The 142,298-nt window shown below is 51.0% G+C and overlaps 1 protein-coding gene and 1 pseudogene across 1 annotated transcript; both read right to left on the bottom strand.

Annotated features, from left to right (window-relative positions):
• Positions 1–61,861: 61,861 nt before the first annotated feature.
• On the bottom strand, positions 61,862–114,604 carry LOC104557130 (acrosin-like). Its single transcript, XM_062020053.1, has 13 exons — positions 114,573–114,604; positions 109,093–109,196; positions 108,802–108,877; positions 108,233–108,306; positions 107,156–107,271; positions 90,671–90,792; positions 89,793–89,993; positions 89,335–89,603; positions 88,684–88,829; positions 88,321–88,489; positions 64,193–64,202; positions 62,583–62,696; positions 61,862–61,871 (listed from the first exon to the last, which is right to left on the bottom strand). The coding sequence occupies exons 1-13, from the start codon at positions 114,602–114,604 to the stop codon at positions 61,862–61,864; spliced, it is 1,443 nt and encodes a 480-aa protein (XP_061876037.1).
• A 13,961-nt stretch (positions 114,605–128,565) lies between these two features.
• On the bottom strand, positions 128,566–141,074 carry LOC133629409 (T cell receptor alpha chain MC.7.G5-like; annotated as a pseudogene).
• Between the last annotated feature and the right edge of the window lie 1,224 nt (positions 141,075–142,298).

Genomic DNA, 142,298 nt, shown 5'->3' with positions numbered 1-142,298 from the left:
TAGGTGGATAATGTCACCATACGATTTTGTGACTTTGTAACAAATATAAGTCAAGCAAGTTGCCCAGTCGGGTGGGCAAGTTTATACACCCCCTGCCCCCACCGTGCCGAATAAACATCCTTCCTTATCACTCTTGGAGCGACAGAGTCTGTTTCCGCAAGTCAGAAGCAGGTTGGATGCTGCTGTCTAGAAGTGAGAACAGTGGCGTGATCAACTTCTACTTAGCAGGGGGTTAAGAAAAAATACAGTCTCCTCAGTTCACAGAGAAAAAGAAACAGCAAAAGCAGCTACAAGTCTTGAAATGAAATCCACTGGCCAGGCAGGACTCGGCAGTACGGAAGGTCTGAAGGGGAGGGTGCTCTGCTGTCTTCTGCGTGGTTGTTGTCAGTAGATTTGACGTTGGCTGTTTGACCCGTTGTGCTGCTGGGACAAGCTCTCCAGCTGCTCTTCACAGTGCTGCTGCCTTGTTTCCACATCGGCCCTTTAATGCAACCGGGGCTACATGCCATTGTCTGACAGCTGTGAGATCAAGACAGGCAGACACTCACAAAGCTTAACCTGGACTATCTTTTGTGCCTCTTTGTATACCTTAATTTAAAAAGCCTCCCCTCTCCTCTCTCTCCTCCCACTACTTCACATGTCAGTGTTTTCAGAGCCTTGCTTTTAACCCCTTATTTGTGTTCATTTTTCTCCAGGCTTTGTGCTCTACCACTTGAAACAGTCAGTGAGATCTCTCTCAGGCACTTCTGGTAATACCTGAGTTGTTCTGGCAAAGAAAGTTTGCTGCAAAGAAAATCTGGGTACCAGACAGCAAGAACTGAGCTTTGGATATGAAAGGGGCTGTTTTCTTGGTGGTTTGGGAGTGACAATGGGACGATTTTCAGGTGGATTTTTTTGGTTGTTGTTGGGGATGAGGTTTAGATAAGCATTGTGCTTTTTCCCAGAAACCTACAAGAGTTATTTAAAGGGAGCAGGAGCAGGTGAACAGGTGTAATGACAGAGAACTACAAAAAGACAAGGGGTCATTCCTGGCATGAGCTTCCAGTTTTTCTATAGATCAAGCTATGTGCTTCCTTACCTCAGAAAAGAAACAGCTTGATGCTCATGAGTGCATTGAAGGCAATACTTTTTGCCAGCAGGACTCTCAAGCCCAACACAGTCTCAGAGAGCATGTTTGTTTTCTCCGCTTCAGCATCTGTTCAGTGATAGAGAAAAGATGAGAGAGATCATGGTCTAGATTTGGATATTGTGACACTGTCAGAAAGTGGGAAAAAAACCAAACCCAAAGGTTATCGATTCACGGGAAGATGACAGAGATACATGACAACAACATGGGAGGAGGATGTCTGTCTACACTGGGTTTTGCTTTATGATGCTTGTCTGCTGCTAAACCAGCTGCCTTTTAAAGCAGCTGTATTTTGATTCCCCTACCCCTGAGAAAATAGATTTGCATGCATTTACCACCAACATTGTCATGTATCTTCACAATCTATTAGGTAACTAACCTTGCATAGAGATGTCTGTGGTGTTGCAAATGTTCCCTGTTACTGATTCTTCAGCCTCCTTTTCTGTAGCATGATAATAAAAAAACGTTACAAATGATAGTCACATTTTTAAAAGGATTAAACAAAATGTTCACACGACCCTTCCCATAGGAACACTGGGCAGTACAGCCTGAGGCTCCGCTGACCACTCACTAATTCTAAGGTTAATGAAGAGGAGGAGATTTCTCCATGCATTTGCAGAAAACAGAAGAATTATTGAATTGCTTTGGGTTTAGTGTTTGAATGAGTAAAAAAATCAATCCCCTTTTTCAAGAAAAAGAAACAAAATCCCACCACTGTAACTTTTTGCTGTGTTTACAAAGGCTATTTCAGGCTGTGCCAAGATGTTTGCTTCCAGGGGGAAACTATTTAGTCATAACTAAATGTGCATTTTTAAAAAAGACTGTGCCTTACTTTTCTCCCAAAAAAAGTAACTCCAAGTTGTTAAACAGTTCAGATTGTTTATGCTTTTAAACATCTGTCATCTCCACTTGCTCATGTACCAGATGTCTTCCCCATTTCTGCTGGTTACCCAGCACAGCACTCACTAGCAGGAGAAACAGCAAGCATCAGAAGATGCTGCCTCCAGAAATAAGTTGCAGCTGTACCACAAAACTGTACCTAGCAATGCTTCTTTGCCATCGTGTTTGGCTGTGCAAGCCACCTCTGTGCCTTTTGTTGCACTGACCACCTTAATGGTATCGTACAACCCTTCTGATGTCAAAACGGGTGTATTTTGCTCATATATGACTTCATTAGAGGACACCTCCAAGATGACATTCTTTGTATAGAACTTCCTTGCCAAACAAGCTACTTTCTCGGTGTTGCCATCTTCTTCCAGTTTCTCGACTTCATCACAATGACTTGTGGGTCAGAACTCCTTATGTTGTCTGTAAAAAAAATAAAGCATTGTTTGGGCATGGTTTGGTTTGATGGCCAACTTGTCTGAGGTGCTGTCACTTAAAGTTCATATATACTCCAGCTGTGACTAATTCCTGGCTTTATCAATGACTAACTGCCTTTTCTTCCTTATTTCTTACTGCTGCTTCTAAAAGATCAGATCAAAGGCAGAGAGTAGGGGTTTTTATGGGAGCTTTCAGTTCACAGGATTCTAAGCCTCCTTTTTTCCAAAGCTCATTCTTTATTTATAAGTAAAGGACTTGCAAACCAGAAGAGAACATTTATTTATTCCCTTCCAAGAGTCAAATTATACCACTTTCTCAACAATTTAATTCCTAAAAATAACACTTTGATCAAGGACTGTCTTGCATATTCCAGAGACATAGGAGAATAACTGGTTTTCCTTAACTCTCCCTCCCCTAAATCTTCTCCTGATGTGGCTAAAAGGTTTAACCACAGCAAGAGTAACAGGACAAAGAGATGTCAGTTTGCTGCTTCACTATTGTGCAAAGTTACCCCAATGAATGACGTTGCAGAAATGAAGTGCTGCTGCTGGACTGGGGGACAAGGTTGATCTTTTCTAGAACAAATGCTCAGATGCAAGAACGACTTTTGTCTCTAAGATGGGGAAGTAGGAGAGAAGCAATCAGAAGTCTGTGAATTGTGGATCTCCACTTCTCCAGGAGTTCCTGACAAGGTCAAGAACTTTCAGCTGTGGGGAAAGTTTTCCTCACTAGACATTGCACGTGCTGTGAGCTATTCCGACACATCAGGAGACAATGAAAAAGAGTAATACTGGTACTTGGTTCAACAAAAATTCTTTTGCCTGTTCTGAAAGGTGTGACCTTTCTCATCCATCTGCTGTGACATATTGTTTCTTCCACAGCTCCAGGGGCAGTTAGAAGTATAATGCAGAATTGGTATCATAAACTGATTTGAAGGGAAGAACAACCCGAGGCCAATGAACTTCTGATGTCCATGGACAAATCTTCTTACAAGCTTCCTTAAATTAGTGTAATAACCTTCAGAGGTAATGTTTTAGTGTTAAGAAACCAACAAACTTCAAGGCATGACAAATGTGCCCGAGCATTGGAGCTTTGAAAGAGCTTAAAAGATGCTGATAAGCTTTCAGAGGATTTGAAATCCCTGCTCTCTCATCTTTCCAAAGAGTTACTCTGAAACTTTTATATACTTTTCTTTTTCAGTTTCGAAGGCATTTTAGAGTTCAGTTCCCAATTCCAAGCAACACACACGAATGATAAAGGTTTCACAACTGCAGAAGCCTTAATTTCAACTACACACCAGCAGCCTTCTCAAGGAATTTCTTATGACATACAAGTAATGAAACATGATTGCTTAAACTTGAAAGAGATGTCTTTTCAGGAAACAGTGGTCTCAAAATGATTCAGTAGCCAACAAATCATTGTGATTTCTTGAAAAATAAAATATCTTTGCCCTCAGATCATAGATGGAGAAACCAGGCTGGTTCCACATACAAATGTCAGGACAAGATTAGCAACATGAATTTTGATAAAATCAAGAAACTGCAGGGAATCCAGCGTGCTTCCTTGCCAGACAGAGCTCAGCTTATGAAGGCTGGTTAGACAGACAAGAAAAGATTTACATGTCCAGCTTGTCAGGAGCATGCTGATGGATCTCTTTGCTAAAAAGAGGTGCATTAGGCTTTGAATTTTGCATGGCATCTGCCTTGCAGGGTGGTCAAAAGATCTTCCAGGTGTAACATTTTTCTCAATACAGGACACTTTTTTAAGGTTGGATCAAGGGGCTCTGATTTTACTCTCTTTGCCACCGGTACACCAATACTGAACAACTGAGGTGAAAGCCAAGTAGTACTCTGACATAGCTTCACCTACAGCAAACAGATACCAAACAGGAATCAAACATTCACTGAATTCAGCTGACCTATTCAGTTTAACCCCAACTCTGAATAATTTAGTGTCAGGAGGTTGGGACGACCCTTTTTTCTATAGTAAGTAGCAACAGGACAAGAGGTGATGGGATGAAGCTGGAACACAAAAACTTCCACTTGAGTATAAGAAAAATCTATTTTCCTGTGAGGGGAGGGAGCCCTGGCCCAGGCTGCCCAGGGAGGGTGTGGAGGCTCCTTCCTTAGAGCTCTTCAAGACTCACCTGGACATGTTCCTATGTGACCTGATCTAGGTGAACCTGCTTCAACAGGAGGGTTGGACTGGATGATCTCTAAAGGTCCCTTCTAACCCCCACCTTCTGTGATTCTGTGATTCTATGATTAAACTAGTACAGAAATGTTCATAAGGTTCCATTCAATGCTTTTGTATATCATCCTTCTCTCGTCTCAGTGCTGTGTTTCTGATTCTGACATAACAGAAATTCTTAAGGACTTAAATGTCAGCCTGCACAGAAACTTTATTTCCCTTTAAACTGTCAAAGCATGACTTTAATACTTAAATCATCTAACTGCATATGAGAATGTAATAGATAGAAAGCCTACAGTCTAAGTAGCTACTTTAAGGCATTAGGGAGTCTGAGTTACAACTCAGACAAGGTTAGTACATAAAGGACATCTACTTGGCTCCACAGTCAGTTGAGTGCTGTTCCCAAAAACAAGCGCAGCTCTAACAGTTTAAACATGTCAATCAAAAAAGGCTCATTTTGCTATTCCTCCCACATGCATTTCCTTTCCAGGTGCTGTAACATGGTTCTGCCAGAGTCTGCCAGTCCTGTGGTTTCTTTGTTATCTGAGAAGAGGCTTTTCATTTTTTCTCATCTCCAGCATTTTTAAATAGTCAATATACTAGCAAGCTGCTTCTCTGGCATGATGCACTGGGTAAGACTTTCAGCAGGAGCAAATGTACACAGTGCAACTGTGGTTGATAAAGAGAATTATTTCCAAAAGCATCAACTGAGCCCCATTATTTTGCATTATCTGAAAACACATACACAAATCCCTACAACTGCTTGCTTTTGGGAGGGATTTATGTACATACAGGACTCTTGATGTGAGAAACAAGAGCATCATACCAGCATTTCTGTGAATGTCTGAAATGGCAACACCACTGCTCAGTCTTCCCTCTCCCTGTCTTTTGTTTCCTTCTTGCCACATTCTACTATTCTCTGTGGCATATTTTGCTTCTTTCAACAAACAAACAAGCAAATATCATCTTCCAATCAACGTAGAGTGATGTTAAAATAATGGAATCTGGCAGTTTTGTCTGGCCCTACACTTGCAACTGAGGATTTGCTGGTTGGGAGGAACAAATCTTTCTCCAGAATGATAACTTTGTATTCCTTTAGCCCTTTGGAATTTGAAATGGACTTAAATTGTTCCAAAGCAGACATTTATTCCCATGCAAGACACCCAACAGACCTGGACAGATATTAGGCAGCACCTAAGGGAGTCCCATGGCTTTCTGGAAGGAGAGCAGGATGTTTTAGATACGTAACATTACATGGGACATTTTTGCAGCACTTTAAGGACATGCAGACCTCTAAAAGCATCGTAACAAGTCTTAAGGTATGCACCTGGACGTTCAGGATAACGAAGATCTACTTAACAAATTCACCTCCTGTCCCATTATTCATACTTCCACAAAAAACCTTGGGGTGACATCCACCTATTCTTTACATCATAAAATTCCAAATAGAGCTGGGAAGAACTAAGGCTTGTTATAATCCCTGCTCATCACATTTGCATTTTCAGAGCCTAGGCAACTTCACAGCCAATTTTCTTTCATTCTAAGCAGTCTTAGACATGAGGCAGCTGTGAAAATTTAAGCCCAAGGATATTTAAGCTCCTTTCTCCTCTGTTTCCATGCCAGTGGAATTATTTACCTGGTGAAACTATGAATGTGGTGTTAGTGTCACTTATGTTAAAGCTAAACATGAAGAGAAATAACAAAATAACTGCCATGCTCCATTCATCTCCTCTTCAGAGGAGCCTGAGGGGTGACCTCATTAATCTTTACAAATCCATAAAGGCTGGGTGTCAGGAAGATGGAGTCAGGCTCTTCTCAGTAATGTCCAATGATAGGACAAGGGGCCATGGGTATAAGCTTGAACATAAGAGGTTCCAAAGAAACAGAAGGAATAATTTCTTCACTGTGAGGGTGAGGGAGCACTGGAACAGGCTGCCTAGGTGGGTTGTAGAGTCTGGGAACATTCAAAACCCACCTGGATGAGTTCCTGTGTTTCTACTCTAGGTGGTCCTGCTCTGGCAGGGGAGTTGGACTGGATGATCTCTCGAGGTCCTTTCCAACCCTTAAGAATCTGTAGTGTCAAAAACTAACTTCTTATACCAGAGAGCTAAAGATCCATCTGAAAACATCTCTCCACTGTCAACTCATGACTAAGTTGTTCATTCCTGCTCAAAATGATTCAGTGAAAATCCACTGGAGGGTAAGACACTTCACAGGAAATTTGGGCCAAATTGCTATCCAGTTAACACGTTAAGTAATGTGAGCCAGCAATGTGCCCTCGTGGCCAAGAAGGCCAATGGCATCTTGGGATGCATCAAGAAGAGTGTGGGCAGCAGGTCAAGGGAGGTTCTTCTCCCTGTCTACTCTGCCCTGGTGAGGCCTCATCTGGAGTCCTGTGTCCAGTTCTGGGCTCCTCAGTTCAAGAGGGACAGGGAAGTGCTGGAGAGAGGCCAGTGCAGGGCCACCAAGATGATCAGGGGACTGGAGCATCTTTCATACGAGAAAAGGCTGCGGGACCTGGGGCTGTTTAGTCTGGAGCAGAGGAGACTGAGGGTGGATCTCAATAGTTACAAACATCTCAATGGTGGGTATCAGGAGGTTAGGACATCCCTTTTTTCTATAGTAAGTAGCAACAGGACAAGGGGTGATAGGATGAAGCTGAAACACAAACAGTTCCACTTAAATATAAGAAAAATCTCTTTTCCTGTGAGGTGAGGGAGCCCTGGCCCAGGCTGCCCAGGGAGGGTGTGGAGGATCCTTCCTTGGAGACTGGACATGTTCCTGTGTGACCTGATCTAGGTGGTTCCTGCTTCTGCAGGGGTTTTGGACTGGATGATCTCTAAAGGTCCCTTCCAACCCCACCATTCTGTGATTCTATGAAGTAATGCACACCCAGTGCTTGGGGATGATGGAGCAATAGCAATATATAGAGGCAGCCTTCCTTAGCAGGCTCAAGCTGAGGATTCACCTGGAAACCCTGGACAGAGTGATTATTGCAGCAGAAAGTTCTTACAATGAACCCAAACTCTTAGATTCCTTCGTCCTCCTCCACATTAACAACATTTTACAAATAACATAATGACACTTACTTGGCTCAACTGTGAGAGTCGTCCCACTTCCAAAAATAAGCTTATCTGTCCTCACACTGCTGATCCTTACTGCAGTCAATCACTCTTTCCTTGTGGTATTCAAAAATGTTGTAAGAACAGGGGTTGAAAAGCCAGATATTTGTCCTAATCATCCACATGTGCAATCCCATGAGGATTTCCAGATCCACATTTTCTTCCAAAACTGGAAAGGGAAAAACAATAATGAAATAGTTCAATGATTTCAAAGTGAGGACAGAATTTCCAGCTTCTACCTTTCGTCCACCTTTTAGAGACCCTTTGAGCTCTATTCCCAGGATTAATAGAAATATTAAAAGAATGTTGCATTTGCCTCCTTAATCATTTCAGTCACTCAGCTGCTTTTTTCCCCAAAATATGTTGCCTTTTTTCCTCCTGTAGGTTTTTGTACAGGACCCTATGCTGTTTATATCATTGTGGTAACCCAGCCACCACAGTGATAGATTTCATTGCAAAAAACTGTCACTTCCTGCTTCTTTACTACTCAGAATTTGGATTCTAGTCATGTGACTTCTTGAGTGGTTTCTGATGCAATACACCACATAAAGAAATGTGATATCAGTAAACAGTGAAGACACATGAAAATCCAGCACTTTTAGTGCTATCTCAAAGCATTTATGACAATCTGCTTCACCTTGAACCTGGTTTCAGTTCTCAGGAGTTTATCTGAGCTCTTATCTGGGCTCTAAAAGTTGGTGTCTGAGGGTCATTTAGTGCCTTAGAAAGTCTTTATGCTGGTTTGAGACAAGGAAGCAGGCAAAATGATTGTTCATAAACACAGACTTATTGTGCACTGTTTGAGCTCAGGATCCAGAGAGGAGAAGACAATGCAGAAAAGCAGGACTGGAGCCCTGGACTTCAGGAGAGCAGAATCTGGGCAATCCTGCCTAGAAAAATCCCATAGGTTATGGCCTGGGAAAGAAGAGGGCCCTGGAGCTGCTTGATTCTCAGAGATTAACTCCTCCAAGTTCAAGAATGTTTCATCTTGACGATGCAGCAAATGAAGAAACTTTCAAGAACATCTGTGGACCAGTTGCCCCAATCTTACCAATTTCTAACTACTTTCATTCTAAATTTCCTAACTCTTTCTGGACTTTCCAGTATTTATGGTCTCAAAACCTGTTTTCATGGGAAATGACAAACATCACATTTATGAATTGTTAAAACATTCCTTTGGATTAGCTGATAGTGGTTTGATGGAATCTGCCTTGATGTGCTAAAGCTGCTTATGCACTCAGGTATCTGATTTTTACTATCTCTTGAGTTATTTTTATAAGGGTTTTGGAAGGATTTTCCCAATTACTCCAGCACCTTTTTTTGTTTCTCAGTTTCTTTGCTCTTGTGAGCTAGATTATTTGACCACAGTGTTGGCTATTCTGTGGGCTATTATTTATTTACCTAAGCCCTTGGCTGAGCTTGAAGGGGGAAATATCTAGTTATGACTGACCAAAGCTGGCTTTTTAATTGGATCATGGAGCAGTCTCTGCATCTTCACACCCAGTTCTAAGACACAAAACAAAACAGTATTACTTCATCCTATTCACAAATCAGTGACTCCCCACTGATACAGTGGTTCCCCACTGGATTACTCCGTGTTTATTTGCATTACTGTTGTCATTACTCTTTATTGTGTTTAAGTGTTTTCTCCTCCTTATTCCCCCATTCCTCCCAGGAAAATGTTGAGATGTCTGATGTGATACTTTCAGTCTCTTGAAATGTTGGCAGAAGAAAGAGAACAAGCTCTAAATGCCTCCTGTAACAGACCTGGGTACATCCAGGTGCCTCTCTCACAGCCTTTGCCTGCTGCCAAGTCTTCCCAGAGCAGTGAGAACACACCCAGTTTGTCACTGGGCTCTCAGATGCAATTGAACAGCCTTTTCCCTTTGGGTGGCCACAGAAACACACTTGCCATCCCAGCCTCCCACAAGTTGTTGCAGCACCTCTATGCCCCTTGCCAGGAAAGTCAGCTCAGAGAGGTGTAGCAAGTGCCTTGCCTTGAGGCCAGCAACAACCATCCATGATGGATTTAACCCCCCTCTTTCCAGGTCTGCTCTGGCCCTGCCTGTGTTGCAAGCACTGTGCCCTTTTCAGCCCTCTGCTGCTGCAGAAACAGGGTAGTGAAGTGACACCCTGTTTCCATGGGGCACCAGAAACCATGGTGTCTCTTTCCCCAAGATGCTGTTTGCTGATGACTCCATCAGCCTCCCACACAATCAGTTCCTTCATCTTGCTCAGAGGCCACCTGGCCAGTGTCTCTCTGCTTCAGTGAGGAGCAATAAACTGTGATCACTCCAAGGAGCAAAGACTGGAGTGATGCTGGTGTAGCATCAGACACTGGACTGGTAGGAGAACTAAATGGTTCTCTGTGAACTCAGCAGAAAAAGTTTAGCAGAGAAATAGAGCTGGCACCAGGAAGGAGGCAACACCTTCCCCTCTTCTGTGTCAGACAGGAGCTTTTTCTGATTTTCCCATTCAAAACAGTAAGTGCATCTGAAGGACAAAGCCCTTTCTTTCCCAAGCTGGGATGGTGAGGAATCCACTCTCCTGCCCCTGGAATGGCTCTGAATGAGCACAGCAAGGACAAGGACCTCTCACAGGCAAGTAGGGAACAACTACACTGCCCTCCTGAAACCTGTTTTTTTTAAGATGGGCTGCAGTGCCCCATGAGCAGTTTCCAGCCCCAGTTACACCACCAGCCCACAAGATGAGTGAGCAGCAGGTTGGTGCATCCCCATCCCACCTCTGCAGAGGCTGGTCAGATGTCCAACACTGCTGTGCCCTGCAGGGATGGCAGGAAGGGAGCCAGGGGCAGGTCAGGCTGCAGCAGCCAGCACAGCTCCACAGAGCCCTGCAGAGCACAGGGGCAAGCTCAGTTCCCAGGAAACATCAACCCTTTCACTTACCTGTGATGGGGAACATCACCACACACACGGCAGCACATGTGGCCAGAGCTGCTCGCTCTTGCCTCTCTGCCCGCAGATCAGCTCTGCCCACATCTTCCCTGCCTCAGCTTTGGTCACTGTACTCACCCCAGGCAGTGCTACAGGCTGGGACAGAGAGGCTGGAAAGCTGCTCAGAGGGAAAGACATGAGTGTTAATTGGCAGCAGCTGAACATGAGCCAGCGGTGTGCCCAGGTGCCCAAAAATGCCAATAGATTCCAGGCTTGGGTCAGAAATAGTGTGGCCAGTAGAACCAGTGATGGAGGTAACGCCTCTGTGAAGAACAGATTTGAGAAGGGAGGTTGTTGGTCAGTTGCAAAACTGCAGCAGCCACAGGGAGGGAGAATGTGAAAACATCTGGGCAGACCCCAAGGTCAGTGGAGAAGGAGGGGGAGGAGGGTGCTTAGGCACTGGAAGAAAGACTCCTCTGTGATATGTGGTGAGGACCATGGTGAGGCAGCTGTGCCCCTGCAGTCCATGAGGTCCTCAGGGAGCAGAGACCCACTGGCAGCCCGTGGAGGAGCCCAGGCCGCAGCGGGTGGATGCCTGCAGGAGGCTGTGACTGTGCTGGAAGCTCATCCTGGAGCGAGCTCCTGGCAGGAGCTGGGAGTCTGTGGGGAGGTGCCCGTGCAGAGCAGGTTTGTGTCAGCGCTTGTGAGCCTGGGAGGGCCCCGGGCTGGAGCAGTGTGTCCCCGTGGGACTGTTCTCCCGGTGGGTGACCCCCGCTGGGGCAGGGTGTGAGGAGCTGCCCCCATGGCAGGCCCCAGGCTGGAGCAGTCGGTGAGGAGCTGCAGCCCGTGGGAAGGAGCCACGCTGGAGCAGTTGGGGAGGGACTGTCTCCCGTGGGAGGGACCCCACAGTGCAGCAGTGGGAAGTGTGAGGAGGCCTCTCCCTGAGCAGCAGCAGCGGCAAAGTCCATCTGCGATGAACTGAGCACAAGCCCCATGGTCTGCGCTGCTGGGGGGAAGGAAGGGGAGTCCTGGCCAGAGGAGGGGTGGGGGGAGGGGGTTTTCAGACGGTTTTATTTCTCATCTCCTTGCTCCTCTTTTGTAATAATCAAACCTTTTTCTCCCCAAGTTGAGTCTGTTTTGCCCGTGACGCTCACTGCTGAGTGAGCTCTCTGTCCTTAACTCACAAGTGGTTTGTTCTATTTCTCTCTCTTTCCTGTCCCATTTAGGAGGGGGAGTGATTTAATGACTTGGTGGACACTGGTCTAAACTACCACAACTCACCTGGCAGCAAAACCTCTCTGGGCAAAAAGAGATGTGCTGTAGGTCCACCCCAAGTTTTCTCTGGAGCAGCACTGCACGCCGTTGCTGCTGGGATTCTGAAGATGGCCCCACAGCTCTCAAGCTGTCCCTTGCTCCTGTTACAGTCTCAGATCTGGGAAAAAAAAGCACAAATTCCCTATTCTGCTCCAAAGCTTCCAAATGACACTGTATTTCCCTCATTTTCTCTACCCAGTCCTCAGGCAGCTAAGTTGTGGGCTAGACTGAGTGAGCCTGAGCCATGCCCAAAACCACAGCAAGGCTATTTACAGACCCCACCAGCTGGGCCATGGCTGGGTGGGAACCAAAGCTAACAGCAAAAACTGTTTACAAAGGCCAAAAGGTTATGGAGTGTGACAGGGGTAAGGATCAGCCTGAGACATGGGGAGATGGCAATCAGAAGGGTCAGGACAGAAAGGGACAAAACCAACTGAAATGACCCTTTCAGAACCAACACTGGAAAACTGATGCTGTAACTACACAACTCTCCGGGGAGCAGCACTGAAAAAGTGTGGGAACAGTCCCCAGTTTTGAGGCCCAGAGTTGGGGCAGTGCCAGGAGGTTTCTGATGAAACTCATTTACATTTCCCGTCCCTGTGTGTGCGAACAGCACAGAAGTAGCGGGCAGAGTCCTGTGGGCTCGGGGCACTTAGAGACAGAGCTGTCCTAAACCGGGAATTGTCCCGGGACACAGAGGCTCGACCATTCACTGCCGGTGCACGTTGAATCAGTGATGAACTAGGGGAGATAAAGGACACCCACTCCAGCCTGCCTCCGGGTGCCTGACGGTACCATCTTATTGCGTATGTCCCGAAGTTGAAGCCGTGTCCGCGGCAGAAGAGGAGCACGGAGTCCCCGGGCGCTCGCTGCCCTCCGCCGGCCTCCACCAGCCTCAGCTGCGCCCACACGCCTGCGGACGGACGGACGGACGGAGAGCGCGGGCACCGGGCACGGCGCGCCCACGGCCCGAGGACGGGCACCCGCCGCCCCAGCGCCCCCCGCCCGGCCCGGACACAGCCGCAACAGCGGGGCAAGCCCTGCACCCGAACCCTCCCTCACCCTGCTCTTCCCTCTCTCCTTCTCACTTTCCCTCGCCCTCTCCCGGCTTCTCCTTCTCTCTCCACCCGTCCTTCTCCCTGTTCTCCCCCTCCCTGTCCCCCTCCCTCCCGCTGCCGCTGCCCCCGCCCCGGGCTCGCCGCCCTCCCCGCCCGCCGCCTCTCACCTGCCGGCCCCAAGGCCAAGCCCGAGCCCAGCAGCCACGGCCCCGGCCCGGCCGCCATCGGCGGAACAAGGGCCCGGCGGGGCCGCACACGAGCCGAGCGGAGCCGAGCTCGGGCCCGCCGCTGCCCGCCCCGTCGCCTCGGCCCCTCGCCGCCACAGCGCCCGTGCCTCTGCCCGAAGCCCGCACGGCCGCCCCGGCCCGGGCCCCCGGCGACAGGGCCCCTCCGCGCAGGAGAAGGGGCGGCGCCACAGCACCGGCGCGGGCTGGCCCCCTGCTCGGCCCCAGCGCTCCTGCGCACACGCTCAGCCCCTGCCGAACGGTGCTGGCGAGCTTCAGAGCTGCAGGAAACGAGGGGACGGTGCCGCAGATGACCCGACGGCATCAAAAGGCTGCTCCGTTCCATCGGCGCTAAGAGCCGCGGCAGAGATGTGGCGGGGGGAGACGTGCGGGAACGGACAGCATTTGCCTTCAGCACATGTGCGGGTGACAGCGCTCTGCAACGAGCGGCTGATCCAGCGCAGGGTTGTGCTGCTGATAGCCTGAGGCACCTCAGCCGGCTGCAGCAGTGGGCTGCCAGCAGCCTCACAGAGCTCAACAAGCACTTAGGACACATTGCTGCACCGGGAGCAGAACAGCCCTAAGCACCAGGACAGTCCATGCTCACCCAGCTGGAAATAGCTCTGCAGAGAAACACCTCGGGGTTGTGGTGGACACCAAAGTTTCCGTGAGCCAGCAACGTGCCCTGGCGGCAAGGGCAGCCAGCGGCATCATGGGCTTCTCCTCTCTCTACTCCTCCCTCTCCTCCCCGCCTGCGCGCCACCAACAGCCCTGCGCAAGGGACGGGCTGTCAGCCGGCAGCGGCAACTCGCGGGTGTCTCCCCGTGTCCCGCACCCCCAGCCCGCCCTGGCCCCGCTCCCATCCCCTGCCTGCAGGGATCGAGGCACGGTGCTTAAACGATCCTATACACTGCTGTTGCTCCTTGGCCTGTGCCAACCCTAAAGCTGAGGTGGGTAAAGAGAAAGTTGTTGCAATTGCCATGTGTAGTGGGTCTGGGATGATAGTGACTTTCCACAGCAGCTCCTGCAGTGCTGTGCTTACTGTTGATATCAATATTATGACTACCGCTCGCACAGCATCAGGGCTGTCCCTCCAGCATTCCTTCCCCCACCTTCACCAATAACTGTGGGTGGGCATGATCTTGGCACGGGCCATGGCCAGGACAGCTGACCCAGGCTGACCAAGGAGATATTCCATACCATATGACGTCAGCTCAATAATATAAACTGCGGGAGAGGAGCAGGAAGGGGAGGCGAGATGCATTTCTGGCCTTCCCAAAGCAACTGCTACGCGTACCGCAGCCCTGCTCCTCGGGAGGTGGCCGGACATCGCTGGTGATGGGAAGTGGAGAGGAACAGCTTTATCTGCTTCTGCTTTGCTTCCCGCGCGCGGCTTTGCTGCTTCTTTATTAAACTGCTTTTATCTCAACCCACGAGACTCCCGTCTTATTTCCTCCCCTTCCCTGACTTGCTGAGGAGGTGGGGGATAAAGCGGTGTGGTGGGCACCTGGCATCCAGCCAGGCTCAAACTAACACAGCGCCGGGCCGGCGGCCCTCCAGGAGTCGCTGGGGGTGGCCCTCAGGAGCAGCGCTGCAGGGCACAAGGGATCACGGGGGCTTTTTCCTGCACGGGCCTTCCCTCCCTGCACCGATGGCAGCAGAAGCGAGGAGCTTCCAGCCTCTTTGGGAACCATCCCGTGTCCCCGGCGCATCGTCACATAAAGGATGTCTCTGCTGATCTGACTTGGTGTAGAGAAGTTTTTCTGCCCCAGCACATTTGCAACAACCTCACTCAATGGAGATGAGAGAGTCTGAGGCCCCCACACACACACTTGCTGCCCGTTCACGATGAAAACCCTGGAGATTTGTTCCCCACGCATTCACAAGGCCTGTTGCAATCTTCCCCCGCAGCTGCTGGGCTGTTCCTCCTGCCCCTGCCTACATTTCTGTACTCTAGTTCCATTGGCTCTTATCTCTTTGACAACTTCCATCTCTTCTATCAGTTTCTAACCATCCTTTGACCAATTCTGTCTGTCTCTTTAGGATCACCCCAATTCAAGCTAACTTGAGGCCAGGCTGATTTGTTCAGGCTATAGGGTTTATGGCACATTCCTGCCAAATCTCTTCTTCTCTCTGGACTGAACAACTCTCAATGGCATGTCACCATCAACTCAAGCTTTGACCTTGAACAAATATTGGAGAATGTTGACACACATTACCCACATTTTTCCTGACCCTGAACACTGATTTCCTCACACACATCACACCAGAGGGGCTTCAAATACCCTGGACACTGATTCCCTCACACACATCACACCAGAGGGGCTTCAAACCTTTTATGTTCACACACTGGGCACAAATCATTTCCCACAGACACACACTGGCTGTTACAGAACAGTGGGGAGAGCAGCGGGGAGGGTGCTGCAGCGGCCGGCTCTGCAGGAGGCCTCAGTTTGATCCCTCACCAGTGACCTCTCCTCCTTCCTCTCCTTCCTTCCCCTGTTGCCATGTTGGGCTCCCTGGCCTCACCTTCCCTCTGTGCCCTGAGGCGAGCCCGCCTCTGATTGGCTGCGGGGCTGTCACTGCCCTGGCTGGGCCCGCCCTCCCTGAGGCAGCGTTTTCTCTGATTGGCTGAGGAGCTGTCACTCTCTCCTGGGCTGGGCCCGCCCTCCCTGAGGCGATGATGTCTCTGATTGGCTGCGGGGCTGCCACAACTGTGGCTGGGCCCGCCCTCCCTGAGGCGCCGCCGCCTCCGATTGGCCGCGGCGCACACGTCAATCACGGCTGTGCCCGCGTCCTGGGCTGCCATTGGCTGTGCGGGGCTCTGGCTCCCCTGTGGGCAGCCGCTGCCAGGACAGCAGCTCTGCCTCTGGGCTCGGCGCTGCCCGAGCCAGGCTGTAACAAAGACGCGATGGACACGGAGGGACAGGAGAAAGCCCCCAGCCCTTCAGGAAGGTCTCAGAGCAGCCTGTCAGGCAGCAAGGGCTGGGAGGGTGGAACTTGGCTGGCTGACATGGATCCTAGGACCTCTCTACAAGGGTAGGATACCCGGGGCTGAGGGCTTCCTTCTATCCCTCAGCGTCCTGGCGTTTGCAGGGTGGGCTGAGCACATTCGCTGTGCACCATGAGGGACACCTCACACCGCAAAAGAGGGAAGTGAGGCAGAGCTTGGCTGGCTGAAAGGGTCCCCTGGCATCTCTCTGGAGGGGAAGGAAAGCTGCGACTGCCGGCTTTCCTCTGCCGCTCAGGCTCTGCCGCTGATTTCTTGTCTCCGAGCCCCTCCTTCTGGCAGAGCAGCCGTCCTGCATGCGACTGACACCCCTCCCGCAGCCAAAGGGACGAGCAAAGTCCCTCACAGCCAGCCAGACTCCACATCTTGTCCCACAACACTCCAGCAAAAGACACCTTTCCCCTCAAAAACCCACCTGAACCCCACTTTTCCCCTCAAAACCTCACCCAAACGCCACTTTTCCCCTCAGAATCAGGAATTGTTTGGTGGTTAAAGCCCCTGAAGCTGCTGCAGTCCCAGTGCTCCCCACACCCTGCCCAGCCCAGCACTGACCCACGGCCTCAGCACCTCAGCCCCACGGCTTTGGGGTCCCTCCAGGGCTGGGCACTACCCCAGCTCCCTGGGCAGCCTGGCACAGGGGCTCACACCCCTCTCAGCCTCAGCTCCAGCCTCAACTCCCACCCAAACTGCACTTATTCCCCTCAAAACTCCACCAATAACTCCACTTTGCCCTCAAATCTCTACTAAACTCCCACTTTCTCCCTCAAAACTCCTTAAAAACCCCACTTTTCCCCTCAAATCTCTACTAAACTCCCACTTTCTCCCTCAAAACTCCACCAAAAACCCACTTTTCCCCTCAAATCTCCACTAAACTCCCACTTTCTCCTCAAAACTTCTTAAAAACCCCACTTTTTCCCCACAAAACCCCCAAAGCCCCACTTTTCCCCTCAAAACTCTAACAAACACTTTTTCCTCTAAATTCCAATAAGTCCTTTTTTTTCCCCACAATACTCCACCAAAATCCTACTTTTTCCCTCAAAACTCCTTCAAGACATGACTTTTTCCCTCCAAAACACCACAAAAACCCCACTTTTTCCTCAAAACTCCACTGAAACCCCTTTTTTCCTAAAAACTCCATCAAAATCCCACTTTTTTACTCTGAAAACCCCCAAATCCCCAGTTTTTCCCTCCAAACTCTGCCAGAATCTCAATTTGCCTTCAAAATTGCACCACAACTCCATCAAAAACCCCCTTTTCCCCTCAAATCTCTACTACCACTTTTTCCCTCAAAACCCCTTCAAAACCCAACTTTTTCCCACCAAAACACACCTTTTCCCCTCAAAGGTCCACTGAACTCCACCTTCTCCCCTCAAAACCCCCCTTTTATCCCTTAAGACCCCAAAACCTCCCATTTTCCCCTCAAAACCGCATTTTTTTCCCATCAAACCCCCATTTTCCCCTCAAAACCCCTCTTTTATCCCTTAAGACCCCAAAACCTCCCATTTTCCCCTCAAAACCGCATTTTTTTCCCATCAAACCCCCATTTTCCCCTCAAAACCCCTCTTTTATCCCTTAAGACCACAAAAACTCCCCATTTTCTCCTCAAAACCCCCTTTTTGCCCTCAAAGGACCCCTTTCATCCCTTAAGATCCCCAAATCTCTCCTTTTTCTCCTCAAAACCTCCCTTTTTCCTCCTAAAACCCCCTTTTTCCTCTCAAAAACTCCTCTTTTAACCCTTAAGACCCCAAAACTTCCCCCTTTTCCCCTCTAAACCCCCCTTTTATTCCTTAAGACCCCCAAACCCCCCTTATACCCTCAAAATCTCCGTTTTTCCCCTCAATGCCCCCTTTTTCCCTTCAAAAACTCTCTTTTATCCCTTAAGATCCCCAAACCTCCCTTTTTTCACCTCAAAACCACTTTTTATCCCTTAAGATCCTAAAACTCCCCCTTTTTTGCCCTCAAATCTTGCCTTTTATCCCCTAAGACCCCAAACCTTCCTTTTTCCCCTCAAAACCACCTTTTATCCCTTAAGATCCCCAATCTCCCCCCCCTTTCCCCTCAAAACCCCCCTTTTATCCTTTAAGACTCCACAGCTCTCCCTTTTTCCCCCAAAAGTCTCCTTTTATCCCTTAAGACCACAAAATCTCCCCTTTTTCCCCTCAAAACCCTTTTTCCCCTCAAATCCTTCGTTTTTCCCCTCACCCCAGCCCTTTTTCCCTCAAACTCAACTTTTTCCCTCAAAACTCCACCAAAACTCCCCTTTTCCCCTCAAAACTCCTCTAAACTCCCACTTTTGCCTCAAAACTTCACCAAACCTCACATTTTGGCTCAAAACTCCCCCCAAACCCCCCTTTTTTCTCCTCAATACCCCACTTTTGCCCCTCAAGACCCTCAAACACCCCATTTATCTCCTCAAAACTCCCCCAAAACCCCCCTTTTTCCCCCTCAAAACCTCTCTTATCCCTTAAGACCCCAAAACCTCCCCATTTTCTCCTCAAAACCCCCTTTATCCCCTCAAAACCCCCCTTTTCGACTCAACCCCCCCTTTTATCCCTTAAGACCCCAAAACCCCCCTTTTTCCCCTCAAAACCCCTCTTTTATCCCTTTAGACCCCAAAACCTCCCATTTTCCCCTCAAAGCCTCCATTTTTCCCCTCAAACCCCCCCTTTTCCTCTCAAAACCCCTCTTTTATCCCTTAAGACCCCAAAACCCCTTTTTCCCCTCAAAACCCCCTTTTTCCCGCCTTTAGACCCAAAGCCGCCCCTTTTCCCCTCAGCGCCAGGCCCCGCCCCTCCCCTCGGCCCGTCCATTTCTCACGGGGGGGGGGTGCGAAACAAACCCCCCTCATTTTATACAAAACCTTTATTCTGTAACAGTGTGTGTTGGGGTGGGGGGTCCCCCAAACCTCCCCCCGCGACCCCCCAACACTGAGAGGGGGGAGCACAGCGGGTGCCAAGGGGGGACACACACATAGGTGCCCCCCCCCCGCCATCATCCCGAGGGCCACAATGCCGCCCCCCCCCCCCGCCTTAAATCTCTTGATCTACACAATAAATACGGCGGGGGGCGGCTCAGGCGCGGGGGAGGCAGCGGCGGGGCCAGGCCGGGGGGGCACAGGCAGCGGAACGAGCCCGCGGTGTTGAGGCAGCGGCCGGGCTGGCAGCGGGGGGGGCCCGAACACTCGTCCACGTCTGGGGAGGGCGGCGGCACAGAAGGGGTTAATGGGGTATTGGGGGGGGGGTGGGATGGGGGGTGGGGGTGGGGAGGGCTCAGGGTGCTGGGGAGGGGGTTTGGGTGCTGAGGAAGGAGTTTTGGAGGGGGGCTGGGTGCTGGGGTGGGCTGGGTGCTGGGGAGGGGGTTTAGGTGCTGGGGGAGGGGGTTTGGGTGCTGGGGAAGGAGTTTTGGAGGGGGTTTGGGTGCTGAGGGAGGGGGTTTGGGTGCTGAGGAGGGCCCTGGGAGCTAGGGAGGGGATTTGGGTGCTGGGGAGGGGATTTGGGTGCTGGGGAGGGGGATAGGGAGGGGGTTTGGATGCTGAGGGAGGGGGTTTGGGTGCTGGGGAGGACTCTGGGTGCTGGGGAAGGGGACCCGAGTGCTGGGGAGGGGATCAGGGTGCTGGGGAGGGGGTTCGGGTGCTGAATGAGGGGGTTTGGGTGCTGGGTTGGGCTCAGGGTGCTGGGGAGGGGGATAGGGAGGGGCTTTGAGTGCTGGGGAAGGAGTTCGGGAGGGGGTTTGGGTGCTGGGGAGGGGTTTTGGGTACTGGGGGAGGGGGTTTGGGTGCTGGGGAAGGAGTTTTGGAGAGGGGCTGGGTGCTGGGGAGGGCTCTCAGTGCTGAGGGAGGGGGTTTGGGTGCTTGGGGAAGGGGTTTGGGTGCTGGGGGAGGGCTCAGGGTGCTGGGGAGGGGGATAGGGAGGGAATTTGGGTGCCGAGGAGGGAATTTGGGAGGGGGTTGGGTGCTGGGGTGGGCTCCGTCTTGAAAGGGGGCTCCTGGTGTTGAGGGGTGGTCAGAGTGCTGGGGGAGGGGTCAGTCTGGTTGGGGGGGGTCAGACTGAAAGGGGGCTCAGGCTGATTTGAGGGAGTCAGGCTGGTTTGGGGGCTCAGGCTGGTGTGGAGGTGTCTGTTTTGGGGGCCTCAATCTGGTGTGGGGGTGTCTGTGTTTTGGGGGGCTCAGACTGGTTTGGGGGATTCAGGCTGGTTTGGGGGTGTCTGTGTTTTGGAGGGCTCAGGCTAGTTTTGGGGGGCTCAGGCTGGTGTGGGGTGTCTATGTTTTGGGGGCTCAATCTGGTGTGGGGGTGTTTGTGTTTTGGGGGGCTCAGGCTGGTTTGGGGGCTCAGTGTGTTTTGAGGGGCTCAGTCTGGTTTGGGGGCTCAGTGTGTTTTGGGGGGCTCAGGCTAGTTTGGGGGCTCAGGCTGGTTTGAGGGCTCAGTCTGATTTGGGGGTGTCAGTGTGTTTTGGGGGCTCAGTCTGGTTTGGGGGCTCAGGTTGGTTTTGGGGGGCTCAGTCTGGTCTGGGGGGCTCAGTGTGTTTTGGGGGACTCAGGGTGATGTGGGGGTGTTTGTGGTTTGGGGGTCTCAGGCTGGTTTGGGGGGCTCAGACTGGTTTTGGGGGCCTCAGGCTGGTGTGGGGGTGTCTGTGTTTTGAGGGGCTCAGGCTGGTGTGGGGGTGTCTGTGTTTTGGGGGGCTCAGGCTGGTTTTGGGGGACAGTGTGTTTTGGGGGGCTCAGGCTGGTGTGGGGGTGTCTGTTTTGGGGGGCTCAGACTGGTTTTGGGGGATAGTGTGTTTTGGGGGGCTCAGGCTGGTGTGGGAGTGTCTGTGTTTTGGGGGGCTCAGGCTTGTTTGGGGGGCTTAGGCTGGTGTGGGGGTGTCTGTTTTGGGGGGCTCAGGCTTGTTTTGGGGGACAGTGTGTTTTGGGGGGCTCAGGCTGGTGTGGGGGTGTCTGTGTTTTGGGGGGCTCAGGCTTGTTTGGGGGGCTCAGACTAGTTCTGGGGGTGTCTGTTTTTTGGGGCGCTCAGGCTGGTGTGGGGGTGTCTCACCGACACAGTCGAGCTGCGCCGGATCCAGCCGGTAGCCGGGGTCACAGCTGCAGGTGAAGCCGTCGGGGAGCCGGACGCAGCGCCCGTGGCGGCACCCAGTGAGCACCCCACACTCCTCCCCTGGGGCTGGGGGGGTCAGGCTGGGGGTCAGCACCCCAAAATCCACCTCCCCTCCACCCCACCCCATCCCCAAACTCACCCTCCTCCTCTTCCTTCTCCTCTTCCTCCTCCACCAAGGCTCCGTGGGCTTGGTAGGACCAGGCGTGGGGGTCGGGGTGGGGGTCAGGGTGGGGGTCGGGGGGTTCATAACGGGGTCCCCGAGGTCGGTGAGGGATGAAAGGTAAAGGGGGGGCCTCAAAATCATCCCCCTCGTACCGGGGGGGGGGGGCTGTAAAGAGGATTGTGAGCACCGATGCCGCCAAGCCCCGCCCCGAAGGAGTAAGGGTCGTATTCGGAACGGGGGGGACAGAGTGGAGGAGGCGAGGTGGGCCCCCCCGAAATAGTCGGGACTGTAAGGTGGGGGTGGGGGGGGCGGAAGGGGGGGGGTGCTCGAAGGGGGGCGCGGCATAGCCCGGGGGGCGCAGAACGTTGCACAGGAACTCGAAGTCGTCTGGGGAGGAGGGAGGAGAGAGGGGGGTTATGGGGGACCCCCACACACAGTAAACGGGAATGGGAGGGGGTTGGGGGGCTGGGGAGGGGGTTGGGGTGGGGGTTTGGATGCTGGGGAGGGAGTTTGGGTGCTGGAGGTGGGCTCAGGGTGCTGGGGAGGGGGTTTGAGTGCTGGGGGAGGACTCTGGGTGCTGTGGAGGGGATTGGGGAGGGAGTTTGGGTGCTGGGGAGGGGGTTTAGGTGTTGGAGGTGGGCTCAGGGTGCTGGGGAGGGGGTTGGGGAGGGGGTTTAGGTGTTGGAGGTGGGCTGAGGGTGCTGTGGAGGGGGTTGGAAGAGATCAGGGTGCTGGGGAGGGGGTTGGAAGGGCTTGGGATGCCGGGGAAGAGGGTTATGTTTTGGGGGTTTGGGTGCTGGGGGTGGGCTCAGGGGGTCTGGGTGCTGGGAGGGGGTTGGAGGGGACAGGGAGCTGGGGAGGGGATTTGGGTGCTGGGGAGGGCTCTGGGTGCTATGGAGGGGGTTGGGGAGGGGGTTTGGGTGCTGGGGGTAGGCTCAGGGTGTTATGGAGGGGGTTGGGGAGGGGGTTTGGGTGCTGGGGAGGGGGTTTGAGTGCTGGGGGTGGGCTCTGGGTGCTGGGAGGGGGTTTGGGTGCTGAGGGGGAGGGGGATTGGTGCTGGGGGGATAAAAACGCCCCCCAAAGGGGTCCTGAGATGGGGGGGTGGGGGGCTACGCGCGACCTTCTTAGTGAGGCACTTGGGGTCCCATCATGGGGGTGCATGGAGGGGTCAGCTGGATCCCTCCCATCGCCACGGGGTGAGTGGGGGATGTTGAGGGGTCCCTGTTGCTGGGCACAGTTGGTGGTGTATTGGTTGTTGAGATTTCCCCAGCCAGACCGTGTTCATTCATGACCACATTTATTAGAGCTACAAAGGTATAATTTATTGGAACACGGGAGGGAGGGTCACGAAGGGGAGAGGGTCGTGTACCAGAGAGTGGCAAAGCGGAGAGGGGAGAGGGTCGCGATGCGGAGAGAGTCTTGAAGTGGAGAGGGACGTGGAGAGTGTCATGAACATAGAGAGCCTTGTGAAGCGGGGAGTCCTGAAGCTGGAGTCCTGAAGCGGGGAGTCCTGAAGCGGGGAGTCCTGAAGCGGGGAGTCTTGAAGCTGGAGTCCTGAAGCGGGGAGTCCTGAAGCGGGGAGTCCTGAAGCTGGAGTCCTGAAGCGGTGAGTCCTGAAGCTGGAGTCCTGAAGCGGGGAGTCTTGAAGTGGAGAGGGTCACATAGTAGAGAGAGTCGTGAAGTGTAGAGGGTCGTGGAGGGGGTCGTGAACTGGAGGGTCTTGAAGTGGAGAGGGTCGTTAAGTGTGAGTCGTGGAGACAGTCTTGAAGTGGAGAAAGTTGTAAAGCTGCAAGGCTCTTGGAGAGGGTCTTGAAGTGGTGAGTCATGAAGCGCAGAGTTGTGGAGGGTGCCCGAAGTGCAGAGTCTTGAAGTGGAAAGGGTCATGAAGCAGAGAGTTGAGATGTTTGTGAACTATAGAGTGTCGAGAAGCAGAGAGTCGTGAAGTAGAGAGGGTCGTGAAACTGAAAGGATTGTGGAGAAGTCCTGAAGTGGTGAGTGGTGGAGGGTCGTGGAGAGGGTCGGAAGCATCGAGTCTTGGAAGTGGAGAGGGTCGTGAAGTGGAGAGTTGTGAAGTTGAGAAGCTTGTGAAGTGTAGAGAGTCTTGGAGAGTCGTGAAGTGCAGGTGGTGGGAAGCACAGAGTGGTGAAGTGGAGAGGGACGTGAAGCGGAGAGTGGTGGAGAGAGTGGTGGAGACAGTCATGAAGCTGAAATAGTGAAGAGGGTCGCGAAACGGAGAGTGGTGGAGAGAGTCATGTACCTTAGAGTCCCGGAGTGGGGAGTGGGGAAGTGGGGAGGGTCGTTTACCTTAGAGTCATGAAGTGGGGAGTCGGGAAGTGGGGAGGGTCGTAAAGCAGAGAGGGTCACGAAGCGGAGGGTCCAAGGTCTTGTGCTGCAATGGATTCTGACACTAGAGTGGCACTGTGACATCAGTATTTCCGTGGTGTTGCAAAGAGGAGCCTTGGCATTCGTTTGTAGTGCCGGGACCCATACTGTGGTGGATCGACCTCCATGGGCTCTTCCCGATCCTGAGGTGGATCCACCTCCATGGGCTCCTCCTGATCCTTTGGTGGATCCACTTCCATTGGCTCCACCCTGTCAGCTGCTGGAGGAAAAGCCATTGCAGCAGGAGCAAGAAGAGTTGCGGGAGGAGGAAAAAATGGTGCGGGAGGAGGAAAAAATGGTGCGGGAGGAGGAAAAGGGAGGGGAAAGGCAGCCATCGGTGCAGGGGGGCAAGTCGTTGTTGCAGGCATTGCTGGAGGAAAGGCAGGAGGTGCTGGAGGAGGAAAGGTGAACGTTGGTGGTACAGGAAAAGCCATTGGTGCAGGGGGAAAAGCTGGCGGAAAGGCAGGTGCTGCTGGAGGAGGAAAGGCAGGTGTTGCTGCTGCTTTGTTGATCTTGAGAAGTCTCTGAAGCCACATCTTCACCCTCCTGAACTTCTTCCCTTCTTGGCCAGGCAGAGATGAGCAACTGCTGTCTTTGGTGCTAAGGATCCCCGTCCAAGTGTGTGGAGGTCACGACGCCAGGAGCTCTGCAGCTGAGAGTCAAGTGCCGTGTGTCGGTTGGTATGCTAATGGGGTTAACGGACATGGCAGGAGACAGCGTGATGTCAGCAGCACACGCTGGGGTGAATGCAAATGTCCACGCGGCCGACTGTGATTGGCTCCTGTGTGTGTTGGCTTGGCAGCGTGAGCTTAGGACTAGATGATGGTCAAGGCCTTTTCCAAGCAAACTAATGCTATGATTTGATGAAAGGTAGCGTGGTGTGGGAGGAAGAGGAGGGCTGTGGAGGGGCAGAGGGCCCCTTCCTGGGAGTGTCCCCTCTGTGTCCATTGCTAAAGGAGGGCCGTAGCAGGGATTGGATCTGACCTGTGGTTTCTGGGTGTTAAGTAGGAGAAACACAGCACGTCACAAGGCAAGGCTGCTGCGGCTTTCAAAGCTACCCTTGAACTCGATTTGTGACTTAGGCACCTTGATCTTGTAGAGAGGGCTTGGATGGGATTGCCGAGTGGGTGGCCTCCACAGTGCTCCAAAATATGCCTTTCTTGGCTGCTGAGAAGTGCCAGTGGGCTGATGCTTCTTGTCCAAGTGGTGCTTTGCAGCCCTACTTTCCTGACTTTGGGCCAGAGCCCTTCCGAGTGGGCTTGTCAAGCCCCAGAAGTGCCTTCTAAGCTGCACTGGATCTCATGGATGTGAAGCCGTGCCGTTGGTTGCCTTCTCTCCTTTGGCACTTAGTGCAGGGAGCTTTGGTTGCTTGTCTGTCAGCATCAGGATGTTGTGAGTTCAAGGCTCCTGCCTTCCATTGGCTGCATCCTGTTGGCTCTGCAGACTGGGAGCAGGCTGGCATTTTTCAGGCAGGAGCAAGGTAGTTCTGATCCTCTGGCACTATCAGAAAGCATCAGTGTTTGTGCTGTAGCAAGACTGAAAAGAGTCCCCCGCAGAGAGTGACTGGGAAGAACAGGCAAGCTGCTGCTGCCAAGGAAGGCTACGTCTTTCTGTCCAGCAAAGGCTTTCACGTTTATTGCCAAGGCATAAGGTGCCCGTCATGCGCAAACAGTTGCAAGGTGTCTTTGGAAGGCAGCAAAACCTGTTGCTTCCTGATCTCGCTTCACGTCTCCAACGTTGCTCTGCATGAAGCATCTGAAGGGTGGAGAGGAGTGGGTTGGTATCTAAAAATCCATCCTGGTTTTGCTTTAATTCTAAAGCAAAGATATCCTTGTGTCCTCTCATCTGGAGAAAGAGGATCCTGTGTGTAGTCAAGCACATAGTTAAATACCTTTATCTGGTAAGGCCATTGTTGCTGCCTGCAAGAAGATAATGTGCCCAGAGCTGCTGGAGGTGGGATTTGAACTCCTTCTCTTGTTGCAGATGGCGGAAGCTGTGCAGACTCAAGATCAACCAATGGAGGAGGAGGTGGAGACCTTTGCCTTCCAGGCAGAGATTGCTCAGTTGATGTCTCTGATGATCAACACTTTCTATTCCAATAAGGAAATCTTTCTGAGGGAGCTGATTTCCAACTGATCAGAGGTAAGTCCTTTAAGGTCTACCCTCATTCATGTCAATAAAGCTGCTATAATGTTAAAAACCAGGCAATGCTAAAGCCTGCGTCTTCTTTTAAAGGCTCTGGACAAGATAAGGTACGAGAGCTTGACAGACCCAAGCAAGCGGGATTCTGGAAAAGACCTGAAAATTGACTTGGTTCCAAACAAGCACGATCGCCCACTGTGGATACGGGCATAGGGATGAGCAAAGCTGACCTGGTCAACAACCTTGGTACTATTGCCAAAGGTGGTGCTAAGGCTTTCATGGAAGCACTGCAGGCAGGAGCTGATATGTCCATGATTGGGCGGTTTGGTGTTGCTTTCTACTCGGCCTACTTGGTTGCAGAAAAAGTGCCAGTGATCACCAAGCACAATTATGATGAGCAGGACGCTTGGGAGTGGTCAGCTGGAGGATCTTTCACTGTCAGACTTGATAATGGTGAGTATGAAATGTCTCTGCTCAAGTATGCTTTCTAGAAGGTTTTTGGTACTGGGATACCTAATGTATTCATTGAAAATGAAAGGAATTGGGACTAGTCATGTGTCAGGTGAAGCCCAGGCCCAGTTGTTCTCATACCATTCCTGTTTGAGTAGCTGTTGGTACCAAAGGGAATGCTTCATAATGAACAGTAAGCTTTCAAAGCTTGTAGATATCAATATTTCTGTAGGTTCCTACAGTTTATCTACAGAAACTTGAAAGAGACCATGTGAGTAGATGAATGAGTTTCAAATCTCTTAGACTTGCCTGAAGTACCTTCTAGGTACGGTCAGCCCGAGGAAGTGTCTGTGAGGCTGTTCCTGTGCCCAGAAGTTTCCCTTCTCCCAGTAAAGATACTGCAGGACTTAGTCAAAGAAAATCTGCTTTAGTATTCATTCCAAAGTCAAAGTGTAGGCTTCTGCTGCACAAATTAAAGCCGTCAACACCGTTCTAGGTGAACCTTTGGGCCCTGGAACAAAAGTCATCCTGCATCTGAAGGAAGATCAGACTGAATACCTGGAAGAGCGGCGAATCAAGGAGATTGTGAAGAAGCACTCTCAGTTCATTGGCTACCCCATCACACTCTTTGTACGTACCTTGCTTCAAGTTTTTACAAGGCTATTAATACATTTCACAAGATCTAGGTAAGTCATGTCATTTTAAGGGTTGAAAGGGACCTGGAAAGCTCATCCAGTGCAACCCCCCTGCCAGAGCAGGACCACCTAGAGTAGGTCACACAGGAACGGATCCAGATGGGTTTGGAATGTTTCCAGAGGAGAGTCCACAGCCCATCTGGGCAGCCCCTGCCAGTGCGGCCTCACCTGAACACTGAAGAGGTGTGTTTCTTTGGAAGCTCTTACGTTCCAGCTTGTACCCATTGCCCCTTGTCCTAGAGCACAGCCTGGCTCTATCCTCCTCACACGCAGCCTTTATGGCTTTGTCAACATGAATGAGGTCACTGCTCAGTCTCCTCCAAGCTCAAGAGCCCCAGCTCCCTCAGCCTTTCATCACAAGGGAGATGCTCCACTCCATCATCTCTGTGGCCCTGTGCTGAACTGTCTCCAGGAGCTCCCTGTCCTTCTGGAACTAAGGAGCCCAGAACTGTGCTGCCCGTTCCCAAAGGAAAACACAAAACAACCGAGGTCGTTTCATGCGGTGCTTTATTGAGGGCCCTAGGGACCTGAGGACTAGTGTCCAAAGTCAGAGCCCCCACTAACAGAAAATTTCACAGAGTTTATATACTTTCCACAAATGATTACTTCATCAGGTGCCCGTGATGTTTACCAGTTTTCTTAGACTTTAGGATTATGTTGTGCTCTTTCATGTAGTTACTTGAGACAACGCTTATCTGAATCCACAACCAGAAATTTCCATAGATAACAAACAGGTAAACATTCGAGATAACGATTTCTTTGAGAAAAACAAGATTCAGGTTCAGCATTCTTCACTAATCTCTTTGCTTTGTTTAAGCAAGAATGCACAAGCTCAGCATGCCCCACTAGTTCCCTAGACTGCTAGGTTACATCAACATCCCACCCTGCTCACTAGGCCTCGATACAGACCTTAGCCTAACTACTTCTAACTTTCCATATACAGTAATGCTAACAACTGGACACTATTCCAGATGTCGTCTCACGAGGGCAGAGTGGAGGGGGAGCAGAAGCTCAGGATCACAGTCTCCAAATCACTGAGAAAAATGAAACACATCTTGATGTGTTGTCAGTGGTAGTTGAGTGTAATTGAAACGAGACAGTATAAATGACATCAGCACATGGAAATACACCAGCACTTGTGCCTGGGCACGCAGAATGCAAGGAGGAAAGTACCGTTTCCCTGGTGCCATTTTCAGGCCAAAGAAGAGAAAGCGGCCTCGTTATCCCAGGAGATTTGTCCAAGCAGGTCTTTGAAGAGGCCCAAGTCAGCTGGCCGAAGCCCAGGCTTGCAAGCCAGTTTGGCATCCTGCTGCTTCTCCATAGCAGCTGGAACTGCACCATTTCATGGTCACTGCAGCCAAGGCTGCCTCCAACCTCCACATCCCCAAGCAGCCCTTCAGCACAAGGTGCAGCAGCACACCCCTCCTCCTTGGCTCACAACATTTGTCCAGTGCAACAGCTTAGTGTTATTGCTTGTGTTTCCAGACCAGTAAGGAATGCACAAAGAGGTCAAGAGACTTGCTGGAGGGGAGGAGGAGCGTGGATGAGACAGCTGGCAAGAGACCTCAAGTCTCCTTCCTCCTATCCCTGTAGTTTTCCCTGAAGACCGTTGTTGTGCGTATGAAATAAGACGGGGACAAAGGCTGTTTTCCTGCTAGTCTGATGTAGTCTTGAGGTCTGTGTAATAAACCCGGAGTCTGTTAGAATTCCAGCATATAATATAAGGACCCTGTAATGAAATGAGTAATACAGACAGAGAGATATTTGTAACTGTTAATAAGATCCCTACTCAGTCTTCTCTTTTCTAGACTAAACAGCCCCAGTTCCCGCAGCCTTTCCTGGTATGAGAGATGCTCCAGTCCCCTGATCTTCTTGGTGGCCCTGCGCGGGACTGTCTCCAGAAGTTCTCTGTCCCTCTAGAGCTGAGGAGCCCAGAACTGGACACAGGATGTCATTGCTGTGAGTTTCATCTTTAGAAACATTTCCCTTCAAGGTGTTTACATTGAAATTCAAGGTGTTCTAGATGTGCCAAACCACTCGGGAAAAACCACTGGGTTTTGCCCTCTTAAGACTCAGCTGGTGGTGTTGGTAACCTCAACCATCTTTTGAGATGAGTTGAGATAGAACTGTGCGTGCTCAGGTTCTCAGCTGTGCTCGTCACCAAATGTTCACTTGAAATATTCCATCATTCACTTCCTCTTCTCACTTACCTTGGGGTCTGCGTAGACACTTGTCCCTCATGCAACTCCTTCCACTTCCCAGAAAAATAAGCTTCCTCTACTTTCTTCGTCTGACAAAGGGGTTGTGGAGGGTGCCCAATTGGCTCAGCCCCAGAGGTGGGTCTTACTTAGAGACAGGGAAATTTTTGAGCAACTTAGCATTACCATAAGGACCAATATTACAGCTCCTTCCCTGGGACCAGAACCAGCTCTACACAGAGCCAAGACGTTAGCTAATGTTGTTCCTTGTGTGTGTTTGTGTTTGTTTGTCTTGTTATTCAACCAGTTGCAAAACCTTGTTTTCAAATAGAGTCCTAGAATCATAGAATGGTAGGGGTTGGATTGTTGACGGATCCGCAATCCATGAAAAACTTCCCTACACAGGAATGCAGAGAAGCAGGCACTTCTTTATTATGCAGCGCTGGGAAGACACGAGGGATAGCTCCTCCATAGGTGCTTCCTTGTTAGTTACCATTTTCAGGGTTTTTACAGAGCTGAAAGAAAAGGATCACATTTGCCAACACAAGCATGCATAAAATGTCCATCTGTCAGTTTAGCCCTTCACCTTGATTGGTTCCCAACAAACACAAAATTTCCAAAACCACAGTGATTGGTCAAAGAAAGATATCAGTCCCTTTGTTTTAGTAACAACTAAGGTAACAGCCAAGGTAACCTAAGGAATACATTGACCAGGGTCTTGTAGTTAAGGTAACAGCCAAAGTAACCTAAGGAATACGTTGACCAGGGTCTTGTAGTTAAGGTAACAGCCAAGGTAACCTAAGGAATACATTGACCAGGGTCTTGTGGCTAAGGTAACAGCCAAGGTAACCTAAGGAATACGTTGACCAGGGTCTTGTGGTTAAGGTAACACGTCCCCATCAGGTGTGGTATGTAACTCTTGCAGTTTGATCCTTATGTGATTCAAAGGAATACTTACTTAATCCATAGGTGTGTGAGTTATTTGAAGTGCTGAGCTAACTGATTGGTCTCTTAGTAACTAGGTGCTTAACAAGTACTTCTGGTGGTGATAAGTGGTTCACTAAAATAATTGTGTGTGTGCAACAAGAAGGGACCTTTAGAGATGATCTAGTCCAACCTCCCATGGCAAAGCAGGTCCACCTAGATCAGGTCACACAGGAACATGTCCAGGTGTGTTGGGAAGCCCCCCAGAGAAGGCTACTCCCCACCCTCCCTGGGCAGCCTGTGCCCATGCTCTGTCACCCTGACAGTGAACTAGTTTTTCCTTAGGGTTAAATCATAGAATGATAGAATGGTAGGGGTTGGAAGGGAGCTTTCCCCTTCTCCTTGGCTCCTTGACCACTTGTGAGAGTTGGTTGTCACGAGCACTGTGCAGGAAGCTCCTGGCCTGTGTGTGCTTGGCTGAGTGGCTTTGCCAGCAAATATCAGGGGTGTTGAGGTCCCCGTGAGGACCGGGGATGATGATTGTGAGGCAGCTCTGAGCCGTTTCTTCGAAGGCCCGATGCGCTTCTTCTTCCTGCTCAGGTGGCCTAGAGTAAAGTGCCATAGTAGGATCACCCACACTAGCCTGCCCCTTTGTTTTCACCCAGAAGCACTCACCCCAGCCCTCATCCCCACCCAGGCAGAGCTCAATGTGCTCTAACTGCTCTCTCACCTAGAGAACAACTCCAGCCCCTCGGCCCAGTTGCCTGTGTTTCCTAAACAGCACGTAGCCATGGCTGGCTGTGCTCCAGCCCCGTGAGCTGGCCCAGCACGTCCGTGTCACTGGCATGAGATCATGGGCGCCCTATCTCTGCACCCACATCTCTAGTTCCCCCTGCTCACTCCCCAGGCTGTGTGCGTTGGTGTACAGGCAACACAGGGGCTCCCTCCAGCAGATGAGTTTCCCTGGCCCCTGGCAGGCCACACCTTTCCCCACTCCTTGTCCCATCTACGGACGGGTGTCTCGATGCCTCTTCACAGTGAGTCACCCCCAAGGAGCAGCCCTTGCTTTTTACAGGGCCTGTTGCCAGGGGCACAGTTGGTGGTGTATTGGTTGTTGAGATTTCCCCACCCAGACCGTGTTCATTCATGACCATATTTATTAGAGCTACAAAGGTATAATTTATTGGAACACGGGAGGGAGGGTCACGAAGGGGAGAGGGTCGTGTACCAGAGAGTGGCAAAGCGGAGAGGGGAGAGGGTCGCGATGCGGAGAGAGTCTTGAAGTGGAGAGGGACGTGGAGAGTGTCATGAACATAGAGAGCCTTGTGAAGCTGGAGTCCTGAAGCTGGAGTCCTGAAGCTGGAGTCCTGAAGCGGGGAGTCCTGAAGCGGGTAGTCCTGAAGCTGGAGTCCTGAAATAGGGAGTCCTGAAGCGGGGAGTCCTGAAGCGGGGAGTCCTGAAGCGGGAGTCCTGAAGCTGGAGTCCTGAAGCGGTGAGTCCTGAAGCTGGAGTCCTGAAATAGGGAGTCCTGAAGCTGGAGTCCTGAAGCTGGAGTCCTGAAGCGGTGAGTCCTGAAGCGGTGAGTCCTGAAGCGGTGAGTCCTGAAGCTGGAGTCCTGAAGCGGTGAGTCCTGAAGCTGGAGTCCTGAAGCGGGGAGTCTTGAAGCGGAGAGGGTCACATAGTAGAGAGAGTCGTGAAGTGTAGAGGGTCGTGGAGGGGGTCGTGAACTGGAGGGTCTTGAAGTGGAGAGGGTCGTTAAGTGTGAGTCGTGGAGACAGTCTTGAAGTGGAGAAAGTTGTAAAGCTGCAAGGCTCTTGGAGAGGGTCTTGAAGTGGTGAGTCATGAAGCGCAGAGTTGTGGAGGGTGCCCGAAGTGCAGAGTCTTGAAGTGGAAAGGGTCATGAAGCAGAGAGTCGTGACCTTGAGATGTTTGTGAACTATAGAGTGTCGAGAAGCAGAGAGTCGTGAAGTAGAGAGGGTCGTGAAACTGAAAGGATCGTGGAGAAGGTCCTGAAGTGGTGAGTGGTGGAGGGTCGTGGAGAGGGTCGGAAGCATCGAGTCTTGGAAGTGGAGAGGGTCGTGAAGTGGAGAGTTGTGAAGTTGAGAAGTTTGTGAAGTGTAGAGAGTCTTGGAGAGTCGTGAAGTGCAGGTGGTGGGAAGCACAGAGTGGTGAAATGGAGAGGGACGCGAAGCGGAGAGTGGTGGAGAGAGTGGTGGAGACAGTCATGAAGCTGAAATAGTGAAGAGGGTCGCGAAACGGAGAGTGGTGGAGAGAGTCATGTACCTTAGAGTCCCGGAGTGGGGAGTGGGGAAGTGGGGAGGGTCGTTTACCTTAGAGTCATGAAGTGGGGAGTCGGGAAGTGGGGAGGGTCGTAAAGCAGAGAGGGTCACGAAGCGGAGGGTCCAAGGTCTTGTGCTGCAATGGATTCTGACACTAGAGTGGCACTGTGACATCAATATTTCCGTGGTGTTGCAAAGAGGAGCCTTGGCATTCGTTTGTAGTGCCGGGACCCATACTGTGGTGGATCGACCTCCATGGGCTCTTCCCGATCCTGAGGTGGATCCACCTCCATGGGCTCCTCCTGATCCTTTGGTGGATCCACTTCCATTGGCTCCACCCTGTCAGCTGCTGGAGGAAAAGCCATTGCAGCAGGAGCAAGAAGAGTTGCGGGAGGAGGAAAAAATGGTGCGGGAGGAGGAAAAAATGGTGCGGGAGGAGGAAAAAATGGTGCGGGAGGAGGAAAAGGGAGGGGAAAGGCAGCCATCGGTGCAGGGGGGCAAGTCGTTGTTGCAGGCATTGCTGGAGGAAAGGCAGGAGGTGCTGGAGGAGGAAAGGTGAACGTTGGTGGTACAGGAAAAGCCATTGGTGCAGGGGGAAAAGCTGGCGGAAAGGCAGGTGCTGCTGGAGGAGGAAAGGCAGGTGTTGCTGCTGCTTTGTTGATCTTGAGAAGTCTCTGAAGCCACATCTTCACCCTCCTGAACTTCTTCCCTTCTTGGCCAGGCAGAGATGAGCAACTGCTGTCTTTGGTGCTAAGGATCCCCGTCCAAGTGTGTGGAGGTCACGACGCCAGGAGCTCTGCAGCTGAGAGTCAAGTGCCGTGTGTCGGTTGGTATGCTAATGGGGTTAACGGACATGGCAGGAGACAGCGTGATGTCAGCAGCACACGCTGGGGTGAATGCAAATGTCCACGCGGCCGACTGTGATTGGCTCCTGTGTGTGTTGGCTTGGCAGCGTGAGCTTAGGACTAGATGATGGTCAAGGCCTTTTCCAAGCAAACTAATGCTATGATTTGATGAAAGGTAGCGTGGTGTGGGAGGAAGAGGAGGGCTGTGGAGGGGCAGAGGGCCCCTTCCTGGGAGTGTCCCCTCTGTGTCCATTGCTAAAGGAGGGCCGTAGCAGGGATTGGATCTGACCTGTGGTTTCTGGGTGTTAAGTAGGAGAAACACAGCACGTCACAAGGCAAGGCTGCTGCGGCTTTCAAAGCTACCCTTGAACTCGATTTGTGACTTAGGCACCTTGATCTTGTAGAGAGGGCTTGGATGGGATTGCCGAGTGGGTGGCCTCCACAGTGCTCCAAAATATGCCTTTCTTGGCTGCTGAGAAGTGCCAGTGGGCTGATGCTTCTTGTCCAAGTGGTGCTTTGCAGCCCTACTTTCCTGACTTTGGGCCAGAGCCCTTCCGAGTGGGCTTGTCAAGCCCCAGAAGTGCCTTCTAAGCTGCACTGGATCTCATGGATGTGAAGCCGTGCCGTTCGTTGCCTTCTCTCCTTTGGCACTTAGTGCAGGGAGCTTTGGCTGCTTGTCTGTCAGCATCAGGATGTTGTGAGTTCAAGGCTCCTGCCTTCCATTGGCTGCATCCTGTTGGCTCTGCAGACTGGGAGCAGGCTGGCATTTTTCAGGCAGGAGCAAGGTAGTTCTGATCCTCTGGCACTATCAGAAAGCATCAGTGTTTGTGCTGTAGCAAGACTGAAAAGAGTCCCCCGCAGAGAGTGACTGGGAAGAACAGGCAAGCTGCTGCTGCCAAGGAAGGCTACGTCTTTCTGTCCAGCAAAGGCTTTCACGTTTATTGCCAAGGCATAAGGTGCCCGTCATGCGCAAACAGTTGCAAGGTGTCTTTGGAAGGCAGCAAAACCTGTTGCTTCCTGATCTCGCTTGACGTCTCCAACGTTGCTCTGCATGAAGCATCTGAAGGGTGGAGAGGAGTGGGTTGGTATCTAAAGGCTCTGGACAAGATAAGGTACGAGAGCTTGACAGACCCAAGCAAGCGGGATTCTGGAAAAGACCTGAAAATTGACTTGGTTCCATATACAGTAATGCTAACAAGTCCCCCCTTTTGAGCATTCTTCTATCTTGCAAGGATGCTCAACATCATCTGTTTCTATTGTCCGTGTCTCAAGTAGTGGTTTCCTTATATGATGGAGGAGGAGACCCATTTCCAGTTCCATTTCTGGTCATCGCATTCATTAATCTGCAGGTGTTGAGCTTTTCTCTGGTAATGGTTCCTAAAATACACTTGTAAACTATATAAATTATCATCAATAGTATAACAAACATAATTACATATTGGATGACTGAGGAAATCCACCCAGAGACCTGGAGCCCCAATGAATCAAATATTGCTCCTATCCAATTATGTTGAGCTTCTTCTTCAATTTCTTTGGCTTCGGTTTCAACCTTCTCCAATTGTAAAATATCTTTTTCTACTTCGATTGTCATGTTTGGAATATGGATACAGCAGTGATCAATTCTTTTGCTCAGGTAACCACAGACCCCATGTTCCCGCAGCAGCAACATATCTAAGGCCATTCTATTCTGCAAAGTCATTCTGCTAGTTGCCTGTAGCTGCAAATTCATATCCTTAAACCCTTTCTTGGTGGCTGCTGCTAATCTTTTAGTTTGGCCAAGTAGCTTATACAACATTTCCCTATTACGGTAGGATGCAACCTGTGCAAACAAAGACTCTAAAGCCCAGCCAAAGTTTACTCCATCACTTGGTTCATGCCACTCATCTTCTACCTTGATATCATCACCTATTTCCCTTTTCTTCCGAGCTGTCCTTGTTTCTAATTTAGATTGTCTCCAAAATGGGCATCATGTGGGAACTCCCAAGGTTATTTGAGTTACTGGACCATCAAATGGTAAATGGGTGGTCCATTGCCCATGACCCATAACCCAAACTAAGTTTCCTGGACTTCTGATTGTGGTGGATTTACAATTAATGACCCTTTTTCCATACATCCCTTTCTCATGTACATCTCCCTTTATTTTGTCTTTAATCGTATGATTGTATCCCCGACATTCACACCCCCATTTCAGCAGAACTCTAACAGGGACTAAACCTATCTGACTCTCTGGGGAGTCATAAATAAAAACTTTCGTACAGTTCCATATTTCTTTCTGATCTCTGGATGGTCTCACGGAGGTGTATGTAGCCATCACACTATCGTGAGTCTGATCTTTCTCTCCTATCCATTGTATACACCATTGTACTGGACCTAGGTAACTATATAATTCCAACAAACCAGGTCCCCATACTGTGTCCCATTCATCTTCCAAAGTTTGTTGTTGTGTAACATTCTGGAAGATCTCTTCATTCCTAATCTTTTCAACTTTTATTTTTGTGCTACTACACCAATATCCACTTATTGGAATAGTACCATCTACTGTACAGCGACCTTTAATATTGCCACCTCTCCCATAAGGACCTGTTCTAACCCATCTATAATACCCCGGCAATGATCTACACTCCTTTTCCGTTAAATCCCCCTTTATTAAACACCCGTTTGTCCACTCTTCATACTTTATTGATACTTGCCTGCAGTTCCAAGTAAAATTAACAGAGGTTTCTGGCATGGTTGTTATTGGAATAATTCCCCAGGGTATAGGTTCACCTGCAGCCTGAGGTAGTGGCAAACATGCTGTAATCTTAGATACATTCTGAACCATTCCAAAATCTCTAATCAACCTGACCACTAAGTTTTCCCGTCCTTCATCTCGATGGAAGTTTATTGTCCCATTTCCTAGATCCCGTATTCTCCTTCGGCTATATTTGCCTCTAATTAATGATACTAACATCCTAGAGCGGGCCCACCACGCATCTTTGGCTATCCAACACCAATACATCCCTTCATCATCTGACTCTACGTCATTTATTATTAATACTATGGTGCCGCCTAACCTCTTCTCTATCCGATATTTCCTTCCAGGCTGTATACTGCTATCTCCAAACCACCACCCAAAATCTGAAAAACTCATTCTGGGATTCACTTTACATGTTAAAATAACTATTTTCCCTTCATTGGCCTGATACACCCCTTGTGTGGCCCTAATTCCTTGATTCAAATGAGGTCGGCCCTGCACATTTCTTTTTCCATAATTAGAGTAGGGTCCACATACAACTACACATAGATATTGTCCATCCACCTTACCCAACAGAGGTTGAGTCTAATTCAGCCATCCTATCCCTCTGTTCCCCACATTCCACCAACTGATTCCTTCCTCGATCCTGTCCCACAATCCTTGAGGTCCCATTTTCCACCATTTAACTTGAACCGGGGCTTCACATTCTCTTTGTGAAGTAAAAGCACAGTTTATCCTCAAGGGTGGGCCATCCCACATATCCACTAAAGCTATTTTTGGTATTACTTCTACTCCCTCCTGAATCGGGGACCAAGGTACTACTCTCAAATCTATTCGCTTATAATCAAAATTTTCCCGAATTAACACCAAACACATGTATACTCCTGCTTCTCCTAACGTTAAATTAGTCAATTGCAAGGTAACACTTCCTTTTTTGGGTATCCTTATTCCAAACAGTAACAATACTTGCAGTCAATCTGGTTTGTCCTTGTTTCCAAATCGCAATTATTTCCTCGGCTCCAGCTCCTTGGTCATCAGCAATGTCACAGGTTAAATTGTCACAGGTTAAATTGACATCCATCCCTTCCATAACAGTAACCACAGGTTCTGTAACAGTGACAAATACAAATCCATTGACCGATACCATTTTCAATAATATCAACAGTACAACAGTTAAGAATGCGGTTTGGCTCGAAATATCATTCGAGTGGGGGATACCACTTGGGTTTCCCATTCGGTTGGAACCTTCTTGACTCGAGTGTAGTGGATCCAAGCGTCGATTCCCGCTACCTTTATGGCTGTGAAAGTTGTCAAGATCACTTGATGGGGACCGTCCCATGTCTCTCTCAGTGGGTCTGTGAACCAATTCTTCACATAGACCTGATCTCCCGGTTGAATATCATGCACTGGATTTTCCAGCGGGAGCGGCCGATTCCATTGAAGGGCACCCCGTAAGGCGTTGAGAACTCTATTGAGCGACATAACATAGTTAAAAATCACCTGGTCTCCCAATACATGCGGGTCTCCTTTTAACACGGTGGCATGATAAGGCTTGCCGTACAGTATCTCGTACGGACTTACTCCTATCCTTTCCCTAGGTTTTATCCTAATCCTAAGTAAACACTAATGGCAAAGCTTGGGGCCACTGAAGTTTGGCCTCCTGACATATCCTTTTGATCTGATTTTTCAATGTTTGGTTCATCCTTTCTACTTGACCACTAGACTGGGGTCTCCATGGAGTGTGTAAATTCCAGGTAATGTGTAACGTCCTAGCCACCTCCTGAACTACCCCTGCCACAAAATGTGGGCCTCTATCTGATGATAATCCCAGTGGTACTCCAAATCTAGGTATTTGCTTGGTTTGTTCTACAAGGGAAAGCTTCTGGCCACCCTGAAAAGGTGCACACATACACCAACAGGTATTTAAGTCCCTGAGCCCTTGGAAGTTCTGAAAAGTCGACTTGCCAATAATCTCCAGGCTCTGGTCCTATTTGTAATTTTCCCAACTGCACCTGTTTCCTTACAATAGGATTATTCTTTAAACAAACTGGGCACATGGCATTCACCCTTTTCGCCAGCGTTAACATTTGGTTGGAAATTATTTCCTTTTTCAAAAATTTTACCAACACCTCTGCTCCCCAATGGCATTTATTGTGTTCAGTCTCTAATATGGACTTCATAACATTTTTGGGCACCACCACTTGTCCCATTGTTGTTACATACCATCCAACTGCATTCTTCTGGGCCTTTAGATATGTCGCCAATTTCTCATCATCGGCAGAATAGCTCGGTTTCTGAATCATATAACGAGAAACAGGGCTCACCTTGGTTGGTATTAAAGCCATCTGAGTCCAAACCTGTCGAGCAGCTTCTTTAGCAGTGATGTCTGCTAGTTCATTCCCTCGATATATCTTTCCTTCTTCTTTACGATGTCCCCTGATGTGCATTACTGCTACCTTTTCTGGTTTATGTACCGCATCCAACAGGGCGAGAACTTCCAATCTATGTTTTATCATAGTCCCTTGTGAGTTTAACAGTCCCCGTTCTTTCCATAAGGCACCATGAACATGTGCAACTCCAAAGGCATATTTCGAGTCAGTCCATACATTTACCTTCTTTCCAGTACTCAAAATTAATGCCCTGGTAAGTCCAATTATCTCTGCCTTTTGAGCAGATGTCCCAGGGGCTAAAGCCTTTGCTTCAATCACTTGTGCAGCTGTGACCACCGCATATCCCGCATACCTGGTTCCATTTTCCACAAAGCTGGATGCATCGGTAAAGAGATCCCAATCTGAATCTTCTAACGGTGTGTCCTTTAGGTCTGCTAGGCTCGCATACACCTGTTCAGTTGTTTCTACACAATCATGAACCAGCTCCCCTTCTTCCTGTTTGCTGCGAAGAAATTCTGCTGGGTTGATATGGTTAGTTATCTTAAGTTCCACATCATCTTGTTCTCTTAATATAGCTTGATATTGTAACATTCTGCTGGATGATAACCAGTGACTCCCCTTTTGTTCCAGGACAGCCAAGACCATATGGGGCACAAAGACCTCCATTTTCCTTCCCAAAGTCAGTTTTCGGGCTTCCTGTATGAGGATCACTGTGGCCGTAACTGCCCTCAAGCATGACGGCCAACCAGCACTAACATTGTCCAGTTGTTTTGAAAAATATCCCACTGGGCGTTTCCATGACCCTATTTTCTGGGTCAACACTCCCAGAGCCAGATTCTGCCTTTCATTTACATAAAGCTGAAAATCCTTATTTAAGTCCGGCAACCTTAAGGCAGGTGCTTCGTCTTATGAGCAGGCACCCATACCAGAAAATAAAGCCCCTATGGGCTTACCTTATAACAGTCGTCCGCCAGGTGCGGCGGTCGGGCACGAACCGATGACTCCCCAAGAAACTCTCGGTGCCGGCGTGGAGTAAATCAGCACGCGAACCGCCCCAGCCACCCTCGGAGTCCTGCCGCGGTCGCCAGAAAACTGCTGCCCGTTCCCGAAGGAAAACACAAAACAACCGAGGTCGTTTCATGCGGTGCTTTATTGAGGGCCCTAGGGACCTGAGGACTAGTGTCCAAAGTCAGAGCCCCCACTAACAGAAAATTTCACAGAGTTTATATACTTTCCACAAATGATTACTTCATCAGGTCCCCGTGATGTTTACCAGTTTTCTTAGACTTTAGGATTATGTTGTGCTCTTTCATGTAGTTACTTGAGACTATGCTTATCTGAATCCACAGCCAGAAATTTCCATAGATAACAAACAGGTAAACATTCGAGATAACGATTTCTTTGAGAAAAACAAGATTCAGGTTCAGCATTCTTCACTAATCTCTTTGCTTTGTTTAAGCAAGAATGCACAAGCTCAGCATGCCCCACTAGTTCCCTAGACTGCTAGGTTACATCAACATCCCACACTGCTCACTAGGCCTTGATACAGACCTTAGCCTAACTACTTCTAACTTTCCATATACAGTAATGCTAACAGGCTCAGTCTTGAAAGGGGGCTCCCGGTGTTGGGGGGTGGTCAGGGTGCTGGGGGAGGGGTCAGTCTGGTTGGGGTGGGTCAGACTGAAAGGGGGCTCAGGCTGATTTGAGGGAGTCAGGCTGGTTTGGGGGCTCAGGCTGGTGTGGGGGTGTCTGTTTTGGGGGGCTCAGGCTGGTTTGGGGGTGTCTGTGTTTTGGGGGGCTCAGGCTGGTTTGGGGGGCTCAGGCTGGTTTGAGGTGTCTGTGTTTTGGAGGGCTCAGGCTAGTTTTAGGGGGCTCAGGCTGGTGTGGTGGGCTCAGGCAAGTTTGGGGGCTCTGTGTTTTGGGGGGCTCAGGCTGGTTTGGGGGTGTCTGTGTTTTGGGGGGCTCAGTCTGGTTTGGGGGGCTCAGGCTGGTGTGGGGGTGTCTGTGTTTTGGGGGGCTCAGGCTGGTTTTGGGGGACAGTGTGTTTTGGGGGGCTCAGGCTGGTTTTGGGGGACAGTGTGTTTTGGGGGGCTCAGGCTGGTGTGGGGGTGTCTGTGTTTTGGGGGGCTCAGGCTGGTGTGAGGGTGTCTCACCAACACAGTCGAGCTGCGCCAGGTCCAGCCGGTAGCCGGGGTCGCAGCTGCAGGTGAAGCCGTCGGGGAGCCGGACGCAGCGCCCGTGGCGGCACCCAGTGAGCACCCCACACTCCTCCCCTGGGGCTGGGGGGGTCAGGCTGGGGGTCAGCACCCCAAAATCCACCCCCCCTCCCCCCCATCCCCTCCCCAAACTCACCCTCCTCCTCTTCCTTCTCCTCTTCCTCCTCCACCAAGGCTCCATGGGCTTGGTAGGACCAGGCATGGGGTCGGGGTGGGGGTCAGGGTGGGGGTCGGGGGGTTCATAACGGGGTCCCCGAGGTTGGTGAGGGATGAAAGGTAAAGGAGGGGGGCCTCAAAATCATCCCCCTCGTACCGGGGGGGGGCGTAAAGAGGATCGTGAGCGCCGATGCCGCCAAGCCCCGCCCCGAAGGAGTAAGGGTCGTATTCGGAACAGGGGGACAGAGTGGGGGGGGCGAGGTGGGGCCCCCCGAAATAGTCGGGACTGTAAGGTGGGGGTGGGGGGGGCGTAAGGGGGGGGGTGCTCGAAGGGGGGGGCGGCGTAGCCCGGGGGGCGCAGAACGTTGCACAGGAACTCGAAGTCGTCTGGGGAGGGGGGAGGGGAGAGAGAGGAGAGAGGGGGGTTAGGGGGGACCCCCACACACAGTAAACGGGAATGGGAGGGGGTTGGGGGGCTGGGGAGGGGGTTGGGGTGGGGGTTTGGGTGCTGGGGAGAGGGTTGGGGAGAGGGGCTGAGTGCTGGGGAGGGGGTTGTGGGGGGGTCAGGGTGCTGGGGAGGGGGTAGAGGAGGGAGTTTCGGTGCTGGGGAGGGGGTTTGGGTGCTAGAGGTGGGCTCAGGGTGCTGGGGAGGGGGTTGGGGAGGGGGTTTGGGTGCTGTGGAGGGGGTTGGGAGAGATCAGGGTGCTGGGGAAGGGGTTAGGAGGGCTTGGGATGCTGGGGAGGGGGTTTTGGTGTTGGGGGTGGGCTCAGGGTGCTGGGGAGGGGGTTTGGGTGCTGGGGGTGGGCTCAGGGGGTCTGGGTGCTGGGGAGGGGTTGGGGGGGACAGGGTGCTATGGAGGGGGTTGGGGAGGGGGTTTGGGTGCTGGGGGTGGGCTCAGGGTGCTGGGGAGGGGTTTGGGGAGGGGGTTTGGGTGCTGGGGAGGGGGTTTGAGTGCTCGGGGTGGGCTCTGGGTGCTGGGGAGGGCGTCTGGGCACTGGGGTGGGCTCTGGGTGCTGGGAGGGGAGTCAGGGTGCTGAGGGGGAGGGGGATTGGTGCTGGGGGGATAAAAACGCCCCCCACAGGGGTCGTGAGATGGGGGGGTGGGGTGCTACGCGCGACTTTCTTAGTGAGGCACGTGGGGTCCCATCATGGGGGTGCATGGAGGGGTCAGCTGGATCCCTCCCATCGCCACGGGGTGAGTGGGGGATGTTGAGGGGTCCCTGTGTTAGCGGGGGGTGCCCCGAGGCTCCCACCTGAGCGGCGCTCGGGGCACAGGGCGCAGTCCATGCCCCAGGCGTGTCCGTACAGGCAGCAGCACTCGCTGTACGGCACCTGCCCGTCCCGCCGCGCCCCCCGCACACCAGGTCCGGCCGCAGCTCCTGCCAGCACACGGCCCGCGCCGCCGCTGCGTGGGGGGCTGCCGTCACGCGCCGTGACCACCCCCCGCACAGCGCCACACACCCCCAGATCCGCGCTGGCCCCGCCGAATGCGCTTGGGGACTCCAAAGACTCCCCCAAAAACACCCCAAAACTCCCCCTTTTGTCCCTCGCAACTCCACCAAAACGCAGCTTTTTCACTCAAAACTCCCCTTTTCCCCTCAAATCTCCTCTAAACTCCCACTTTTGCCTCAAAGCTTCACCAAACCTCACTTTTTGCCCTCAAAATTCCCCCAAACCGCCCTTTTATCCCTTAAGACCTCAAAACTCCTTCTTTTCCCCTCAAAAGTCCTCTAAACTCCCATCTCTTTCCTCAAAACTCCCCCAACACTCACTTTTTGGCTCAAAACTCCCCCAAAACCTCATTTTTCCTCTCAAAACCCCCCTTTTATCCTTTAAGACACCAAATGTCCCCCTTTTCCCCTCAGAACGCCCCCAAAACCCAACTTTTCCCCTCAAATTTCCTCTAAGCTCTCACTTTTGCCTCAAAACTTCACCAAACCTCACTTTTGGACTCAACCCCCCGCCCCCAAAACCCCCCTTTTCCCCCTCAAGACCCCCAAACTCCCCTTTTATCCCCTAAAAACTCCCCCAACCCGCACTTTTTGACTCACCCCCCCCAAACTCCCCCTTTTTTCCCTCAAAACCCCACTTTTGCCCCTCAAGACCCCAAGACTACCCCTTTTCCCCTGAAAACTGCCCCAAAACCCCCCTTTTTCCCCTCAAAACCCCAAATTCCCCATTTATCCCCTCAAAACTCCGCCAACCCTCACTTTTGGACTCAAAACTCCCCCAAAACCCCCTTTTTCCCCTCAAAACCCCCCTTTTATCCTTTAAGGTCCTTGAAACTTCCCCTTTTCCCCTCAAAACCCCACTTTTCCCCTCAAATCTCCACTAAACTCCCACTTTCTCCTCAAAACTCCTTGAAAACCCCACTTTTCCCCTCAAATCTCCACTAAACTCCCACTTTCTCCTCAAAACTTCTTAAAAACCCCACTTTTTCCCCACAAAACCCCCAAAGCCCCACTTTTCCCCTCAAAACTCTAACAAACACTTTTTCCTCTAAATTCCAAGAAATCTTTTTTTTTCCCACAATACTCCACCAAAATCCTACTTTTTCCCTCAAAACTCCTTCAAGACATGACTTTTTCCCTCCAAAACACCACAAAAACCCCACTTTTTCCTCAAAACTCCACTGAAACCCCTTTTTTCCTAAAAACTCCGTCAAAATCCCACTTTTTTACTCTGAAAGCCCCCCAAACCCCCAGTTTTTCCCTCCAAACTCTGACAGAATCTCAATTTGCCTTCAAAATTGCACCACAACTCCATCAAAAACCCCCTTTTCCCCTCAAATCTCTACTACCACTTTTTCCCTCAAAACCCCTTCAAAACCCAACTTTTTCCCACAAAAACACACCTTTTCCTCTCAAAGGTCCACTGAACTCCACCTTCTCCCCTCAAAACCCCCCTTTTATCCCTTAAGACCCCAAAATCTCCCCTCTTTCCCCTCAAAACCTCCGTTTTTCCCCTCAAACCCCCCCTTTTCCCCTCAAAAACCCCTCTTTTAACCCTTAAGACCCCAAAACCTCCCATTTTCCCCTCAAAACCGCAATTTTTCCCATCAAACTCCCCTTTTCCCCTCAAAACCCCTCTTTTATCCCTTAAGACCCAAAAAACTCCCCATTTTCTCCTCAAGACCCCCTTTTTGCCCTCGAAGGACCCCTTTCATCCCTTAAGATCCCCAAATCTCTCCTTTTTCTCCTCAAAACCTCCCTTTTTCCTTCTAAAATCCCCTTTTCATCTCAAAAATTCCTCTTTTAACCCTTAAGACCCCAAAACTTCCCCCTTTTCCCCTCTAAACCCCCCTTTTATTCCTTAAGACCCCCAAACCCACCTTTATCCCCTCAAAATCTCCGTTTTTCCCCTCAATGCCCCCTTTTTCCCTTCAAAACATCTCTTTTATCCTTTAAGATCCCCAAACCTTCCTTTTTCCCCTTAAAAACACATTTTATCCCTTAAGATCCCCAATCTCCCCCCCTTTCCCCTCAAAACCCCCCTTTTATCCTTTAAGACTCCATAACTCTTCCTTTTTCCCCCAAAAGTCTCCTTTTATCCCTTAAGACCACAAAATCTCCCCTTTTTCCCCTCAAATCCTTCGTTTTTCCCCTCACCCCAGCCCTTTTTCCCTCAAACTCAACTTTTTCCCTCAAAACTCCACCAAAACTCCCCCTTTCCCCTCAAAACTCCTCTAAACTCCCACTTTTGCCTCAGAACTTCACCAAACCTCACGTTTTGGCTCAAAACTCCCCCCAAACCCTCCTTTTTCCCCTCAATACCCTACTTTTGCCCCTCAAGACCCTCAAACACCCCATTTATCTCCTCAAAACTCCCCCAAAACCCCCCTTTTTCCCCCTCAAAAAATCTCTTATCCCTTAAGACCCTAAAACCTCCCCATTTTCTCCTCAAAACCCCCTTTATCCCCTCAACCCCCCCTTTTCGACTCAAACCCCTCTTTTATCCCTTAAGACCCCAAAACCCCCTTTTTCCCCTCAAAACCCCCCTTTTAACCCTTAAGACTCCAAAACTCTCCCTTTTTCCCCTCTAAAGTCTCCTTTTATCCCTTAAGACCCCAAAATCTCCCCTTTTTGCCCTCAAAACCCTTTTTCCCTTCAAAACCTGCTTTTTCCCTCAAAACACCCCCAAAACTCCGCTTTTCCTCTCAAAACTCCTCTAAACTCCCACTTTTGCCTCAAAACGTCACCAAAACCTCACTTTTTGGCTCAAAACTCCCCCCAAACCCCCTTTTTTCCCCTCAAAAGCCCCCTTTCATCCCTTAAGATCCCCAAATCTCTCCTTTTTCTCCTCAAAACCTTCCTTTTTCCTACTAAAACCCCCCTTTTCCTCTCAAAAAACTCCTCTTTTATCCCTTAAGACCCCAAAATCTCCCCTTTTTCCCCTCAAAATCCCCCTTTTATTCCTTAAGATAGCCAAACCTCCTTTTTTTCACCTCAAAACCCCTTTTTATCCCTTTAGACCCCAAAACCTCCCATTTTCCCCTCAAAACCTCCATTTTTCCCCTCAAGCCCCCCCTTTTCCTCTCAAAACCCCTCTTTTATCCCTTAAGACCCCAAAACCCCTTTTTCCCCTCAAAACCCCCTTTTTCCCGCCTTTAGGCCCAAAGCCGCCCCTTTTCCCCTCAGCGCCAGGCCCCGCCCCTCCCCTCGGCCCGTCCATTTCTCACGGGGGGGGGGGTGCGAAACAAACCCCCCTCATTTTATACAAAACCTTTATTCTGTAACAGTGTGTGTTGGGGTGGGGGGTCCCCCAAACCTCCCCCCCGCGACCCCCCAACACTGAGAGGGGGGAGCACAGCGGGTGCCAAGGGGGGACACACACATAGGTGCCCCCCCCCGCCATCATCCCGAGGGCCACAATGCCGCCCCCCCCCGCCTTAAATCTCTTGATCTACACAATAAATACGGCGGGGGGCGGCTCAGGCGCGGGGGAGGCAGCGGCGGGGCCAGGCCGGGGGGCACAGGCAGCGGAACGAGCCCGCGGTGTTGAGGCAGCGGCCGGGCTGGCAGCGGGGGGGGCCCGAACACTCGTCCACGTCTGGGGAGGGCGGCGGCACAGAAGGGGTTAATGGGGTATTGGGGGGGGGATGGGATGGGGGGTGGGGATGGGGAGGGCTCAGGGTGCTGGGGAGGGGGTTTGGGTGCTGAGGAAGGAGTTTTGGAGGGGGGCTGGGTGCTGGGGTGGGCTGGGTGCTGGGGAGGGGACCCGGGTGCTGAATGAGGGGGTTTGGGTGCTGAATGAGGGGGTTTGGGTGCTGGGTTGGGCTCAGGGTGCTGGGGAGGGGGATAGGGAGCGGGTTTGGGTGCTGGGGAAGGAGTTCAGGAGGGGGTTTGGGTGCTGGGGAGGGGTTTGGGGTACAGGGGAAGGGCTCAGGGTGCTGGGGAGGGGGTTTGGGTGCTGGGGAAGGAGTTCGGGAGGGGGTTTGGGTGCTGGGGGAGGGCTCAGGGTGCTGGGGAGGGGGAGAGGGAGGGAATTTGGGTGCCGAGGAGGGAATTTGGGAGGGGGTTGGGTGCTGGGGCAGGGCTCTGGGTGCTGGGGCGGGCTCAGTCTTGAAAGGGGGCTCCTGGTGTTGGGGGGTGGTCAGGGTGCTGGGGGAGGGGTCAGTCTGGTTGGGTGGGGTCAGACTGAAAGGGGGCTCAGGCTGATTTGAGGGAGTCAGGCTGGTTTGGGGGCTCAGGCTGGTGTGGGGGTGTCTGTTTTGGGGGGCTCAATCTGGTGTGGGGGTGTCTGTGTTTTGGGGGGCTCAGGCTGGTTTGGGGGGCTCAGGCTGCTTTTGGGGTGTCTGTGTTTTGGAGGGCTCAGGCTGGTGTGGGGGGCTCAGGCTACTTTGGGGGCTCTGTGTTTTGGGGGGCTCAGGCTGGTTTGGGGGGCTCAGTGTGTTTTGGGGGGCTCAGGCTGGTGTGGGGGTGTCTGTGTTTTGGGGGGCTCAGGCTGGTGTGGGGGTGTCTGTGTTTTGGGGGGCTCAGGCTGGTGTGAGGGTGTCTCACCGACACAGTCGAGCTGCGCCGGGTCCAGCCAGTAGCCGGGGTCGCAGCTGCAGGTGAAGCCATCGGGGAGCCGGACGCAGCGCCCGTGGTGGCACCCACTGAGCACCCCACACTCCTCCCCTGGGGCTGGGGGGGTCAGGCTGGGGGTCAGCATCCCAAAATCCACCCCCCCTCCACCCCATCCCCTCCCCAAACTCACCCTCCTCCTCTTCCTTCTCCTCTTCCTCCTCCACCAAGGCTCCGTGGGCTTGGTAGGACCAGGCGTGGGGTCGGGGTGGGGGTCAGGTTGGGGGTCGGGGGGTTTATAACGGGGTCCCCGAGGTCGGTGAGGAATGAAAGGTAAAGGGGGGGCCTCAAAATCATCCCCCTCGTACCGGCGGGGGGGGTGTAAAGAGGATCGTGAGCGCTGATGCCGCCAAGCCCCGCCCCGAAGGAGTAAGGGTCGTATTCGGAACAGGGGGACAGAGTGGGGGGGGCGAGGTGGGGCCCCCCGAAATAGTCGGGACTGTAAGGGGGGGGGTAGGGGGGGGCGTAAGGGGGGGGGGTGTTCTAAGGGGGGGGCGGCGTAGCCCGGGGGGCGCAGAACGTTGCACAGGAACTCGAAGTCGTCTGGGGAGGGGGGAGGAGAGAGAGAGGAGAGAGGGGGGTTATGGGGGACCCCCACACACAGTAAACGGGAATGGGAGGGGGTTGGGGGGCTGGGGAGGGGATTTGAGGGCTGGGGGTGGGCTCTGGGTGCTGGGGAGGGGGTCTGGGCACTGGGGTGGGCTCTGGGTGCTGGGAGGGGAGTCAGGGTGCTGAGGGGGAGGGGGATTGGTGCTGGGGGAATAATAACGCCCCCCACAGGGGTCGTGAGATGGGGGGGTGGGTGGCTACGCGCGACTTTCTTAGTGAGGCACTTGGGGTCCCATCATGGGGGTGCATGGAGGGGTCAGCTGGATCCCTCCCATCGCCACGGGGTGAGTGGGGGATGTTGAGGGGTCCATGTGTTAGTAGGGGGGTGCCACGAAGTTTTCGGCTCTTGGCCTGAAACCCAGGCTCGAAGCCTGAAACCAGACTCTAAGTCTGAAACCAGCTCCAAGCCTACTTCATGTGGCGATCAACCCAGGGTCCGATTCTCAGCTGGGTGGGAAGAAATCAGTCCTACTCAATGTGAGTGATAGCAGAAATCTTCTCTTTATTGAGAGCAGGCTCTAACTTATATCCAGCAGTTTCAAAGCTAGCTCAACAACAGCAGCTAATAGATTACGTTCTTGTGTTCATCCTACTTGCGGTTCCTGCCATAAGCAAGCTCCCTCACATTTTCCCATCTTGTTTCTCTCCAAAGTTGTTTTCCACCTTGAGCTGTTAGCTCGTTAGCAGAAAACAGCCCGACCTTGAAGGAGCATAAAGCGGCCTGCTGTCTGCGTGACAGCAACTGCTTTAACCATGGCTCTGACTCTGGTCTTGATTGTGCATTAAATTCATATAACTAGAACTCAGATTGCCTTGCCCCGTCAGGCCTAACATTATACCCCGGGATCCATGTCCATTCTCCCTTAACCACTCCTCGACAAATCCCCCTTTTTTTTTTTGCACGATCAAGACTCAGTCAGTCAATGTAGGCACTGCCTTCATAATACAACTATATACTATTCTAAACATTACAAGCAAGAGCAAAATAACCAAAATCCATCTTAACCCTTCTTTGATTAACATAGTCAACCAAGCTGACAACCCCCCAAAAGCTGATTGAAGCCAATTATCAAAAGGGTTATAACCCACCGTAATATTCTTAGCATGAACCTTTAAATATGCCAAAGCTTTGTGAATAGATTCACTGTGATCAGAAAGATTAAAACAACACGTGCCTTCAAAGTCTTGGCATCCATGCCCTTGTGCCAATAGCAAAAAATCAATAGCTGCACGATCTTGCAATAAGGCATGTCTAAGGCTTTTTTGGTCTGCTAACAATTTTCCAATAACATCAGTAGTAACATTAGCTTGCTGCTCCAACACACTAGTTTTTCTAACTGCCGTAAGGCCTGGGCTGCAGCCAACCCAGGTACAAATGCTGAAGCAAATACATTCGCCGTAATGGACCACAATTGTACTTTACCATCACAATCTCCTTTTAAGTTGTGGGTGTTTCTTGTTTTCTGTAACTTGGTAATTTTTAACCAGTCCTGCTGTCGAGGAGCAAACAAAGTTAGTTTCCCTAAATAACATGGTTTCTAGATCTCTCTCTTGATCTACAGTAAATGCCTCCTCCTGAGCAATGAGGATATCATCCATAAAATGATACACAAGTGCATGTCTAATACTACTTACATCACTAATCAAGCCTTCTAATGTCATTGAGGTTTGGTTACTTTGTTTGCTAGGCCAGCATCCTAATTTGCATAGCTGAGTTAATAAAGCAGATACTCTTACACCTGGAGCAAATATACTAGTTGCTATTATTGCTGAGGAAGACCAAAGGTAACATGGTCATCACACTCGCCAGTAAATGCATGCACAAATTGTTTTGGACAATGATGTTTCTAAATCACTGTGTGATTAGGCATCAAGAGCGTCAGTTGTCCCAAACTGCGTGGTTCCCTTTGTAATCTCGAGGGTATCCCAGGCCATGCCTGGTCCCCACAGACCAGAAGAATTCCCTTTGGTAACTGTACAGGCACAAGACTAGACCTGGGTCTTTTTGGTGAAGTATAATTGCACTGAGATGTTGCGTTCTTATACACGCCCAGGATGGGATCCACATTCTGTCCCAAATGTTTTGGTATTGCTGGTAAAATTAAACATAACACAAAAATCCATCTTTATAGATCCCAATAATTCTGACTCCTGTGGCTCTGTGGTCATTATTGGCAACCATGAAATGATCAAATCCCAGCTGTCAACTTTGCCATTACCCTTAACTAAGGGATTTGGTTTTAATGCATTTGGTACAGGCCATTGTGCCACATCTGATGGAACTCCCACCAAACAGGTAGAAAAAGGACTATCTGGAGTGGCCATTGATAAACATATTGTAGACTGATTGATTGCTTTGGCCAGTGTAAGCCACATGTTTTGCTTGGGTTGTTGAAATTGCCTAAAACCATTTACTACAATCATTTCAAGCATCAACATAAACCACCTTTTAGCTTCTCAATGCCAAAATGTTCTGTTCCTGACACCTAAAACACCTTAGAAAGTTTCCCCTGTAAGAAAACCACTATTCATCATCACATTTACAGCAAAAGGCATAACATCACGACCAACAGTTTTTACACTCGTTGAGGCAAGGGACTGAGGATGGAAAGGCCGAGCCCAGCGGTCCGTGAGGGCCGGGGCCGGCGGTGTCGGCGCGGTGTGTGTGGGGGGGCTCCGGAGACACCGACCGGGCGCGGGAAGCGGCTGCGCGGCGGCGGCTGCGGATGGAAGGGGCGGGGGGGGTCTGGCTCACTCCGTGCCGGCCCCGGCGCCGGCGGCGCAGCCGCTGTTACTCTCTCCCGTGTTTTCTTTGTCTCCCCTCACATGCCCGATGGTGTCGAGTGTAACACGGGGTCGCGCTCCCCCACTCTCCTCTGATCATCCTGCGCTGCACCCCGGCCCGACTCCGCCCGCTCGGCATTGCCCTGCGAGTCGTCCCAGGGGTAACTCGGCGGGCTGGGCTCGAATGGGAAGCAGCTCTCCCGCGGGGGCTCTGCTCTGAAGCCCCTTCGCCTCTCTGACTTTGTAAATACTCTTGTGTAAAGAAGAACTCTTTTTTTTTTTTTCTCTCCGCACGCCCCGCTCAGCGCCGGGCGGCACCGGGCTGGCTTTCAGTGGCCACAGACTGTGTTTCCATGGTCTCTTGTCGCTCCAGTTTCTTTAATACTTCCTGCAGGAACCTGTCCGCTCCCCTGTCTGTCTCCTTCAGCCTCGGCGCAACAGTCAACGCCTGGGCAGCAAGCATTTCTTTTAAAGTATTTATCACGTCTCTCCAAATGAGACCTAAATCTTTACTGATCTTACTACTGTCCTTATCACCACTAATAGTGGCTTCCCAGAGAAGGTTTCCAATTTCTCGCCACTCACCAGAAAAGGGAGGTGAGATATAATTAGTCCCGATACCAAACAGTCCAGCTGTTGGCTCGGCTGCAGTCTCGGGCATATCAAGCCACTGAGTTACAGCAGCGGTCAAATCCTTTTCCAACTTATACTTTTTCAAACAGTTAATTACTTCTCTCCATGGTTTTATCAGTTTCCGAGCAGTCTTATCTTCGTCTATAACCAAGTCCCAAAGACAAGTCCCACATGCTCTCCACTCCTTCTCATCAAAATATTTCTCAGAGTCCTTAAAAAAGCCTTTACAATTACCATGTACAAGTAGACCAGACAAATCGGTCAGTTTAAAGTCCACCCCCTGCTTTTCTAAAAAGCGATGTAAAAGTGAGAGTGCTGCCTCCTTATCCATGTTGTCGGATCCTCGTCTCACCGCAACCTGTAGTCACTCCGCCGGGTACAGCAACCTCTGCTTGGGATCCGGCAGGCTTCCTCCGACGACTGCCTCTGCCTCCGTGTTTTCAAGTCTCAGCTCCCCGCAGGCAGGCTCCTTACCCGGTAACACCCAGTGATGGCCCCTGTTCGGGCTCCATTTGCCGGGAAGTTTTTGGCTCTTGGCCTGAAAAACCCAGGCTCAAAGCCTGAAACCAGGCCTGAAGCCTGAAACCAGACTCTAAGTCTGAAATCAGACTCTAAGTCTGAAAAACCCAGGCTCAAAGCCTGAAAAACCCAGGCTCGAAGCCTACTTCATGCGGCGATCAACCCAGGGTCCGATTCTCAGCTGGGTGGGAAGAAATCAGTCCTACTCAATGTGAGTGATAGCAGAAATCATCTTCTTTATTGAGAGCAGGCTCTAACTTATATCCAGCAGCTTCAAAGCTGGCTCAGCAACAGCAGCTAATAGATTACATTCTTATGCTAATCCTACTTGCGGTTCCTGCCATAAGCAAGCTCCCTCACATTTTCCCATCTTGTTTTTCCCCCATAGTTGTTTTCCACCTTGAGCTGTTAGCTCGTTAGCTGAAAACAGCCGGACCTTGAAGGAGCAGAAAGCGGCCTGCTGTCTGCGTGACAGCAACTGCTTTAACCATGGCTCTGACTCTGGTCTTGATTGTCATTAAATTCATATAACTAGAACTCAGACTGCCTTGCCCCGTCGGGCCTAACATTATACCCTGGGATCCGTGTCCATTCTCCCTTAACCACTCCTCGACAACAAATGGCTTGTGAGTTCAGATAAGGATGGAGAGATCACTCAGCAATGAGCATCACAGGCAGAACAGAAACAACTTGGGGAGAAAAAGGTGTGATTTATTAAAGGAACAATAAGAGCAGGGAGGTGAGAAATGAAACCATCTTAAAAAAACCTCCTCCCACCCCTCCTCTTCCCAGGACTCTCCTTCCTTCCCCCCCCAGCAGCGCAGGGGATGGGGAGTGGGAGTTGGGGTCACTTCATTACAGATGCACTTTGATGCTGCTGCTTCTCAGGGAGAGGCCTCCTCACACTTGCCACTGCTGCACTGTGGGCTCCCTCCCACGGGAGACAGTCCCTCCCCAACTGCTCCAGCGTGGCTCCTTCCCGTGGGCTGCAGCTCCTCACCAACTGCTCCAGCCTGGGGCCTGCCACAGGGGCAGCTCCTCACACCCTGCCCCAGCGAGGGTCACGCAGCAGGAGAGCAGCCCTTCAGGGACAGACTGCTCCAGCCTGGATCCGTCACAGGGTCACAAGTCCTGACAGCAAACAGGCTGTGTCGCGGTGTTTTTTCCCTGCGGTCCCTGTAGGATGCCCTGTGGTCAGCACCATCGTTGCGCTGGAGCCCACGCGCAGCCCGGCGGGTGCAGCCCTGGTGACGTCAGTGCTGAGAGAAGGTGCCTGAGAGCGTGGATGGGCCGGAGAAGGTGCCGCTGTCACAAAGGGCCCGGCCCCAGCAGCCCTATAAAAGCGGGCCGGGGGCAGGGAGCCGGCAGCGCGGGCAGCGGCTGAGCAGCACGCTCGGGCAGCGGCAGCATGGCCCGGGCCCGGAGCCGCAGAGCGCGCAGCAGGAGCCGCAGCAGGAGCCGCAGCAGGAGCCGCCGCTCCCGGGGCCCACGCCGAGCCAAGAGAGCCCGCAGGGCCGGGCAGCCCAGGCGCCCGCGGCCCGTGAGGAGCCGCCGCCGCCGCGGGACGCGCGGCCGCCGCCGTGGCTGAGCCCGGCCGGCTCTGATCCGCTGCGCGGCCGCTGGGCCTGAGCCTCCCGGCCGCCGCCAGCACCGCTGCTGTGCCGCCGCAGCGCCGCCACGGCTCCTGCAATAAAGACGAGCCCATGACGCAGCCCTGGGCTGGGTGTCCTTGGCGCTGGGGCTGGGCCGGGGGGGACACGCCCTAGGGAAGAAGACTGAAGCCGGCAGCTCGGCACTTTGGCACTTTGACAGTTGCATGGCAAGGGGATGGGGCGGGATGGGAGTGCCCAGGGAGAGCACCAGGGCTGATGGACAAGAGCTGAACACAAGTAGTCTCACCGAAGGAAAAGCCTCTTTAGAGGAAGGCTGAGGGAGCCCTGGCACAGGCTGCCCCAGGAGGCTGTGGAGGCTCCTGCTCTGCAGGTTCTCAGGCCCGGCCTGGACACCTTCCCGTGTGACCTGATCTAGTTGGGAGCTTTAGCAGAGGGCTTGCCTAGATGATCTCTAGAGGTCCCTTCCAGCTCCTACCACTCTGTGATTCTGTCACAGCTCCCACATCACAGGAGCTGGCAAGGGAGCACTTTGCTGGCTGACAGGCTCCCCTGGGACCTCTCTAGAGGAGTAGGAGAGCTGTGGCTGGGGGCTTTCTTCTGATCTGGGGCTGTTTAGTCTGGAGGAGACTGAGGGGGGATCTCACTGACAGTTACAAACGTCTACATGGTGGGTGTCAGGAGGCTGGGGTTTCCCTTTTTTTCCTGTTGTAGGCAGTGACAGGACAAGAGGTCATGGAAAGAAGCTGCAACAACAAAAGTTCCATTGAAATGTAAGGAAAACAATGTTTCCCTGTGAGGTGAGGGAGCCCTGGCCCAGGCTGCCCAGGGAGGGTGTGGAGGCTCCTTCCTTGGAGCTCTCTGAACCTACATGGACACGTTCCTGTGGGACCTGACAGAGATGGACCTGCTTTAGCAGGAGGGGTTGGACTAGATGATCTCTGCAGGTCCCTTCCAACCCCACCACTCTGTGATTCCGTGATTCCCTGACCATGGCCACCTTTGAAGAATGGCTTGTTCACGTCAAAGCTGGCATCACAAACCCAGTCACAAGGTGTCCATCCTACTCCTGTAGAGGGGTCCCAGGGCAGCCTTTATTTGAGTCTGGGCTGAGCAGACTGACTGCACACGAATGAGGAGAGCTCCCACCTTCGTATTTCTTGTAGAATAAGCTTTCCTACTCTCCTCTCTCGCTCAAGCACTGGAGTCTGTTTTGCTCAGGACCGTCACTGGCAGCGAGCCCTCCCTGCCCTTGTCTCCATCCACAACGACCTTGGTGATCTTTTTACTGCCATTTCGCTGGGGCCTCTGCCATCCTAATGAGGGTGGGGGTGGATGTGGGCACCGAGCAAGAGACTGTCGTGCTGCTGCTGGGCTGCTTGGGCCAAACCACCACACACACACACACCAGTTACTTACTTACTTACTTACTTACACACACCCACTGCTCTCACCAGTTCCCCCCAGCAGAGAACACTACACCTGATGACTTGTGGTTCCCACTCAGATGGGCTGGCATTCGGACCTCCATCTGTACCTAGAGCAGAGAGCTCCCTTGCCCTAGAAAGCACTTGGATGTGCAGGTATTGGGAAAGCAGGACAGGCTGTGGTGACCAGCTGCAAGGCAAGGCCACAGAAGTGGACTGATCAGCCCCCTGTTTACGTGTGACCTGCTCCTTTCAACCCCTTTTCTCTCTGTTTTCCCACCTCTGTTCCTCCAGAAACCACCTGATCTCACCCTTTGCCTTGGTTTGGTCCTTTCCTACACATCCCATGGCAAGATCCGCGAGGCAGCAGCAGCCATCCTGAGTTGCCACAGCCATGCTGGGAAGCTCTCCCCTTGCCCTCCTCGGTGAATCTTTCACACAGACCTGTTGGAACTCTTTTTCATTCATCTTTTCAGTGATTTCTCAGGAAACACAGCAATTCCCCTCCTACACCTGGCAATTCTGTCTTCTTTAAGAAAGCACTGAAAGCCATTCAGAGCTCCAGACCAGCCCCGGGACATTTCCCAGTGCACATATTCAAGCAGGAGCTATCTGAAAGGGAAGGATCCTGTTCTAATAGTCTTCACCTCTGGGTGTCTGGCTGGGCAATGGGACATAGAAAGTCGTCTCTCATTTGAAGAGCAGACAAATCCCTCATTTGTACCACTTAGAGGAGGGTAAAGCAGGGAGTGTCAGGACTCAGCACACTTTGGCTTGCAGACAGTCAGGCCCCATTAGGATTGGTCTGATATTCTGATTGTTGTGATCCTGTTCCCTTTGCTTCTCTGGAGCAGGAGTTGTGTCCTGCTTTGTCCAGGACAGCTCCATCTCCAGGGTGGGACAGAGCAGAGTCTGCAGAAGTGCCCTTTGCAACAGGACTGTCCTGCTTGACTTACGGCCCAGATGCTTTTTGAGGAGTTACTTGTGTGTGAAGTCATCTTCAAGGCAGCACAAGGGAAAACACAGGGCAGAGAGGAAAAAGACTAATGGGCACTGCAGCTCTCCTGACTGCACTAAGGCACAGAGAGAGGAGCCCTTTCCACGTCGTGTGCCAAGATTCCTCCAATTTTCAGTGATAAAAGTGAGTTCTATCCCAAAAAAGAGCACCCCTGACACAGAAAAGCTGACTCCTCAGCAGCACGGGAGCAGAGCTCCTGCCCCTCACAGCCAACACACAGCACAGCAGAGAAATGCATTTCATTGGGAGGGTAATTACCTGAAGAATGGAGTGGCTTTGCTCAGAGGAGTCTGTCTTGTATTTCCTCTGCACTTTGCTGTTTTTAAAAGGCTCTCCTTCAAAGGAACAGCAAATGCCCAACAGCAGCTGCAGCAGTCAGTTCCTGCTCCTGCCCTTCGCAGGCACAGGGGAGCTGCAGCTGCTGCATTTTGGGCTGTGCCTGGGCATCTCCCTGGCTGCCCTCCTGGCCAACGGCCTCGGCATCAGCGCCGTAGCCTGTGACCACCCCCTCCACACCCCCATGGACTTCTTCCTCCTCAGCCTCTCCCTCTCGGACCTGGGCTCCATCTCCACCACGGTCCCCAAAACCATGGCCAACTCCTGCTGCGACCATTGGGACATCTCCTACTTGGGACATGCTGCCCACACATTGAGGAGTCTCCTTTTCATTTCAGGACAGCGTTATCTTCTCACCATCATCTGCTACGGCCGCTCCCTGGCCATCTGCCAAGCCCTGCACTAGGGGCCGCCCTGGGCAGCAGAGCCTGTGTCCAGGTGGCAGCAGCTGCCCGGGGCTCTGGCTTTCCCTCAAGTTTCTGTACTTTACTTTCTGTCAAGTTTCCTTTGTTTCCCGTGTTTTTCTTTGGCAATATTAGACTTTATTTTGTTAGGTATTTTCTATGATTACTACTATTTACTACCATTTCCTACTACTTCCTCTTCTTTTTCCCTCTGCAAGTGCTTGAGGCGTCTGGGACTTTGCAGTCCTAGGGACAGAAGGACGTGTCACCGGTGCAGGGGGATGCAGAGGGTAGATGTTGTCCAGACACAAGTGTTTGAACCTCCTGCCAATCAGGCTCAACGCTCCTTCAACTTCATGGGAGAGGCCTGGAAGACAAGAATCCCACCCAAGGTCAGCAGCACAGGTAGGCTGAGGACACCTCCAGCCCTGCCATGGGAAGCAACTCAGCTGCCAGAAGCCTCCTGAGCTGCATTGACCCAACTCATTCACAGACACTTTTCAGCCCCAATTGCTCCAACATCCTTCCCAGTCAAGATGCTGAGAAGCATCTCCTATCTGCTGCTTCAAGCCCAAAGGGATCCTGCAAAAGGGGCTGGTTCAGCTCCAGCAGCCAAAGCTGCTCAAATGCATTCCCAGCCCTACAACAGAGGCTGCACGTGCCCAGGCCCAGGCCACTTGCCACATCCCTCTGCTGGAACAGCCCTGAGCAGAACATTTTGGTAAAAGCCGTGGCCTAGCCAAGCCACTGAATCCATTTCTAGTCTAATTAAAGCCCCCAAGCTACGCTCTAGACTCTGAACAAAAAGGCTCCTCTTACCTTTGATGTGACAGACTTCGTAGTCATCGACATCAGGGAGCGCTGAGAGAGAAATTTTGGCCCCAGACTCTCTCCTCAAGCTGTTAATAAATTGTCCTTGCTTGCCAATCAGATGTGTAACTATCACCTTGATGAAAGACAAGAAAGCAAGAGTCAAGGGGAGAAATGTAGATCAAACACCACTGTGCCCTGGGGCTTCTTTTGCCCATCTTCCTGGTTCCTGCAGCTGATTTGGAGGTTGGGTTTGGACAGGCAGCTGCAACGTGACCCTCCTGCACAGGGGAAAGCACCACAACTCATTCCCTACTCTTAGGAGCTGTGAGCCCTCAAAGCCTTCTGAGGGCTTTCAGAGCATCACCTTGACAGATCAGGGTGGAAGGTGCTGGAGAAGGACTCCAACCACCAGCCCTGGGTGTAGCAATAACATGCCTCTTCTTTCCATCTCTGCACCTCTTCTTCCTTCCTATTGGGTCCCCACGGCAGCTGAAAGTGTCTCCGCAGGGCAGAGCAGGAGGCACGAGCAGGACAGCGGCTGCTTACCTTTGGCACCTCTATTGCCCAGACAACCACTTTGGATTTTCCCCTTTGGCCGCGCTTCTTTCGGGTCACTGTCTGCCACTCGGGACCGTCTGTGTCCTCCGAGTCCTCGTCAGACCCATTTACACCTGCAAGACAGGCACACAGGTCAGCATTCAGACAGCCCACACAGTGCAGCTGCCACACAGCAGGCCAGGCAATGAGATCCTTTCCTAGAGAGGTGACACTAAGCACTTGCTACGCATTCCATGGGGATGCTCCTCCATCAGGTTCCCCAGGATGTCACGAAGGGTCAAGTCCCATCACACACCCTTCATGCCTGGGGAGAAACCAGCCCACCTCTGGGAATGCAACAGGAGCAGGCCCAAGTTCAGCAGCAGCCCCTCAAACACAGTGACCCTTTCCCCAGCAGCAGAGGCAAGACAGTCCTGTCCAAGTGCTGACCAAAACTGCCCCAAGTGGAGCAGCAGCCGTTTGTCGTGGCCCCAGCCCAGCCAGGTGCCCAGCAGCCCGGCACAGCCCTTACCTGCCGCGCCACGCGCATGGCTGCCCGCCGCCAGCAGCCCCGCAGCATCCCTGCTGGCAGCTGTGTGCTCAGCCGCTGCCGCCGCCTCCAACAGCCCCCGCTCAGGGGCAGCAGCGCCGGCCGCCTGCGGAGGGGCATCAGCTGGGGCGGCTGCAGCCGGGCAGAGCCCAGCGGGCACATCCCGCGCGGCACCCGGCAGCGCTGCCTCAGCCCGGGGCTCTGCCTGCGGGGATGGCGGCAGCGCAGCGGCGCTCTGGGCACTGCTGGGCTCCTGCCCGGCTCCTGGCGCTGCCGGCGCTGCTGACGGCCGCTGCTCTGCGTCGGCGCCTGAGCCTGAGCCCTGTGCGGGGCTGGCTGCAGCGCTGCCGGGACACTCTGTGCTCTGCACGGGGACAGAAACAGCAGCAGGGACGCTGCTTTCCCCTGCACATCCTGTTGTCTCTTGTCTGTCAGCGTCATCCTCCAAGGTGCTGGGCTGAAATGTCATCGCTGACACCTCTGGAAGGTCAGCCTCTGGGCATTCCTCTTCCAACGAGGAACACAGACTCTGAGGGACACAGGCTTCCGTCTGGGGCCACGAGTCCTTCTCTGTGCCTCCTTCCTCCAGCTCTTCCTCAGCAGCAGTGGCCGGTTCCTCACGGTCTCTGGCCTGCGCTTTTCGGGAGGAATAGAGCCACCAGCAGCCCAGCAGTGCCAGCGCTCCGGGCACGGCGTATGGGATCACGCTGCAGAAGCGCAGAGACATTGCACACAGCCTCAGCAGGATCTAGCAGGAGACACAGACAGCATGTTCAAATAGACACAGGGAACAAAACAGGAAGGCAAAAGTTTCAGAAAAGCCTTGAGGCTCCTGTTTGGGCCCAAACCCTCCTCTGTAGCTCCCAGTGCCTCCTTTTTGGGCCACAATCAGAACTAGCACAGAGCAACACTACTCATAGCCCTGGCCAGCCTAGAGAGGTGCAAGAGTTCAGCCTAGAGATGGATCACGAGGTACAGAGTTGGATCATCCTTACCTTTGGAAGAGGCTGGAGAAGTGGGCAGCAAATGAGAGATGGTTGGAAGCAAGCAGGAAGGCAAGTAGCCAAAGAAGGAGCTGAGTCCTCCCGAGGGCAGCTCAGCCCAACTGGCTCTGGCTGTCCCGCTCTGAGGCTCTACAGCCCCTGGCCAGGTGAGGTCACAACGCCGGGTGGGGTCTGGAACAGCCCCTGTGTGACATCAGCAGCGCCCTAAGGTCTCCCTCTCCCTTGGTGACGCCCACAGCGCTCCCCCTCCCCTGGGATGGCCTCTGGCATCACTACTAGCCATAGTTTAGAACTACTGCTAGAGGCACAGTATTGTTCACACTGACAGGAAAAGTCTAACACTGAGCAGGGCTGCAGGGATGAGGCAGCTGGGATGCAAGAAATCCGCTCCACAGTGGCTCCCTGGGACACCAGCACGGAGGCCAGGACAGAGCGGAGACTCTGTGGGCAGGTCCTGTCAGCTCTTGCAGAAGAAGGGAGCTGCATGGTACTACAGAACTCTCCTGACAACACAACATACAGCTTGTGAGTTCCAAGTGCCAATCAGGACTCAATAACCAGTGTGACTTTCAAGCAGGGATTCTTTTTGGCAGCGCTGGGCACACAGGGGATGGCTCCACCAAGTGTGTGCCCTGCTTAGAGCAAAACTTTCTACATGTGCCCAGACTAGATCTGCATATTCATTGCATTTCTTCATGAGTTTCCCCCATTGTCCTGTCTCAGTCTGCCCAGGTCACTGACGACTTATTTCATAGAGACTGATGTCACTCACCCACATCAATGACAGCAGGTGGTTCTCCTTCACTCAGCTCCAGAGGGTAACCTCCAGGGGCATCTCCACTCAGGGAATTACCAGACATACCGCAATTGCCCTGGGCCCATGGCTCCAGCCTGGCCAGGGCCCTCTGAAGAGCCTTCCTGCCCTCAAGCACATCTACACACCTGCCCAGCTTGGTGGGATCATCATACTCCCTGAGGGTGGTGGTTTAGCCCTGACTGGGTGCCAGGTGCCCACCAAGTTATAACTTTCACATGATTCCACACACGTTCTTCAGCATCATTCCCCCTCTGAAGGTCTTTCATCAGTTTCAGATTTCCTTAAAAACGACCTTGATCTCATAATTCCTGAGACAAAAACTGACCAATACTCACAAAAGCCACCAGTCTGCAGTCTGGGTGAAAGCAACTGCTGCCCCATTACAACTGTCAGCCAGCTGTCACCTCTGCCACACTGGAGCTACTCACCTACACAAGATTCCCCTATCACTGCCAATCACCTTGGATCATCCCTCATGATCCAAGTGTGGAGTGGAATTCCTCCCGAGTTCCCCACACAACCTGCTTCTCCACCACAGACGTGTCAGGCAGTTGGACAGCTTCTTTTCAGCCCTTCTGTATTCTGTCAGTTCCTTTGCCAAATCCCTGCCAAAGCAGGCGACAGGTTCCCTGGCAGCCCGGCTGCCACAGATGCTGCACCAGGGCCCAACAATGGCAAAGCAGCAGCAGGCCAAGAAGCTGGAGAAGCTGGTGGGATGATGGGTGGATCCTGCTGGCTGGAAATGCTTGGCTGGAGAAGAGGTTGCAGGTTGTGTGTTCTCGCTTGTCTGAGGAGTGTGGCTGGAGGTGGAGGCGGTGGCAGCTGCTGCTGAGGCTGCTACTGAATCTGCTGACTGCAGCCAGTGTCATTCCTCAAGTTGTTCACAATCTGGAGGCAGAAACACTGTTAGAAAAAGGCACCATGAAACTTCAGGAGAGTCGGGAACAAAAGCCTCCACAGAGGGAAATGATGGCTATCCCTGTAAGGGCTGTCAATCCTAAAATCAACCCAGAGACAGATACATGAGCACATCCCACTAAAGGCTGGTAAGAATGACTGGTCACCCAGAGCAGCTGCATTCAAAGCACTCCTAAGAGTCAGGAGAAATGTCTGTCTGATGACACGTTGGGCACTGATGTTCCTCAGATTCCAGCAGTGCTGTTCTAATACCTGTGATGAATTAGAACCATCAGAATAGCTCTGAGCCAAACTAAGGAAATGTTTAGGGTTCAAGTCAATGACAATCAATTACAAAAGCATGTGGGTTAAATGCCTGCCTGTCTGTCTGTGGCAGACCCCAGTAAGTCACCAGAGCTGGCTGTACAGTTTTGTGGGAGACAAAAGGGCTGTGGGCAGCCTAAATGCCTTCCATATCCAATCTGGAATTCACCTGCACCATTATGCTCTCTTCTCATACTCCACCTTCTGCCTGTAGAGATCATTGAAGCAGAGACGTTCCAAGGGAAAAAAAGAGCTGGCTGCCTTTTGTTTCTGTCTTTAGCACGAGAAGAGCCCTTTGCTGTTCTGAGGGTACTTCAGTTTTCAGTAGAACAGGTAACAGAGTCGCTGTGTCATCTATTTCAGCTTTCACAAGATCAGATGTGATGTTTGGAGTTAACAAACATGGCAGTAACACTTACAGTCGTCACAGTCATCGTTTTGACAGCAGGGAATAACAGCTGCATCCATCATTAACTCTTTACACAGGGGACATAACAGCTCCTCAGGAACAGGAACATCTGAAGAGGAGGAGGAGGAGGAGGATGGCTCCTGTGGCAAGAAGGGAGGCTTTTCCTTCTTCTTCCGAGCCTAAGCTGCCCTGGGGGGAGGGAGGGTGGGGAAAGAGAAACATTAAAGACTGGGAAAGGAAAAGTCATCCTCTCAGACTAGTCAAATCCCTTTCTGACAGCTGGAAATGCATGGAATGAATCCCACCTCTGCTCTGGCAGAGGGTCAGTGCAAAATGCAGGCTCACGAGGAGTTTAGTCTCCGAGTCATCACATTTCAGAGAAGGAGGAAGTCTTTGTAACAGCTTCTGCAAAAGGAGCCCTATGACAGAAAACCACAAGTGCTCCCAATCCCTTTCTCAAACAGCCACTCTTGTCAGCACACAGCAGCACCTGCTCAGTTCAGAGCAACAGCACAACTTCAGCCTGTTTCACACGTGCCATCTGATCAAAGGCAGAGGAAATCTCCAGCCAGCAGCCAGTGGTGAAAGTTGACAAGAAGCCTTTGAAACTTCAACCAGAGGCAAAAGGAGCTTTCCAAGAGAAAGACTCCCCAGGAACAGCACTGAACTCTTGGTCAGAAATGCAGGTTCTTGGCACACTACAAGATGAAGCAACTTCCAGGGGCACCAACAGCAGGACTGCACTGTCTTCATATTGGAACACACGACAGATGGGAAGGTTGAGATACATTGACACTGCTGCCTCCCTCACAAGGACAGATGCTGGCCCGTCTCTCTCTCACACACACACATGGTTCCTCTCGCTCACTCTCTGGCCAGTCCAATTAGCTCCCCACTTACGCATTACTGGCTGGGATGGCGTATTTCCCGTCGCTCGTCAGCATCGCGCCCTTCGTGTTGGGATCATCCACCTCCACCATGAAACTCCTGGGAATTCCAGTGCTCCTTTTCATTCTGGGAACAGCATCACAAGGGATCAGAACTTCAAATGAAGCACTTGCAGCTAGACTCTAAAGCCTGAACATCAAAATGCTGTGTTCTCAGAGTCCAGTGACTGTGGAAATCTCCCTGTGCACAGACACTGCTCTCTCGTGGTACATCCAGTGCAGCTGAAAGGCTTTCAGCCCAAAGTCCTGTGACTCAGGAGCCCTGTAAAGAAAAACCAGAACAACTCATCAGGCTGCTGTCTTGAAAACCAGCAAGAACAAGCCCCACCGCGCCCACTGCCCCCAAAGCACTCACTAGAATAGAAAGAGAACAAAACTGCAACAGACCCAAAAGCCTCACACACCCACCTGTGGCAAGAGTAACTGACTGCAAGCCCACTTAGAGGGGTGCACCCTAAACCAGACCTGCAATAGAACAGGTTGTTGTCATACAAACAGGTACTGAGGAGAATTGAACTGGACTAGAACTATGAGCTCATTTCACAGATACCAAAGCACTGCTGTTGCACAGGAAAGGTCCCTCAGAACAGGAGATTACTGTCTTGTGCATTACCAACTGAAGAAGGGAAACCAAGAGCAAGCAGGTGTCTTGCTGAGGACAGCAGACCACATTACAAGGATCACAAGTGCATCTTGAGGACGACGGCTGGTAATGCATCTGTGACACCTCTGTCTCTGAGAGGAAAATCATGTCTTTGAAATCCTTAGGAAAAGCTCTCCAGAAACTCATTTCCACCATGGGTCAAATCCCTGCTCCTGAAGCCCTGCATTTCATTCTAATGGTTTACACACACTGACTAAACACCCAGTAGCGGGAGAAGTAAAGAAAATAGCGTCCCTGTTTTAAATTCACCTTCATACAACAAGCTGACACAAGACATGCCAGGGGATTTAGATGCACTAGACAGAAAACAGCAAGGCTGCTGCTGACTTTGAGCTGAATGTCATGACGGCATTGAGCTAGATCTTTGCCAGGCCCGGAGTGCTTCACCACCGCGGCACTCTCAGCAGAAACACCGTCTTTGTAGAGAAATGGAGAGAAGAGGCAATCACAAAACGACAGCTGGAGACTGCCAACACACAAACAGTAACCCAAAAGTACTTCAGACTGCCGCTCAGTCATGGGCTTTGGAAGGCATTTGCAGTAGTTCTCCACACAGTGCTCTGTATTACACCTTGGTAGTTTAGACTTGGCTCTGCAGATGAATTACCAGCCTGGCTAAGAGCTCCAGCTGCACTGTGCCTCACCACTACTACCTTGTCAAGTCTGGATGTTGGCTCACACACACAGGAACTGGACTGACCCAAAAACCACAGCCTGGGCTCTGCAGCACCGATGATCCAAGTGAGTTCAGGTGGAAACACATTTCTGAGCCATTCTCCTTTCTCCAAGACTATACGTCCCAGTCAGAGAGAAACTCAAACAGGCTGTGCAAACACCCCAGGAAGTCCATCCTATGAATACATCAAGCACTTCTGACTGTTTTAATTGTGGTAACTCACCTCTCCTTTCCTGAGCCACAAAAAAGAGCCAGAATGGCTGCTACAGTGAGTAGAAGCTACTAATTTGTTGTAGAAGTTGGAAATGTAATTATAGATTGTGGGCTATGTGGAGATAAAAGTTATTTGAGCTTGTGGAATATTAGTGATTGTATATATTGTAAGCAATAAAGTTAGCTTTGGCCTTTGGGCTTGTTGTGTCAGTATGAAAAAGTATTGAGGACAGTGGAAAATTACAACATGCAGAAGTTGGTACAGAAGAACAGGAACTTGTGGTTACAGATAAGAACATTCTGTTTAGCAATAGGATCTTAGGACCCTGTTAAGCAAACTTTGAAACTTATCTAGTCTTGCAACATAATAATCTCTTGGCAGGGTCGTATGTTTTTTATTAGCCTATCAGGAGCTCAGCTTCTGAGATGTGTATGAGATGATTGGTTGATTGTACCAATCAGCGTGTGACACGCTGGCTTTGGGAGTATATAAGTATGCTGTTTGTGAATAATAAAACAGACACCTTGCTTGCATCAAGTTGCGTCTCCGTCTCTCAATCGCGGCAAATGGTGACCCCGACGTGATTCTTGGTGAAGAGTCCATCGGAGACAGATAATCACCTATCTGGTGGCGTGCTGCGAGTCCCGCAGAACTGAAGGAGCTGCTGAAACGAAGCAGGAAAAGCCGGCTAATCACCCCCGTCTGGAACGAGAGGTGAGCTGCGGGAAACTGAAAAATGGGGAATCAGACAAGTTCTCCTGAAAGAGACGTTTATGAACTAATGAAAGCTTTGCTTAAAAAGCATGGAAAAAAGACCATTTCGGGTCAGGACCTTAAGTTAATCCTTAAATGGGTCCAGTTTAAGATCCCCACGGTCACTGCTTCTTCAATTTTCACCCAAGATGTTTGGGATAATGTGGGGGTAAAATTATGGGATGCAGCTACTTCTGGAAATGAGGAGGCTCAACGAATGCTCCCACGGTGGAGATTAATTTATGAGACGATAAAGGCGCAGGAGCAGAGCCAGCGAGATTTAGAGGGGGGAGTGCAGCCCTCAGCAGCTTCAGCACCACCAATTCCGCAGCCCTCAGCAGTACCAGTCCCGCAGGTTCTGTCACCACCCCCGTTAGCCTGTGCTGCAGGTTATCCACCGGAGGATGATCCTTTTGATCCAGGACCCATTGACCCTGAAAAGGAGCCTGATCTGTTCCCTCCTAGCCCCCATGATGTTTGGGGAGAGATTAAGCGCCAAGCACTAAAGGAAGGGGAACTAGAAATAGCGCAAACCATAGTGGCTCCTGTAATCTATCAAGGAAGGGGGGGGGGCGGCTCAATGGGAACCATTATCTTTTTCGGTGATTAAGGAATTGCGTCGTACGGTCACTGAGCATGGGCTGTCTTCTCCTTATTTTGCAAGTCTTTTGTCTTCTGTATTTGATACATATGTCATGACCCCGCATGATTTAAAATCTCTTGTGCGATTGTTGTTAACCCCGACTCAGTATACAATGTGGGAATCTCAATGGAGGTTAGGGCTACAAACAATTTTATTGGGGTATGCGGGGCACGCTAATGCCGCTTTAGCAGCTTTAACTATGGAACATCTTACTGGGACAGGGCAACACGCAGACCCAGCCGCTCAGGCTAGAGACATCCCCCGAGACGCTTTAGAAGCGGTCCGGGAGGAAGCGAGAAGAGCCTTAATGAAAGTTCCTGATTCCCAAAAGCCTCAAAAAGTCTTCACTAATATCACTCAAGAGCCTCGAGAACCATATACGCAGTTTATAGATAGGCTGAAGCAGGCTCTGGACCGACAAATAGATAATGCTGAAGCTCGGGAGATCTTATTGTTGAAATTAGCAGTAGAAAACGCCAATGCCGATTGTAAAAAACTCTTAAAATCGCTTCCAAATCAGAACCCCACGATAATTGAGATGATTGAGGCTTGTAACAGGATTGGCACGATGGATCATAAATATGAAGCAATGGCCGCCGCTTTTGCAGCCATGAAGGGGCCTGGGGGAGATAACGAAAGGCAAAACTGCTTTGGTTGTGGGAAACCAGGGCATATCAAAAGAGATTGTCGTGACATTGGACAAGGGAAGAGACCTCCAGCACCTAGCGTCTGCCCTAAATGTAAAAAGGGATGGCATTTTGCGAACCAATGCAAATCTAGATTTGATGTGAATGGGCGTCCCATACAGGGAAACCGGCGGCTGAACGCGAATCCGCGGCGCGTGCAGACACAAATTCCGCGACCAACCCCGGCGCCTCTCTGTACGCGGGGGGAGGGCAGGAAACCGGAGGGTTTCTGACCTCTGCCCAGCAACCACAGGAAGCGCCGGCTTGGACCTGGCAACCTCCCACACAGTAACTTTACTTGACTCCTCTGTTCACCTGTTGTCTACTGAAGTTACTGGCCCTTTACCACCACAGACCCAAGCATTATTGATAGGGAGGTCGTCGGCTACCCTATTGGGTCTCTTTGTATTACCCGGAGTAATTGATTCTGATAGCGAATCGGAAATTAAAATCATGGCCTGGACTCCGTTCCCACCTTGTACCATACCAAAAGATAGTAAAATAGCGCAATTAATTTTAATCCCTAAGACAATTAGCCCCCGGTCTGATGGCCAGCCGAAACAAAGACAGGGAGCTTTTGGCTCTACAGGAGTGCCTGAGATTTTATGGGTCCAATCTATCACCCAGAAGCGCCCCATGTGCCACTGTACTCTAGTTCGCGGGGATCACCGAGTGTTTTTGAGTGGAATTATTGATACAGGGGCTGATGTTACGGTTGTTTCTCAAGCCAAGTGGCCCCCACAGTGGCCGCTGGCAAATGTTTCTCAGGTGCTGGCTGGGATAGGGGGCTATGGAACTAGTCGGCAAAGCTCTGATTTGATTCAGATTCAGGACTCAAGCGGTCAAACAGCTTCTGTTAAACCATTTGTTCTACCTGTCCCTATGGTTTTATGGGGACGTGACGTATTATCTCAGTGGGGTATCTCTATTCAAACTATTGAAAAGCCTTTTTAGGTGGGGCCATTGCAGGGCGTGGAACCCTGAAATTAACGTGGAAGATTAATTCTTCTATTTGGGTCGATCAATGGCCCCTACCTATAGAAAAACTTCACGCCCTCCAAGAATTAGTTGCAGAGCAGCTCTCTGAGAGACATATTGTTCCCTCTACAAGTCCCTGGAATTCGCCAATTTTTGTTATCCGAAAACAGACTGGCAAGTGGCGCTTGCTCCATGACTTGAGAAAAATTAATGATGCTATGGAGGACATGGGAGCCCTACAGCCCGGGCTACCATCACCAACTATGATTCCTCGTGATTGGCATTTAACTGTTATTGATCTTAAAGAGTGTTTTTTTAATATTCCATTGCATCCAGATGATGCCCCTAAATTTGCTTTTTCAGTCCCTAGCATCAATATGCAGGCTCCTTTGCAGAGATATCATTGGGTTGTGTTGCCACAGGGAATGAAGAACAGCCCCACAATATGTCAATGGTTTGTAGCTAAGATACTTAACCCCGTTAGGGTTGCAATGCCTAAAGTGTTGATATATCATTACATGGATGACATTCTAGTGGCAGCTCAGCGCCAAGAAGTCATGGAGGAAGCCGTAGCCCTTGTCATGGCTGCCGTCAAATCAGCAGACCTCTGTATCGCACCAGAGAAAGTACAGAGACTACCACCTTGGAAATATCTCGGGTGGCGTATCAGAACTCAGACTATTGTTCCACAACCTTTACAAATACGTGCTAATGTAAAAAACTTGCATGACGTACAGAAGCTTTTGGGAACAATTAACTGGGTGCGGCCTTTACTTGGTATTACAAATGCAGATTTGAATCCATTGTTCCAAATGCTTAGAGGAGATACAAACTTGTGTGCTCCACGAAGCCTTGACAATGCAGCTATGAATGCGTTACAAAAGGTTGCCACAGCAATTACCAGCAGACAAGCGCAGCGGTATGCACCTGAGTTGCCTTTTTAACTCATCATTCTAAACCCTGTGCAGCAGCCTCATGCGTTAATCTTCCAGTGGGACGACCAGAAACCGGACCCTTTATTGGTTATTGAGTGGGTTTTTTTACCCAATCAAGCAACAAAAACTATCTCGACACAGCATGAAATGTTTGCATCCCTTGTCATCAAGGCCCGGCAGAGACTGTTGACTCTGGCAGGGACAGATTTTACCCTTATTTGTTTGCCAGTGACAACAGTTTATTTGCAATGGTTATTACAACAATCGGACGCTCTAGGGATAGCTTTGGCCAACTATGCAGGACAACTCACCTCACATCCACCTTCTCATAAACTGTTACATGCCGACTTCCATCTATTGCCCATACCAAAAAGAAGTGATCAGCCTCTACAGGCCTTTACTGTTTTTACAGATGGATCGGGAAAAACCCACAGGTCTGTCATTCTTTGGTGGAACGATAAGTCTGGACGTTGGGACTCTGACATAGAAACTGTGCAGGGCTCTCCTCAAATAACAGAGTTGTCGGCTGTGGTTCGTGCCTTTCGGAAATGGTCTATTCCTCTCAATGTAGTCACTGACTCTGCTTATGTTGCAGGAATTGTTCAACGAGCAGAAGCCTCGGTACTCCGTGATGTTTCTCATGTCGCTTTATTTATTTTGTTACAAGAACTTATCTTTCTTTTAAACTCTCGCCATCATCCTTATTTTATTATGCATGTTAGGTCCCATACCTCCTTACCTGGGTTTATTGCAGAAGGAAACCGACAGGCTGATGTGCTTACGTTACCCGTACAGGTGTTACCTGACCGTTTAGCGCAAGCTCGACTTAGCCATTCTTTTTTTCACCAAAATGCCGGAGGCCTGAAACGACAGTTTAATCTTACGCCTCAGCAGGCTAATAGTATCATTGCTACTTGTCCCGACTGTCAAAGACACTCTTTTCCTTCTATAGCAAGAGGGGTTAATCCCAGGGGTTTGCAAAGCCTTCAATTATGGCAAACAGATTTTGAATTTGGGCGTTTGAAGTATATTCACTGTTCTATCGATACATTTTCTGGAATGCTGTTTGCTTCTTGTCATGCCGGAGAGAAGACACGAGATGTACGCAAACATCTAATGCGTGCTTTTGCCACCCTGGGAGTGCCCTCCCAGATAAAAATAGACAATGGTCCTGCATATATCTCTAAATCTTTAACTGACTTTTTTGTATCCTGGGGAGTTTCACATACCACTGGCATTCCTCACTCCCCCACGGGTCAAGCTCTGATAGAGCGTTCCCATCAAACCCTCAAGCGGCTATTACAAAAACAAAAAGGGGGAGTAGGAACTGACACACCAGGAGAGAGATTACAGAAAGCCTTGTATGTTTTTAATTTTTTGAATTGTTCTTTGTTAGATAACAATCCCCCGGTAGTTCGACATTTTAGCACAAACAATTTCTTTGAGCCCAGGGTGAAACCGCCAGTTTTGGTTCGAGATCCAGAATCAGGTAAGATAATGGGACCCTATCCCCTTATTACGTGGGGCAGAGGTTATGCTTGTGTCTCCACAGAAAGAGGTCCTCGTTGGATTCCAGCAAAGAATGTGAGACCCTTTAGAGAGACATTGCAGCAGCTGTCAGCCGACGACACCCCGGAACCTGTGAACGAAGATGAGAATACTACTCCTGAATGACATCAATCCCAGAAACCAATAAGCGGGAACTCTAGTGTCCCCATTGTGGACTGTGTAACTTTTGGATTTTTAGCTGTAGACATGGATGCCAGGAATTTGAAGGAATGTGTTGTATGAATCTGTCTGATCATTCTGTGAGTATTCATAAGCAAATTGCAGAATTGCGAGACAGAATTCACAATGTACAAGAGGGAGTGGATGGATTTGATGGATGGTTAGCATCTTGGGGAATTACGGGATGGTTAAAAGACTTGTTTAAACAAGGAGTTTTGATTCTTTTAATAGTTTGTATATTGTTAGTAATAATGCCATGTATTTTGCAGTGTTTGCAAAAATCTATAGCTACCTCTGTTAATAGGATTCTTTTTGTACGACAGCAAGACCTGGCAAAAAACTTCTAGTACGGAAGAGCTAGTGAAACGAGACGTCCTCGAGCTAGTCGGACGCAAACCTTGGGAAGCGGATGTTGCTTAAAAACAAAAAGGGGGAGATGTGGGTTATGTATGAATAGGAGTTAGTAGAGCTTATAGGGTGTTAGTAATTATATAGATATATATAAGTAATAAAGTTGGTTTTGGCCGTTAGGCTTGTTGTGTCAGTATGGAGAAGTGCCGAGGGTGGTGGAGAATTGCAACATGCAGAAGTAAGCACAAAAGAACAGGATCTTGTGACCCTGCTAAGTAAACTTTGAAACTTATCTAGTTTTGCAACACAATAACCTCTTGGCAGGGTCGTATGTTCTTTATTAGCCTATCAGGAGCTCAGCTTTTGTAATATGTATGAGATGATTAGTTGATTGTTCCAATCAGCATGTGACTCGTTGGTCTTCTGAATATATAAATATGTTGTCTGTATTCAATAAAGTGGACACTTTGCTTGCATCAAGTTGCGTCTCCGTCTCTCAATCGCGGCAATCATCCAAGCTTAATTTTAAGTGTTCTCCAACCTTACAATGAGATTTAGAAGAACTGACTGGGGAAGCATGACGCCTTCCCTCTTTTTGCATGGAAAATGCTTGACATAAGCTACCAAGAACACCAATTCACAAAATGCTGGGTGCATTTCATCCAAAGGCTCATGCTAGGCACAAGTACTGAGATACAGCTGAGTGTATGAGGCCAGACAGAAAAGAAGACCAGAAAGGTAATTTCCACTTACTAAAACCCTAAAACTCTCACAGTGCAACTAGAGATTCTTAAAGGAAAGCAACATGATACCGAGTTCTAAACAAAAGAGACAGTGAACACTTATCCAATTGACAACTGATTTGTAAGACATATATCCAGGCTCTGCAGTCAGCAGAAGCAGAACTAGATGAGGAAAGAGGCCACAACTGCTGTCTTGAGTGCACAAAAGGGAAGTACAAGTTTATAACAGGAGTATTACGAAATCTGTCCAGGTTTCAAGCACTCAAACTGTATCTATAGGTTATCAATGAGTTTGAACTACCAGCTGCCAACAAAAGCTTATTTATTAGGCAGAAATGGAGTGACACCAAGGAATCCACCCAGTTTTTATTGTCTATTCTCACAACCTATGATTTTTGGGAATGGGGAACACCCATTGATTGCATGACTTGAGCGCACCTGAATTCTAGCTAAAGACAGGACAGGAAGAAAGTGTAAGCAGCTCATCCAAAAAGGAAAGCACCCAGCAGTTCTCAGATCCAAGTACTAACCTTGAAAGGAAGCACCAGTGTCTACACACCTGCCCTCAGCAATCATTATCCAAGGTGGAGACGAGACAGACTCTACAGTACTGCTGTACAGGAAGACTCTCTAGTAAAGTAGGGACTGAAAAGCCAAGTGAAGGGAGTTTTGACATACAAAATGTTACTGAGATGTGAAGAACCACTATAGCAAAGTCAAACCTGTAACCAGGAAGGTTTCATGACTATTTAACTACTAAAAATGGCAGTCTGAATGTAACAGGATTCTATCAAAACTGTTTTCAAAACCACAATGACACCTCAGTAGGAAGCAACTGCTCCATCTAGAAGAGAGAATTTATATCCCATGTCTATGGACAGTGCAAATAGAGAAGATATTTGGTTCAATTGACAAGGCCAGAATATACTCATTTTTCAGGAAGTCTGCATCAACGTGACAGAGAAGGAAAAATCCTCCCTTCAACTCTTGTTAAACAGGCATGATCTTCCACTGCAACGTTTCTTCACTCCAGAGGATTGTGTTTGCTCTACTACAAAAATAATGACATTTACAGGACCTTTAATCTTTGCCTATTTTGGTTTATGTTCTAAATAGATAGAGGAAAGGAATAAACAGAACAAATGCCCTCTTCCCATAGAACATGAGGCTCCAATGCAGGAGAAAATCTAAGGTAAACTCAGAACCACCTACAAAACAATTTTAGGTCAAGCTAAAGATTAAGGGAAAATCTGACACACACCTAAGCAACGGAGAAACTAAAAAAGCTAAAAATCTCCCAAATACCCAAGAGATGTGGGATATGTACTACATTAACATGAAGGTAATATGCTAAGGAGGTATTTAAGATGTGTTCTTGGTACACCAAACCAAGGGAAAAAGCAATAACTGTAACTTACCATCAGATATCCAGGTGTTTGTGTCACTGTATCTGGGATATGCTGGGGCACGTCTGTTTGTAAATTAACTTGATGACGATCCAGACACACTGTTCTGTTTCTACATATTTAAAAACTGGTTTTAGAACAAAGCCCTTTTACTTGTAAACTATTTTTGATGTGGCTTACAACATCTTTTCACACTAACATTTCATCAGCCCTCAGTATTCAATTTCTGTTTCAAGTAGCACCAATGACTGGAGATTAGACAGAAGTGGCCAAAAAGCTCTTGTTGGACAAGTTTATACAACAAAACCAAAAACCACCAGGAAACTAGTTTCAGAATAAAACAAAGACTAACACTGAATTTTGTGTTACTTGCAACAAGGGTCATCCACACTAGAAGGAATATCTGAGGGCTTCATCCAAGGCCCTGTTAGAATCCAGTTAGACACAGCTCAGAGAAGTCATCTACTTACCTGGAGATTGGTCTCCAGAAAATGTTGGTATTTTGATTTTCGCAGCAGTATCTAAGAAGAGTGAAACTGATGCAAAAGTAACCACAAGAAAAAGAGTCATGAGCAAAAAATGGTTTCATGAAAGTATCCAACAGGAAAATTGAGCAAGAAAACAGAAGCAGCCATGATTGAGGCATATACCACCTTCCTACACCAGTATGGGTGGTAAGAAAGCTTGGCAATTCCTTACCTGCAAGCCCCAAATGTTTTAAGATGGGTACACAGTGGCCTTGACAATTTCTGGTATTCTTCATCTTTTAGCACCTTGGCAGTCAAACCAGGCAGTTCTGGGGGAACTTCAGCTTCTGCCTGCTGCAAATAGCGGAGGATCCCAAGTGCATCACACTCGTTGTTTTCTCTTAACAGAACGACTGACTTTGCCTTTGTGATCTCTTGGTCTACAGAAGAATCCTAAAACAAATACACACGTATTTTTAACAGCTTCTGTGTATCCACTACTTTGTGATCAAATGCACTATTAACCTGGTAACGGTTTGTCAAACCTTTATCACATTACAGAAGTTGTCAGGCATGCTGTGTACACGATGAGCAAAGATTCTTGGAGAAGGAAAACTGAAATGTGTCACACAAGTGGCATCTGTAGCTTCCAAAGACTGCATGCATTCATCTGTTAAAGCTAAGCACACGGTTTATACACACTTGTAAGTGTACTACTCGAAGCATGTGAAGTGTGACATCCCTTTAACAGTGGCTGTTTCCATCTCTCCATCCACTGATTTAAGCATTAAGAAAAAAGGTCCTTCCCAAACCACTTTGTCATGGTTTGCCATGACAGTCTTTTCTGGTGAGGGGGAAGGGGCTGTAAAGATGGCTCCTGGAAGAAGTTGCTCGCAGCTCTCCCCAGCTCTGAGCCAGACCCACTGCTGGGGCTGAGCCAATGAGCCTCCATCATCACTTTTTAAGAGAAGCCTGAAGAGGAGGTTTCTTCCTCCATTCTTCTTTCTTCTGCCCTTTCTTCTTCTGGCTGGTGGTGGTGCAAGGAGTAGGAACAGTGAGAGAAACAACCATGCAGACTCCAAGGTCAGCGATGAAAGAGAGGAGGAGGTGTGCTGGAACAGAGACTCCTCTGCATTCTATGGAGAGAACTGGGGAAGCTGAGGTTTGTTTGCATTTCTTTAAAGACCCTGCAGTGGTAGAGACTCATTTTGCTAAAGCTGGCCCCAGTCCAGGGGCAGCGATTCACTTCATTAATGGCCCCGAGCCAGGGGCAGTGATTTCCTTCTTTATCACTATGGCCAGAGCAGGCCGTGTCCCGAAGGAGGGACCCAATATCCACAGCTGTAACTGTGGGGAGGAACCAACCTAAAGGTGGATACAAACCAGAGGGCTGGTAATTCATGTAATCTAGACATGCTTTACTGTGTATTTCTTCTTTTAAGAAGCACGAAGCATTGTTATATGCCAAAGAACACTGGTAAATCCTAAATCTTCTGTTAAACTTATAATGTACAATATACAATTCTCACAAAGGGTGTGAATTTCTGACAGCTTCCAGAAGCAAAATTAAAACCCACCACAATCAAAATCTCACATCGGTATTTTCTTATACGTGTGATTTTTGATGATTTGTCAGTGTCGAAGTTTCTCACTGAAGTACCACTGAAGAAGTTTCACACTCCATAAGCACAGTGCACTACCTCAGATAGTCTTAAAAAAAGCCCCAAAACATGGACATTTGCAGTGCTGCCAAATCACTAGACTTTTCACAAAAAGTGATGTTTTTCCAGTTTCATGTCATGCTCAGAATGTCTGGTCTTAGAGACTTCCCAACATTTTCAATCCCCAAATGATTATGTTTTGAGTCATTGAAGAATTCAGATCATACTTGTAACATTTTATACAATTCTTCAGCTCTATACCACACTGACTGGAAGTTCCATGAGAAGACACCTCAGGATATACAGTAGGTTTCTCAAAATATTAGGTCAAATTAATTTCTGCACTGTGTGGCACAGAGCAGTCAAACAAGCATTTTACTAGCTCTGTCTTTGGAAAACTCACTTGTAGTTCTGCCACTCAATCAACAACCACAAAAACATTCTGAACATTCTGGTCACAAACAATTAAGAGAGCCTACATTGCATTCAAGTGTCATTAAGACGACAGAAGTATTCTTACTTCCTCGGATTTTCACACTTTTAGCTGCTTCTTTGTTCTGCCCAAGTATTAACAACATTGGATGAAGCTGTCTGGAGCATCTCTGGTATGTTTTCAGTAGCTCAAAACCAAGTTGTGCCTTCTTCCACCCAGGACACAAGATAAGTGCTAGTGGCTAGGTGTGTATGTACAAAAGAGTTACAGTAGAGCATGAGACAACTGTTTAGAATCTTAGTCATTGTACTATTTCAGAATTTAGGGCAAAACTAAAATCCGCAAAACAGGCCTTTCAATGCTTCAAACAGAAGCTTTTAACACCATATCACCTCTTAAATGCAGATGGTACAGGCCCGAGGAACTGTGCACCAAGCTGGAGACAAATGGATGTGCAGCAACACACGGTGAAAGGTCCAAAAGTTTCATAGAAGCAGAAACATCTTGTCTTACTTGGAGCTGTGTGAGCCATTTTCAGTGGTCCCTTACAGCCTCAGTAAGTCTATGTTTCTGTGATCTAATGCATTAGAAAATGAATGACAATGTTTTAAAAATCAAACCAGACATTTCCATTTCACTATGTAACAGCCCCTTAAAAATCAAGCTTCATTGAGTATCAAAGTGATATGACATTAACCACTTGTTAGATATTACTTGATAAATAAGTTACAGACTCCCACACTCATGCAGTCCATCTCTGTCAATGTCTAAGTAGATGGCCTAAATAACCTGGGAAGCATCATGAAGATACTCTAAGATGACATCAGATGCACCCATTCTCAACATGCACTACCTTTTGGATCATTCATTGACATTTGCACCTTAGAACAGAAAACCTGCAGTACTCTAATATATACATCCTCCACTCCTGTTTCTCAAGGCTTTGTAGCAACTGCTCGACTGCAAAAGTGTAAGAATTGGTGGAATATACAAGAAAGGATTATTTCCCTGATATGAGATGGCAACTACATCACATCCTTGAGCTATTGGTGGCCAACAGTAAGATTCAGTGGAGTTAGGGCCTACAACTTTTTTCCAAGTAAGTTCCTACAGAAAGAGAAATAAAGAGTTCTACCTGAAAATCGTGTGCTTGAAACACCAACAAGGCAACACAAAGCACTGAGCAATTTAAAAGCCTTTGACCCACTGCATAATACATTTCCTTAACACACAATATGATAAGAGTTCTTCTGGGATGAGGAGTTAAATTCTTACATCTAATTCAAATGCCATCATCTGTAGCAGTGGTTGATGGATCAGATGAAACTGTACAATTCTACAGTCTCTCTGAAGCATAATTTACTCAACCGTATGAACAACCTCCTACACATTCCTCAATCAAAATTAGCTACTATAGTATTTAGTATCTGAAAGTTAAGGTATGATACTAGTCTTAAAAATACTAAATGTCATGTATTACATTAGCATTACCCTTTCCAGATCTTCAAGAAGTGGTGCTGTTTCCAGAATTGATGGTGGCTTCATTTTCTTGCCAAGAAAGACAAAGTTTCTTTCTTCAAGATTTTGAAAACTCTGAAACCATATGAAATAGATGACAAAGGCAATACTTAGTAGATGGGTTTGAGCTTACATCCAACTTAAAAACTATTTTTTCTGAGAAGAATTAGCCAAAGAAATGTAAACACAAATGAAGTACAACTCACACACACGTCACACAGAACAGTGCTGAGACTCCTACTGTCCCCTGACTTGGCCATTGCCTCTGTTTCTTGCTTTTTTTCTTTTTGTCTCTTCCCCTGCATTTTTTTTTGCCCTTCATATTTTCACAGAGGCACCACCAACTTTGCTGGCTTGCTGACCTTTGGTCTGGTCTTGTTGCTGATGTGGCTGGATTCAGTCCCTGATGTCCCTCCACAGAGTCCCTCCACAATGACCACTCTTGTAGCCTCAACACTACCCACACCTTCCACATATATGACACACGTTTGCAGAGGTTAAATGGAAGTTATATCCTGGAATTACCTGTTGCTCATTTTCAGTTCTATGTGTGTTCAAAGGATCAGAATTTAAGCACTGCTGAAGCCTGAGAAATATACAAATATTAAATTCAATGTAAATGCAAAAGGAAAGTGTAATCGATAAATATCACCAATATTTCTAAATGGCACGAAACAGTTCACCTACAAAATATCTCTGATGTATTACCTGTGCCAACAAAAACCCTCAAATATGAAAGAAGAAATCAAAAAGTACCATTTTGGATGTAAAATTTACTATTAGGTTTTAGGTATCTGAAAATAACCCGAAGGTTTTTTTACCCAAGACAATTGGTGGGTTCCTCAACTTCAGAAGAAAATCAGATGGGACTGCAGGAAAAAGGTGTCTTAAAGTTGCAAAACCATGAAACAATGTATCTTTGCAACAGTTAAAACTTGAATTAAAAACATTCCTCAGGTTGTTTACATATGCAGCAAATGATCTGCAGCATAATAAAAGCCTTGCACGAATCAACTCAGTCAGATTTCATTCAGCTTGAAAACTTTATAAATCACACTAAGAATAAAAGAAGGCAACTGAATATGCTGAGTGTGCAGAAACGTTCTGCCTCATCACAGCCTTGTTTAGAAAGAATTGCTATTTTTACTGTGGTCTGGATAAGTATCAGCAGCTTCTAATGGCCTCCTTCCCCAATACCATGTGCACACATCTGGTCTTACCCTCTGCCCTTTTAACTGTCTAAGAAGAGTAACTGGAAACATACTACAGCTCCTAATTATCTGGCTACACAATTGTTTCAAATATGTAACATACTGTACCATACCTGTCTGTGTGAACTGCTGGATTTTCCTTGAAAGGCAGTCCTGGGATTGTTTTGACAATCTGTCAAGAAAAGACAAACCCTTTTCTGGCAGTAAAATACTGTTGAAGAGCAACATTTTAGAAAAAAAAGATTACTGAGCTCAAGGTGGTTTTCTTACCTAACCGAATTTTCTTCATTAAGAATCAAGCATGCAACAAGAACATCAACCACACAGGAGAATCAGTTCATGTTCACAGCTCAAGCTATAGCTTCTGGCAGCTCTTTCTTTGAAGAATCTGCCCCTGTATTCCCCCAACAACTACCAAAAGCTGGCCACACAAAACCACTACACATCTTCACAGCACTAGAGCAAGTGAGTACAAAAGGAGACACAACCTGTTCAAAGTCCATCGTTGCAATCTAAAAAACCAAAACCACCAGAACCACAAACTTGAAGGACAACGTTCTCTTTTAACTAGATCAAGAGTTAGTCCCAGATTTGTTACAGAAAAGGACATGATAGCTGACTACAGTATTCCTAATCTGCCTTACAGATGCTTCACTTAATTCATTCTGACATTTGAATAGAAAATCTAACACTTACAGATGTGGTAGTTTCACTGTCATCTGTGTTGGAGCTTTGGCATGTCTTTTCAAGAACAGAACCAGATACAGCAAGATCTAGAAAGACAATTTTAAAAGATGCAGAAACAAGTTTGTGATTATCTGAATCTATGAAAGGCCAGTCTTTTTACAGTTTGTTGCAACTGACTTCTTTCTCTGCTTGTCTCATTTTCTAATGGCAAAAAGAACAACCAAAAGACAGTTGTATTTACATAAAGATATGCAAATGAACCGAGAGAACAAGGACAGAGGATATTTATAGTGATTCAAGTCTGTTTTAAACAAGACAACTCACAGAAAACATTCAAGTTACCTCTGTGTAGAGAAATCCCTCTAAACTCAAATCAAACAGTAAGGTATCACTGATCAATGCTACAAGTTATTTCAACAGTATCTAATGCTTTTCAGCATATCAACAAATGACCCTGCAACTCACCCTTTGTCTTATCAAGTACAAAATGCTTTAGAATATTCCTGCATCTGCTGATTTGATTGCTCTTTGTAAACTCTGATACATAGGCAGTGTTTGTTAGGATACCTTTTGTTCCACTTGTTGGATTCCAACTGATACAGTAGTTCAATATATCCAGGTAAAGACAAATGATGCACTGCATGAATGATTGCTGCCAACACACACGGTTCCCACTTGTTTCAGGATCTGTTGATACCTTCTGCTGGAGCAGCACTGTCCTCAAACCAAGTGCAGGATTAACAACTCTCATTGGAAGAGAGTCAAGATTTAATGATGTTTGGGTCTCCTGATAATCTGCTGAACTCACTGCATTCTCTTCAGCTTGCTCAAAATGAGCAAAGCTGCTTAAGACGAGATCATCATTAATGCATACCTAAAAAAGTCAAGTATTTGACTGACCAGAATCAACACGCAAGTCGCCATCACACACTGCTTTAGAATTTATTTGAAGCTGTAAACAACAGGAAGACATATGCAGTATGTACAAATGCTTTCTGAAGAGTACTCATTCCAGGGCAGGAAAGTTGGTCATATCTTCCTCTATGTTCTCCAAACAGGTGTTACTTACCAGTTTCATGCTTTTGCCTAAAATTCTGTGCTCAGTTTTCTATCAGCTTTCAACATTTTTAGAAAAACTATCTTAGTTTTATGTCCCTTTGATTCAGAGTGCATCCAAACCTGGCAGGAAAAAAACATATTGAACTTAAAAGTTCTCACTGGCTCAGAGAGAAGTGACACTTGCCAACTGTGATTCTGAACAGAGAAGGTATTCAAATTAAGATGTAATCCAAGTTATTGTCTACAGTGAAGACCACAGCTCTAATGTTAAAAGTCTTGGTAAAATACTCCAAATGGCAGCAGTTTTCAAACACATTTATTTTTGTCTACTACGCAGCTGCTTAAGTCTGACAGTAGCTGCAGCAGAGATTTAGCAGGAGTTACGCACTTTGGTAAGTGCCACGAGCTTTCTTCCTTTCTCCCAACTGTTTGGGAATTCAGCCTTATGCACATATGAACTTGTATTTATTTTCATAACACCATGCAACTGCCTTCTTGAAATATCTTTAAGTGTATCACAAAGAAGGACAAGAGTACAGTAAATTCACATAGTTGTTCATCTGAAGTACTTGGGGGACTTCATTTGCTTGTCAATACCTTCCAAAGCGGTTCACAAGTTTCCACCTCACAGAATTCATTCCAAAGTTCACAAACAACAGATTTAGAAAATAAATCTTCTAGTAAGTTAATGATTGCACTTCTACTGTATATGGCAAATTACAAAATTCACTTGCAAATAACACTTTTCGGTCTTAAATTTGTCACAAAGTTATAACTTCTACAGTAGAGTGCACAAAGAGCTTTATAGAGAGAAAAATATCTTACCTTTTCACCTTTTATTGTCACATAAAGGAAAACATCAGATGTGGTATCTTCTACAGCACATACTTTGGCTGTCGTCTGGGTAGCAGCAAAACTGAGTGATGGTGTTTCAATGACGCAGCTGCCTGTTCTTTCCTGCTCTTCTCCAGCCCAGTGTTTCCTCACTAACCCAGCATCTGGAAGAGCAAACAATGGGTGCTTTAAAAGTCTCCCTCTCACTGCAGTGGTGACAAGTTTCTGTTGATCTCCTGGGGACTTTACTTTGGGTTTGGTTTGACATTTTGGCCACCTGGACTTGAGAATTCTCCCTCCCTTTTCCACCCCCCTTTTCACACTTGTTGCCTGCGATTCTCCCTTTACAGTTCTTGCTGGACATTTATCCACACTCTGTGCTCTGCACTTGAAACAACCAGCAGATGATTTCTGATGGAACCTGAGGCTCTCTGCACTGGCCTGATGCAAAGGCAATTTCCATCAAAACTCCTCCAAAATCCTTTTTTTTCTCTCAGAATTGCACCAAAACCTCATTTTATGCCTCACAACTCCCCCAAACCCCACTTTTTCCCCTCAAAATGCTTCCAAAACTCCACTTTTTCCCTCAAGATGGCACTTTTTTACCCAGCACTTCCCAAAAATCCCACTTTTTCCCTCAGAATAGCACCCAAAACCCACTTTTCCTTGGAAAATACCTCCAAAACCTCACTTTTTCACTTAGTACTCCACCAAAACACCACTGTTTCCCTCAAAACTGCACCAAAACCCTGCTTCTTTCCCCAGAAGTTCCCCAAAACTGTACCTTTCCCCTCAAAACTCCACCAAAACCCCACTTTTTCCCCCTCAAAACACCACCCACACTCCACTTTTACCCTCAGAATTTCCACAAAAACCCCACCAAAACACTTGTTTTTTCAAAAATCCACACAAACCCCACTTTTTCCCTTTAAAAATTTACCAAAACCCCACTTTTTCCCTCAAAACTCCACCCAAATCCCACCTTTTCCCCTCAGAATTGCACCAAAACCTCATTTTATCCCACAACTCCACTGCTTTTGGCCCTCAGAAATGTACTCCATCCCCACTTTTCCCCTCAAAACTGTTCCAAACTACACTTTTCCCTGCAAAGCTGCAACAAAACCCACTTTTTCTCCTAAAACTCCAACAAAACCTCCCTTTTGCTCTCAGAAATTGTCCTGGTTTAGGCCCATCAGGGAACAAAGACCACGATTAGCCTCCAGTATGGAAGAGGCTGAGAATTGCTCAAGGGCAGGGAGAGCTTAATTGCCGCTGAAGGTTCCGGACAAAGCAGACCAGGCCACTCGGTTTGGGGAAGAAAACAGAGAAACAGTTTGATGCAACGTCAACTAAAACATACCCCCAAAAACCCAAAACATCACCAAAATGAAACAACACAGAGCAATACATCAATGAAGAGTCCAACCAGCCTTTTGAAGAACACCTTCTTGCCACCCCTCCCCTCTTCCCGGGCTCAGAGCCCTGATCCCGGGGTTTTTACCTTGTCCCCCCCCTGAACGGTTCGGGGGGGCAGGCAGTGGGGGTTTCAGTTAGCCTGTTCCCGATAGCTTCTGCCGTTTGTCCCTCCTCAGGACGGGTGAACTCCACACCAGCCCTCCCTGCGAGTCCGTGGGGTAACTCACACGCATGGCAGCCCTGCACGGGCTGCTCCGATGCCCACTGACTCCAAAGGCTGCAGCTCGTCTCTGCCTCTCGTGTGGGGCTGCTCTGCGGCGTGCAGGCTCTCCAGCACGGCCTGGGCCATGGCCCCTCCCCACACAGTCCCTCTCCCGTCCGGGCTCACTCACACGGAGCTGCTGGGAACTCTCGCTCCTGCCATGGATCTCCAGAGGCTGCAGGGGCACAGCTGCATTCTCGCCACGGCTTGCAGAGGGGTCTCTGCTCTGTTGCTTCTCCTTCCTTCCTCCTTCTCTGGCTGAAGGGGCCGCGTGGTCGCCTCCATCTCGTGTCACTCTTACACCTCCTGCCTCGCATTCCAAATTCCCGGCCCCTAAATAGTGCTGGCAGAGGCGCCAGATTGGCCCAGCCGGGCCGGAGGTGGGTGTGAACCCAGGAGCCGGGGGAGAGTCCGCAAACTCTTTCTCGGGTCTTCACTGCAACCCGCTCCCCCTGGTACTAAGCCAAAAGCTGCTCCTTGCTAAACCAGAACACAAATAAACAAAAACTCTACTTTTTCCCTCAGAATTGCTCAAAAACTCCTCTTTTCCTCTATAAAATTCCACCTAAATCCCAATTGTTTTCCCTCAAAATGCCACCCACACCTCACTTTTCCCCTCAGATTTGCCCCCACACCTCATGTTATCCCTCACAACTCCCACACACCCTCACTTTTCCCCTCTAAACCCAACAGAAAACAGCTTGTTCCTTCAAACCTCCACCCAAATCCCCACTTTGGACCTCAGATAGTTACCAAAACCTTCCTTTTTTCCTCACAACTCCACCCAGACCTCACACTTTCCCCTCAGGATTTCCCCAACAGCTCGCTTTTCCTCTCAAAACTCTACCAAATCAAACACTTTTCCCCACAGAAATACTCTCAAAACCCCACTTTTTCCACCTCAGAAAACCACCAAAGCCCCCACTTTTCCCCTCAGACATGCCCAAAAACCTCCTTTCATCCCTCACAACTCCACTGAAACCACACGTTTTCTCTCAGAATTGTGCCAAAACCTTATTTTTATCCCTCAGAACCCCCCCCAAACCCTACTTTTCTTCTCAAAACTCTACTAAAACCCCACTTTTTGCCACCTAAGTTCCCCAAAAACCCATTTTTCCACTCAAAACGCCACCCAAACCTCACTTGACTTCAGAATTGCCCCCAACCTCATTTTATCTCTCAGAACTCCCCTAAACCCTCACTTTTCCCCTCAAAACCCCAACAAAAACCCACTTTTTCTTTGCAAACTCCACACAAACCCACACTTTTGCTCTCAGAATTGAAACAAAACCCCATTTTATCCCACAACTCCACCGCTCTTTGCCCTCACAAATGTACTCAATCCCAGCTTTCCCCTGCAAAACTGCACCAAAGCCCCACTTTTTCTCCCAAAACTCCAACAGAACTCCACTTCTCCTTTCAGAAATAAACCAAAACACCACTTTGCCCCTCAGAATTGCTCCAAAACCCCACTTTTCCTCTCAAATCTACACCCAAATCCCAATTGCTTTCCCTCACAATTACCCCAAAACCTCTTTTCATCCCTCAGAACTCCCTCAAAACCCCATTTGGTCCTTCAAAAAAAAATCACACAAAACCCCTTTCTCCTCACATCTTCCCCAAAGTCCCTCTTTTCCCCTCACAATTACTCCAAAACCTCATCTTTTCCCTCAAAACTCCACCCAAATGCCACTTTTCTTTCTCAGAAATGTACTCAAACCCCACTTTACAGCCTCAAAACTCCTCCAAAATCCTTGTTTTTTCTCTCAGAATTGCACCAAAACCTCATTTTATCCCTCACAACTTCCCCAAACCCCACTTTTTCCCCTCAAAACGATTCCAAAACGCCACTTTTTCCCTCAAGATGGCACTTTTTTACCCAACAGTTCCCAAAAATCCCACTTTTCCCCTCAGAATAGCACCCAAGACCCACTTTTCCTCAGAAAATACCTCCAAAACCTCATCTTTTCCCTCAAAACTCCACCCAAATGCCACTTTTCTTTCTCAGAAATGTACTCAAACCCCACTTTTCCCCTCAAGACTGTTGCAGGCACCTGGAAGATCTCGGGTTGTAACGCCAGAGGTGGAGGCTACAGAAGAGGTGGGCATGGGGTGGAGTGAAAGGATGACTTGTGTCAGCAGATAAAAGCACATGGTGTAAACAATGAGTTGGAATCAAGCATCATCCATACTGGGTGCGCAGTGATCTTGTCCCCTCAGCGGGGGCAGATCCTTCAGATCCTGCAGGCTCTTGTGGATTGACTCTGAGTGCTGACTCAAATTCACACACCACGTGCCTTCACAGCCCTCACAGCCTCGTCCTTGTGCCAGCCACAAACAATCTGCGGAGGCTCTGTTCTGCAAAGGAGTGTGTCTGATGGAGCCTGCATCGGGTAACCATCCAGTGAGTGCTGCTGAAGTACTGCTGCTGCATTTTGCAAGCCAGCATCCTCATCTTGAAGCGTTGCTAAAGCTTGAGCAGTCCCAATAGCCAGAGAAACTGTCAGTAGCTGCAGCTGTACTGAGACCGAGTGGATCTCGTCCTGTGACATCTGCTCAAGTGACCCAGGCGTTCTGTTGGGGCTGGGTGACTGCCCGTCCTCCTGTTGTCACCCATCACAGCGTTCCTGTAAGCACCCAAATCCCATTCCTGTCAACCTCTCTGGCGTTGCTCTGCTCAGCGTCACGCTCTCGCTGCTCTGAAGCGGCCGCACGGACAGCGCAGGATCACACTGAGGTCCAGATCCCGTGCGGGCACCAGCACATCCCCAGCCCCAAGGGACTCAACGCAAGGCTCCTTCCCACGGCCCCACAGCCGAGTCTCGGGCACGGACCAAAGGCTGAGTCTGGGACGCAGGAGAAGCCCCAAAATGACGCTGCACGTGTGTCAGAGCTGCCCGATCCCCGTTGGAAACACTGAACACGGATGCGGGTTGCACACTCACTCAGAAGGCAGATGCCCCGTGGTCCCTCTCTCGTTCAGTCAGCGTCTGTTCAGGTGCTTTGTGGGCACGTTCAGCCACAGCTGCCCAGGGCCATGTGGGATTCCTGCTGTGGCGCACGCCCCGCTCTTGTAAAAACAGTTGTGTGGCTCTGGATAGAAATGCAGCCCCACTGCCAAGTTGTAACGTGCTGTGGGGCTCCCAGGGAGGCACCAGCAGCCAACCCGAGACGCTGCACGCCACGACTTGTTTCTCCTGGGTGTGTGGTGGCAGAAATAACTGCAGAATGTGTCTATGGCGACATGCACCAAAACGACCCAATTCAGTGCCTGGCTCTCTGCACCGGCCTGATGCAAAGGCAATTTGGGGAGGAGGTGCAATTTGGGGATGAGGTGCCCAGTAACTCATCCAGGGGCAACGGGAACAGATGATCACTTGCCCCACGTGTTCCCAGGGACTGAATGAGATGTGTCCTACCTCAGAAGAGAAATGGCTTGATACTCATGACTCTGCTGGAGGTGATGCTTTTTGCCAGCAGGACTCCCAAACCCAAACCAGCCAGGCAGAGCAGAGTCACTTTCTGCGTTTTGACCTCTGCTTTAAAAAGAAGAAGAGGGATGGCAGCGGGGTGTTGATATCAGTCACTTCTCCTCCCCAAAAAAAAGACAACCCATGTGTCAGAGGGGGATGAGGTAAAGCAAGAATAAAGGAAAAGATGACAAAGGAATGTATCAAGTGCAGCACAACCTCCCTGGCCCTGCTGCCCACACTCTGCTTGCTGCCCCCAGGCTGCCATTGGCTTCTTGCCCACGAGCCCATGTTGCTGCTCATGGTTCTTTGCTGCCCAGCAGCACTGCCAGGTCCCTCTCCTGGAGCTGCTCTCCAGCAGGTCCCCCCCAGCCTGTGCTGGTGCTGGGCTTGTTCCTCCCCAGCTGCAGGACTCTGTCCTTGCCCTTGGTGCCCCTCAGCAGGTTCCTCTGTGCCCAGCTCTAATAAGTTCACGCCAAGTGTCTTCTCCAGTTAAAGTCAGAAAAAGGTTTTTTTCTAAGCAGAATTTGTCATTTCTGGGGCAGGGGCATCTGTAGAAATAAGCCACTGAAGGTGAGCCAGCTGAAAATGAAGCCACTGGATAAAAACTGTGCAGTTGGCTCGTGCCTGAGGGAAGGCAGAGCACTGCTACTGGCTGTTTGCAAAGTCCTTTTGTTCCTGAGACTTACCAAATCCACTTCTTCTGAAACAACAGATTCTGTTCCAGATACATTCCAGATGATATTCCAGATGGCTAGTTCAATGCAGATGTTCAGCTGTGAAGCTGCAGCTGCCAAAGGTATTTGCTGCAACAAGTAACTCCAGCACCGAGGTGGATCTAATGTCAGTCCCTGCCAAACAGGAGCTTTTGAGCCCTACTTTGTCATGCTACTGTACTGCAGTGCTAAAGCCGCCCACTGGAGTCTGACAAGAGCTAATGACGAGATACAGGATTGATTCATTCCAATAGTTTTCCAGGCAAACAAGACATGCGAAGCAGCACACTGTGAAACGGAAACAAGGGTGATGGAGAACATCTGAGGGGAGAAGGAGTCCCCTGACCTCTGACAGGAAAAGGAGATACTGGAGAGCGAGAGATGCAAACAAGGGAATAGAGAAGCCTACTGATAGAAGTCAACCAGCTCGCTGAGGAACAAGAAAGGCAGCATCAGCTCTGTGAAGCAAAGGCACTGTAGAGCTGTGTGACTGGAGTGACTGATGAAAGGCACCATCAGAACTGCCATATGGCTGGTTTCTCAGTGGCAGAGGTCTGTTTTCACTTGAGGCTGCTGCAGAGCTGTGAAAGCCCCTCTTCTTCTCCAAGAGAAGGGGAGGAAGTTCCTGAGTTCTCGCTGTCATCTTTTTGAAGTTCCTTTTCACATTTGCCTGGACATTAGTTTGGGAAACACCAGAGGATTTTTCTGACACAACTGAAAAGACTGCTTGTGGCATAGGCCTGGATTGTGAGACAGCACTTGGAGATGCCCAAAGCGTGGGGATGCCTCACACACACAAATGGGCACCTCACACACACAAATCCTTGGAGGGGACAAGCAGGAGGTGGGCAAATGCTGCCCTTGTGTTGGTCTGAGCAGGCTGGGAGGGGATGGGCTTGCAGGGCCCCCACCCTCTGCGACCCCTCAGGCCCCACAGGAGTGGAGGCCCCTCAGTGGCTGCTGCAGGACAGTTGGGAGGATAAGGAGAGCAAAATCCCCCTTGTGCAAACTGGTGGCCCCCGAGGGCTGGGGCTTCCCTTGAGCCCCCTGGCTGAGCCCATCTCCCTGCTCTCCCCCAGGGGAATCACCCCCCACACTCTCCTCCCCAGAAGGGTTTTACCCCCTTTAGGAGCCCTGGCCAGCAGCACACGCGGTGCTGCACCGCGGGGACGGGCCCTGGCACGTGCTTCCCACGCACCCGCAGCCACTGCGGGATTTGCTGGCACTGCCCCAACACCTCTGTCCTCACACAGCTCCCAGACAGGTCTCTTTCTTTGCTATCCCCTCGGCCTTGGGGGCGTCTCCACTGGATGGTGCTGCTGAGAAAACCCAGTGCGGGCAATGAGGAGGCTGGGGGTGGGATCCCAGGGATGCTGCAGGACTCGCCGTAGCCCACAGCCGGGGCCAGGACAGCAAACCCAGCAGCAGCAGCAGACCCCAAACTGTGTCCTGCTTCCCCCCCAACCCTCACCAAGGATATGGGGCTGGTAGACCCCAAATTAAAGATTGGATTCTGCTTTTAGCCCCATGATGACATCCCTGACACCTCCTCCCTGCCCCCTGCCATCCATTAACAGAGACCAGCGAGGAGCCCCCTCCGCGGCCGAGGGGGCTGAGCCCCCAGGTCCTGGGGCTGGGTGTCCAGCCAGGGCTGGGCTGGTGAGGTGACCCCTTCCTGCAGGGCAGAGGGAGGGGAGCCAGGCCGTGCTGCAGGGACACCAGGAGGCAACGGGGCCTTTTGCTTTTTCTTTTGCATTTAATTTTGATGAACACTGTGTCAGTAACTCTCCACTTCAAAGGTTCCAGTGCACAGGTATTGCTGCACTTCTGCAGCACCGGTGCAGAGGCCAAGGAACTGTCAAACACAACAGGAAACTCATACAATCTTACAAAGTCCAACAACACTGTGTCCAAAGACACTGCTACAGCTACAGCTTCTACTGACTACTGCCTAAGCACTACTGCTGAGAACCTCCAGTGAAGGCGAGGGGCAGGACCTAGCCGTGCTCAGAGTCCTGCTGCTTAAGCCACTTTTCCCTGCAGAGACTGCAGGAGCTGCTGGATCCAATTAACGAAATCCAGCAGCTTCTGGAGTGGGAATGAGCAGGACTCAGTCCCTGCTGCTGTTGCCAGGGCTGAGCCTTGTGATGGCCTCTTTGGCCGGGCGAGTGTCGCAGCACTTCCTCCTGAGCGAATCCGTGACTGGACCCAGTTGAAGAAGTGCTGGGTGGAGGTGTAGACCCCAGGCTGCTTTGGTCTGGCACAGCCTTTCCCCCAGCTGGTCAGGCCCACGAGCCAGAAGAAGTTGGCGTGTGGAGCTCTGCAGACGAGCGGGCCCCCGCTGTCACCCTGCAGCACAGGACAGAGGGTGAGGGGGGTGTTGGGGAGCCCCAGCAGTGTGAGGGTGATGCTGGGAAGCCCCAGCAGGGTGAGGGGGGTGTTGGGGAGCCCCAGCAGGGTGAGGGGAGTGTTGGGGAGCCCCGGCAGCCCCACGTGGGCCAGGGCTGCGGGTGCTGCCGGGGCTGGCCCGTGGCTGCTCCTACCTGGCAGGTGTCGATGCCGCCCCGCGGGTAGCCAGCACACAGGTTGTAGCTGCGCACGGCCCCTCCGTACCACTCGCTGCTGTTGCAGAGCTTGACATTGATGAGGCGGACCTTGGCCTCCTGCAGCACGTCGGATGTTTCTGCAGCTGTGAGCATGGCAAAGAATTAGCCCCCAGCAGCTCTGGGCCACTTCCCCTCCCCTGTCTGGGCAGAGCCCTTCCCTGAGCCTTGGCTTTGCACCCCCAAAGAGGCACTCGACCCTTGTCTGATTTTAGGCCATGGCTCAGAATCATAGAATCCCAGATGGTGGGGTTGGAAGGGACCTCTAAACATCATCTAGTCTGACCCCTCTGCTCAAGCAGATTCCTCTAGATCAGGTCACACGGGAACGTGTCCAGGAGGGTTTGGAAGATCTCCAAGGAAGGAGCCTCCATGCCCTTCCTGGGCAGCCAGGGCCAGGGCTCCCTCATCTAAAGAGCAAAAAATCATCCCGGGTCCTGCAGCCTTTCCTGACGGGAAAGTCCCCTCAGCATCGCGGCAGCCTGAGGTAGCTCAGGCCCCTGCCTGCAGCCTGAGCCCGGCCCTCGGGCAGCCCGAGCCGTCTCCCCAGGCTCGCCCCAGGCACACAGGCGCTTTCCCGGGGGCACTCACAGCCTTCCGCGGTGTAGCCCCAGCCAGCGACGCGGCAGTCTGTGAGCTGCGACACCACCACGTCGGAGAAGTGAGTCACACAGGCCAGCTGCACGTAGTCGCTGCACTGCACGGGCTCGTCCAGCTCCAGCAGGGCGATGTCGTTCTCCAAGGCGCCTTTGCGGTAGCTCTCGTGGATCAGCAGCCGCTTGCTCTTGCGCACTTGGGCCTCGGGGCCCAGCTCAGACAGCCGGGTGGCCCCGATCACCATGCGCCACGTCGGGACGTTCCTGGGGGGCAGATGGGGAGCAGAGGGCTCAGAGGGAGCCCAGCAGTTCCCTGCCTCCAGCTCGCCGAGGGAGAGGCCAGGTGCCCCGCGAGCCCCGGGCTGCAGGAACGGCACCAGCCCAGCCCGTGCCGAGCACGGGACGGGAACTCTGCCAGTGCTGGGGGCACGGCCCTGCCCTGCTCCTACTCACCTGTACTTGTCAAAGCAGTGTCCTGCGGTCAGGACCCACCGGGGATGGATGAGGGAGCCTCCGCAGATGTGCCCGCTGCCCGCTGCCCCGGGAAGCTGGATGCTGACGATCCAGGGCCAGGCTCCCGGGGAGGCATCGCTGCCGCCCACGATGCGCGACAGCCCGTGGTGCTCAGCCAAGGGCCGGGTCCCGCAGCTTCTCCTGTCACCAGAAAGTCACGAGTGTCCTGCTGGAGGGCTGGCTGCTGCTGGGGCTGCAGGGCAGCCGTCTGCCCTCCCCACCGGGCAGCGCACGGACAGCGGGGCCGGGGAACCCTGCGCCCCGGCTTCTGCCTTCGCCCCGCAGACGAGTGGTGCCAGCAGCCCAGCTCCCAGCTCCTGGGGCTTTGGGAAGCTGTGGCAGGGCCATGGGGAACCAGTGAAGCCCATCATATCATCGAATCACACAGTCACAGAATGGTGGGGGTTGGAAGGGACCTTTAGAGATCATCCGGTCCAGCCCCCCTGCAGAAGCAGCTCCCACCTTGATCAGGTCACACAGGAGGGTCTTGAAGCCCTCCAAGGAAAGAGCCTCCACACCCTCCCTGGGCAGCCTGGGCCAGGGCTCCCTCACCTCACAGAAAAAACTGCTGCCCCAACCTCCTGACACCCACCCTTTAGATGTTTGTAACTATTAAGAAGATGCCCCCTCAGCCTCCTCTTTTCTGCCCAAGCTCCCTCCCAGAGCCACTTACCCACAGCTTTGCACTGAGGCACTCACAGGCCAGCAGCACAGGCCCAGCAGGACCAGGACAATCAGAACTTTCATCACGCTGACAGCACGTGGCAGCTCCAAGAGCCAAGGGCACGTGGCAGCTCCAAGAGCCAAGGGCACGTCACCCCCAGCGCTGTGTCTGATGTCGTAGTGCTGATAGTGCCTGGAAAGCCTCAGCCGGGGCGCTGATGTCACAGAGCTGCTGGTTCCAGGGGGATTCTGTGTGGGGCACCACGAGGGGCCCAAGCTGGGAGGAGGCAGAAGCAGGGGTGGACACCTGAGGTCACACCACGCTCAAAAAGCCCCTTTTCCTCCTCTTTGCTCTTGGTTAAAATTGGTTTGGGAGCAGCATGACTTGTCAGAGAGCCGAGATCTGGGTTGTAGCCGCAACCCCAAATCTCCAGGGTGCTGTTTGGCTGCGCACAAGGGCCAAAGGCCTGTGTGTGTACTGCCTGCAGGAGGGAAATGCCACTTGGCTTTCCCTGGCTCTCGGTACCACCTCCTGTCCTCTCAGGATCCAGCATTTGGTCAGCAGAGAGCCTCAGCAAAGTTGTTTCACCTTAACTGCGGTGGGATGAGGATGAGGCACAGGAGGGGGTCCTGTTCTCAGGGACTTGTAAGGGTTGCTGGGTAGCTGAGTAGTTGTCGTGTGCAGTGTTCAGCGGCTTCACCGCCCCAGAGCTCCTGTAAGTTCAGTCAGTGGTGGCTACAGAGTGATGTCACTTGACTAGCCAGCAGCTATGTCGGGTGACTTGGACCCTGGTCTTTTTGGATTGCAGTGGGAACTCAGGCAGCTGACACAGCCCCTGTATTTACATGCTCACTGACTCACAGCGTCAGTAAGCACCAGGGGACATCCCACTAGGCTCATCCCAAAGCAGCCTCCATTGCTCCTTCCCTTGATGAAAAGCTGAGCCTTCCTTTTCTGGTAAATAAGCCAGTCACTGCATGGTTACTGAGCCCCTCTCACTTGCTGGCAGAATTTGCAAGCCTGGGACCTCGGACTTGCCTGACAGATGTGACAGTTTCCCTGGCTCTCGGTCTAAATGGTCTTCGTGGTGTTCTGAGGAAAAGGAACAAGAGCTCAGTGACACCTCGACGAGCAGGAAGAGCTTATGGTTACATCTTCCTCTGTCAAGTGCCCTCAGCTCAGTCTCTGCTCCCAGGTCTCAAGGGTCACCCCCAGACACAGGTCAGAGTGCCAGAAGCTGCTCTGCTGTCCCTCTGTGCTCTTGACCAAGGTCTTGTCTGCAGAGGCTGAAGGAAAGCAAAGAGGTGGGCAGCTGCTGCTGAGCTCTGATGTTTGGTACCTTACGGTGTGCACAGGTTTCTGAAGGTCTTGCAAGGAGGCCAGTGCTGAGGTGAAAGTGACTTTCCAGCCTAGGCCCCTTTTTGGGCTGAGACAAAGGCGACCATTGCTCTGCATCAGCTTTGCTCCTCATGGGTTGTGTTTCCTCTTTCGGCAGGTTCTTGCCCCCGTAGACTGTTTTCCTGGTGGAAAGCCTGACCTGTCTCGCCTGCTCTGCTTGTGTGGACGAGTCACTGAGGCTGCACAAGTGGCCTGCTGAACTGTGACAGGAAGGAGGCTGTTTCAAGGGACATTTTGAGTGCAGCTGGCTCCACATCTCCACCTGGCCCTTGGGATGCCCAGGAAACAAAAACATCAGCACCACCATTTTGCACCCTAAATGTGCACATGAATCATTCAAGTTCCTTTAGACACAACAGTGTCCAAAGTCTTGGAGTCTCTGAAGTGTGCCAAGGCGTGTCTCCCTTGCCCCAGAGAGATAAACTTCATCAGAAGGAAATCTAGGCTGGAAGAGGTGGTTTTCCAGTGCTCAGTGGTCACTGCACAGGACAGCTGCCACCCAGCTTGCAGAAGAAAGGGCACAGTGCAAACCAAGCAGAATCAAACTTGACTGTGCTGTATATGAAGGAAACCTAAAATGCAGGTTCTGTGTGCTGAACACAAGAGTGTTCTGTGGGAGGTGGAACTGAAAATGCTGTGTGCCTGTCTGAAGGGAATCCCTTCAGGGCCAGTGCAGGTCGAATTCCCTGCACTAGATCATTGCCACTAGCAAAAGCTTCTCAGGGACAACTGTCCAGTGCTGCCTCTGTGCCTGGGGGCCCTCAGCAGAAGAGCATTTCTTCTCTGCACAACAGTGTGCTCTGACCACAGATGGGATTTTTAAAGCACAGCAAGTGTCAAGTTCAGCTTTAAGTCTTCCAACCCATCCAAGCAATTTGGGTATTTGGACGCAATGGGCAGAGGAGCAGGAGAGCCAACTGTTCCTGCTTAGCAGAGGGATGGGGAGTAAGAAACAACAAGGATTGTTCTAACCAATGATGAAACTCAGATAGTTCCAGCAGAATGAGCTGTCTGAGAAGGCTTCCAGGTGGTGTTAACTGAAGTCAAGGAGCTCACAGACGTACAGGAACTGGGGGGGTGCTGGGTTTGCTGATTCTCTGGAATTCTATTGGTAGCAAAACTGAGTGATGGTGTTTCAATGACGCAGCTGCCTGTTCTTTCCTGCTCTTCTCCAGCCCAGTGTTTCCTCACTAACCCAGCATCTGGAAGAGCAAACAATGGGTGCTTTAAAAGTCTCCCTCTCACTGCAGTGGTGACAGGTTTCTGTTGATCTCCTAAGGACTTTACTTTGGGTTTGGTTTGACATTTTGGCCACCTGGACTTGAGAATTCTCCCTCCCTTTTCCACCCGCCTTTTCACATTTGTTGCCTGGGATTCTCCCTTTACAGTTCTTGCAGGACATTTATCCAGACTCTGTGCTCTGCACTTGAAACAACCAGCAGATGATTTCCGATGGAACCTGAGGCTCTCTGCACTGACCTGATGCAAAGGCAGTTTGCATCAAAACTCCTCCAAAATCCTTTTTTTTCTCTCAGAATTGCACCAAAACCTCATTTTATCCCTCACAACTCCCCCAAACCCCACTTTTTCCCCTCGAAACAATTCCAAAACTCCACTTTTTCCCTCAAGATGGCACTTTTTTACCCAGCACTTCCCAAAAATCCCACTTTTTCCCTCAGAATAGCACCCAAAACCCACTTTTCCTCTGAAAATACCTCCAAAACCTCACTTTTTCACTCAGAACTCCACCAAAACACCACTATTTTCCTCAAAACTGCACCAAAACCCCGCTTCTTCCTCACAAAGTTCCCCAAAACTGCACTTCTCCCCTCAGAACTCCACCAAACCCCACTTTTTCCCCTCAAAACTGCACCAAAACCCCATTTTCCGCCTCAAAACACCACCCAAACTCCACTTTTACCCTCAGAATTTCCACAAAACCCCACTTTTCCCCTCAAAACCCCACAAAAAAAAATTGTTTTTTCAAACATCCACCCAAACCCCACTTTTTCCCTTTAAAAATTTACCAAAACCCCACTTTTTCCCTCAAAACTCCACCCAAATCCCACCTTTTCCCCTCAGAATTGCACCAAAACCTCATTTGATCCCACAACTCCACTGCTTTTGGCCCTCAGAAATCTACTCCATCCCCACTTTTCCTCTCAAAACTCTTCCAAACTACACTTTTCCCCTGCAAAACTGCACCAAAACCCACTTTTTCTCCTAAAACTCCAACAAAACCTCACTTTTGCTCTCAGAAATAAACAAAAACTCTACTTTTTCCCTCAGAATTGCTCAAAAACACCGCTTTTCCTCTATCAAATTCCACCCAAATCCCAACTGTTTTCCTTTAAAATGCCACCCAAACCTCACCTTTCCCCTCAGATTTGCCCCCACACCTCATGTTATCCCTCAGAAATCCCACAAACCCCCTCCCCCAGCACCCAGAGCCCTCCCCAGCACCCAAACCCCCTCCCCAGCACCCAGGCCCCCTCCCAAACCCCCTCCCTCAGCATCCAAACCCCCTCCCTATCCCCCTCCCCAGCACCCAAATCCCCTCCCCAGCACCCAAATCCCCTCCCTAGCTCCCAGGGCCCTCCTCAGCACCCAAACCCCCTCCAAAACTCCTTCCTCAGCACCCAAACCCCCTCCCTCAGCACCCAAACCCCCTCCCAAACTCCCTCCCCAGCACCCAACCCCCTCCCTAGCTCCCAGAGCCCTCCTCAGCACCCAAACCCCCTCCAAAACTCCTTCCTCAGCACCCAAACCCCCTCCCCAGCACCCTGAGCCCTCCCCATCCCCACCCCCCATCCCATCCCCCCCCCAATACCCCATTAACCCCTTCTGTGCCGCCGCCCTCCCCAGACGTGGACGAGTGTTCGGGCCCCCCCCGCTGCCAGCCCGGCCGCTGCCTCAACACCGCGGGCTCGTTCCGCTGCCTGTGCCTCCGCTGCCTGTGCCCCCCCGGCCTCTCAGTGTTGGGGGGTCGCGGGGGGAGGTTTGGGGGACCCCCCACCCCAACACACACTGTTACAGAATAAAGGTTTTGTATAAAATGAGGGGGGTTTGTTTCGCACCCCCCCCCGTGAGAAATGGACGGGCCGAGGGGAGGGGCGGGGCCTGGCGCTGAGGGGAAAAGGGGCGGCTTTGGGTCTAAAGGCGGGAAAAAGGGGGTTTTGAGAGGAAAAAGGGGTTTTGGGGTCTTAAGGGATAAAAGAGGGGTTTTGAGAGGAAAAGGGGGGGTTTGAGGGGAAAAATGGAGGCTTTGAGGGGAAAATGGGAGGTTTTGGGGTCTAAAGGGATAAAAGAGGGGTTTTGAGGGGAAAAGGGGGGGTTTGAGGGGAAAAATGGAGGTTTTGAGGGGAAAATGGGAGGTTTTGGGGTCTAAAGGGATAAAAGAGGGGTTTTGCGGAAAAAGGGAGATTTTGGGGTCTTAACGGATAAAAGGGGGGGTTGAGTCGAAAAGGGGGGTTTTGAAGGGATAAAAGGGGTTTTGAGAAGAAAATGAAAGATATGGGGGTCTAAAGGGATAAAAGAGGGGTTTTGAGGGGAAAAGGAGGGTTCTGAGGGGAAAAATTGATGTTTTGAGGGTAAAATAGGAGGTTTTGGGGTCTAAAGGGATGAAAGAGGTTTTGAGGGGGAAAAAGGGGGGGGTTGAGGGGAAAAATTGAGGTTTTGAGGGGGAAAAGGGGGGTTTTGGGGTCTTAAGGGATAAAAGGGGGGGTTCAGTCGAAAAGGGGGGTTTTGAGGGGATAAAAGGGGTTTTGAGGAGAAAATGGGAGGTTTTGTGGTCTTAAGGGATAAAAGAGGGGGTTTGAAGGGAAAAAGGGGGGATTGAGGGGAAAAACGGAGGTTTTGAGGGGATAAAGAGGGGTTTAGGGGTCTTAAGAGTTAAAAGAGGAGGTTTTGAGGGGAAAAAAAGGGGTTTTAGTAGGGAAAAGGGAGGTTTTGAGTAGAAAAAGGAGAGATTTGGGGATCTTAAGTGTCCTGGTTTAGGCCCATCAGGGAACAAAGACCACGATTAGCCTCCAGTATGGAAGAGGCTGAGAATTGCTCAAGGGCAGGGAGAGCTTAATTGCCGCTGAAGGTTCAGGACAAAGCAGACCAGGCCACTCGGTTTGGGGAAGAAAACAGAGAAACAGTTTGATGCAACATCAACTAAAACATACCCCCAAAAACCCAAAACATAACCAAAATGAAACAACACAGAGCAATACATCAATGAAGAGTCCAACCAGCCTTTTGAAGAACACCTTCTTGCCACCCCTCCCCTCTTCCCGGGCTCAGAGCCCTGATCCCGGGGCTTTTACCTTGTCCCCCCTGAACGGTTCGGGGGGGCAGGCAGTGGGGGTTTCAGTTAGTCTGTTCCCGATAGCTTCTGCCGTTTGTCCCTCCTCAGGACGGGTGAACTCCACTGTTTTCCTGTAAAATGCCACCCACACCTCACTTTTCCCCTCAGATTTGCCCCCACACCTCATGTTATCCCTCAGAACTCCCACACACCCTCACTTTTCCCCTCTAAATCCCAACAGAAAACAACTTGTTCCTTCAAACCTCCACCCAAACCCCCACTTTGGACCTCAGATAGTTACCAAAACCTTCCTTTTTTTCTCATAACTCCACCCAGACCCCCACACTTTCCCCTCAAGATTTCCCAAAACCTCACTTTTTCTTTAAACACCCCAACAAAAACACATATTTTCCTTCCAAACTCCACACAAACCCCCACTTTTTCTCTCAGAATTGCTCCAAAACCCCACTTTTCCTCTCAAAACTACACCCAAATCCCAATTGCTTTCCCTCACAATTACCCCAAAATTACCGTCTTTTGATCCCTCAGAACTACCCAAAACCCCACTTGGTCCTTCAAAACTCACACAAAACCCCTTTTCTCCTCACATCTTCCCCAAAGGCCCTCTTTTCCCCTCAGAATTACTCCAAAACCTCACTTTTTCCATCCAAACTCCACCTAAACCCCACTTTTGCTCTCAGAAATTTAACAAAACCCTGCTTTTTCCCTCAAAACACCACCCAAATCCCACCTTTTCCCTCAGAAATGCCCCAAAAATCTCATCTTTTCCCTCAAAACTCCACCCAAATGCCACTTTTCTTTCTCAGAAATGTACTCAAACCCCACTTTACATCCTCAAATCTCCTCCAAAATCCTTGTTTTTCCTCTCAGAATTGCACCAAAACCTCATTTTATCCCTCACAACTCCCCCAAACCCCACTTTTTCCCCTCAAAACGCTTCCAAAACTCCACTTTTTCCCTCAAGATGGCACTTTTTTACCCAGCAGTTCCCAAAAATCCCACTTTTTCCCTCAGAATAGCACCCAAGACCCACTTTTCCTCGGAAAATACCTCCAAAACCTCACTTTTTCACTCAGAACTCCACCAAAACACCACTGTTTCCCTCAAAACTGCACCAAAACCCCGCTTCTTCCCCCAGAAGTTCCCCAAAACCGCACCTTTCCCCTCAAAACTCGACCAGAACCCCATTTTCCCCCTCAAAACACCACCCAAACTCCACTTTTACCCTCAGAATTTCCACAAAACCACATTTTTCCCCTCAAAACCCCACCAAAACACTTGTTTTTTTCAGAAATCCTCCCATACCCCACTTTTTCCCTCAAAACTCCACCCAAATCCCACCTTTTCCCCTCAGAATTGCACCAAAACCTCATTTGATCCCACAACTCCACTGCTTTTTGCCCTCAGAAATGTACTCCATCCCCACTTTTCCCCTCAAAACTCTTCCAAACTACACTTTTCCCTGAAAAATTGCACCAAAACCCACTTTTTCTCCTAAAACTCCAACAAAACCTCACTTTTGCTCTCAGAAATAAACAAAAACTCTACTTTTTCCCTCAGAATTGCTCAAAAACACCGCTTTTCCTCTGTAAAATTCCACCCAAATCCCAACTGTTTTCCTGTAAAATGCCACCCAAACCTCACTTTTCCCCTCAGACATGCCCAAAAACCTCCTTTCATCCCTCACAACTCCACTGAAATCACACTTTTTCTCTCACAATTGCGCCAAAACCTTATTTTATCCCTCAGAACCCCCCCCAAGCCCTACTTTTCTTCTCAAAACTCTACTAAAACCCCACTTTTTTCCACGTAAGAGGCAGGAAGGAAAAACCAGAACAGGGAGCTATCTTCAATCCCACCCATTTGGACTGCTCAGCTCCCACTGAAATAACACATGCCCTCCCTTAACGTATACCACTGCGTATGGGAGCTACAAGAAAGCAGGAAGGCAGACCCCAGCTACAGTAGTAAGTAGGTCTCCATGCAGTCTATCAGCCAGCACGGTGTCACATTTGCAGCTGCTTTCCTGTGGGAGCTATCTCCAATCACACTTACTTTGACTCCTCAACTCCCATTGAAAAAGTACACACTGTCGGTAGAAGTTATATATCTCAATGGGAGATATAGAAAGCACAGAAAGAACCACTTAAAAATCAATGGGTGTAAGGGAACTAAAGAGAAAAAGGGACAAAATGGGGTCAGAGACTAAAAGGGATGTGGAAAGAGAAGAAGAGAAGGGAACGAGGAAAGGCAAGGGAAAAAGGAAACAAATAGGGCAGCAAATGGATGAAAAGCAACAGATAAAATTAAAAGCAATTAAGGGAACGAGGGGAAAGTTGAAAATGAGCGTCAGGGAACCACTATGGACGTGCAGAATGGACATCTAATATACTTTGGCAAAGACATTGGAGGCAAAAAACCATCAGCATGTCAAGAATTGTTGTGCTCATAGTGGGGTCAGCACAAAGGACACGGGCAGCGAGTCAGAAGGAAACAGGCTGATTGATCCTGACATCTAAAGCGTGAGCATACACTACACTCCATCCACCAACTGCATCCAGTCATGGACAGTAACTAAGGAAGAGACATCGGCAGGTGCCTGAGTTCTCATCACCCAGACCCGCAGTGGCTGGGGAGCCCCAGTGCAGCCAGGACTTGCAGAACCTGTTGCTGCAACTGGGGAGTCCCACGCAGCGCGTCCACTCGTAGGGGAGGTCTCCAAGAAGGTCCAGCTCTTCTCTTCTCGAATCAACAACGTCACATCACTCCCAAAGCGGGAACAGCTGGTTGCACACTGCATTGAGATCCCCCCCGGAGCCTGGCCAGGGCTCAGGGAGGAACCAAGGGAGTTTCTTTCCCTGTTCGGCTCTGATCATGTATTTTCACGCCAGGCCAGACACCTGGTTTCATGACCTCGACAGTTGCCTCCAAACAAGCAAAGGAATCTCGTGGCATCTCTCTTCACTAATGATTCTATTCTGTCTGGCTACGTCTGTCACTAATCATCTCACGTATTTCACTGATAATCAGACACTCACTTCATCTCCTATTTGGCTGTGAGGTTGATTAGAGGTCAGCTTGAGTTTGGGGCCTCAGCACTTCAGTTGGTCTTTTGACCTACAGGTGAACTCTCACAACATTTCTTTTCCTTTGTTGGCCACATAAAACATGAAATGAGACACGGAACAGAGATTAGAACAGTGACTGCAAAGCCACCAGGCATTGCCAGCCTGGGCCCACGGTCCTGTTCCATCCCGCCCTGGGCTCAAGATGTTGATCCATCATTTGGGTTGCAGCGGCCAAGCCAGCCAGGTGCCTTCTGAGGCACAGCCAATAGCTCCTCATAGTATGTGATGAGCAGCTCTGCCATCCACATTTGCTAACAGGAATCCACAAGTGATGACAAAGCATCTGCTTGACGTGGCCTGAGCAGAGCCGGGCCAAATACCAAGCCGAGGTTGCTGCCTGACGTGCTTTTCCTCATAGTCCTGCATAAATAGGGAAAAAACCCCAAATCCCCAGGAGTTAGAGGGTTTTAGCACTTCTGAAATATTTTAGATACTAAAATATTATGTCTAAAGAGGCCAAAAGTCAGTAGAAACCTGACCCTTCAGTGCAGCAGCTGGGACTGACCCTTCAGTGCAGATGCATTTGCAGCAGCTGGGACTGACCCTTCAGTGCAGATGCATTGGGCAGCAGCTGGGACTGACCTTCAGTGCAGATGCATTGGGCAGCAGCTGGGACTGACCTTCAGTGCAGGTGTATTTGGCAGCAGCTGAGACTAAGGGTTTTCTAGACAGGGTGTTTTTCCCATGCCATTGGGTGAACACAGAGAATTGCCCCAGGGTTCCAAGAAAGCTCTTTTTTTGGGGGCTCATTTGAGAGTTATTTCTGACTCCACCTCAGAGCTCAAGATCAGGGATCTCAGTTGAGACCTGCCCACCAGTCCATGGGGTAAGAAGCCCATTGTTATCCACTGCCTCCATGGTGAGAGTCCTCCTGAGAAATGCCAGTCTTGATGAGTGGATGGAGTTGCCACCAACCTTCCTGTATTCCTCAGAGCTTTTCTTCAGAGCCTTTTCAATCAAGATGGTAGAGTTTGGCCTGGAAAGATTGGTTCTGGACAGTGAGGGCCTGGAGGGCAGACACACCAATAAACACCCCAACCATGTTCTCACTCCTCTTCCACTCACATGAGGCAGCATGTGCTCTGAACCCACCAAGGGAGCTGGACAGGGCTTAGAAAGCCCTGCCATGGGCTGCTTGAATATGCAGTGCCTCAGGGAAGCCCGAAACCCCCGCAGCACCTGCGGCTGCTGACCCTGCCTGGCACCGCTCTGTGAAACTGTCACCCTGTTGCCTTGGGCTGCAGCAGAACAAGCCTGTCCTTCCTTCAGATTGCTGGCATTTCTATCTCAGGCATGAAAGAGCCCATTGGTGTGGATCCTGGAGTTAGAAAGAGGCAGGAGACAGCCCACCCCTGCTTCCATCACCTTGCTGGGCTTCTAACGTGGCAACAGGCAACGCTGAGTTAGTGGTGTGGACTTTCAATGCTCATCCATCTCAGAGCTGGACACAGCAACAAGATGTTCTTTTAAGCAATTGTGTTGCTGTTACCATCCAAAGCATTCGCTGAATCCCAGAATGGCAGGAGTTGGGAGGCACCTCTGGAGAGCACCTAGAGGTGGAGGCCATCCACTGCTCTCCCCTCATCTACCCAGCCAGCCATGCCATGGTAGAAGGCCATCACCTTGGTTACACCTGGTACCTCTCTCTGTGCAAGAGTAAAAGTCACAGCTGCTGTGAAACTGGTGTTCTTCTCTGGGACCTGACACCAGTGCTCTTTGCACAACTGCTGAGCTGCCTCAAACTGCCACAGCCACATGAGAAATAAAACAGTGGAACTGCCAACCTGGAGACACAGGGGTGGGGAATGAAAAAGGGGAGCTGCCAACCTGGAGAGACAGGGGTGGGGAATGAAACAGTGGGGATGCCCACCTGGAGAGACAGGGATGGGGAATGAAACAGTGGGGCTGCCAACCTGGAGAGACAGGGATGGGGAATGAAACAGTGGAGCTGCCAACCTGGAGACACAGCTGCATTTGAGCCTTTTCCATTTGGTGAGCACTGGTCAGTTCTGGGGAAAAGACAAAGACAAGACACAAGACTTTGCTCAGAGAATTGCGAGGTCCAAGAGCACAGACATCGTGAGCAAAGAGCAATTTGGGATGCAGTCTCAGGGCATGGAGATTGAGTAGGAAACCAATAGCAATATCTCCTGTGACCTTGGTCAGTTGTTGGGAGGATCAAGACTTCTGACCTAAATTTAGCCATGCCATGCTGGATCCCATCTGTGCCTACAGGAGAAGGGAAGAGACTGTTCTCAACTCATGGGATGCTCTGGCCTGTGTCTCTGATGGACAGAGCACAGAGCTAAGACACAGGGCTGACTTTGGGGAAAGGGCTGGAAGAACCTACTGGAGCTCTTTGAAAGTCAGGGACTCGTCCTTATGTGAAAAAAACCCAAAGGAGACTGTGCAGAGAGCTGTTAAATGTCAGCTCCAGCACGTGGAGAGACACGTCTTTAGTTACTGAACCCACAGGCAAGAACCAGCTCTGTCTGCAGCATCAAATCCCGCGGAGCCATTGGAATACAGACCCGAGGGAACGGTGCTGAGGGGCAGGTTTGGGATCCCAAAGCCGCAGAGCTGAGGTGCTGAGGGCCACGGTCAGTGGTGGCCGTGGCAGGGTGAGGGCAGGGCTTGGACTCCAGCAGAGCCCCGTCGGCAAACGCCCGGGCGAGGAGCAGCCCCAGGTGGCCGCGGGGCCGGGGCTGAGGGGACGCTTTGTCACTCGGGGCTGCGGCCGCACACTCACCCAGCCCCCGCCTCTGCCGCCCGGCCCCGCTCCCAGTCTGCCCCGGGAAAGGGACACGAGCGGGGCAGAGACTGGCACCGTCACACACGGACACCAAAGGATGGGGTCAACAGAAGATTCTAGAAGCCCCTGTGATGCTGGAAGGAAGGAAAACACTGGAAAGCAGCAAACGGATCCAAATGGGCTCAGAAAGAACAATGACAAACCAAAGGGTGTCGGGGAACTGCAGAAAAAGGGATGAAATGAGGACAGAAACCATGGGCACAGCAAGAATCGTTCTGCTGGGAGCGGGGCCAGCACAAAGCACACAGGCACCGAGTCAAAAGGAAACAGGGGCAGTTTTATTGACAACTCAAGCACTAAGAGAACCAGCGAAATAACACAACAAACGGAGCCCAGCGGCAGCGTGAGGAAGGCAGAGCCCCTCACTTGAACTCCAGTTACCCAGAGAAAATACATTCAAAACAATACCTAGAAAATACATGAAGGAAAGGACACGAGCAAACAGCAGTTATCACTGTCCACACCCGCTGTCCCTGCTGGCATCTGAGGCTCTCCTGATTCGCCATCCTCCCATGCACCCACACTCTGGAAATGCAGCTGCACGTTGGGTTTCCCCAGTTGCTTGTAACAAGAACTTTGATGTAAGGAAAAGCTCTGGGGAGCGGCGTGTTCTGTGAAGAGAGACAAGGAAATGCAGGCGTTCAGAGCAACAGTGCAGCCATATCTCCCCCTGCCAGCCCCGCTCCTGCTCAGGGATCAGGCTCCCCAAAGCAGCTGGGCATCCTCTGCACGCCGGCCCCGCTGGGGCTGCGCCTCCTTCCCTCGGCCCTTTGCCTCTGCTGCTTGTTCTGTGCTGACAGAGAGGCCCAGGAGGGGCTCTGACGCGTAGGGCAGCTGCTGGGCAGCCCCACCAAGCTCCTGCTGTCCCCTGGGCTCGCCTTCCCCTGCAGCCTGAGGGCAGGGGACAGAAGGGGCTGTGCTGGGAGGAGAGGACACTGTCCCACCCGCCACAGGCCACAGGATGCAGCACTGGTGCTGCCCGAGGGCTTTTGGCACTGGGCACCCCTCTTTCTGCAGGGCACAAAGGCCTTGTGCAGTGTCTGTGTGTGCAGCTGGCTCTGCTGAAGGCAGTGGCTGCAGCCAGAGATCTCTCAGAGCTTGTGCTCCCACCCGCCCAATCCTGCCCGTGTTCTGCTTTTGCTGCCACCACCACACGCTGCTCAGCTCTCACAACCCCACCAGGTCTCTCTCAAAGCGAGCCAGTGCCCAGGGAGACAGCATTCACACGCTGCCTGCTGTGCACTTGCAGGCAAACCCTTTTTGCTCCATGGCATCTCTCCCCCGTGCATAGGCCATGCCTTCAGAGGGAAGGGCTGAACGGCCTCTTTTGCCACGTCGTACGTGAGGGTCCCAAGCTGAGTTTCCTCTTTTCCCGATGCCTCCAGTCCCTCGGGGCAAAGCACAAGGAGAGCAGCTCAGATTCATGTCAACAAAGAGGCAACGTGCAGAATCACAGAACCAGAGCATCTCAAGGGTTGGGAGGGACCTGGAAAGCTCATCCAGTGCTACCCCCCTGCCAGAGCACGACTCCCTAGAGTAGGTCACACAGGAACTCGTCCAGCTGGGTTGGAATGTCTCCAGAGAAAGAGACTCCACAGCCCATCTGGGCAGCCCCTTGCAGTGCTCCCTCACCTCAGCAGGGAACAAATTCCTCCTTCTGTTTCTTTGGAACCTCTTCCGTTCCAGTTTGTCCCTTGTCCTGTCATTGGCCATCCCTGAGCACAGCCTGGCTCCATCCTCCTGACACCCACCCTTGATGCATTTGTAACATGAATGAGGTCACCTCTCAGTCTCCCCTCCTCCAAGCTACAGAGCCCCAGCTCCCTCAGCCTTCAGCACAAGAGAAATGCTCCACTCCATCATCTCTGTGGCCCTGTGCTGAACTCTCTCCAGCAGCTCCCTGTCCTTGCACTGAGGGGCCCACAACTGGACACACTGTTCCAGATGTGGTCTCACGAGGGCAGAGGAAAGGGGGAGCAGAACCTCTCTCCACCTGCTCACCACAGTCCTTCTAATCCAGCCCAGGATGCCATTGGCCTTCTGGGCCACGAAAGCACATTGCTGGCTCATGCTCATCCTGCTGCCCACCAAGACCCCCAGGTCCCTTTCCCCTACACTGCTCTCACAGTTCATTTCCCAACCTGTGCTGGTACATGGGGTTGTTCTCTCCCAGGTGCAAGACTCCACACTTGCCCTTGTTGAACTTCCTTAGAGTTCTCTCTGCCCATTCTCAGCCTGTCCACGTCTGGTTGGATGGCAGCACAGCCTCTGGGGTGGCAGCCACCGCCCCAGTTCAGTATCAGCAGCAAACTTGCTGGCAGTGCCTCTGTTCCCACAGCAAGGTCACTAATGAATAGATTGAACAGTACCGGGCCCAGCACCGACCCCTGAGAGACTCCACTAGACACAGGCCTCCAGCTGCACCCTGCCCCATTGGTCACCACTCTGCCTTCTGCCCTTCAGTCACTTCACACTCTACCTCATGGTCTGATCATCCAGCCCACACTGCCTCAGTTTTGCTGCCAGGATGTTGTGGGAGAAGGTGCCAGATGCTTGACTGAAACCCAGATAAACCACATCTGCTGCACTGCCACCATCTATCCACCTGCTTACATCTTCAGCAAAGGCTCTCAGGTTGGTCACACGACTCCCCCTTGGTCAAGCCACGCTGATTGCTCCCAATGACCCTCTTGTCCTTTAACTGCCTGGAGACAGCGCCCAGGAGAAGTTGTTCCATCCTTCCCAGGGATGGAGCTGAGGCTGAGCGCTCTGGAGTTTCTCAGCTCCTCCTTCTTACCCTTGTTGCAGACTGGAGTGACATTTGCTCTCCTCCAGCCCTCAGGCACCTCTCCTGTCCTCCATGAATTACTGAAGAGGATGGAGGGTGGTTCAGCAATGACTGCCTCCAGCTCCCTCAGCACCCGCGGGTGCATCCCATCGGGGCCCATGGATTGATGCACATCCAGACTGCTCAGCTGATCCTGATCCCAGTCCTCAGCAACCAAACACAACTCCTCCTTCAACCTGACTTCCTCTGGAGTCTGGGGCTCCTGAGGGCAGTCTCCAGCAATATACACAGAGGCAATGGAGGCATTCAGGAACTCTGCCTTCTCTGTCTCCTCTGTCACAAGGGCACTCACCTCGTTCAGCACTGGGCCTACATTGCCTCTGGTGTTAGTTCTACCTGCAGTGTATTTGAAGAAGCCCTTCTTGTTGTCCTTGTCCTCCCTTGCAAGGTACAACTCCAGTGAGGCTTTAGCTTTCCTACTTGCCTCCCTACATCTTCTGACAACAGCCTTACATTCATCCCAAGTGGCCATCCCTTCCTTCCATCATCTCTAGACTCTCTCCTTCCACTTGAGTTTGCCCAACAGTTCCCTGCTGAACCATGTGGGTCTCCTGGCTCCCTTCCTGGACTTCCTACCCGCTGCATGCTCTGATCCTGAGCCTGGAAAAAGGGACCTTTGAATACAGACCAACTCTCTTGGGCCTCTTTGTCCTCTAATACCCTGTCCCACAAGATGTCCCCTAGCAATTGCTTGAAAAGGCCAAAGTTGGCCCTGCTAAAGCCCAGGGCTGTGATCCTGCTTGGTATTCTGTTCCTACCACACCAGATCCTGAACTCCACCATCTCATGGCTGCTGCAGCCAAGGCTGCTCTCGACCTCCACCACTTCCACCAGACCCTGCTTGCTCATGAGCACAAGATCCACTAGTGCTCCTCTCCTAGTTGGCACATCCACCACCTGCGTCAAGAAGTGATCATCCATGCACTGAAGGCATCTCCTAGACTGTAAGTGGCAGCCATGTAGGTCTGCCAGCAGGTGTCTGGGTAGTAGGATGTGCTGCACCAGCCCTGGTACCCACCCGCCCTCTCCTGGCCAATAGCCACAGCCTACTGCTGCCTGGGGAGGAGCTCAGTCTCTGCCTTGAGCTTTGGTCAAAAACCCTGAGGGGCTTTGGTCAGAATAAGTCTTGAGAGGGGTGAAAGCTCTCGAGCCCCTGAAGCACCTGGCTAGGGCACTGCAGTGCTCAGCAGAGAGCAGGGCAGCAGCCTCAGAGGAGCACAAAAGCAAGCGAGTCCCTGCCACGTCCCCCCAGGGCCAGATGCAGCCAGAAGCACCCAGCACACACTTACATAGACAGCCACGTCTCTGGGAGCACTGCTGACAGCCACGGACAAGGAGCCTTCCTCAGGGACGTGCTGCAGAGCCACGGCACTCAGCTGGACTCGTGCTGGCAGCCTGATGACAACCTGGCCAGAATGCCCTGGGAAACACCAGCGCCTGCCCCGGGAGACATCCGTCTGCAAAGCAGCACAGGACAGCACTGAGACAGAAGCGAGTGCTGGGGCCAGCGCCGCTGCTCCTCTGGCCTGGAGCACAGGCGCCGTGTGCCTGGGGCTCTGCTCCAGCTGCAGGAGGAGGCACTGCCATGGCCTTGTGTGGAGCTGCTTTTTGCTTGGCAACAGGGGAAGGGAACTGCAGCGCTGTCCCTGTAAGCAGCTCTCAGAACATGCCCTGGATCTGAGCTGGATCCACCTCCAGCCCAGCCAGGCCAAGCTGGTGCCTCTGCCATCACTACTGAAGAAGCGAAATCTAAGCCAGAAGAGGAGGTGGTACAAAATGGAGCAGAGCATGGGGATCCCAGTCAGAGAAGGAGGAAGGAAAGAGCAGCACTGGACCAGAGACCCCTCTGTAGCCCGTGGTGAGAGAGCAGCTGTGTCCCTGCAACCCGTGGAGAGCAATGGCAGGGCTGAGAGCCACCAGCAGCTCTGGGTCAGTGCACTGGTAGGGAAGAGGGTGGCAGCGGGGTCACAGCAGGGCCCCTCAGTCCTGCTCCGCTCCCTTCCTGAGGGAAACTGCTGGTTTCTAGCAAGCCCTGCCCTGTCTTGGAGCTCTGGTTTCAGGAACCTACCAACGCTGTGGGCTTCCACAGGAGCAGTGGCAGGTAGGCAGGCAAGCAGCACTGATGGTTTCTGCTACAGTACCTGCAGGATGGTATCAGGCCCATCCTCAGGGTACGTTCTGCTCAGAACAATGTTGAAGATGCAATTCCAGCTGCACCTGTAGGTCTTGGAAGTTCTTGTCAGGTCAATGGTGGCACCTGTGAGGAAGGGAGAGCAGATGACTGCAAGAGCCACAGATCAGGAGGCCTCGGTGCCCCGAGATCAGCTGAGCAGCTCCAAGCCTGTCACTCCTGTCCCTGTGGCAGGACAAGGGCTGAGGGTGCTGGGAGACAGCAGGCGCCCATGTGGGTGTCAGCAGAGCAAGGCTGAGGGCCTGCTGCACCGGCAGCAAAGATGACCCAGCCAGTCCCCTTCCAACTGCCATGGAGAGGAGCAGAGTCCCTCCATCAGCACAGGAACGTGTGTGGGGGCAGCAGCAGGGGCACACACGGGCTGAGGGCAGGAGTGGGAGGCTCTCTGAGAGCCACGCTGCCACAGCCTTCCTCTTGGGCTGCAGTGAGCGTGGCAGCTCCCCCACTTTGGAGAGCAGTGCCTGGAGCACAGTCTCCTTGGGGCTTGCTGCACACAGGCACGGGGCAAGGAGATGGGGCTGCCTGTGTCCTTACCCAAGCTTTTTAGGGCCCAGTTAGACTTGATCATGTCTTCTAAACTCATCCCCAACGCTCCCTGGTCGTCTTCCTGGGAAAGCCATGAAGGAACACAGAAAAGGCCATCAGCAGGCTGCTCAGTGTGCCTGCTGGCACCCAGAGATGCAAAAGGTCGGCGTCAGCAATTGGAGGCAAGCCTTGTCCATGGAGCTGAGAGCTGCTGCTGCTGACCTGAGCCACAGAGGCTGAGAAACACTGTCTGAGGCTGTGGCTGTGAGCTGGGCTGACGAGGGTTCCCACACCCTCATGGGCACCCTCCATGCTCTCCAGGTCAGCTGGGAGATGGGCTCAGGCCCTGCCAGCGGTGGCTGGCCCTCTGAGCGTGCCTGGAGCAAAGCCCTTCACAGGCAGATTTCCCTTTTCAGGCTGAAAAGCCAGTGTTTGGATGCCTGCTGCTGACAGAGAGAGAGCTGGCAGAGCAGCGCCCAGGAGGAACACATCCTGTGCTCACCCTTCAGCAGTGCCAGCAGCTTTTGCCCAAGGGAAGGGCTCCAGGAGCACCTTCCAAAGGCCTTGACAGTCATGCTGGGAAGCAAAGAGGCGGAGCAGACACGGAGACTGCATTTCAGCAGTCTTTCTGCTGGGGACCTTGCTCTCTGTCTGGCTGAGAATGCAGGCGTGCTCTCGCTGCCATCACACAGCTCTCTCTAAGGGCTGTTTCTGCACAGCTGGGAAGCGCAAGAGCCCCGTCTGGCTTTGCTCTCAGGACCCTCCCACACCTGCATGGTCTCTTGCCACAGCTGGGGTTCACCCTTTCCCTGTGCAAGTGGCTGGCTAGTGACTGTGCCAGCGTGGCCAAAGTTTGGGCCTCTGGCAGATGTGCGAGAGAGAGTGCCAAGGGGCTTTGCTCTTGGCTCTCCCTGTGAATGGCCACAGCCCCAGCAGTGCCCAAGCTGCGGTGCCCAGGGGGGAGCAGGGGGCAGCTGCCTGGGGAGGCCTCTCTGCTCTCTCCTTGGCTTGTGCTGGCCCTCAGACCTTCCCTTTCTCCCCCTGTCTCCAGCAGAAGCACGCAGCACGTACCTAGCAAAGGTGTTGGAGGGTGGCAGCCGGTTCCACAGGCAGACTGCCAGTGTGCAGGCGAGGCTGAAGATCATCCCTGGGCAAAGAAACCAGAGAAAAGTCAGGCCTGTCTCTTAAGGCCTCTTCTCAGGGATGAGAGAGTGTTTTGCCTCCCTGCAGGGACACAGGCAGAAGACAAAGGCACAAAGGGCAGAGGAGCCTGCGCTTCTCCTGCCGCTGCTGCCACGGGCACAGCGCAGCTCTCCCAGCTCATCCCTAGGACCTGGCAGCAAGCAGCAGTGCTGAGCTTACCTGGAACCTCTCGGGCTCTGTGGTACCACACCACAGGCCGCTCTGGAGCAGGGACCGAGCTGGGAGCTGATGGCAAGCTGACATCCAGCTCTACACTGATGGTCCTATGGCAGGAGAAACAAAAGAGGTGCCGCTTGCCCACTGTCTGCAGGCTGCATGAGCCAAGGCCCTTGCCAGCAGCTGGGCTCTGGCAGCCTCCCAGGGCATGTCCCAGCTGCAGAGAGAGAGGGCAGCAAGGCTGGGCTGCTTCCAGGGCTCTCCCCTCTCCTTTCCCCATCCCTAGCTTCACAAGGCCTGCAGTGGGAGGAGAGGAACCAAGGTGGCAGCAGCCCAGCCAGCAGCCCAGCCCCATTCTCCCCTCATCCCTCCCTGCACCCCCTCGGACCTGCTCGCCTGGGCTGGCTCCGCTGCCTTTCCTCTGGCTTCCGCGAGGGCCGTCGGCCTCTTGCCGCCGTTGCCTTTCTTCTCGGCATCTCTGGGCAGAGACAGGCTCCCTGCTCACACCCCAATCGAACCACACAATCCTTTGGGTTGGAAAAGCCCTTTGAGCTGCTGCAGTCCCAGCCCTCTCCTCACCCTGCCAAGCCCAGCACTAACCCACAGCCCTCAGCACCTCAGCTCCACGGCTTTGGGATCCCTCCAGGGCTGGGCGCTCCCTGGGCAGCCTGGCAGAGGGGCTGACACCCCTCTCAGGGAAGCAGACATTCCTTTATGGCAGCGCTGGGTGCACGGCGGATCGCTCCACTCAACGTGCCCCTGTGCAAGGAAACAACACTCCTCATACACATCAGAGAAACCAAGTGATGGTCTTGTACTTGGGCCTCACTGACACTGTTGGGAAGCTGTTTCTCTGCTCTGTTGTAAGGCTCTCTCCCTCAGCCACCCCCCAGGCTGGTTTTAAGGGCCTCAGCTCACAAGTGTCTGCACAACAGAGAAGTGGCCATTGGTGCTTTGAACCCTGTGCTTGCAATTCTCTCACTATTCAACTCAACATCCAACTCAGGTGTGTATAAAACAGCAAGTGAGGGTAGGAACTTGAGGACTGTACATGAGAAATCTCTCAAGTCTGTTATCAAAGAGACTCCTGAGGAAGAGCAGTGAGGTCAAGAACAGGGACACTCATGGGGGCAGGAATGAGGGTTCTGACAGGCCCCTCAGACAGCCTCCCCCTCCCATATTATGATGGGTTCATCAACAGAAAGACAGCCTGGGGCTGGGAAGGTGGAAGATCACATTGCTCACACTCGCAGCCTAGGACCAGGAGAACTCTGTTCAGACCTTCTGGCAAAACTTTCCAAAACTCCATGTCCCAAATAATCTTTAAGTCAAGGATTTGACAGATTGACAGAGCCCAGAGGCTGGTGATCAACGGCACAGAGTCGAGTTGGAGGCCTGTGGGCAGTGGAGATCCACAGGGATGGGTTCTGGGGCCAGTCTGGTTCAACATCTTCATCAACCACCTGGGTGAGGGGACAGAGGGACCCTCAGCAAGTTCCCTGCTGGCACCAAACTGGGAGCACTGGCTGATTCACCAGAGGTTGTGCTGCCATTCAGTGGGATCTCGTCCAACTGGAGAGTTGGGCAGAGAGGAACCTGCTGAGGTTCAACAAGGACAAGGGCAGAGTCCTGCAGCTGGGAAGGAACAACCCCCTGCACCAGGACAGGCTGAGGGTGACCTGCTGGAGAGCAGCTCTGCAGAGACAGACCTGGGAGTGCTGGCTGAAAATAAACTGACCATGAGCCAGCAGTGCCCTCGTGGGCAAGAAGCCAATGGCAGCCTGGGGGCATCAAGAAGAGTGTGGGCAGCAGGTCAAGGGAGGTTTTTCTCCCCCTCTTCTCTGCCCTGGTGAGGCCTCATCTGGAGTCTTGTTTCCAGTTCTGAACTCCCCAGCTCAAGAGGGACAGAGAACTTCTGGAGAGAGTCAAGCACGGGGTCACCAAGATGATCAGGGGACTGGAGCATCTTTCATACTAGAAAATGCTGTGGGACCTGGGGCTGTTTAGTCTGGAGCAGAGGAGACTGAGGGGAGATCTTATTAATAGATACAAATATCTAAAGGGTGGGTGTCAGGAGGTTGGGGCAGCACTTTTTTCGATGGTATCTAGCCACAGGACAAGGGGTGATGGGATGAAGCTGAAACACAAAAAATTCCACTTAACCATAAGAAAAATGTCTTTCAGTGTGAGGTGAGGGAGCCCTGGCCCAGGCTGCCCCGGGACGGTGTCGAGGCTCCTTCCCTGGAGCTCTTCAAGACACATGTGGGACACGTTCCTGTGTGACCTGATCTAGGTGGGACCTGCTTCTGCACGGGGGTTGGACTGGATGATCTCTAAAGGTCCCTTCCCAACCCCCACCATTCTGTGATTCTATATGCAGAGCACTGGGCAATGGGGCATGGGAACAGTGGGATAAAGACGTAGCAGAAGCCACTTGGGTGGTTAACAGCAGAGGTTCAACTGATCGTCCTGGTCCTGCCCAAACAAAACCCCTGCACACTGTGGGAGGGGAAAGAGGTCCCTGGAGTGCACCCAGGGCAGTGGCTGGGGAAGGCAGGATGGGCTGCACCTTGTAGGAAGGGCTCCTGGAGCCTTGCTTCAGGATGGGTTTCCCACGCACTCACAGCCTCCTTCAGGCATCCACCCGCTCCAGCGTGGGCTCCTCCACGGGCTGGGAGTGGCTCTCTGCTCCACCAGGCACCTCTCTGGGCTGCAGGGACACAGCTGCCTGAGGTGAAGCACAGAGAGATGCAGAGTACTGACAAGAAACACCAAGCGTGAAACCTCCTTTGTTTTTTCACGCATGCCAAAGAGATTTGCATTCTCATGTAGGCACTTGGAGTGGAAGCAGGTGCACAGATGAGCTGCAAAGCTGTGCACAAGCAGAAAAAGGGCTGCAGGCAGCTGGCTGCTGATGGGAGCTGGAGACAAGAGTCCTCCTTGGGAAGAGGCAAGAACTCAACTCTGGTTGAGTCAGAGAGACAGTCTTTGACTTGTGTGAGCTGCTGCTGCCGCCAGCTGCCGGAGGCAGCACGGCCACGTTCTCGCCAGGCCCCCGGAGCACAGTCTGTGCTGCAGTTTGTTGCGGGAGGGGTGTCCCATCCCTGCTTGTGCCTCCCTCCCCTGCTGGCCCCCTGTGTGGTGCCCCACGCAGAATGGCCCCCGCCGCAGCGCCCGCAGGCAGCGGCTCTGTGACATCAGCCCCGGGGCCGAGGTGCTGCGGGCAGCGCCAGCACTGCGGGCATTGCATCGGCCGCAGCGCTGCTGGGCACGAGCCCTCCCTCGGCTCTGGCAGCTGCCGCGTGTTGCCGCAGCAATGAAGCTTCTGCTGGTCTTTGTGCTGCTGGCCCTGTGCTGCTGGCCTGCGAGCGTGGCAGGGGACAGCTGTTGGTAAGTGGCTGTGGGAGGGAGCTGGGGCAGCCCTTCCCTGCAGGGTGCGCCGGTGCCACGAGCTGTGAGCCAAGGGTTCCCCAGCCCCGCTGCCCGTGCGGCGCCCACTGGGGAGGGCAGACGGCTGCCCTGCAGCCCCAGCAGCAGCCAGCCCTGGAGCAGGACACTCCTGACTTGCTCTTTGCAGGGGGAGCTGCGGCACCCGGCCCCTGGCTGAGCAGCCGTGGCGCGTGGTGGGTGGCGTGAATGCCCCCGTGGGGGCCTGGCCCTGGACCGTCAGCATCCAGAATCCCTGGGGAGCGGGCACCGGGCATTTCTGTGGAGGGAGCCTCATCCATTCCCAGTGGGTCCTCACTGCAGGACACTGCGTCGACTTCTACCGGTGAGTAGGAGCAGGGCAGGGCCGTCCCCCCGGCACTGGCAGGGGCCCTGTCTGCGGCCCGGCCTGCCGCTGGCGTGCCAGGGATGGCGTGTGCCGGGCACGGGCTGGTGCCGCCGCTTCCCGGCAGCCTGGGGCCGGCGCTGCCTGGAGCCCAGGGCACGCCGGGGCAGCCGTGCCCTCCGCAGCACGGCTCGCCTCTCTCCCTCGGCCAGCAGCAGGCAGGGCACCGCTGGGCTGGGCCGGGCTGCAGCGCACGGCTCCGCTCCCTCTGAGCCCTCTGCTCCCCATCTGCCTTCCAGGAGACTGCCGTGGTTTCGGGTGGTGGTCGGGGCCAACCAGCTGACTCTGACGGGCCCCGAGGTGCAGGTGCGATACACCACGCGGGCGCTGCTCCACCAGAGCTACTTCAACGTCACCGACTACGACATTGCCCTGCTGGAGCTGGACCGGCCCGTGGAGTGCAACCAGTACGTGCAGGTGGCCTGTGTGCCTCACCCCGCCGACGTGGTGGTGTCCCAGCTGAGAGACTGCTACATCGCTGGCTGGGGCCACACCACCGCACGAAGTGAGTTCCCCTGGGGAAAGCGCTGCTGTGCCCAGGGCAAGCCTGGCACGCTGGGGAGACGGCTCGGGCTGGCGCGGAGCCCAGGCGGGAGCCAGAGTCAGGCTGCGGGGACGGGCGGCTGCAGACGGGCCTGAGCTCCCTCAGGCTGCCACGGTGCTCAGGGCTCTGGGACACCTTTCTCGTGAGGAGAGCACCTGGAGCTCTCTGACCTTTGAGAGGAAACCTTCTCCATGCTGAGAGATAGCTCAAGGGCTGGGGTTTAGAGGCTGGGGCCAGGTTGTTTTGGCTGGGGGCCAGTGACAGGACGAGGGGTAAGGGGCACACGCTGGAAGACGGGAAGTTCCCCTGGAAGAGGTAGAAAAATGTCTCTGCAGTGAGGATGCTGGAGGCCTGCACAGGCTGCCCAGGGAGGCTGTGGAGGCTCCTTCCCTGCTGGTTTCCAAACCCACCTGGACACGTTCCCCTGCCTCCTGCTTGAGGAGAACCAGCTTGAGCAGGGGCTTGGGCTGGATGAGCTCTCGAGGGCCCTTCCCACCCCCAGCCTTCTGGGACGCTGTGATTCTCAGCCACGGCCCCAAGGCAGCCCCACGGGAACGATGTGTCCGATGTCTCTTTGGCAAGGTGCAAAGCCAAGGCCCAGGGAAGGGCTCTGGCAGCCAGGGGAGGGGAAGTGTCCCGCAGCTGCTGGGGGCTAATTCCTTGCTGTGCTCGCAGCCCACGGATCCGACGTGCTGCAGGAGGCCAAGGTGCGCCTCATCGATGCCAGGCTGTGTAACAGCAGCCAGTATAACAATGGGTCCATCCACAGCTACAACCTGTGTGCCGGCTACGCGCAGGGCGGCATCGACGCCTGCCAGGTAGGAGCAGCCGCGAGTCAGGCGTGGCAGCAGCCGCAGCCCTGTCCCACCTGGGGCTGCTGGGGCTCCCCAACACCCCCCTGAGCCTCTGTCCTGTGCTGCAGGGTGACAGCGGGGGCCCGCTGGTCTGCAGAGCTGCGGGCGCCAACTTCTTCTGGCTCGTGGGCGTGACCAGCTGGGGGAAAGGCTGTGGCAGAGCGCACAGGCCCGGGGTCTACACCTCCACCCAGCACTTCTACTACTGGATACTGGAACAGATGCGCTCAGCAGGAAGGGCTGCTGCTCTCACCCGGGCGTGGAGACGTTTTCCCAGCACCTCATGGCCCTTTCACCGGCCAACACAGGCACCAGCCGCGGCACCAAACCCGGCGTGGAACTGGAATCCAACCAGCTCAGGACCCTTTACCTGGGCAACATTTGCCCCAACTGCAGCACCAACACAGGCACCAAACCCATCGTGGAACTGGAATCCAACCAGCTCAGGACCCTTTACCTGGGAAACATTTGCCCCAACTGCAGCACCAACACAGGCACCAAACCCATTGTGGAACTGGAATCCAACCAGCTCAGGACCCTTTACCTGGGAAACATTTGCCCCAGCCGCGGCACCAACACAGGCACCGGCCCTGACACAAACCCCAGCACCAGCGGGCCAGGTTGGGTCCTGCCCATTTCCCCTCCAGAAGCTCAGGGATTTCTTTAGGCGGGTCCAGGAGCTCCTGCAGGCCATGAAGGGACAAGCGGCTTGAGCAGCAGGACGCCGCTGGAGGTGCAGGCCTGGGCTCTGCCCCTCTGCTGCAGGTCTTTAGCAGTAGCCATTAGGTTGGAGGAAGTAGAAGCTGTAGTTGCAGTGTGTCTGGTATCTTGCCCTGGCTTCAGCCAGGATCGAGTTCAGTCTCCCTTTGTGGTGTTCTATTAAACTGTCCTTGTCTCAACCCGTGTTCTCCTTTTGCTGCCACCACCACATGCTGCTCAGCTCTCACAACGCTGCCAGACCAGGACCAGCAAGAGGAGGTCACACAGGAACTCCTCCAGGTGGGTTTGAATGTCTCCACAGTCCATCTGGGCAGCCCCTTCCAGGGCTCCCTCACCTCAACAGGGAAGAAGTTTTGCCTTGTGTTCCTTTGGAACCTCTTCTGTTCCAGCTTGTGCCCGTTGCCCCTTGTCCTGTCATTGGCCATCCCTGAGCACAGCCTGGCTCCAGCCTCCTGACACCCACCCTTGATGGATTTGTAAACATGAATGAAGTCACTCCTCAATCTCCTCCAAGCCCCAGCTCCCTCAGCCTTTCATCACAAGGGAGATGCTCCACTCCATCATCTGTCTGGCCCTACACTGAGCTCTCTCCAGCAGCTCCCTGTCCTCCTGCAACTGAAGAGCCCAGAACTGGACACAGTATTCCAGATGTGGTCTCACGAGGGCAGAGGAGAGGGGGAGGAGAACCTCTCTCCACCTACTGCCCACAGCCCTTCTAATCCACGCCAGGATGCCTTTGGGCTTCTTGGCCACCATGGCCCACTGCTGGCTCATGCTCACCCTGCTGCCCAACGGCATCCCCACATCCCTTTCCCCTACACTTCTCTCTGAGTTCGTTCCCCAGCCTGCTGTCTGGGTAGTAGGAGCCCAGCCCTGCTACCCACCCGCCCTCTCCTGGCCAAAAGCCACAGCCTACTGCTGCCTGGGGAGGAGCTCAGTCTCTGCCTTGAGCTTTGGTCAAGAACCCTGAGGGGCTTTGGCCAGAATAAGTCTTGAGAGGGAGAAAGCTCTCGAGCCCCTGAAGCACCTGGCTAGGGCACTGCAGTGCTCAGCAGAGAGCAGGGCAGCAGTCTCAGAGGAGCACAAAAGCAAGCGAGTCCCTGCCACGTCCCCCCAGGGCCAGATGCAGCCAGAAGCACCCAGCACACACTTACAGAGACAGCCACGTCTCTGGGAGCACTGCTGACAGCCACGGACAAGGAGCCTTCCTCAGGGACGTGCTGCAGAGCCACGGCACTCAGCTGGACTCGTGCTGGCAGCCTGATGACAACCTGGCCAGAATGCCCTGGGAAACACCAGCGCCTGCCCCGGGAGACATCTGTCTGCAAAGCAGCACAGGACAGCACTGAGACAGAAGCGAGTGCTGGGGCCAGCGCCGCTGCTCCTCTGGCCTGGAGCACAGGCGCCGTGTGCCTGGGGCTCTGCTCCAGCTGCAGGAGGAGGCACTGCCATGGCCTTGTGTGGAGCTGCTTTTTGCTTGGCAACAGGGGAAGGGAACTGCAGCGCTGTCCCTGTAAGCAGAGCAGCCCCACACGAGAGGCAGAGAGGAGCTGCAGCATTTGGAGCAAATGAGCGTCGGAGCAGCCAGTGCAGGGCTGCCCTGTGTGTGAGGGACCCCAGGGGCTTGCAGGGAGGACGGGTGCAGAGCCCACCTGCCCTGAGGAGGGACAAAGGGCAGAAGCTATGGTGAACAGACTGACTGAAACCCCCACTCACTGGCCCCCAACCCCCCCAAGCCATTCGGGGTGTGGAGGGGGTAAAGACACTGGGATCAGGGCTCTGAACCAGGGAGGAGGGGAGGTGTGGCAAGAAGGTGTTCTTAAAAGGGCTGGTTGGACTCTTCATTGTTGTATTCATCTGAGTTGGTTTATTTTGGCTATGTTTTGGGTTTTGAGGTTATGTTTCAGTTGATGTGGCATTCAATTATTTTCTGTTTCCTTCCCCAAGCCCAGTAGCCTGCTCTGTTTTGTCCTGAACCTTAAGTTGCAATTAAGCTCTCCCTGCCCTTTGGCAGTTCTCAGCCTCTTCAGTACTTGAGGCTAATGGTGGCCTTTTGTTCCCTGATGGGCCTAAACCAGGACAGTGACCCACAGTGCTCCCCCTCCCCTGGGATGGCCTCTGCAATCATTCCTGGCAATCATTTAGAACTTCAGCTTCTACTAAAGGCACAGCACTGTTCACACTGTCAGCAAAAGTCTAACACTGAGCAGGGCTGCAGGGAGGAGGCAGCTGGGGTGCAAGAAACCCACTCCACAGTGGCTCCCTGGGACAGGAGCACGGAGGCTGGGACAGAGTGGAGACTGCGTGGGCAGCCCTGTGAGCTCTTGCAGAAGAAGGGAGCTGCAGGGTACTGTGGAACTCACAAGCTGCATGTTTGTGATGCCAGGAAAGTGCCAATCAGGACTCAGTAGCCAATGTGACTATCAAGCAGGCCTTTCTGGCAGCGCTGGGCACACAGGGGATGGCTCCACCAAGTGTGTGCCCTGCTTAGAGCAAAACTTTCCACATGTCCCAGACTAGATCTGCATGTTCATTGCACCTTTTCATGAGTTCCCCCCATGGCCCTGCCTCAGCCCACCCAGGTCACAGCTCCCTCACGCCTCCTTCGCTGAGCCACAGGGGCCTCTGAGGATGAAGATCTGAGTCTTCCTCACAGTGTATTTCTCACCTTTGGCTTCCTGGTGTTTGTCCAAACCACAGAACAGGCTTGAGCGGGTGCTGATTCATTTGTCTCACTCTGATGGGTCCAAGATAAGTTCTGCTCTTGCCAGATCACAACAGGAGTGAGATGTGCTGCAGTGACAGCTTCTTGTGACTCTAAGAGATCAGCCATGTCCTGAAGCTTGCACTGCCACAAGGGTAACAAGTTCCTAAATGGCAATATTTCAAACGGTTACAGATGTGTGCTTGCAGTTTTCTGGCCAAATGCTGCTTCTGTAACATCTGCAATTCATTGGACACCCTGGGCCAAGAGTCTGTCACTTGTCTAGCAAGCGCTGGGCTTTGGGTGCACCTTGCTCATCAGACTCTCATTATCATGGGGCTGTTTAGTCTGCAAAAGAGGAGACTGAGGGGGGATCTGATGAATAGTGACAAATATCTCAATGCTGGGTGTCAGGAGGCTGGGGCAGCACTTTGTTGTGTCTAGGAACAGGACAAGGGGTGATGGGATGAAGCTGGAACACAACAAGTTCCACTTAAATAGAAGCAAAGACTCTTTCAGTGTGAGGGGAGGGAGCCCTGGCCCAGGCTGCCCAGGGAGGCTGTGGAGGCTCCTTCCTTGCAGGTCTTCAAGACCCGCCCGGGCACGTTCCTGTGTGACCTGCCCTAGGTTGACCTGCTCTGGAAGGGGCCTTGCACTGGATGATCTCTAAAGGTCCCTTCCAACCCCCACCATTCTGTGATTCTATGATTCTAAGACCCAAACACAGCTCCATCCCAAAGCCCACCCAGCTCCAAGCTGCCACCAGCCCTCACTGAGCGTGTGCTCTGCATTCTCCTTACCCCACACCTTTAAAAGCAAAGCCAGAGCATTTCCCAGCAATCCCGATGAAGGTCTGTGTGCCCAGAGTCACTCCAGCCCCACCTCAAAGGGAAGAAAAGACTATAAAATGGCTTAAGAAAGGGGCTGTTGGGGAAGGCACCATCGTGAATCAGTCAGGGAAGGTTCCATCTCAGGCTGCCTCTGACTCCTGGGAGCAGCCAACGGCTGCAGCTCCCTCCCCCCACAGGGACGCCTCTGGCTCAGAGCTGGTTGTGCCGAGGGCTGGCTGGGGAAGCTCAGAAATCCCTCTGCACAGTCGCTTCTCTCATCTCCTGCTGCACCATTCGCAGTCTCAGCTTCTGCCTGTGCTTTGGCACACGCTGTGTCCATCCCCAGCAGCCCACCAGCACCTGGGGAACCTGTTGCTGCCAGCAACTGCACCTTGGCTTCAGCTGGGTGTCAGAGTCTCAACGCAGCTGGGGAAGGGTCACGAGAACCGGTGTGATGAGGAGAGGCTCAGGGAGCTGGGGATGCTGAGCCTAGAGGAGAGGAGGCTGAGAGGACACAGAATCACTCTCTACAGCTGCCTGAAGGGGGTTGTAGTGACCTGGGGGTCGAGCTCTTCTCATTTTTAGCTTGCAAAGTGGTACCTTTTGGAAGAAATCCTCATTTTCACCATCCAAAGTGAGAGTTTTCTCTTCCAAACCCTCATTTGGGGGCCCATACCCTCCTTTTTAGCTTCCATTGCCTTCTTTGGAGGCCTAAGCCTCCATCTTAAGCTTTCAAACCTCACTTGGTGACCCAAACCCTACTTTTTGCTCCCAAAGCCCAATTTTCAGCTTCCAGACCTTGGGTTTAGATTTCAAATCATCCTTTTCTACATCCAAACCATCATCTTTACTTTCCAAAGTCTCATTTTTGTGTTCAAACCCCCATTTTATGCTTCCTAACCCTCATGTCTTAGCTTCCAAACACTCAATTTTAGCTTCCAAATGCTCGTTTTGTGGCACAGATGCTCATTTTGAGCTTCCAAAGCCTCTTTTTTGCCTTTTTTAACCTTATTGCTTGGATCCCAGCCCTCAAGGTTTTGATTCCAAAGTCTCACTTTGTGGCCCAAGTTCTTATTTTGGGTTTAATCTGTTCCTTTTCAGCTTTCAATCCCTCATTCTCGGGTCTCAACCTCGGTTTTTAGCATCCAAGGCCTCGTTTTTAGCTTTCCAAAGCATCCTATTGGGTAGATTTAGACCCAAACCCAGGTGTTATACACCTAAAAGAAGGATTTAGACCCTAAAAACTAGGCTTTAGGCCCAAAAAGTCAGGATTAAGACCCTTAAACCGGGAGCTTAGACCCAAAAAGGATGATTTAGATCCTAAAAGCTTGGGGTTAGACCCAAAATGGGTCTACAACTGCGGGTTTAGATCCCAAAAACGAGGCTTTACACCCTAAAAGCTAGACTTTAGATCAAAAAAATGAGGGTTTAGACCCCAAAACTAGGGTTTTAGCAATAAAAAAGAGGGTCTAGACCCTAAAACTAGGAGTTTAGACACCAAAAATGCATATTTAGATCCTGAAACCAGGGATTTAGTTCTAAAAATACAGATACAGACCCTAAAACTGGGAGTTTAGACCCGGAAAACAAGGATTTACACCCTAACAACAGGGTTTAGTCCTAAAAACAAGGATCTAGACCCTAAATCTGGGACTTTACACACCAAAAAAAGGGATTTAGACGCTAAAACTGTGGGTTTAGACTAAAAAATGGGGATTGAGACCCTAAAAGAGGGGGTTTAGGCGGAAAACAAGGATTTAGACCTTAAAAACAAGACTTTAGGCCCAAAAAATGAGGATTTAGACCCTAAAACTGTGGGTTTAGACCCAAAAAATGAGGATTTAGATCCTAAATGTTTGGGGTTAGACCCAAAAATGGGTATACAACTGAGTGGTTTTTAGGTTCAAAAAGACCTGCTCCTTTTTAGCTTCCAAACCCTCATGCTAGGGCCCAGGTTTCTTTTTTTGTCTTCCAAAGCCTTGTATCTAGCTCCAAACTTCTGTTTTTAGCATTGAAGGCCTCGTTTTTAGCTTTCCAAAGCACCCCATTGGGTAAACCCCCTCCTTTTGAGCTGCCAAGGCCTCCCCTTGGAGGGCACAAGCAGGAGCTGGGCAGATGCTGCCCTTGTGTGTCTCTGTGCCCGTGCGGCCGCTGCGTGCCGCGTCCCCTCACACCCCAGGCTGCACATGGGCAGTGCCTGGGGGTACCCAGGGAGGGCCTTGGGTGGCCGCCCCTGTGTCAGCGTGTGCCCGGCACCCCGTGTCCCGTCCCTGCCCACCACACAGCACACACCGGCCCCAGCCTCTCGCCCCCCGCCCTGCAGGGAGCCCTCAGCGCTGAGAAGGGCCCCTGAGCTCAGCCTTCTCCTCTGCAGGGCCACAGCAGCTCTGGCTGGGATCTCTGTGCTGTGTCAGTGCCCCACAGAGAGCACAGACACACTGAGGCACAGACAGTGCTGCTGGGCGGGGAAATGAGCCATCGGTGCCCTTGGCTGGCCGTGGGGGGCTGAGAGCTTGAGCAAGGGCGAGACACGGAGTGGTGTGAGGGGGATCCCTCTGCTCTCAGCAGGGGCTGGGGCTGTGCAGGCTCACAGGGGACGGGCACAAAGGGGCAGCAACAGGGCGCTGGGCACCAGGCAGGGGCACAGCCCGGCTGCCCTGGCTCTGCTCTCACCCACAGCCCGTCCTCTGGCCTCGCAGCCCTCGCTCAGTTCTCCCTGAGGGCAGCAGAAACGCTGAGGGCTCCTGTGCAAATCCATCCCTGCACAGACACTGCTCTCTCCTGCTACACTCAGTGCAACTGAACCCCCCTCAACGTCCCGTTTCTGCTCTGTCGCCGCTTCCTCTCAGAGATGCAGCGAGAGAACAGAGCAGGGCAGGAGCAAGTCCTCAGCTGTTTGGTCTCTGCTGCACAAGTACCACAAACATAAAGCCTGGACTACACTCCTTCCTTGAACCATCAGCCATCAGCAGAGGAAGACAGCTTCAGCCAGTCGGTGCACCCCTGCTATTACATCTGGGCAGCAGAGACAGGACTCCAGTTTGGCAGCAAGAAACAGCTGCATTAGCTTATGGCAAGATCCTCCCCAGAAATGTGACACAGAGAGGCCAGGGCACACGGCAGGCTACAGGAATGGCAGCCTTGGTGGTGACCTGCTGATCTGTGCTGATCCACCTGCTCATACACAGAGAGAAAGGGAATTGTCCTCAAGAAATAAAACCCCATCTGCCTGACATCAATGCTGTAACCATGGCTCACAGAAATGCCACGATGAAGTACTCGGGTCACTGGGCCAGTTCAAGGAACGCAGCATTTGCTCTGGCACACCACGCTGGGGAGGGGGCTCAGGATGAGGAGGGAACCCCAAAACACCCCAAAAGTCTTCAACACCCCCCAAGACTCTTCAAGGACTCAAAACAACCCAAAACGCCTAAAAATGCCCCAACTCCCCTCTCCAAAGGCTCCCACATCCTCCCAGTTTATCCCTCAGTAGCCTCTTCTCAGTAGCTCCCAGAAGTCCCAAATCCCAGGAACCCCCAGTTCACCCCTAGAGGCCCCCAGTAGCTCCCAGTGACTCCCAGTTCTCCTCACTGCAGCCCCTTGTGCCTCAGTGAGCCGCCCAGTAATACCCAGTAGCTCCCAGTTCACACCCAGTAACTCCCAGTACTCCCCAGTGCCTCCCAGTAGCCACACAGTTCACCCCTCAGAAGTCCCAAACAGCTCCTCCCCAACTGCTCCAGCGTGGCTCCTTCCCACGGGCTGCAGCTCCTCACCGACTGCTCCAGCCTGGGGCCTGCCATGGGGGCAGCTCCTCACACCCTGCCCCAGCGGGGGTCACCCACCGCCACAACAGTCCCACGGGGACACACTGCTCCAGCCCGGGGCCGTCCCAGGCTCACAAGCGCTGACACAAACCTGCTCTGCACGGCCACCTCCCCACAGGCTCCCAGCTGCTGCCAGGAGCTCGCTCCACGATGAGCTTCCAGCACAGCCACAGCCTCCTGCAGCCCACGCCAGCGGGGCACGAGCAAGGGCTCCGCGCGGGGCACGCTGGGAACCCGAGGCCCCGCCCCCTCCGCCGCACGCCGCCTCCTGCCGGGCGCCGCCGCACAACTACAGCTCCCGGCACGCACCGCGGCTCCCGCCCGCGGCTTTGGGCGGCAGCGACGCGCTGGGGGTGATGGGAAATGGAGGCTGCGGGGCGCCAACGAGCCTCCGCACCTCCCGCTTTTAGGGTCTTTATCCCAGTTTTGCAGATTAAACCCCTGGTTTTAGGGTCTAAATCCTTGTATTTGGGGTCTAAACACCCAGTGTTCGAGTCTAAGTCCTAGTTTTCGGTCTGAACTCCCTGTTTTAGGGTCTAAATCTCCTTTTTTTGGTCTAAACCCACAGTTTTAGGGTCTAAATCCTCATTTTTTGGGCCTAAAGTCTTGTTTTTAGGGTCTGAATCCTTTTTTTGAGGTCTATACCACCTGGTTTTGGGTCTAAATCCTCATTTTTGCTGTCTAAACTCCTGGTTTTAGGGTCTGGATCCTCGTTTTTACAACTATACCCCTGGTTTTAGGGTCTAAATCCTTGTATTTGGAGTCTAAACACCCAGTGTTAAAGTCTAAGTCCTAGTTTTCGGTCTGAACTCCCTGTTTTAGGGTCTAAATCTCCTTTTTTGGGTCTAAACCCACAGTTTTAGGGTCTAAATCCAGATTTTTGCAGCCTAAAGTCTAGTTTTTAGGGTCTGAATCCTTGTTTTGAGGTCTATACCACCTGGTTTTGGGTCTAAATCCTCGTATTTGCTGTCTAAACTCCCAGTTTTAGCATCTGGATCCTCTTTTTTATGGCTAAAACCCTAGTTTTAGGGTCTAAATCCTCATTTTTGGGGTCTAAACCCTCAGTTTTAGCACCTAAATCCCCTTATTTTGGTGTCTTAACTCCCAGTTTTAGGGTCTGGATCCTCGTTTTTAGGACTAACACCCTGGTTTTAGGGTCTAAATCCTTGTATTTGGGGTCTAAAGACCCAGTGTTAGGGTCTAAGTCCTGGTTTTCAGTCTAAACTCCCTGTTTTAGGGTCTAAATCTCCTTTTCTGGGTCTAAACCCACAGTTTTAGGGTCTAAATCCTCATTTTTTGGGCCTAAAGTCTTGTTTTTAGGGTCTGAATCCTTGTTTTGAGGTCTATACCACCTGGTTTTGGGTCTAAATCCTCGTTTTTGCTGTCTAAACTCCCGGTTTTAGGGTCTGGATCCTCGTTTTTACAACTATACCCCTGGTTTTAGGGTCTAAGTCCTTATTTTGGGCATCTAAAAAACCAGTTTTAGCGTCTCAATCCTCCTTTTCAGTATAAATCCTACTGTTTAAGGGTCTAAAGCCTTATTTTAATGCCAAAACTCCTAGTTTTAGGGACTAAATTCTCTGTTTTGGTCAAACCCCCCTGTTTTAAGGTCTATCTATACCACCTAAATCCCTAGTTTCAGGGTCTAAATCCTTGTATTTGGGGGTCTAAACCCACTGTTTTAGGGTCTAAACCCTCATTTTTGGGGTCTAAAGTCTAGATTTTAGGGTCTAAAGCCTTGTTTTGGGATCTAAACCACCAGTTGTATACCCATTTTTGGATCTAACCCCAAACTTTTAGGATCTAAAGCCTCGTTTTTGGGGTCTAAAGTCTTGTTTTTAAGGGGTAAATCCTTGTTTTCGGTCTAGTCCCCCTCTTTTATGCTCTTAATCCCCATTTTTTAGTCTAAACTGACACTTTTAGGGTCTAAATCCTCTTTTTTGGTGCCCGTGCAGAGCAGGTTTGTGTCAGGGCTTGTGAGCCTGGGAGGGCCCCGGGCTGGAGCAGTGTGTCCCCGTGGGACTGTTGTGGCGGTGGGTGACCCCCGCTGGGGCAGGGTGTGAGGAGCTGCCCCCATGGCAGGCCCCAGGCTGGAGCAGTTGGTGAGGAGCTGCAGCCCGTGGGAAGGAGCCACGCTGCAGCAGTTGGGGAGGGACTGTCTCCCGTGGGAGGGACCCCACAGTGCAGCAGTGGGAAGTGTGAGGAGGCCTCTCCCTGAGCAGCAGCAGCGGCAAAGTCCATCTGTGATGAACTGACCACAAGCCCCATGGTCTCCGCTGCTGGGGGGAAGGAAGGGGAGTCCTGGCCAGAGGAGGAGTGGGGGGAGGGGTTTTTCAGATGGTTTTATTTCTCATCTCCCTGCTCTAATTTTGTAATCATGAAACCTTTTTCTGCCCAAGTTGAGTCTGTTTTGCCCGTGACACTCACTGCTGAGTGACCTCTCTGTCCTTAACTCACAAGTGCTTTGTTATATTTCTCTCTCTCTCCAGTTTAGGAGGGGCAGTGATTTAATGACTGGGTGGACATCAGGCTAAACCACCACAAGTAGAAGCACAATTAAAAATGTCCTGATGTTGGTAAAATTTAACAGCACTTGAAATGCTATTGAGAGTGGAATGTAAACCAGCTCATCTTATCTAAAACATGATGTTGTCTTTATGCAGTGTCCAGAAGAAGAGATTTTTCAGGAGTTAGCAAAGTAGTTTAGATTTTAACTTGAAATCTAGATGTCATCATCATTATAATGGACTATTACACAGGAAAGCAAAGTCACTTTCTGAGCAGCTTGGCTATAGAAGTTACTCTACAGTTAAACTAAATCTAGCAGAGAAATAACCATGATGATATTTAGACAAAAATGAAAGTCTTTCAGACATCATAAAAAGTAAAACCCAAGTCTATACAACTCGTCAAAGCCTGCAACAAAATGACTTGAACTTGCAGAAAGCTGTCATGTCAGAATTTGATTAAGGATTGTAAATATTGCCATTTTGTGTCAATACAGATGCTGATTGTGAAATTGGTTCCTTAAGCTCTCTCTTCAAAATGCTGTTGTATTGCAGTAGATGTACTAAGACACAGAAATACTCAGGAAAACTAAAGCAATAAAGCAAATAACTGTATTCTTCTCCACATACTTAGTGGGGAAAGGTGTATTATGTGCTCTCCCCACCTTGAACAACCTGACTGACACTGGAATGCTTTTAAGAGGTGAATTAGTCTACATGTTGGGCCAAGGAATCTCAAAAGCTTTTGCACTGGTTCTGATCCTGAACACCCTAAGGATGCCAGGATCTTGAACTTAGAAGCTGCCAAGAGCTTTATCTGCCACATTACAACAGACTTCTGGATATTTTAAGTTTGTCTCTCCTTTTCATGTCTTCCAAGATGCCAAACAAGATTTAGAGCCTACATGTCTTCTTTGTCATTTGACATCCATGGCAGTCCTGCAACAGCAGCTGCAATGCTAAAAGCCCACGGTCCCCCAGAGATGCTGTGACTCACCTGCTGTATCATCTCTTTGCATCTCATTTGGACTCCTGAGAACTATCCAGGAAAATGTCATTCCATGGTTTTCATGGAGACACAGAAATGGTACTCCCAATCTGAGTCTTGCCTGAGAGATTGCAAAGTGTGGAGTGCAAGATAAAAAGGTTCAGGGTGATGCCACAAAATCATGATCAAAACAATCTGCTAGTGAATGGCTTCCCCTGATACACAGTATGGTTGTAGGATGAACTAAAGTATGATGCTGGTTTGGAGTTTGTCATGCACATTTCACTTCTCTTCATACAGTGAGGGTCATCTAGGTGTGTGTAGGGACTGACTAACCTGGAAAAGCTTAATTAAACTGACCTTGCTATGCACTCTGTAGAAGCTGTCTTAAAGCCATCAGTAGAACAGTCAATATATGAAAAACCTTATTTCCCCTTCAGGATGTGGTTAACTTGTTTTTCAAACAAAGGGGGATTTAGTCTTGCCTGGTGTAACTTAGTCATAAGGTTGACCACAGCATCCTGTCTGTTGCTAGCGAGAGAAAATGAGTCGGGGGATGTGTATGTTGGGGTCTTTTGAATAATAACCAAGTTGCTATGGAAACTGTTTTTCCATCACACCACCTTACATTAATTCCTCTTGGCCTGTTCCTAGTCTCAATGAGTGGAAAAAAAATATGATGCTTTTTTTTCTGAAATGTGCATTTTCCTTCCTCATACTCTTATCAAACTGTCTTTTAACTGATTGCTCCTTAGACATGTGCCTTTCTGTTACCATGCAAAAGAAAGATGCATCAGAAAGGCCAGACCTCATTTGAATTTCTATTCTGACTGATCATTAGGTCAGTTGTGTTTCAGCAATCTCCATCTCAAAGTCATAAGAAAAAGCACAGAACAAACCACAGCATTTAGGCTTAGTAAAGCTTTCTTTTGGTCACCACTTCTGTAGCCTAAACTGCTGTGTGCCACACATTTTGCAGGAGAAATGCAGGTTTAATAAAGAAACACTTCCTTGGCTGAACATTATCTGGTTGAATTGAATCACTTCACATCCAACACAGGTCTCATCTACACTATAAAACTGCTGATGCTAAAGCTATCTAAAAATCATTAAAGCTATAAATAGCATCTCCTCTGCCTGAATTCTCTCAGCAGTAATACATCAATAACGCAACATGCCTGTAAATGCTGTTTTTAAAGGGTCATATATCTATGAGGACTGGATTTTTCAAAGCTATTGAAGCGATGTAGAGCTTTATACTAACATGTACTAATAAACCTTATACGAACTTATCGCAATAGTATCAAGCTTATTTTTTCAGACAAAATAAATTCACACAGGAGCTGTAAAAAGGTCGTGGTTATCTCCTCACACAACCTCCCGGGTCCTCCAACTTCCTTGAGGGCAGAAACCGGTTCTGCAAGGGGCCAAGTGATATCTCAAGTTGCCCAAAGATCAGGGGTGAGAAAGCCTCAGGACTTATCAGCCTTCATCTCCCGAGGCCCCAAAGACCATCACCGGGAGACACCACGCAAAGGAAAGGAAGAAAAGACCTAATTTACATGCCAAATCGGGGACAGGTTGTGTCTTTGTCTAGGTGGATAATGTCACCATACGATTTTGTGACTTTGTAACAAATATAAGTCAAGCAAGTTGCCCAGGCGGGTGGGCAAGTTTATACACCCCCTGCCCCCACCGTGCCGAATAAACATCCTTCCTTAGCACTCTTGGAGCGACAGAGTCTGTTTCCGCGAGTCAGAAGCAGGTTGGATGCTGCTGTCTAGAAGTGAGAACAGTGGCGTGATCAACTTCTACTTAGCAGGGGGTTAAGAAAAAATACAGTCTCCTCAGTTCACAGAGAAAAAGAAACAGCAAAAGCAGCTACAAGTCTTGAAATGAAATCCACTGGCCAGGCAGGACTCGGCAGTACGGAAGGTCTGAAGGGGAGGGTGCTCTGCTGTCTTCTGCGTGGTTGTTGTCAGTAGATTTGACGTTGGCCGTTTGACCCGTTGTGCTGCTGGGACAAGCTCTCCAGCTGCTCTTCACAGTGCTGCTGCCTTGTTTCTACATCGGCCCTTTAATGCAACCGGGGCTACATGCCATTGTCTGACAGCTGTGAGATCAAGACAGGTAGACACTCACAAAGCTTAACCTGGACTATCTTTTGTGCCTCTTTGTATACCTTAATTTAAAAAGCCTCCCCTCTCCTCTCTCTCCTCCCACTACTTCACATGTCAGTGTTTTCAGAGCCTTGCTTTTAACCCCTTATTTGTGTTCATTTTTCTCCAGGCTTTGTGCTCTACCACTTGAAACAGTCAGTGAGATCTCTCTCAGGCACTTCTGGTAATACCTGAGTTGTTCTGGCAAAGAAAGTTTGCTGCAAAGAAAATTTGGGTACCAGACAGCAAGAACTGAGCTTTGGATATGAAAGGGGCTGTTTTCTTGGTGGTTTGGGAGTGACAATGGGACGATTTTCAGGTGGATTTTTTTGGTTGTTGTTGGGGATGAGGTTTAGATAAGCATTGTGCTTTTTCCCAGAAACCTACAAGAGTTATTTAAAGGGAGCAGGAGCAGGTGAACAGGTGTAATGACAGAGAACTACAAAAAGACAAGGGGTCATTCCTGGCATGAGCTTCCAGTTTTTCTATAGATCAAGCTATGTGCTTCCTTACCTCAGAAAAGAAACAGCTTGATGCTCACGAGTGCATTGAAGGCAATACTTTTTGCCAGCAGGACTCTCAAGCCCAACACAGTCACAGAGAGCATGTTTGTTTTCTCCCCTTCAGCATCTGTTCAGTGATAGAGAAAAGATGAGAGAGATCATGGTCTAGATTTGGATATCGTGACACTGTCAGAAAGTGGGAAAAAAACCAAACCCAAAGGTTATCGATTCAGGGGAAGATGACAGAGATACATGACAACAACATGGGAGGAGGATGTCTGTCTACACTGGGTTTTGCTTTATGATGCTTGTCTGCTGCTAAAGCAGCTGCCTTTTAAAGCAGCTGTATTTTGATTCCCCTACCCCTGAGAAAATAGATTTGCATGCATTTACCACCAACATTGTCATGTATCTTCACAATCTATTAGGTAACTAACCTTGCATAGAGATGTCTGTGGTGTTGCAAATGTTCCCTGTTACTGATTCTTCAGCCTCCTTTTCTGTAGCATGATAATAAAAAAACGTTACAAATGATAGTCACATTTTTAAAAGGATTAAACAAAATGTTCACATGACCCTTCCCATAGGAACACGTGGGCAGTACAGCCTGAGGCTCCGCTGACCACTCACTAATTCTAAGGTTAATGAAGAGGAGGAGATTTCTCCATGCATTTGCAGAAAACAGAAGAATTATTGAATTGCTTTGGGTTTAGTGTTTGAATGAGTAAAAAAATCAATCCCCTTTTTCAAGAAAAAGAAACAAAATCCCACCACTGTAACTTTTTGCTGTGTTTACAAAGGCTATTTCAGGCTGTGCCAAGATGTTTGCTTCCAGGGGGAAACTATTTAGTCATAACTAAATGTGCATTTTTAAAAAAGACTGTGCCTTACTTTTCTCCCAAAAAAAGTAACTCCAAGTTGTTAAACAGTTCAGATTGTTTATGCTTTTAAACATCTGTCATCTCCACTTGCTCATGTACCAGATGTCTTCCCCATTTCTGCTGGTTACCCAGCACAGCACTCACTAGCAGGAGAAACAGCAAGCATCAGAAGATGCTGCCTCCAGAAATAAGCTGCAGCTGTACCACAAAACTGTACCTAGCAATGTTTCTTTGCCATCGTGTTTGGCTGTGCAAGCCACCTCTGTGCCTTTTGTTGCACTGACCACCTTAATGGTATCGTACAACCCTTCTGATGTCAAAACGGGGGTATTTTGCTCATATATGGCTTCATTAGAGGACACCTCCAAGATGACATTCTTTGTATAGAACTTCCTTGCCAAACAAGCTACTTTCTCGGTGTTGCCATCTTCTTCCAGTTTCTCGACTTCATCACAATGACTTGTGGGTCAGAACTCCTTATGTTGTCTGTAAAAAAAATAAAGCATTGTTTGGGCATGGTTTGGTTTGATTGCCAACTTGTCTGAGGTGCTGTCACTTAAAGTTCATATATACTCCAGCTGTGACTAATTCCTGGCTTTATCAATGACTAACTGCCTTTTCTTCCTCATTATTTCTTACTGCTGCTTCTAAAAGATCAGATAAAGGCAGAGAGTAGGGGTTTTTATGGGAGCTTTCAGTTCACAGGATTCTAAGCCTCCTTTTTTCCAAAGCTCATTCTTTATTTATAAGTAAAGGACTTGCAAACCAGAAGAGAACATTTATTTATTCCCTTCCAAGAGTCAAATTACACCGCTTTCTCAACAATTTAATTCCTAAAAATAACACTTTGATCAAGGACTGTCTTGCATATTCCAGAGACATAGGAGAATAACTGGTTTTCCTTAACTCTCCCTCCCCTCCCCCAAATCTTCTCCTGATGTGGCTAAAAGGTTTAACCACAGCAAGAGTAACAGGACAAAGAGATGTCAGTTTGTTGCTTCACTATTGTGCAAAGTTACTCCAATGAATGACGTTGCAGAAATGAAGTGCTGCTGCTGGACTGGGGACAAGGTTGATCTTTTCTAGAACAAATGCTCAGATGCAAGAACGACTTTTGTCTCTAAGATGGGGAAGTAGGAGAGAAGCAATCAGAAGTCTGTGAATTGTGGATCTCCACTTCTCCAGGAGTTCCTGACAAGGTCAAGAACTTTCAGCTGTGGGGAAAGTTTTCCTCACTAGACATTGCACGTGCTGTGAGCTATTCCGACACATCAGGAGACAATGAAAAAGAGTAATACTGGTACTTGGTTCAACAAAAATTCTTTTGCTTGTTCTGAAAAGTGTGACCTTTCTCATCCATCTGCTGTGACATACTGTTTGTTCCACAGCTCCAGGGGCAGTTAGAAGTATAATGCAGAATTGGTATAATAAACTGATTTGAAGGGAAGAACAACCCGAGGCCAATGAACTTCTGATGTCCATGGACAAATCTTCTTACAAGCTTCCTTAAATTAGTGCAATAACCTTCAGAGGTAATGTTTTAGTGTTAAGAAACCAACAAACTTCAAGGCATGACAAATGTGCCCGAGCATTGGAGCTTTGAAAGAGCTTAAAAGATGCTGATAAGCTTTCAGAGGATTTGAAATCCCTGCTCTCTCATCTTTCCAAAGAGTTACTCTGAAACTTTTATATACTTTTCTTTTTCAGTTTCGAAGGCATTTTAGAGTTCAGTTCCCAATTCCAAGCAACACACATGAATGATAAAGGTTTCACAACTGCAGAAGCCTTAATTTCAACTACACAGCAGCAGCCTTCTCAAGGAATTTCTTATGACATACAAGTAATGAAACATGATTGCTTAAACTTGAAAGAGATGTCTTTTCAGGAAACAGTGGTCTCAAAATGATTCAGTAGCCAATAAATCATTGTGATTTCTTGAAAAATAAAATATCTTTGCCCTCAGATCATAGATGGAGAAACCAGGCTGGTTCCACATACAAATGTCAGGACAAGATTAGCAACATGAATTTTGATAAAATCAAGAAACTGCAGGGAATCATCCAGCGTGCTTCCTTGCCAGCCAGAGCTCAGCTTATGAAGGCTGGTTAGACAGACAAGAAAAGATTTACATGTCCAGCTTGTCAGGAGCATGCTGATGGATCTCTCTGCTAAAAAGAGGTGCATTAGGCTTTGAATTTTGCATGGCATCTGCCTTGCAGGGTGGTCAAAAGATCTTTCAGGTGTAACATTTTTCTCAACACAGGACACTTTTTTAAGGTTTGATCAAGGGGCTCTGATTTTACTCTCTTTGCCACCAGTACCCCAATACTGAACAACTGAGGTGAAAGCCAAGTAGTACTCTGACATAGCTTCACCTACAGCAAACAGATACCAAACAGGAATCAAACATTCACTGAATTCAGTTGACCTATTCAGTTTAACCCCAACTCTGAATAATTTAGTGTCAGGAGGTTGGGACGTCCCTTTTTTCTATAGTAAGTAGCAACAGGACAAGGGGTGATGGGATGAAGCTGGAACACAAAAACTTCCACTTGAGTACAAGAAAAATCTATTTTCCTGTGAGGGGAGGGAGCCCTGGCCCAGGCTGCCCAGGGAGGGTGTGGAGGCTCCTTCCTTAGAGCTCTTCAAGACTCACCTGGACATGTTCCTGTGTGACCTGATCTAGGTGAACCTGCTTCAACAGGAGGGTTGGACTGGATGATCTCTAAAGGTCCCTTCTAACCCCCACCTTCTGTGATTCTGTGATTAAACTAGTACAGAAATGTTCATAAGGCTCCATTCAATGCTTTTGTATATCATCCTTCTCTCGTCTCAGTGCTGTGTTTCTGATTCTGACATAATAGAAATTCTTAAGGACTTAAATGTCAGCCTGCACAGAAACTTTATTTCCCTTTAAACTGTCAAAGCATGACTTTAATACTTAAATCATCTAACTGCATATGAGAATGTAATAGATAGAAAGCCTACAGTCTAAGTAGCTACTTTAAGGCATTAGGGAGTCTGAGTTACAACTCAGACAAGGTTAGTACATAAAGGACATCTACTTGGCTCCACAGTCAGTTGAGTGCTGTTCCCAAAAACAAGCGCAGCTCTAACAGTTTAAACATGTCAATCAAAAAAGGCTCATTTTGCTATTCCTCCCACATGCATTTCCTTTCCAGGTGCTGTAACATGGTTCTGCCAGAGTCTGCCAGTCCTGTGGTTTCTTTGTTATCTGAGAAGAGGCTTTTCATTTTTTCTCATCTCCAGCATTTTTAAACAGTCAATGTACTAGCAAGCTGCTTCTCTGGCATGATGCACTGGGTAAGACTTTCAGCAGGAGCAAATGTACACAGTGCAATTGTGGTTGATAAAGAGAATTATTTCCAAAAGCATCAACTGAGCCCCATTATTTTGCATTATCTGAAAACACATACACAAATCCCTACAACTGCTTGCTTTTGGGAGGGATTTATGTACATACAGGACTCTTTATGTGAGAAACAAGAGCATCATACCAGCATTTCTGTGAATGTCTGAAATGGCAACACCACTGCTCAGTCTTCCCTCTCCCTGTCTTTTGTTTCCTTCTTGCCACATTCTACTATTCTCTGTGGCATATTTTGCTTCTTTCAACAAACAAACAAGCAAATATCATCTTCCAATCAACGTAGAGTGATGTTAAAATAATGGAATCTGGCAGTTTTGTCTGGCCCTACACTTGCAACTGAGGATTTGCTGGTTGGGAGGAACAAATCTTTCTCCAGAATGATAACTTTGTATTCCTTTAGCCCTTTGGAATTTGAAATGGACTTAAATTGTTCCAAAGCAGACATTTATTCCCATGCAAGACACCCAACAGACCTGGACAGATATTAGGCAGCACCTAAGGGAGTCCCATGACTTTCTGGAAGGAGAGCAGGATGTTTTAGATACGTAACATTACATGGGACATTTTTGCAGCACTTTAAGGACATGCAGACCTCTAAAAGCATCGTAACAAGTCTTAAGGTATGCACCTGGACGTTCAGGATAACGAAGATCTACTTAACAAATTCATCTCCTGTCCCATTATTCATACTTCCACAAAAAACCTTGGGGTGACATCCACCTATTCTTTACATCATAAAATTCCAAATAGAGCTGGGAAGAACTAAGGCTTGTTATAATCCCTGCTCATCACATTTGCATTTTCAGAGCCTAGGCAACTTCACAGCCAATTTTCTTTCATTCTAAGCAGTCTTAGACATGAGGCAGCTGTGAAAATTTAAGCCCAAGGATATTGAAGCTCCTTTCTCCTCTGTTTCCATGCCAGTGGAATTATTTACCTGGTGAAACTATGAATGTGGTGTTAGTGTCACTTATGTTAAAGCTAAACATGAAGAGAAATAACAAAATAACTGTCATGCTCCATTCATCTCCTCTTCAGAGGAGCCTGAGGGGTGACCTCATTAATCTTTACAAATCCATAAAGGCTGGGTGTCAGGAAGATGGAGTCAGGCTCTTCTCAGTAATGTCCAATGACAGGACAAGGGGCAATGGGTATAAGCCTGAACATAAGAGGTTCCAAAGAAACAGAAGGAATAATTTCTTCACTGTGAGGGTGAGGGAGCACTGGAACAGGCTGCCTAGGTGGGTTGTAGAGTCTGGGAACATTCAAAACCCACCTGGATGAGTTCCTGTGCTTCTACTCTAGGTGGTCCTGCTCTGGCAGGGGAGTTGGACTGGATGATCTATCGAGGTCCTTTCCAACCCTTAAGAATCTGTAGTGTCAAAAACTAACTTCTTATACCAGAGAGCTAAAGATCCATCTGAAAACATCTCTCCACTGTCAACTCATGACTAAGTTGTTCATTCCTGCTCAAAATGATTCAGTGAAAATCCACTGGAGGGTAAGACACTTCACAGGAAATTTGGGCCAAATTGCTATCCAGTTAACACGTTAAGTAATGTGAGCCAGCAATGTGCCCTCGTGGCCAAGAAGGCCAATGGCACCTTGGGATGCATCAAGAAGAGTGTGGGCAGCAGGTCAAGGGAGGTTCTTCTCCCTGTCTACTCTGCCCTGGTGAGGCCTCATCTGGAGTCCTGTGTCCAGCTCTGGGCTCCTCAGTTCAAGAGGGACAGGGAAGTGCTGGAGAGAGGCCAGTGCAGGGCCACCAAGATGATCAGGGGACTGGAGCATCTTTCATACGAGAAAAGGCTGCGGGACCTGGGGCTGTTTAGTCTGGAGCAGAGGAGACTGAGGGTGGATCTCAATAGTTACAAACATCTCAATGGTGGGTATCAGGAGGTTAGGACATCCCTTTTTTCTATAGTAAGTAGCAACAGGACAAGGGGTGATGGGATGAAGCTGAAACACAAACAGTTCCACTTAAATATAAGAAAAATCTCTTTTCCTGTGAGGTGAGGGAGCCCTGGCCCAGGCTGCCCAGGGAGGGTGTGGAGGATCCTTCCTTGGAGACTGGACATGTTCCTGTGTGACCTGATCTAGGTGGTTCCTGCTTCTGCAGGGGTTTTGGACTGGATGATCTCTAAAGGTCCCTTCCAACCCCACCATTCTGTGATTCTATGAAGTAATGCACACCCAGTGCTTGGGGATGATGGAGCAATAGCAATATATAGAGGCAGCCTTCCTTAGCAGACTCAAGCTGAGGATTCACCTGGAAACCCTGGACAGAGTGATTATTGCAGCAGAAAGTTCTTACAATGAACCCAAACTGTTAGATTCCTTTGTCCTCCTCCACATTAACAACATTTTACAAATAACATAATGACACTTACTTGGCTCAACTGTGAGAGTCGTCCCTCTTCCAAAAATAAGCTTATCTGTCCTCACACTGCTGATACTTACTGCAATCAATCACTCTTTCCTTGTGGTATTCAAAAATGTTGTAAGAACAGGGGTTGAAAAGCCAGATATTTGTCCTAATCATCCACATGTGCAATCCCATGAGGATTTCCAGATCCACATTTTCTTCCAAAACTGGAAAGGGAAAAACAATAATGATTTCAAAGTGAGGACAGAATTTCCAGCTTCTACCTTTCGTCCACCTTTTAGAGACCCTTTGAGCTCTATTCCCAGGATAAACAGAAATATTAAAAGAATGTTGCATTTGCCTCCTTAATCATTTCAGTCACTCAGCTGCTTTTTTCCCCAAAATATGTTGCCTTTTTTCCTCCTCTAGGTTTTTGTACAGGACCCTATGCTGTTTATATCATTGTGGTGACCCAGCCACCACAGTGATAGATTTCATTGCAAAAAACTGTCACTTCCTGCTTCTTTACTACTCAGAATTTGGATTCTAGTCATGTGACTTCTTGAGTGGTTTCTGATGCAATACACCACATAAAGAAATGTGATATCAGTAAACAGTAAAGAAACATGAAAATCCAGCACTTTTAGTGCTATCTCAAAGCATTTATGACAATCTGCTTCACCTTGAACCTGGTTTCAGTTCTCAGGAGTTTATCTGAGCTCTTATCTGGGCTCTAAAAGTTGGTGTCTGAGGGTCATTTAGTGCCTTAGAAAGTCTTTATGCTGGTTTGAGACAAGGAAGCAGGCAAAATGATTGTTCATAAACACAGACTTATTGTGCACTGTTTGAGCTCAGGATCCAGAGAGGAGAAGACAATGCAGAAAAGCAGGACTGGAGCCCTGGACTTCAGGAGAGCAGAATCTGGGCTCTCCTGCTTAGAAAAATCCCATAGGTTATGGCCTGGGAAAGAAGAGGGCCCTGGAGCTGCTTGATTCTCAGAGATTAACTCCTCCAAGTTCAAGAATGTTTCATCTTGACGATGCAGCAAATGAAGAAACTTTCAAGAACATCTGTGGACCAGTTGCCCCAATCTTACCAATTTCTAACTACTTTCATTCTAAATTTCCTAACTCTTTCTGGACTCTCCAGTATTTATGGTCTCAAAACCTGTTTTCATGGGAAATGACAAACATCACATTTATGAATTGTTAAAACATTCCTTTGGATTAGCTGACAGTGGTTTGATGGAATCTGCCTTGATGTGCTAAAGCTGCTTATGCACTCAGGTATCTGATTTTTACTATCTCTTGAGTTATTTTTATAAGGGTTTTGGAAGGATTTTCCCAATTACTCCAGCACCTTTTTTTGTTTCTCAGTTTCTTTGCTCTTGTGAGCTAGATTATTTGACCACAGTGTTGGCTATTCTGTGGGCTATTATTTATTTACCTAAGCCCTTGGCTGAGCTTGAAGGGGGAAATATCTAGTTATGACTGACCAAAGCTGGCTTTTTAATTGGATCATGGAGCAGTCTCTGCATCTTCACACCCAGTTCTAAGACACAAAACAAAACAGTATTACTTCATCCTATTCACAAATCAGTGACTCCCCACTAATACAGTGGTTCCCCACTGGATTACTCCGTGTTTATTTGCATTACTGTTGTCATTACTCTTTATTGTGTTTAAGTGTTTTCTCCTCCTTATTCCCCCATTCCTCCCAGGAAAATGTTGAGATGTCTGATGTGATACTTTCAGTCTCTTGAAATGTTGGCAGAAGAAAGAGAACAAGCTCTAAATGCCTCCTGTAACAGACCTGGGTACATCCAGGTGCCTCTCTCACAGCCTTTGCCTGCTGCCAAGTCTTCCCAGAGCAGTGAGAACACACCCAGTTTGTCACTGGGCTCTCAGATGCAACTGAACAGCCTTTTCCCTTTGGGTGGCCACAGAAACACACTTGCCATCACAGCCTCCCACAAGTTGTTGCAGTACCTCTATGCCCCTTGCCAGGAAAGTCAGCTCAGAGAGGTGTAGCAAGTGCCTTGCCTTGAGGCCAGCAACAACCATCCATGATGGATTTAACCCCCCTCTTTCCAGGTCTGCTCTGGCCCTGCCTGTGTTGCAAGCACTCTGCCCTTTTCAGCCCTCTGCTGCTGCAGAAACAGGGTAGTGAAGTGACACTCTGTTTCCATGGGGCACCAGAAACCATGGTGTCTCTTTCCCCAAGATGCTGTTTGCTGATGACTCCATCAGCCTCCCACACAATCAGTTCCTTCATCTTGCTCAGAGGCCACCTGGCCAGTGTCTCTCTGCTTCAGTGAGGAGCAATAAACTGTGATCACTCCAAGGAGCAAAGACTGGAGTGATGCTGGTGTAGCATCAGACACTGGACTGGTAGGAGAACTAAATGGTTCTCTGTGAACTCAGCAGAAAAAGTTTAGCAGAGAAATAGAGCTGGCACCAGGAAGGAGGCAACACCTTCCCCTCTTCTGTGTCAGACAGGAGCTTTTTCTGATTTTCCCATTCAAAACAGTAAGTGCATCTGAAGGACAAAGCCCTTTCTTTCCCAAGCTGGGATGGTGAGGAATCCACTCTCCTGCCCCTGGAATGGCTCTGAATGAGCACAGCAGGGACAAGGACCTCTCACAGGCAAGCAGGGAACAACTACACTGCCCTCCTGAAACCTGTTTTTTTTAAGATGGGCTGCAGTGCCCCATGAGCAGTTTCCAGCCCCAGTTACACCACCAGCCCACAAGATGAGTGAGCAGCAGGTTGGTGCATCCCCATCCCACCTCTGCAGAGGCTGGTCAGATGTCCAACACTGCTGTGCCCTGCAGGGATGGCAGGAAGGGAGCCAGGGGCAGGTCAGGCTGCAGCAGCCAGCACAGCTCCACAGAGCCCTGCAGAGCACAGGGGCAAGCTCAGTTCCCAGGAAACATCAACCCTTTCACTTACCTGTGATGGGGAACATCAGCACACACACGGCAGCACACGTGGCCAGAGCCGCTCGCTCTTGCCTCTCTGCCCGCAGATCAGCTCTGCCCACATCTTCCCTGCCTCAGCTTTGGTCACTGTACTCACCCCAGGCAGTGCTACAGGCTGGGACAGAGAGGCTGGAAAGCTGCTCAGAGGGAAAAGACAGGAGTGTTAATTGGCAGCAGCTGAACATGAGCCAGCGGTGTGCCCAGGTGCCCAAAAACGCCAATAGATTCCAGGCTTGGGTCAGAAATAGTGTGGCCAGCAGAACCAGTGATGGAGGTAACGCCTCTGTGAAGAACAGATTTGAGAAGGGAGGTTGTTGGTCAGTTGCAAAACTGCAGCAGCCACAGGGAGGGAGAATGTGAAAACATCTGGGCAGACCCCAAGGTCAGTGGAGAAGGAGGGGGAGGAGGGTGCTTGGGCACTGGAAGAAAGACTCCTCTGTGATATGTGGTGAGGACCATGGTGAGGCAGCTGTGCCCCTGCAGTCCATGAGGTCCTCAGGGAGCAGAGACCCACTGGCAGCCCGTGGAGGAGCCCAGGCCGCAGCGGGTGGATGCCTGCAGGAGGCTGTGACTGTGCTGGAAGCTCATCGTGGAGCGAGCTCCTGGCAGCAGCTGGGAGCCTGTGGGGAGGTGCCCGTGCAGAGCAGGTTTGTGTCAGCGCTTGTGAGCCTGGGAGGGCCCCGGGCTGGAGCAGTGTGTCCCCGTGGGACTGTTGTGGCGGTGGGTGACCCCCGCTGGGGCAGGGTGTGAGGAGCTGCCCCCATGGCAGGCCCCAGGCTGGAGCAGTCGGTGAGGAGCTGCAGCCCGTGGGAAGGAGCCACGCTGCAGCAGTTGGTGAGGGACTGTCTCCCGTGGGAGGGACCCCACAGTGCAGCAGTGGGAAGTGTGAGGAGGCCTCTCCCTGAGCAGCAGCAGCGGCAAAGTCCATCTGTGATGAACTGACCACAAGCCCCATGGTCTGCGCTGCTGGGGGGAAGGAAGGGGAGTCCTGGCCAGAGGAGGGGTGGGGGAAGGTGTTTTTCAGACGGTTTTATTTCTCATCTCCTTGCTCCTCTTTTGTAATAATCAAACCTTTTTCTCCCCAAGTTGAGTCTGTTTTGCCCGTGACGCTCACTGCTGAGTGACCTCTCTGTCCTTAACTCACAAGTGGTTTGTTCTATTTCTCTCTCTTTCCTGTCCCATTTAGGAGGGGGAGTGATTTAATGACTTGGTGGACACTGGTCTAAACTACCACAACTCACCTGGCAGCAAAACCTCTCTGGGCAAAAAGAGATGTGCTGTAGGGCCACCCCAAGTTTTCTCTGGAGCAGCACTGCACGCCGTTGCTGCTGGGATTCTGAAGATGGCCCCACAGCTCTCAAGCTGTCCCTTGCTCCTGTTACAGTCTCAGATCTGGGAAAAAAAAAGCACAAATTCCCTATTCTGCTCCAAAGCTTCCAAATGACACTGTATTTCCCTCATTTTCTCTACCCAGTCCTCAGGCAGCTAAGTTGTGGGCTACACTGAGTGAGCCTGAGCCATGCCCAAAACCACAGCAAGGCTATTTACAGACCCCACCAGCTGGGCCATGGCTGGGTGGGAACCAAAGCTAACAGCAAAAACTGTTTACAAAGGCCAAAAGGTTATGGAGTGTGACAGGGGTAAGGATCAGCCTGAGACATGGGGAGATGGCAATCAGAAGGGTCAGGACAGAAAGGGACAAAACCAACTGAAATGACCCTTTCAGAATCAACACTGGAAAACTGATGCTGTAACTACACAACTCTCCGGGGAGCAGCACTGAAAAAGTGTGGGAATAGTCCCCAGTTTTGAGGCCCAGAGTTGGGGCAGTGCCAGGAGGTTTCTGATGAAACTCATTTACATTTCCCGTCCCTGTGTGTGCGAACAGCACAGAAGTAGCGGGCAGAGTCCTGTGGGCTCGGGGCACTTAGAGACAGAGCTGTCCTAAACCGGGAATTGTCCCGGGACACAGAGGCTCGACCATTCACTGCCGGTGCACGTTGAATCAGTGATGAACTAGGGGAGATAAAGGACACCCACTCCAGCCTGCCTCCGGGTGCCTGACGGTACCATCTCATTGCACATTTCCCGAAGTCGAAGCCGTGTCCGCGGCAGAAGAGGAGCACGGAGTCCCCGGGCGCTCGCTGCCCTCCGCCGGCCTCCACCAGCCTCAGCTGCGCCCACACGCCTGCGGACGGACGGACGGACGGAGAGCGCGGGCACCGGGCACGGCGCGCCCACGGCCCGAGGACGGGCACCCGCCGCCCCAGCGCCCCCCGCCCGGCCCGGACACAGCCGCAACAGCGGGGCAAGCCCTGCACCCGAACCCTCCCTCACCCTGCTCTTCCCTCTCTCCTTCTCACTTTCCCTCGCCCTCTCCCGGCTTCTCCTTCTCTCTCCACCCGTCCCTCTCCCTGTTCTCCCCCTCCCTGTCCCCCTCCCTCCCGCTGCCGCTGCCCCCGCCCCGGGCTCGCCGCCCTCCCCGCCCGCCGCCTCTCACCTGCCGGCCCCAAGGCCAAGCCCGAGCCCAGCAGCCACGGCCCCGGCCCGGCCGCCATCGGCGGAACAAGGGCCCGGCGGGGCCGCACACGAGCCGAGCGGAGCCGAGCTCGGGCCCGCCGCTACCCGCCCCGTCGCCTCGGCCCCTCGCCGCCACAGCGCCCGCGCCTCTGCCCGAAGCCCGCACGGCCGCCCCGGCCCGGCCCCCCGGCGACAGGGCCCCTCCGCGCAGGAGAAGGGGCGGCGCCACAGCACCGGCGCGGGCTGGCCCCCTGCTCGGCCCCAGCGCTCCTGCGCACACGCTCAGCCCCTGCCGAACGGTGCTGGCGAGCTTCAGAGCTGCAGGAAACGAGGGGACGGTGCCGCAGATGACCCGACGGCATCAAAAGGCTGCTCCGTTCCATCGGCGCTAAGAGCCGCGGCAGAGATGTGGCGGGGGGAGACGTGCGGGAACGGACAGCATTTGCCTTCAGCACATGTGCGGGTGACAGCGCTCTGCAACGAGCGGCTGATCCAGCGCAGGGTTGTGCTGCTGATAGCCTGAGGCACCTCAGCCGGCTGCAGCAGTGGGCTGCCAGCAGCCTCACAGAGCTCAACAAGCACTTAGGACACATTGCTGCACCGGGAGCAGAACAGCCCTAAGCACCAGGACAGTCCATGCTCACCCAGCTGGAAACAGCTCTGCAGAGAAACACCTCGGGGTTGTGGTGGACACCAAAGTTTCCGTGAGCCAGCAACGTGCCCTGGCGGCAAGGGCAGCCAGCGGCATCATGGGCTTCTCCTCTCTCTACTCCTCCCTCTCCTCCCCGCCTGCGCGCCACCAACAGCCCTGCGCAAGGGACGGGCTGTCAGCCGGCAGCGGCAACTCGCGGGTGTCTCCCCGTGCCCCGCACCCCCAGCCCGCTCTCTTTGACAACTTCCATCTCTTCTATCAGTTTCTAACCATCCTTTGACCAATTCTGTCTGTCTCTTTAGGATCACCCCAATTCAAGCTAACTTGAGGCCAGGCTGATTTGTTCAGGCTATAGGGTTTATGGCACATTCCTGCCAAATCTCTTCTCTCTGGACTGAACAACTCTCAATGGCATGTCACCATCAACTCAAGCTTTGACCTTGAACAAATATTGGAGAATGTTGACACACATTACCCACATTTTTCCTGACCCTGAACACTGATTTCCTCACACACATCACACCAGAGGGGCTTCAAATACCCTGGACACTGATTCCCTCACACACATCACACCAGAGGGGCTTCAAACACCCTGGACACTGATTCCCTCACACACATCACACCAGAGGGGCTTCAAACCTTTTATGTTCACACACTGGGCACAAATCATTTCCCACAGACACACACTGGCTGTTACAGAACAGTGGGGAGAGCAGCGGGGAGGGTGCTGCAGAGGCCGGCTCTGCAGGACGCCTCAGTCTGATCCCTCACCAGTGACCTCTCCTCCTTCCTCTCCTTCCTTCCCCTGTTGCCATGTTGGGCTCCCTGGCCTCACCTTCCCTCTGTGCCCTGAGGCGAGCCCGCCTCTGATTGGCTGCGGGGCTGTCACTGCCCTGGCTGGGCCCGCCCTCCCTGAGGCAGCGTTTTCTCTGATTGGCTGAGGAGCTGTCACTCT

This window comes from Colius striatus, unplaced genomic scaffold, assembly GCF_028858725.1.
Source record: "Colius striatus isolate bColStr4 unplaced genomic scaffold, bColStr4.1.hap1 scaffold_43, whole genome shotgun sequence".
In the NCBI taxonomy this organism is placed as follows: Eukaryota; Metazoa; Chordata; class Aves; order Coliiformes; family Coliidae; genus Colius; species Colius striatus.
This window is presented reverse-complemented; position numbering and strand designations above follow the sequence as displayed.

Excerpts from the sequence above, each read along its gene's own strand:
- LOC104557130 (XM_062020053.1), bottom strand. The coding sequence starts at position 114,604 with ATGAGGTGCTGGGAAAACGTCTCCACGCCCGG. Across the intron at positions 90,793-107,155 it reads GGCCTGATACCATCCTGCAG|CTTGGGCCCCTCGTGGTGCC; the intron begins GTACTGTAGCAG and ends GCCTCCTCCCAG. Across the intron at positions 89,994-90,670 it reads CATCAGACACAGCGCTGGGG|GAGAAGCTGCGGGACCCGGC; the intron begins GTGACGTGCCCT and ends TTCTGGTGACAG.